A 144,179-nucleotide genomic window follows, 5' to 3' on the forward strand; every position below is an offset into this window, starting at 1 on the left:
ATTTCGCAAGAGACGGAGTACATTTTATACACCCTGTTTCCAGCTAAGTACAATTACGGAACGGCTGAAAGAAGAATGTTGCCTTTAATACTATTATGGGCTTCTACAATACATAAAATGCAGGGCAGCACTGTGGATCACGCAGTCGTATACTAAGGTGCTAAACTGTTTAAAGAAAGTCAAGCCTACGTGGATCTTAGTAGAGTGAGATCTTTGCAGGGACCACGTATAGAGGAGTTGGACTGCAATAAACTAACGGGCAAAAAACCTTGCAATAATGAAGCGCTAAATGAATTAAACAGAATGCGAAATAAAAACTAAAAACTAGAAAATAAAAATAGGTAAAAACACTTTTTAAGTTAAACGGTTTTATGTTAAACATACATTGCAATGCTTAAGATAAATGTACTAAAAACCAAAAAATAATAAAATAGATGCAGTCGTGGGAATTATAAACATATGCATAGACTATACTAAAATAAAACCGTGGGGCACGTCAATTGTCTACAAATTATCGACTAAATGTGCGATAGAAGAATCGTTTAATTCGTCGCTAGGCAGTTGGCCCGCAGCAGTGAGGAAATTACTTACTATTTTCTTGCTCATGGAAATTCCAATAGTTTTAGACTCCATGTAAATAAAAGAGATGTTTCAACTAGTTTATCGTTGAACATTTACACTGCTGGCTGGCGAGGAATCGTTTCACTGCTTGTAGTTTGTCTTTAATCGACAAAACATATGATAAAAGTACTACTCGCTCACCACTATGAAACCCTAAAACTCGCTTATAATCGAGCTTGCTAGCTTGTTTCCACAGTCTAGCCCTACTTATCACACGTCCATCGTTGTCGGTAGAACAACTGCCTAATTATAGTTTAACATTACAAAACAATCGTTTTAATCAACGATTGTAGACAATTGACGTGCCCCACGGTTTTATTTTAGTCTAGTCTATGCATATGTTTATAATTCCCACGACTGTATCTATTTTATTTATTGGTTTTTATTTATTTTTTGGTTTTTAGTACATTTATCTGAAACATTGCAATGTATGTTTAACATAAAACCGTTTAACTTTAAAAGTTTTTTACCTATTTTTATTATACATTTATTTCTATACCCAATGTTGATATGAGAAACAGTTTATTTCCTATTGGGAATAAAGTCATAGAAATACCTGTAGGATCATATGAGTTTGATGATATCACTAAATATATTTTTAATAAGCTTAGGGAGTATCAACTTCATGACACCATCAAAATTGAATTTAATACTAACACATTTCAAGTTCAAGTTATAACTAAAAGTGAAAAAGTATATTTTGATCATGAACGATCAATTGGACAACTATTCGGACTTAATAAAAGAAAATTAATTCCAGATAATGATGAAATTTACAACTCTGATAATCCTATAAATATTATTAAAATAAATTCTGTTAGATTGGAATGTTATATTATTATTATTTTTATTATTAGTGGATCACATGTAGGTAATCGACCAAATCATGTGCTTCATGAATTTGGGATCAATGTGCCCCCTGGTTATAAAATGAAAATTACACCACGATATTTAATTTATTTACCAGTGAACTGCAGAGAAATAAGCACACTAGAAGTACGGATAACTGATCAGAACGGAGATTTAGTTGAATTGCGTGGAGAAACTATATCCATTCGTCTTCACCTACGACCAGCAGAATGATAATATAAAATAACAAGAAAGGAAGCTAACTTCGGCACGCCGAAGTTTATATACCCTTGCAGATAGAACTTCGATGACTAGGAATGCATACAATATAAAATATATATCTTAATGTTAAAAAACAATGAAGTAATACCTGCTTTCATTTCATTCACCTATACATATTATATTTTCAGTTTTACATTCACAGATTTGCATTTTTGCTCCACATCTAACGATCGTTTGTATGGCACCTATGTGATATCGTCGTCCGATTTTCATAAAGTTTGACACAAAATTTAAGACTGATATAAAATGGCTATATCTCAAATTTAATAAATTTTTTTTTCATTTTTGGATCGTTCCTATGGCAGCTATGTGATATAGTAGTCCGGTATTTTTAATAACTTTACACAAAATTGTAGATTAAAATAAAATGGCTATATCTCATATTTGTTGAAAATCTGGTAGAAACTGAAGAAGTTATAATCTTTAATTTTATTAATTTCTTTTATTTCTTATTAAATGACTGTGTATCAAATTTGATGAAAATCTGTTAAAAACTGAAAATGTTATACTCTTTAATTGAATTAATTTCTCCATCGTTCCTATGGGATCTATATGATATAGTCGTCCAATTTTCATAAAATTTTACATAAAATTGTAGAATAATATGAAACGACTCTATCTCAAATTTGATGAAAATCTGTTGAAAACTAAAAATGTAATTATTTTTTTTTGTAAAAATTTTCCGATCATTCCTATGGCAGCTATATGATATAGTCGTCCGATCCGGTCCGTTCCGACATATATACGAGTGAGAGTATATAGAAGACTAACTGCAAAGTTTCATTCAGATAGCTTCAAAACTGAGAGACTAGTTTGCGTAGAAACGGACAGACGGACAGACGGACATGGCTAGGTCGACTCGGCTGTTGATCCTGATCAAGAATATATATACTTTGTGTAGTCGGAGGTGCCTCCTTCTGACTGAAATTATAATACCCTGCAAGGGTATAAAAAGCCTGTCTTTCGCCCCCTTACCAACATTAATAAATCAAGATCTGAAGTGGAAACATCATCATCTCAAGGAGCTTCAAACCAACGACCTGCTCTATCATTAAAAAATAAAAAACACTTGTATTCAATATTCAATAAAGTTTTTAAATTACTATTCAAATGAATGAAATCTTTCATGATCAAGAAAAGCCTATCACTGACGACAGCATCATTAAAAAGGAAATTCATACATATCATCCATATCAACAAAACTTTAAAACAAATGATAAAGTTCGCATCACAATATAAAACCAAGATTTATATGTCCTTCCATGTCACAGTTTTCTCCACATTGAAGGGACTCTTTCCAGAATTATTGATCAACATACAGGAGCAACTACTACAAACGGAGTTGATGGACTGTTTAAAAATAATTCCATGAATGGATGTGAGCTGGATAGGACCGTTTCAGTGGTATTACATCAACCCTCAAAAACTTTCTATCAATCGGACAACAGGAGGGTCATCTATTTCGCAATGCTGGATTTCCATCCAGGAGGAGATGATATCAAGTCTGGTGGTCATTTCACCTTTTCAGTACCACTTAAAATGTTAATGGGATTCGCTGAAGACTAGAAGAAAGTTATATTAAATTGTAAACATGAACTCATTCTCCTACTAGCTAAAATTACAGATTATTTGTATATTAAAACAGTAGATGGTAAAACACATAATATTGCAATACATAGTATTAGTTGGAAAGTGCCTCATATTGTTCCAAGCGATAGTGCTAAAATTAAAATGTTTAATGTAGTTAAAAGCGGAGCTAGTCTTCCTCTTTCATTCCGCAGCTTGGATTATTATATAAATCCAACATAAGTACAGGAAACACATCATTTATGGAATGTTAAGCGGGCAGCAAATAGAGAAAGATCACGGTTAGCTATCATTGCTTTTACCTTAAACGGAATACTTATTTCAAACAATTTAAGAAATGCAAAGGTATATCTAAATTCAGATGTTTATCCCTATGAGGACTTAAACATGAAATATAATGAAATTCGTTTTGCTGTCTTGTATGATATGTATGGAAGATTTCAAGAGAGTTACTACAATAGAGAGCCCCACCCACTTCTATCACCGATGGAATTCATGAGTGAGGTACCTATTGTTGTAATCGATCTCTTCTACCAGAATGAGTCAGTCAAATCAGGTCAAGTCAAGTCAAGTCTAAGAAAAATTTTAAATAATATTAATATTACACAATGTTTACACTCAATGGAATAAATAATACATCTAATATTGAAATCATTAAATTAAAAATTAACAATTTATTGAAAATTTTTAAACATCAAATTTTCCCTAAACACGTAAAGTATCTGGAAGAGTCATTAAGTTATTTCTGCAAAAGGATAACTGATCCTGTGGTTATTAAAAAATGGAGAACATTTCCCATCTTGTTGTTGGGCTCAAAATGACGCAACCCATGAAGTTGATATAGTTGTATGTCATTTTTATTCCGTACGCTCAATCAAATGTCTTAAAATAATAAAAATGTATATTAATTTAGAACATCGCTTTTAATCATTGTACTTGAATAAACAAATACATTAAATATAAAATATAAACAATATTTTTATTTGGGAATTGGAAATTCTTTTCAGCTTTTCTTTCAGCACATAAATTTATTTTTCCTTGTTAGAGGATATAGAGGATGTCTCGCCTCATCCCTTAAATGGTGGAAAAATTATTGTCTCATAAGCGGACAGGAAGTGATGGCTGGTCCCTTTATTGTTTTTTAAGTGGATGGGATACGGCGCCTGTCTTGAATGACTTTCCGTTTTCTTTGTTTCTAAAAGACTTTTGAGAATGGGTTGTTGATTTTCCCTTTCTTCCTTTCCGAATGACTTTTGAGAACGGGGGTTAATATACCTCCCGCGTTCACTTTTTTTAACCCACCACTCACCCCTCTCATTGAAATGTAACTTGAAGCCTTCTTGAGAACTCTTCAATTAGCAGTCTTCGTATACAAGATACCTTTTTCATGGGTCAGAGGTATTTTTTGGCATTGCACACAGCGTGTGAGAGTTACCTCCTTCCTTTTTGGGCAATGCGATTTGCCTCCTACCTTTTAAATTGAGGGATCGTTGGTGACCATGTCTCTTCCTGCACAAACAAGAAAAATCTCGGGTGACTGTGACCTTTTCATCCCTCCCCTTTTTCATTGCTTTGAACGATCAAAGGTGACTGCAGGTGTGCATAGGTGGTATGTGACCTTTTTGACCCTCCATCCCTCTATAGTTTGGGATACCCAGAAAATGTCCTTTGATTTAAGGGGATTGCACACAAGTGTCCCTTTTTTTATCATCAATGAAAATCTCGAGTGACGGTAACCTTTTCATCCCTACCCTTTTAAGCGGTGACAGGTTTCAGATAACCTTAATTTATCTAATTAATGACCCTAATTAGCGATAAAAAGATCAAAGCTGTCGCGGTTGTTAGGAATCCCATCTACTTGTATCCCAATCCAATGGAGGACCTCGATGATTGTCGTCCTGGCTAAAGCAGGAAAGAGCAGCCAAGGACTACAGGCCGATAAGCCTCACTTCCTTTCTACTCAAGCCGCTAGAAAATCTGCTGGACCTATACATCAGAAACGATGTGGGCAGATCACTGTCAACCAACCAGCACGCAAACTCAAATGGGAAATCAGTGGAGACGTCGCTGCATTCGCTAGTAGCCACCATTAAGAGAGCCCTGCACAACAAGGTATATGCGCTCGGAGTCTTTGTAGACATATCCGGGGCATTCAATAATGTAAGCACAGACGCAATAATGGAGCGCCTAGGAGCGACCAGCACGCACCCCGCCATCAACTTTTGGATTGGGCCACCGCTTCCATGGTGAAAGAAGCGCACAGAGGCACGCCGCAAGGGTGAGTCCTATCGCCCCTCCTATGAAATCTAGTGGTCGACGATCTAATCAGAAGGTTCGAGAGGAAGGCCCGAAAGATAACAGCCTATGCTAACGACATAAGCATAATTATCACTGCAGTATGTCCATTGACCCTTAGCTCGATCATGGAATCAACACTCAGGGAGATATGTGAGTGGACAGATAAGGTTGATCTCAATATCAATGCGGATAAGATGGACCTCATTCTCTTCACAAAGAGATACAAGGTACCGCCATGAAATTCCCCAAAAATAAATACAACCAGGCTGACCCCGAAAACACAAATACCTTGGCACTGAATTGGAGAGCAAGCTGGCATGAAAACCCAATGTACTAGAGAGGGTGAAAATGGCCACCATTCCGCTATATGCATCTAAGAAGGTGCTCAGAAGCACATGGAGCCTCTCACTCGCTCTGATGCACTCGGTCTACATATCGGTGATGCGTCCGACTTTGCTATACGGAGTCTTAGTGTGGTGGCAAGCCATGGAAAAGAGTACCTACAAAAAGCTTATGGAGAGAACCCAACGGCAGGCTATGCTCTGCATATCTGGAGCGTTGAGATCAACCCCCACAAAAGCTCTAGAGACTATAATTGGAATTGAATTGAATAGGCTGCACAAAGCCTAGTAGCGCTAGGAAAGACGTTGACACAAGGATACGGGCACAGCTCAATTGCTCGAACCATGAGCATTGTATCTGACCCGCCCATGCGAGTCGGTAAGCCTGTTCGTAGACAGTCAGGCGGCGATTAGATCCATGCAATCGTCAGCGGTCAGTTCCAAAAATGTACTGGCAAGTAGGGTCGCACTAGATATCCTTAGCACGACAACGTCAGTGCGGATTTATTGGGATCCCAGTCACCAGGGCATAGATGGAAACCAAATCGCAGACGAGCTTGCAAAGAATGGAGTCGGGCTGGCTCTCGACAGAACAGAAACCGTACCTGTCTCTCTAAGAACCCTTCAAAGCGAGTTGGAGAGGCGGGCGAATGTACTAGCAAAAAACAGGTGGAGAGGACATTCCGCAACCTGCAAAACATCCAAAATCATGAGCAAAGAGCGCAATGACAAACTCTGCCTCTACGTACTGCATCTATGCTAAAAAGACATCAGACTATTAGTTGGAATTCTTACGGGTCACTGCCTGGCTGCCGCGCATGTAGTCAGGCTGGGCATCACCAACAACGGAAACTGCAGGAAACTGCAAAACCTTTGAGCATCTCATCTGTAAGTGCCCAGCCCTAACGCAGGCAAGAGTAAAACACCTAGGTTCCCCAGTACTGACTTCACTAGCAGATGCCTTGAAGAGGTCGCCAGGTGAACTACTTGCCTTCGCAAAAACTACCGCGATCCTAAAGGACTTCAACACCAAGTAATATTCTCCAGGATATTGTGAAAAACAACATCCGGATAAATATGGGCCTTACTGGACTACGATTGCCCTCCCCCCCAGGAGGGCCGTCCGGTTTAACCTAACTTAACCTTATTTTTCTACTGCTTTGTTCCCATCATAATTTTTTTCTTTTGCTTTATCACGTTGCACAGTGTGGGAAAATCAAAATTTAGCGGGATTTAATTTATATATTTATATGTAATATTTATTTTTTGTGATATTTATTTGAATGAAATATATTATTTTTTAACTTAAACGTGAGGTTTTTATCATTTTTATTTTATTCTTTTTATTGGAGATACAAAATTATTATATTGGAAGTACAATTTAATCCAAAACAACTATCATAATACTAAAAAAATAATTATAAAACAATAAAAAGTATTTATTAATTTGCGGTTGGTAGGGCCAATAATAATAAAACGTCATGTTCTAGTGGACTCCGACTTCTTTTGGGAACATTTCGCAAGCTGGCAAGGAATGGATCCGAAGATACTAACAATCTATTTATAAGATCGGTGTTGGTAGCTATTCTTGATGATTTCCGTGTGAACATTTCCCGGTATCTTCTTACATCCTTATTCCTTGCCTCTTGCGCTTCTTCCGATAGCTGTAAAATTGGGAGAATGCATGATGCTATGACATCTTTTCCATGATATAATACTTTATGGACAGAGATGGGCATGTTGTACCAAGAGTATTCTTTAAGGTACAATTTCCTGGTTTCTTTGGTGTATTCATCAAAAGCAGCTAAATTTATAGGAAACCCTGACCCGAAAGTTTCTAAAATTATGTGGAATCTGTGAATAAGCTCCAGATTAAGACCTGTTATCTCAGCAGTAATATCTGAATTTCTGAAAAACATCTTGCGGTATTCCCGTCATTAGTGTTACCTGCCTGTGGGGTTGGGACGTCTATCAATAAACCTAGTTTTTCTTTGAATTTATTTTGAATTAATTCCTTTCTTGCTTTAACCTGTAGTTTTATTTCATGACCTCTGACTTGCCACACTTTTACATCGAGCCTGTACGCTACATGAAGTAAACATTCCATGAATCGAATCCATTAATGCAAAGGAGATAATCGAAGCTCATGGCTTGATCATTTAAAGGCCTTTTTAAACTTAATTCTGGTCTGTTCATTTGCGAAGGTTTGGCGCCACATATGTAACATGTTTAAGTTGACGCTACGTTAGATAAAGCACTGCAAATTTTGCCGTCTATCATGGTCAGCATAAACCCTGGTTTCACCATTACATAGAAATTGTTTACTTTAATTTTAACAGGTTGAAGCATTTCAATTTCCTTTTTTACCAAAGTCACTTCTTCGTTTATCAATTCCGTGGTTTCTTTTTTAAAGTTTAACCTAATTGGGCGGCAGTATCTTGTAGATGAAGGTGCTGGATTTTGCCAAACTATGATTTTTTTACCTCCATCAACATTATAATTCATTTGAATAGGCACCATACAAGTGCTAAATAGGTTTTCATCATTACCGTCTGATGTTGAAAATTTCTGTTTATATTTTTTTTGCTGCGCTCCATCACAACCCCATTTTATTAACAACGATAGCTCCTTTCCACCCATTCAAAGATTTTGTATTGAGTTCAGTGCTTCTCTTTGAGCTAGGCATAATCGCTGGATAGTATTATCAACCAAGGATTGAACGTTACAGGATGCTAAGGACTCTGTTACAGTCACTTCAGCATAACATTCTTTTTTACACTCCTTAATTTTATCATAGGAAGGTAAAAGATTTTTAACAATTTTATTAATCCTTTGACGTATTGTGTCATATTGATGAACTGATAAATTAGCATCTTGAATCATACTCAACGCTTCTTCAGTAGGTATAGATGATTCAGTAAAATTTTGATTTTGAACATTTTTTAATTGGGTTCCTTTATTTGAAGAATTCAATGCCAGTTCCTTAACAATTGCAGCAGAGTTGCGTTTACCTTCCTTAAATAGGTAAACTTGGTTTGCAACTGCAATTTCTTCAGGGCTAGCAGAATCAATAAGATCTTGCACCTTTCTTCTTTTGGTGCGATCGCAGCAATCCTCAAATTTTTTTTGTGGTCTCCCAGGCTTAGATGAAAGAGAAATTTCTTGCAATACCGTGTGGTAAAATCAAATTACCATTTAACCAGATTTTATTTTTTTTTTTGAAACCGTTCCTCATAACGATAAGATTGATTCCATTTTGTTTGAAATTGTAAACACAGATTTTTTAGAAAAGCCTTTAAGTCTTTTTTAGAGCCTTCAGAAAATGTAACTAAAGGATGATAATCCAAAAAAAAAATCATAAATTGCATCCAAACGCTTGTTCTTATCATTTGCAATCCAAATATCACAAATTTGTTTTTTCGTTAGTTCGGTAGAAATTTTGAAAAATAAAAAAAGTGTATGGGTGCTGCAAAAATACGCACGACTTTTCAACTGAATGTAAGAGCCAGCACTGTAATCTACTTATTCTAAAAGTTTCGAGCTCAAACTTTAATAAAAAACTATTTTTTTTCTCCTTTAAACACAAAAGTCAATCGAAAAAAACCAACGAAAAAGATGTGTTGCTTAGATAAGGATTGAGCTTAAAGTACCGTTTGAATAAAGCTCTAATTTTGCTTATCGTACCTTCATGAAACTATGAACAAAAGAAATGCAGAAAAAAACAATTTGATTTCGAACTTCGCAGAATATCAGTACTTGAATAAAACGGAATTTTACAGTTTTGCAATGAGTGAGAAACAGATTTCGCTCAGTACCTTCTTTTTGTATTTTTAATTTAAATATAGTGCGACGACTAGAAAAATTGTTTATATAATAATTATATACATTTAATTAAGTATTAAAAAAAATATTTGGGCGAATTTGGTGAAAGTTGAAAAATGTACTTTTGTACAGCTAAATTGTAAAAATCCCACAGTGTGCGTTGATTACAAAATATGCTGCAGCTCTTTCACTAATACTGCTATTCAATGCTTTTTCACGATCCAAAGCCCTATCAATTAAGATGGAGTCTGCTTTATGTCGTTCACTCAAGTCCATGTTATTTGAATCGTGTCGTGTTCCCGATAAGACTCATCTAAACCGTTGATCCCTCGGTTACCAAGAAGTCATCGTTTCTCAAGGTTTGTGCCAGGTCCACAGTAATTGTACTGAGGTATATGAACCTCAAAGGGTAAAGCGTTTATTAAATTGTTTATGAGACCAGTTCCCTGTTCACATTTGATTTATGAATGATTATATTCTAAAAATGTTTCCCCATTTTATATCAACCTCAATTAACGAATGATTGTCCTTGAATGAAGTACTAATCTTTAAAACATGCGTTTACTAAGACAAATTGTTGAACCATCCAATTGTGGAGAAACTAATGTGATGATAAGTCTTATCGAAAGTCGAAATGGATTAAAATTAGAAAATATTTATGAATTTTCAAAGAATTAATACCAACCAAAATATGAGTAGTTGGATAATCTTGTGAAAGCTAAATGAGGAGTGGGATATGTTTTGTCACTGGAAGAAGCAAAAATCAATTCCATTATGATATTTGATGATGTCGCATCCGAAAAACAGGATAATATTCGAGATTATTTTTGTATGGGATGACGAAGATTGATTCATTCTATTTATCTCAAACGTATTCACCTATTCCAGAACATTTTGTTCGAGACAACCTAATTTTATTATAAAGTTTAGGCAGGATGACTTAAACATGCTTTGTATAAAAGCGATATGGATTAAAGTTCATTTATGAATTTATCAAGAAGGTGTTGGGAAGATAAATTTGGATTTCTATTAATCTCTGGGCCGTCAGCCGATAGGGTGCACAGGGGGATCAACGGATGACTGTGTAATCTGCCGTAACTGTGTACACCATCGGTAGTGCGATTATACTCTCCAAGCGAGGGCGGCTGGAAGCAGGTCCCCAGTCGAGGCTCGACCGGGGATGCTGACCAATTGTAGTCGGGCGGACTTGGGCAAGTCTTTAATCAGCCTCCCTTCAAGTCAGGTGTGTGATGCGACCCGTGCACACTGACTTCCTGGTTCGCAGCTGAGGGGTTAATCCAGCTGTGTCTGCACAGAGCCTTCCCAGGGCCAACCAACCCTGGGTCGTAAGTGGCCTTGCCGCAGTTTTGGGGCGAAGCTGCGGTCGACCTGTTTTCAAAGCTCAAACCCCTTCTGGACCGCTGCGCTTGCCAGGTCGAGCAAAGCGGGCGTTCATGATATGTTATGACTTCTACGAACCGAGCTTCGGAACTCCCGGGAGAGGATAAACCCCAAAAACTGTCAATGAAGGACGAGAAGGAGATGCAGAGGCCAAGATTGGTAACTACATCTCACATTGCATCGGAGACCGACGAAGAAGAGTCGCAATTCGAGGGGAGGGCGAGTAGCACTCCCCAATCTATACACACAGGTGGGGCTCAGCTGGGCACCACCTCAGAGATAGCGAAAATGTCGCACCATCAGAGACGAGCGAGGGTCAACAGAGCCCGCTTCGTTCTCGGCAAGATCGCCAAGAACGGGGCTGAGGGCAAAAGTGACCCTCGGGATGCCGAGGACAAGGCCAAATTCCTTGCGGAGATCGCGGAATATGAGCAGTACAAAGCGGTGAACCCGGCGGCGTTCCAGCCCTCGAAGGCGAAGCGAATTCGCTCACAGGAAGTGAGCGAAAGCGCGCTTAAGAGAGCGAAGGACCCACTGGGTAAGCCGCGTGCGACTAACTCTGTCAGCAAGGCAAAGAAATTTAGCGAGGTCGCCAGAGACAGTCTGGCTGGTGTCTGGTGTCTGGTGTACGAGCTCCATGACGACGGTCGCCTGCTGTCGGAGAAGTGGGAGGAGATCGAGGCCAAGTTGGCCGACATGGTGACCGACAGGTTGGTTAGCATGCCGACCGGCCCCATACCTCCATCGGCTCCTCAGACGTGGTTAGAGGGCACCGGGTCATCAGGTGCGACGACGGGTTCTCCCGAAGCTTCCTGGCGGAGTGTGTAGCTAAGATTAGCGACACATGGGCTAGCCTTAAGATTAGGCTAGTCCATGCCAGGGAGATCCCAAGGAGACCCAAAGCTCGCATCTGGTTACCAAAGGGTCAAACTTACCATGCAAGGTTGATTGCCTGTCTGAAGGCCCAGAACCCAGACATCCATACAGAAGACTGGACCATCCTCAGAGCAGAGCAGGAAATGAAGGCGAGCCAGCCTTTCCTCCTGCTGATTAACCAGCGCTGTCTGCCCCAGCTGGAGGCAAATGACCACAAGGTCCGGTACGGCATCAGGAAGGCCAAGATTAAGGTCTTCTTGGCCGACCCCTGACGCCACCCCCACCAACATCGATGTCGAGAATCGTGCAGATTAACCTGAAGCGCAGCTCGCACGCTTCAGCTAATCTCACGATCCTTCTAAGGCAGAGGGATATCGACATCGGTCTGATACAGGAGCCTTGGACCAGGGACGGGCAAGTCGCTGGACTGAGAATCCAAGGATACACACTACTGTGCACAAACTCGAATGGTAGGTCGAGAGCATGCATTGTAATTGTTTAGACCAGACCGCTAGCGCCTAATCATGCGCGCATGGGTGTATGGCTGCACCTGCTGCGCTCTTAGCTCTTCTCTTTGTTTATCTATTTCTCTCTCTCTTCTTCTTCTGTCGCCTTATCTATGCTAAGCTACATTTTAAGATTATATATGTTGAATTCAATAAGTCGGTAGTTAGTTGCAGCTCCGACCAGAGAAGTGAACGAAAATATACACAGCATTTAATTAACCTATTCGTGCATTGTAATTATTGCTAAAGGGTGGCAAATTTGTTGTCTTCCCCATAAACATTTTGGTGACCCCGACATGATTCTTTGGTTCGGAGCCTCCAACCCGGTGTTCGTTGTTTAATATCGTTTAAACAAATCGCATTGCTTCGCTGTCGCTTACTGGCATTCGGTCATAGGCACACAAGCAAACTCACATACACACATACCTTGTACACAACAAGCTGAGTGCATATAGCCGGCCGCTGGTTTTCGGTTTAATCGCGCTGTTAAACAAAAGCTGTGTTGTGCCAAACATTGTATAGAAAGGTGGATCGCATTTAAGCGTCGTAAATAAGCGCAGACAATTACAATAACAACATTGTCGAGGTTCCGTTGCATCTCGGTGACGCTGATTAACCTCTAATTTGCACGGTGAAAACTAAACGGGTTCCTATATTCCAAAGCGGTCAGACATTTTCCCTTTATTAATTCTTTTCGGGTGAGAAAATAAAGATGTCTAACACGGAAAATTCGGTTCAGCATCAAAATGAGCCGCCAAGTGACGTGGACTTCTACCGAGCTAAGGCCCAATCCCTTTCGAGGCAATTGAGCTCGATGAATCTATATATATATAAATGCTCTATTCGTGTCTAAATCCTTCATAGACTTGAAAAGCTCTAAAACGTTTAAGCCCAAATTTTTACACAACATGCGTTGAGGTTCCAGCTCGGTTATTGTCTACTTTTGATGTTGATAGCTTATCTGTGGTTGCGAATATATCCATTTTTTTAGCGTTTTCCCGTGCCCCTACTGCTGCGCCCTCTACAGGCAGCCAGCTGAATCAAAGCATTTCCTGTCAAACATTAAAAACATATTGAAAGAAGAAATTGGAGATAAAAATTTTATGTTTTTGTTCAGGTTCAGTGAGAAACGAAGTCATGCCACCCAAGAAGTCGAGTTTGAGTCGTCGTACTCGCAATACAGAAGCAAACAGACGTAAGATTACGAATATGACTGACGAAGAACGGGCCTGCATCCGAGAGACTGAGCGGCTGAAAGCAATGTAGATGCACAACGAGGAATCAGCAGAAAGACGAGCAGATAGGCTTGAGAGAAAACGATTGAGAGTTAGGCAGTCGCGTTCTGCAGCAATCGATTTGATTCACTCTCAAAATAATGAACGCGACAGGGCAAGGGTAGCTGAAGTGCGTTTACAGCTTGCAGCAGATCAAAACCTGCAATACAATCGTCTTGCATTCAGATATAATCCAATTGTTGATTACAGCTCGAATCGCAATGTCGTTATTGGCCGGATGCATCAGGTCTGCATATACTGTCAGGCTCCTTCGATTGAATCAGACGAAACTTCGGTCCGTGGAATATATCAATTTGCGGGATGCTGTTATGAATGACCGTAATACAACCAACGTTGGAAAGCTCACGATTTTGCCATCCTCATACATAGGTAGTCCACGCCACATGCATGGATATGCTCAAGATGCCATGGCATATGTTCGTTGCCACGGCCGTCCAGATTTATTTATCACCTTCACATGCAATCCAGCTTGGGACGAGATAGTACAGCTGTTATTTCCTGGACAATCATATAGGGATAGGCATGACATCACAGCCCGTGTTTTCAGACAAAAGCTCAAGTCACGGATGGATTTCATTGTGAAACATGGAGTTTTTGGATCTGTGCGGTGCTGGATGTATTCAGTAGAATGGCAGAAGAGAGGATTGCCGCATGCGCACATACTGATTTGGCAGTATGATAAAATTACTCCAGACGAAATCGACGATGTTATATGCGCTGAGATTCCACGGGCCGAGGTTGATACGGATTTGCATGAAGTTGTCATCAAGAACATGATCCATGGCCCTTGTGGTACCCTCAACCCATGTTTACCATGAATGGTAGGCGGGAAGTGTTCCAAGCGATATCCTCGAGCATTTACAGCCAACACCGTAACAGGGGACGATGGATATCCTCTGTATAGGAGACGGTCAACTGAAGATGGAGGGACTTCGGCAACTTTAAACATGAGAATTTGTGATATTGAGGTAGACAATCGTTGGGTGGTTCCATACTCACCACTATTGTCAAAATCATACAAAGCGCACATCAACGTAGAATATTGCAATTCCGTAAAATCGATTAAATATAACTGCAAGTACGTGAATAAAGGCAGCGATATGGCAGTTTTTGGTGTTCAGGCAGAAAATGGTGACAGCAATGCAGTACGAGTTGTCGATGAAACCTCTCAATACCAGGCTGGAAGATACATAAGCAGCAACGAGGCTGCATGGAGAATTTTTTTCGTTCCCAATTCATGAACGCTATCTAGCTGAAGTTCACTTGGCAGTGAATTTGGAGAATGGTCAACGTATCTATTTCACAGAACTAAATGTGCAAGAAAGAGTCCTGAATCCGCCTACGACAACTCTGACCGCCTTTTTCACCTTATGACAGGAAGATGCTTTTGTCATAACCTTTATGTATTCAGAAGTGCCCTCTTAACCACAATATGCCACAGAGAAACGTGGCAGGGTACAGCTAGTTATAACATAAATCCGGAAACTGTAGATCAGTTTGATGAAGCTGATTTTCTGGCGCGGCTGGAGTGGATTAATGCATTAAACGTGGCCTTTGATTCCGCACAGATTTCGCTGGAAAAATTGGACTTTTCGGAGATAGCAAGCGACCATCGGATTGAGTTCTCCACGGCGTTCATGGATGTGAAGGCGAAGATAAATCGAGGTTTAGCGGCGCTTCGCAAATCTCAATTGCCGGCTGCGACCGCTGCAAATTCAACTTCCATAGACAATTTTAATCATCCGGATCTTTCTTTCCGATCTAGGAAGCTTCGGTTGCCAATTTTGGAGATAGCTCGGTTCCATGGATCCTACTCTGATTGGCCGGATTTTATTGCAACGTTCAGCACGGTCATCGGAAACGACGAAGAGCTAAGTGATATTGAAAAATTACAATATTTTAGGTCCAGTTTAGGCGGCGTGGCTCTAAAGACCAGGGTTTGAGCCCTCGAATGCCAATTACGAAAAGGCTTTAAACTTACTCAAAAATCGATTTGATAATAAGGTTCTACATTTTCAGGCACACGTGCAGGCAATATTTGGTTTAAAAGGTGTCGAGAAGGGATCAGCCAAGGGTCTTCGGGAGTTAAGCGATTGCATGAATTCGCATCTGCGAGCAATCCGTACGCTGGCCACTACGCAACAAATCTTGGACGGATTACTGATTCACATCGTCGCACGAAAGCTCGATCAGAGGACTCGGAAATGGGAAGAGGATTTGTCCATCAACAACCTAGCTACGTGGGATGCTATGGAGTCGTTCTTGCAAAGGAGGTGTAGGATTATGGAAAAATCGGATCAAGCCTTGGTAACGCAAACACCAAGCCGGCAGGTGGGAAAAGCCCTGCATGGGTATAGCTTCATTGCATCAGTTGGTAGCTCAAATCTTCCCCTATGTACGTTGTGTGATGCGAGGGATCATTATTTGCCAAAATGCTCTCGATTTCTAAATTTGAGCCCGAATCTTTGATTTAGAGAAGCACAGAAGTTGCACCTGTGCCTCAACTATTTGCGCAAGGGGCATAGTTTGCAGCAATGCAAGTCAACGCACTGCAGAAACTGTCATATGAAGCACCACTCATTGTTGCATTTTAATCAGGACCCATCTGTACCATCCACCGCCTCATCTCTATCATCCGATCCATTTCCCAACTCTCAGCCATCAACATCATTTTCATCAGCATTAGCATCATCACATTCATCATCGCATTCATCATCCCAACCTAATCACCGTTCATCGAACCCTCCACCAAGCCCCACAGATATTTTGCCTTTTGATTACGTGTTGCTTCCAACCGCTATTATCTATGTGAGAAATAAGGCTGGAGAATTTATGCCTTGCCAAGCAATCTTGGACTCGGCGTCTCAGATAAATTTCATAACGTCTCGTCTAGCGAATCAACTTAATTTCTGAATTCCAATAAAGCAGTCGACATTGTAGCGCAATCCCGGGATGCAAGCTATCTTGCCTCATTCTCCGCGGTTGTAACGAACGGTATCGCTGATTATCACCCCCATTTCGATATAAACGCAGTATCATGGAAAATTCCGGAAAATATATCGCTCGCTGATCCTCACTTCAATCAATCAGATCGAATAGATCTTAAATTTGGTGCTGGACTCTTCTTTAAAATAATGGCTACGGGACAAATGCATTTGGGTAGCGAGTTGCCAACCGTTCAGAACACTAAACTTGGTTGGATCGTGTCTGGAGGGGTGCCGAGTGCGTCAACTCCTCAGTCTGTCTCGGCTGCCGTCGTCAAGGATCCTACGAATCATTTTGATGGTGGCACACTTGCCGCCGTAGGAAAGCCAGCAGCCTTATTTCCATTCCGTTCAGAGCAGACCGCTAGCGCCTAATCATGCGCGCATGGGTGTATGACTGCACCTGCTGCGCTCTTAGCTCTTCTCTTTGTTTATCTATTTCACTCTCTCTTCTTCTTCTGTCGCCTTATCTATGCTAAGCTACATTTTAAGATTATATATGTTGAATTCAATAAGTCGGTAGTTAGTTGCAGCTCCGACCAGAGAAGTGAACGAAAATATTCACAGCATTTAATTAACCTATTCGTGCGTTGTAATTATTGCTAAAGGGTGGCAAATTTGTTGTCTTCCCCATAAACAGTAATCAAAAATCATTTTAATGCTCTTCTCTGTCCCAATCTCAGCACACCTGACCTAACAGTGGCCAGATTCGTGACGGCGGATGGGAGCGGAGTCACCCTATCATCTGCGTACATGGCCCATGACGAGCCGGCCCCGCCTGAGTCGGTAGTCAAGCTGCTGCAATGGGCGGAAATGATGAAGACGACCTATGTGCTCGGGTGTGATGCGAATGCGAGGCACACGCTCTCGGGGAGTTCGGAGACTAACGAAAGAGGTGAGTCACTCTTTGAAAATGTTATTTGTAGGAATGTTACGATATGTAATAAGGGTAATACGCCGACCTTCATCTTTCCGAGCACGGAAAAATTTCAAGGTTTGGAAGAGGTGTTAGACCTCACCTTGCATATAGAACAAAATAATTACAGGGTCGAGAATTGGAGGGTATCAACAGAGCACTCCTTCTCAGACCACAGATACATTTTCTTTAAAATAACGACACCAGTTAAGAAACAGGTGCCAAGAAGAAACCCCCGTAAGACGGATTGGAACAATTGCAGCGAAATTGTTCAATCTAAAGTAAACGGCAGAAGGATCAAGACTATATCCACTGCAAAGGCACTCGACAAGGAGGATAAGGACCTAACAAATATTCTGAACAACTCCTTCAAAGAGAGATGTAAGCTAACATTCTCGAAGATGCAATACCCACCGTGGTGGACAAAGGAATTAAGCGAGCTCAGGAAGAGCGCGAGAAAGTCCTTTAACCACAGCTATGTAACCCGGGATTGGGGAACATACAAAGAGGCACAAAAAATTTACAAGAAGGCAGTATACAAGGCCAAGAAAGATTCCTGGCAAAACTACTGCGAGTCACTAGAAGGCATAAAGGACACGGCGAGGACCTTGATCAACAGAGCAGACGGCTCTGCTACTACGACAATTGAGGAGCCTCTAGAGCTACTAGTCGACACCCACTTCCCAGGAAGCCTAAGAGTGAGCTCGGAACCCGAGGAGGGAACGAACACTCAAATGGACACACCTACGAAAGACATCATTACCACTGAGTGAATTCAGTGGGCAATAGAATCTTTCGATAAGTATAAAAGCCCGGGCCCAGACGGCTTAATACCGGCAATGCTACATTCAGCCAAGGATAGCATTTGCAAATGGCTAAAAGCCATTTACGAAGCTTGTTTAAGACTGACGCACATCCCACTGCTGTGGAGGGAGGCTAAAGTCATTTTTATACCGAAACCGGGCAGAAGGGGGCATATCCTAGCAAAGGATTATAGACCGATAAGTCTCACCTCCTTCGCCCTGAAGACACTAGAGAGACTGCTTGACGTCCACATCCGGGAGTCTCTAGAGGGACATCAACTCTCGGATGCACAGCATGCGTACCGCAGAGGAAAATCAACAGAAATAGCGCTACACGTAGTTGTACATCATGTCGAGAAGACATTACAACACAAACAATACACGATGGCAGCCTTCCTAGACATCGAAGGCGCGTTCAATAACGTGAACCTCGACTCATCCTGGGCTCCCTCAACTTGTTAGGTATTGAGAGAGGCATCAGAGAGTGGATCGGGGTCATGCTAAAGAGCAGGACGTTCACAGCCGAATTGAGTGGCACTCACCTCACGCGGACTGTGGCTTTACACTGCAGTGGTACGGCCAATTCTAACATACGGAGCCCTAGTATGGCGGCCGGCACTAACTTGGGCTTACAACAGAACGAAGCTGACACGGATGCAACGGGCAGCGAGTGCGGGGGCAGTGGGTGCAATGCGCTCATGCCCCGCGGCTGCTCTCAACGCTATCCTGGATATAATGCCGATAGAGCTGTTCGTGAAGGATACTGCAGCACAGAGCGCAGTAAGACTAAAGGTGAGCATTTGGTGGAGGGACTACGGCGCCGGGCACGGCAAGATCCTTGGAAACAGCGGTATTAACACAGACGTTAAGACCGAATACATGATCGCGGAAATGAAAATCGGGAATGCATTCTCGACATCATACCCATCAAGAGAAGACTGGAGTAGGGGCAGAGTAGTAGTGGAGAACGAGGTGTCCCTCTACACCGATGGCTCAAAAATGAGCTGCGGCGTAGGGGCTGGGATCTTCGCTGAAAATTGTAGAATTGAACAGGCTTTCAATCTCTCTAACTCAGCGACGGTCTTTCAGGCTGAGTTACTAGCCATAAGCGAAGCAGTCGAACTTTCCGTAAGGCAGGACCTCAGGGGCAAAAGAGTTCGAATCTACTCGGATAGCCAAGCGGCTATAAAATCCCTAGCTGTCGTGAAAACGAACTCACGACTAGTGGCAGAATGCAAGAAGGCCCTTAATAGACTTGCCGACAAAAATAAGGTACAAGTAAAATGGGTACCGGGACACAACGAGAAACCAGGAAATGGGAAGGCAGGCGAACTAGCCCGTGCAGGCACGGCAGTGCTAAGTTCTGACTTCGAATTACCGATCTCCCTAAACGCGATCCAGACAAGGATCCATGACCACTTTAGGCAGATAGCTAATAAAGAATGGTAAAGTAAGAGCGTCGCAGAAGGTCAAGGGAATGTTGGCCGAGGTACGACAAGAAACGAACCATTCAACTGCTATCCAAAAGCTAGCGGGATATCAGCAGGTTCACGGCACTCCCAACGGGACATTGGGCGATCGGTTCGCACGCAATGAAGTTGGGACTGCCATATAATGCAATCTGTAGAAGCTGTAAGCAACCTACAGAGCAAGAGACACCGGAACATCTTCTGCCCAGCGCAAAACCACATCAGATTTCGCCACTTGGATGCCTACCAGATGGAATCACTGGGAAACATAGGAAAGCTGAAAGTTTCAGCAATTCTAGGTTTCCTTACTGACTCTGGATGGTACTGATAGTGAATAACAACAACAGAGGGAGTGGAACAAAAAGGAGCTTAGCTCTAATTGGAGGCCCCAGCAATGGGCCTCACCACTGTAACCTACCATTAATCTCTAGGATGATGATATGAAAACTCTACAATACAAAAAAGGATTCGCTAAGTTTATTATATTCGAATGAATAATAATATAAGTATAATGAAGTTATTTAAAAACAAACGGTTCACGACTAAGCATCATAATTAGTACACCGCTAACAATTCCTTTAAATGGAAACACATTCCCAAATTGAGTTAAAAAGTAATTATGATTGTGCTCTAATCGACTTTAATACATTCAGTTCTTTAACGAATGTGGATAAGGGGAATAATCTTTTTCATATTGGAAACAAAGTTATAGAAATACCTAAGGGTTCATATGAGTTTGAAGATATAATAAAATATATTTATATTTATATTCAAGTTGTTACTAAAAAAGAGACAGAGTATTTTAATCACGAACGATCAATTGGACGATTATTTGGATTTACTAAGCATAAAATGGAAGTAGACGTCCACGGAGCCATAAACATTGATGTGACTAGAAAACAAAACCAAATCCACAACCTCTTTCACCATACATCAACTTGTGATTAGAATAAATAATTTCATGAAAATGTATAAGAATAAAATTTTCCCCGAACACCTGGAATATCTGGAGGACTCGTTAAAATATTTCTATAAGAGGATGCCTGATACACAGCTGGTTTCAAATATACATGGACAACATTTCACATCTTGCTGTTGGGCGAATGATAATGCCAACAATGGTGTCGATACGTGCGCCTGCCCGTTTTTTTAGTGTTCGTTCTTAAATATCATTAAAAATTATGAAAATGTATGCTAATTTAGAACATCGCTTATGATATTTATATATATATATATATATATAAAAGGACATAGGGACTTCTTTCAGCATTTATTTTTCAGATATACCACTCCATCACTCAAAAGACACAATTCCATATCAAAGAAGTGTACATCTTCTGGTCGATGAAAGAAAGGCTGTTGAATGTTGTGAATGTGTGTGTGTGTGTGTGTGTGTAACCATGTTGTATCTCACCAGGAAAATCCCACACGCGTGGTGAGGGTCATTCATATGTTTGTACTTTGGTTTTCCCGTTACAACACATGTACCCTTCTTCAATTCCACCCCCGTCCCTTTTTTAAGGGGGTAGACCACCCTGAACGCATGAAAATTTGAGGGTTTTTAAAAATATTCCTTTTGACAAAGTTGTTAAGAATACAACTTTTTATTTATTAGTATATCAAAGTACATATGTTAAACTAAAAAATACTTATTAAAAGAAAAAAATATATAGGAACGGCGGAGATATAGCCATTCACAAAATGAATTTTTTTTAGGGAATGGTCGGATGGTGTAAATGCTGCACACCACATCAAAAACAATAATTTTTTAAACTATATAAATAATATATATATAAATATATAAACTATATAAGTATGGCTATATCATGACGTAGCCGTTTTTGGGAAAACATTTTTTGAGCAAACGAAATTTTTGATTTAAAATTTTATAACTTTAAAACAGAAAATTATATAAAAAAAAATCCTACGTCATGCCATAGAAGACTTTATAGAGAAGCTGTGTAAAAAATTTGAAGAGAATCGGTCCAGCAGTTTTTGGGAAATCATGTACACCGTTTTAAAAAACGTAGTTTTGAGAAAAACGCAAAAAAAGATAAAGAAAGTACTCTAAGGTATACCGGCAGCGCTCACTTCTAATGGCTGTAGAATCCACATGTAATGAGATATTTTTAGGCCCAATGTCTTAAAATGGCCGTAAGAATATCGGCATCAAGATTAAGTAAAAAAATCAGATTTAAAAAAAAATGTCAGGGTGGTCTACCCCCTTAAGTGAGAATCGTGGGTGATCGTCCAAGTGCGCTCCAGGATCGAGCAGAGCGTGGGATTTTCCGTTACGAGTCTAGCAGCCTTCTTTAATTCCACCCCGGTCCCTTTTTAAGTGAGGATCGTGGGTCAACGTCCACGTGCGTGAACGGGATCGATGCGGTCCAGGATCGCTGCGGTGCGACCTTTTCAATTGCCTCCCCCGTCCCTTTTTAAGTGAGGGGTCGTGGGAACGTACGCTCCAGGATCGCTCCCTCCCTTTCGCATTCGTATCCACATCCTCGGCCGGGCGCTTGAACACTTGTTCACAAGTGTCCTTTACATACACTGACCCTAATTAATTTCATCTTTATTACCCCATCCATTGACAGAGCTTACCCTCATTAATTGCATATTTATGACTCAAAGCAATTAAATTGTTGATAACTAACCCATACATTGAATTTTTATTACCCTTTTTGGAGACATCAAAGGTCCCGAAAATCGGCTTTCTTACTACTCATATTCCCCGAGTTCTTAAATGCCATCTAAATGGAAGAAATATTCAAAAAACCGAATATACGAGTGCAATGGAGACAACCCAAATTCGAAATTTTCGTTGAGAATTTTTTTTAAGCATTTCTTCAAATCATTCAATTCGTTCGGCTTTGGGTCACATATGTAGCATTTACAAGTAGATCTTTCACTTAAGGCACTACAGACTTTTACATATACATACATATGTGGCATTGGAAGAAGTTAGGATACTTGGAAACCTAAAAAAAGATGGGTGCATACACTGTTTCGGAGTTCACCACAACCGCCAAGATTGCATCATCCAGATTTCGTAGTATTGCTATCCCGTTCCAGAAATCAGAGTTCTTGCCACCACCCTTTCTTTCATTCAAAAATCAAACCCTCTTATTCAATTCCGAGTCAGTTGTTGCAAATACCTGAAAGAGACCAGTCGAGTTGCGAAAGCCGAAATTTTCCGTTTAGAAAAAAGTCTATTAATGTGTGAACTTTACCCAAATCAAAAAACAAAATTTTTAATATCCCTACAAATTAATGGGGGCTCAACCGGGATAAGTCCAATTAAAAAAAATAATACAAATACTTAATGGAAAACTACTACAGCGGAGGAAAATTCTGACGAGATCAGGAGAATTTTATTTTATCGGATGAGAAAAACTATTGAAAAGTGTCATCGAAGAAGCATTTTCAAACTGAGAAAGTGAATTCCTGCATGTAGTGGAAGGCTAAAAACGCAAAATTTCGCACCACACATACGAAAACCATAGTGTGTGAGAGATTCCTAGAGAACGACGAAACAGAGGAACTGACGTATGACAGAAATCAAACACGACGAAACGAAGCAAGCGAGTTCTGCAAAACTTCTCGAAGACGCCGCAGGTAGCCAGAAGAGACCCTTTGAAAGAAACATAATTGGCGGAAGGCGAAAATTTTAACGACGACGCAAGATCAACGTTGAGACCTAAGGAAACTCTTTCGACCTACATGAAAAGAACTTGGACACTTTGAAGACGTGCTTGAAGAAGAATTTTCCGTGGTGACATCTGCATCGAAGAGCAACAAAAAGATCTAAGAGATTGATCACCGGCGAATACGGCCTGAAGAGCACCACAAAACGTGCATTTCGAAAAGGAGACCAACGACGAATTTCGTAACGCAGAGCAGCAGTACCGACGAGCGCAGGATAGCTGACTACACTAAGGCAAGAAAGGAACGTAAAGCTAGTAGAGGTTGCGGAAAAGACGAATTTCGCAACACAGGAGGGCATTACTACCACGACATTGAAGAAGACGAGAAGAGCGGCGGAAGCGAGTCATAATCACTGGCTGTGGGTGAGCGAGAGCCGGTGTCACTTAATCGCATTGTTTGTTATGAACTTTTGAAGTCTAAATATATAATTTAAGATTTTTAATTATTTGTAATCGGCTTACGTACTAACACGGATGCTAGAACGATTCTCCGCTTGACTGTGCCTCTTTTAAGAGAAACATTAACGGAATTAGGTTTGAATACGAATGATCGAAAGAGCGCATTGCAGGATAGATTATTTGATCACTATGGCATAGATGTGGGCGGTGAGGCGGATGAAGATGCAGTGAGTTTTTCCGGTTCATCCAACTATCAAGAAGCTAGTTTGAATGTTAGTTCAAGATTCACCCTACGCGATGTCCAGGACAGTATTTCATCATTCTCTGGTTTAGATCACGAAGACGTTAATCATTGGTTGTCTGAGTTCGAGGACGTTGCAGTAACTGTAGGCTGGGATAATTTATTTATGCAAAACAACTTTTGAGTGGAGCAGCTAAGCTTTATATCAAAAGCAGCAACAGAATTAGGGGTTGGGTTGAGTTAAGGCACTAAGCAAGAAACACATAGAGGTGTCAAACAGTACCAAAAAGTATTAACAAAAAATGCATTAACAATTCATCGATGATTCATCAACAATTCATTAACAAATTCATGAACAATTCATCGATGATTCATCAACAAAATGCCTTTTGGGAAATATAGTCAGAAAAGAAACTTAAATTAAAATAAGTAGTAATTATAGTGAAATAACTTAAATAATTTGTCCCCCAATGCAAGCGCTAGCCGCTAAGTATTGCTGTGACGTCATAAGCAAGTGAGCCGCCGCTTCGGCCCACTGGTTGTGGTCGTCCAAAATCTTTGAAAAAGACTCTGCATGCTGAAATTTGAACACGCATACAAACGTGTGAGCGCTTGTACACATATACACATATACACAGAAACGAGAGCACAGCGCAAAGAAACGCACCCCTGCTCATCCTTCCACGGTCGATCTGCCACTGAAAAGTGAATTCTTGTTGTGCTCGGTTTCGAACGACTGCTTCGAACTCGAAAAAGCCGAAGGCACTCTGGGGTTCTAGACATATCGTTCGGGTGCTCTGGGGTTCCAGGCTCAGCCGTTTTTGTGATAGTACTTTTTGGTACTGTTTGACACCTCTATGTGTTTCTTGCTTAGTGGTTAAGGCAAGCGTTAATTGAAGAGTTCGGTAAAAACTATGCTCAGCTGAGATACATAAGAATCTAAGGGAAACAACCAAAGGAGACATGTATCGAGTATTGGTACAGCATGATGGAGATCAGCAAGTCGATTAGTCTTGATGAGGAAAGTTTAGTTTCGTATGTTATTGAGGGCATACCAGATGGCAAGTTAAATACGGCAGGGCTGTATCGCGCCAAAACTGTCAGGGAGTTTAAAGATGAAATATCTATTTACGAAAAGATAAAAAGGAAAAGGAAATAGTAAGGAAACTTTTAAATAAAGAGGTGACAGTAAAACATGAACAGAGTCACACCCAGAGAAAATGCTTTAAGTGCAACGAAGAAGGCCATATTGCCAAGGACTGCAAGGGAGAGATAGTTTGCTATCATTGCAAGCAGAAAGGGAACATCTCTAAGAACTGCATGCAGAAGAAAAATAATATCATCGCTAAAAATGAGCAGGCAAATGTTCTTGACGTTAATGCTGGGAAAGGGTCAATCTATAAAAAGATAGAAGCTGAAGGTTTGACTTTTGTAGCAATGATTGATTCAGGATGCGATTTGTGTCTAATGAGGGAAGAAAGTTCAAAAGTTTTGAAGGTTTAAAACTCAAGTCCGTAGTAAAACATCTTAAAGGTATCGGCAAGAGTGAGCTAAAACGATCGGATGCTTCGATGTCAGTCTTCAAGCAGATGGCGTATGCTTTACCACAACTTTTCATGTAGTCAAACAGAATGAGTTGGAATACGCAGCCATTGTAGAAAATGATGTGCTACAGTCTATTGATGTGATGTTCAGTCTGGAAGGAGTCGTATTTAAGACAAAAGAAAGCGACTTCGCTACGGCATTTAAAGGAATGAAATGATCGATGAAGTCTCCGTTCTTGACAAGATCGATTTATCTCACCTGGAAAGAAGTCAGAAGCTGAAAGTAGAAGATCTCGTTAAAGATTACAAGCCAACCAAGTCACAAACGTCTCCAGTTAATATGAAGATCGGATTAGAAGATGATATTCCAGTATACCAACGCCCTCTTCATACGAGATTAAATGCTTCATAGATAAGCAGGTGCAGGAATGGCTTTCAGACGGAATAATTATACCAAGTTGCTTAGAGTATGCATCGCCTGTATTGGTTTCAAAAAAGACTGGATCAAAAAGATTTTGATGCGACTATCGGAAACTTAACCAAAAAAAACAAATTAGACAACTTTCCGATGACCTTAATTGACGATGTACTGGATAGGTTACATGGATCGAATATTTTTACCACTCTCGATATGATGAATGGATTTTTTCATGTGCCGATTGATAAAGATTCAAGAAAATTTACAGCATTGGAACTCATAACGGCCAATATGAGTTCACGCATGTTGAATTTAGAATCTTTTTTTGTGTAGCTGGGGCCGGCTGCTCAAGATCCGGAGTAGAAAATTGAAGTAAATTGCTCGCACAACAGGCCCGTGAACGGAATTGAATTTCGTTGGAGGTGGTGGTGAGACGCACGTCTGTTCTATTCGACTTCATATAAGTAACTCTTAAACCTAGCTTACAGAAATAACTCCGCGCTCATGCTTACAGAGCTTTAGGAAAAAAACGAGAGCGGGAGTACAACGCCGATCGGCATATCGTGGTCCCGAACCTAGCTTAACAGAGTAAGATCGGATTGCTAAGAGCGGTGCTCTTCGACCCGCTCTGCCCGGCGGCCGTACAGTGGCTCCTGACCTGAATATTCCTGCCCCCCTTGTAACCATACGGGTTGCAACTTGGTCCGCTGCTCCTCATGACTGGTGGCAGACTCCGGACAGGACCCAGCCAAACACTGTGCTTTGGGCTACCGGTAGTCCGTCAGGTACCTTGAGGAAACCTGGCTGCATCACCTACGGATACACGTCCGCACCAAGGACCACGGAGATTGTCGCCGGGAGATAAAAACGGTCATCCGCCAATGTGATGTCTCGAAACTGAGCCCGCACGGTCTCGCTAAGCGCACGGATTGGAGTGCGGACACGCACGTGCGGCTCAATCTTGAATAGGAGACTCACGTGCGGTGAACGTGGGCCGGGGCGTGGTAGACGAACGCCGAGAGGACGGAGACGCCGGTCGATGTGACTGTCGGCGAGGTGCCGGACGCTCGTGCATGTGCAACAATGTATGGTGATCCTGCTGGCACACCTTGCAAAGATCACCCCGGCGGCACACTCCATCGGAGTGCTCGTGAGCCAGACAATTCGCACAGTAGCGGTTGGCGAGCACAGCGCGGAGCCTCTTCTCCACACTCAGCCGAAGAAAACGGCGACACTTCCGTAGCGGATGAACTCCATGGCAGACTCGGCAGCGGTAGGAATTTATACCTCGAGTTCGTCTGCTCTGCTCGACGGCACTGGGTGTTTGCCACTTATTGCGTTTATGGAGCTCCTTGAGGTACTCCTCTTTCCACCGCAGACGAAATTGCTGATGGATAGCCTTAAGGTGCTGCCACCGGTTGATTATAGAAGTCGTGGCACCCTTTATTTCAGGTTCTGCGATGGCGAGGAGGGGCCCCCCCGACAAGAAAATGCCCCGGCGTGAGTGCCAGCAAATCTGTGGGGTCCTCGGACATTGGAGCGATTGGCCGCGAATTCAGGCAGGCCTCGACCTTGGCGAGAAGCGTGGAAAGCTCTTCGAAAGTATATTTTCGAGTGGCTGGGGACTTATAAAACAGGGTTTTGAAGCTCTTGACTCCAGCTTCCCACAAACCCCCCATATGGGGCGCTCCCGGAGGAATAAACTGCCACAAAATCTGCTGGTGACTATAGGCACTCGTCACTGATTCCTTCAATGCCAGCAGAAATTCCCTGGACAACACCACGGCTGCCCCAACAAAGGTTTTCCCATTGTCCGACTGAACTTGGCGCGGACACCCTCTCCGGGACACAAAACGCGAGAAGGCTGCGAGAAATTTCTCGGTAGTTAGGTCGGATGTGGGTACCAGATGGATTGCCTTTGTAGAAAAACACACAAACACTAGCACATACCCTTTCGTAACGAGACAGGCTCGTCGGGTGTAGTTCTTAATATCGAAAGGGCCCGCATAATCCATGCCTGTATATGTAAATGGACGCGAAAAAGATGTCCGCTCCTTGGGCAGTTCACCCATGAGCTGGGTCTGTAGTTTCCTTTTGTGGATCACGCATACCTTGCAGGAGAAGATTACGGACTTGAACAGATTCTTTACCCGGGGTATCCAAAAATTCGCACGGATCAGCCGGACCATCAGTTGATTACCGCCATGCAGCGTTATCCGGTGCGTAAAATGTACGTGCAAAATGACAATTGTACGGAAGAATGACCGGATGCCGTTCATCGTATTGGAGGACCTCGGAGGACGTCACCCACCTGCAAGCTCTTATGAGACCATGATAATCCAGAAAGGGATTAATATTCTTGATGGAACTGGATGGTTGAACTGAACGTTTTTACCTCAGGCAGGCGTATTCTAGCGGGAAATATCGACGTTGGGACGTGGAAATTAGGAGCCGTTTTGCCGTTTGGCTGCGGCGATCTCATCGTTGGACAGCTGCTCTTCACAGGGACCCGTTATTCGTCGCGACCGTTGAATGAAACGATATACGTATGCGAAAACTCGCAATGCCTTGTCGAGCTTGGAGAATCGCTCGACAATGTCCTCTGGGAGTACCTCCGCGACATGGACCTTGACCGCTCGTTTCTCAAGGTCACTTTCGGGCGACTCGCCGCCTGACGATGGCCATTCAGAGCGGGGCACACGCAACCAGGCCGGACCGTGCCACCACAGCTGACTGTCGGCAAGGTCTCTAAGCGACACTCCCCTGCTTGCGAGATCGGCAGGGTTCTGTTCGGAGCGAACATGTGCCCACCTTTTCGCATCTGTGGACTGCGTAATTTTGGTCACCCGATTAGCGACGAATGTTGTCCAATGACACGCTGGCTTGCTTAGCCATGCCAACACGATCGTCGAATCAGTCCAACAGTGCAAGTCTGCAGTGGACCCGGGCATCTTTGGAAGAATAGAGGCGGCCATTTCGGACAGCAGCAAGGCTCCACATAATTCTAGCCTCGGGAGCGACACCGTTTTCACCGGTGCCACTCTCGTCTTTGCCGTGAGCAGATTGACCATTATCGTAGACCCAACTTCAACGCGGACATAGATGGCCGCACCATACGCCTTTTGCGACGCATCACGGAACCCATGATGCTCTACCCTCAGTCCTGGCCGGAATAGGACCCAACGCGGAATGCGGATCTGACCGAGCGAGGAATAACTTTCAAGAAATTCGGTCCATTTTTGAGCTGATTCCTGGGGGAGAACGCCCCACCCTAGATCCTGGAGCCAGATGTCCTGCATGAACATCTTAGATCGGACAATAAAGGGGGCAAGCCAGCCTGCTGGATCGAATAAATTTGCAATTTGGGACAGGACCCGTCGCTTCGTAAGGGGCGCGTCAGAGGACAGTTCAGGCGGAACAAAGAAAAACTCATCGGATGTTGCCTTCCAGCGCACCCCCAACGTTTTCGCCGTAGGAGATGCTCACTCGGGATATTTGTCAAAATTGCTCGGCTATTGGCTGTCCATTTCCGTAGAGGAAACCCTGCCGAGCTCGGAGCCTTATCCAACTCTTAAATAGCCAGCTCAGCTTCTCGCTTGGAGTCTGCTCCGGCTAGGACATCGTCCACGTACATGTAATTTCGAATAATATGGCTCGCCTGCGGATACCTCTCTTCTTCGTCATCTGCGAGCTGTTGCAGGACTCGGATCGCCAGAAATGGGGCGTAATTGACTCCGAAGGTGACCGTCTTTGGCTCGTAATCTCGGATTTCTCCCTCTGGATTTCGAAATAGGATGCGTTGGAACGAGGTATGGCTCGGATCAACCCAAATTTGAGGGTACATCTTCTCAATGTCGGCATTGAAAACGTACCGAAAGTACCGCCACTTTAGAATTTGGATTGTCAAATCGGACTGTAGAACTGGACCCGCGTGAAGGATGTCGTTCAAGCTGGTCCCGTTTGCGGACGGACTGGATGCATTGAACACGACACGCACCTTCGTCGTCGTGCTCTCGGGCTTGAAAACCGCATGGTGTGGGAGATAATAGCTGGCAACATGATTCGTGGCTGGAACTTCGATCATGTGCCCTAGATCCAGGTACTCTCGGATAACGGCCTCATACCGTGGCTTGAGTGACGGATCCTTCCTCAAGCGTTGCTTATTCCGCAGGAACTGAGACAGCGCGAAGGATCTGGAATGTGCCAACCCCGCTCCTACGTGATCAGGGTCACGAAATGGCAGTATCACCACATATTTCCCGCAACTGCGAGACTTGGGCCTGGATCGTTTAAAATGGAGGTTTGATGAGGTTGAAAAGCCGCTCCGTGACAAAGGTCGCCTCGGAACCGGAGTCGATAAGCGCACGCGCTTGAAAATCACAGCCCAGATGACATATGTTTACGATGGCCGTGCCTAGTAGGACGGCCCTTGAACCGGACGCGAAACACACCTGCACATCCGAGGAATCTTCGGGGGGTACCGCACCTGCTGCAGAAGTGGTGGGTGGTGACCTGACGGCCCCCCAGAACTTGAAGAACCTGTAAAAGGATTGCTACGATGTAACAAGGAATGATGCCGGCTGTGGCACGTAAAACAGCTATGCGGACTGGTACACTCTCGCTGTTGATGGCATCGAGCAAAGCAATTTAAGCAAAGCTGCTTCCTCTTTATGTAGTCTGACCGCCCATTAACGTCCATTTCTAAGTAACGTGGGCATATCCGCACAGGGTGATTTTCCTTTGAACACAGATCACACCCTTTGGGCGCCGAAGCCACCCGGGCTTCGTTCGCGACGAACATCGGACTACCTTCCAGGTAGGAATTTCCGCCTTGTTATGGATCGACTGCTCCCACATGGAAAGTGTGAGCTTGGGAAGTTTTGACGACACCATATACACAAGGAGACAGTCCCAAGCTTCGACCTGGATGGATGACATCTCTAAAGCAGTCAGGCAACTCTGTATAGTGCCTTGTAGCTCCTTTAAAGCGCTTCCGGACTCTTGGGGCACACCCTGGATGTTAAAGAGAATTATAAACTGACTATTGACAAGCAACCTCCTATTCTCGAAACTTGTCGAAAGATTTTGCCACGCTGAGCTGAAACCTTCGATGGTTAGTGGTGCCTTGGAAACAATGGCATGCGCATCGCCACTCGTTTTGGACAACAAGTGGAACAATTGTTCCACCGGCGTAAGTCGCGCATTGTTTATATAGATCGCCGTGAAAAGGTCCCTAAAGGTGGGCCACCGAAGATAGTCGCCTGTAAAGACTTCAGTATCCACGGGTGGCACACGACAGCCGGTAGAATTTGGGACGTGAATGCTTGCGGGCGCTTGAACGGCCTGAGGCGCGCTCTTATCGATCAACTCTTGGAGATTGGAAACACATCTTTCCTAGATCGAGAAACAATATTCATACTTGGGCTGAAGAGTTCGCCCGATGGACGTACTCTCCTCGGATGCCGCTATAAGTTCAGAACAACTTTCATAATCCCTGTCCACCTTTTCCCAAAGTGACCGAATCTGGTCGCGACGCACTTGACACATGTACGGAGAGACCTGGGTAGTTTCCGGGGTTCCCGGAGTGTTCCTCAAATTGACTCACACGGTCTGTCGTGGGAATAAACTTCCTTAACGCAATGTCGATGGCGCTCTGAGCCATTTTCGTGGTCGATCGAGTGACCCTCGACGATGGACCTGGGCGAGTATCTAAAGCGTCGTTACTGTTCGTCCTTGATCGGGCAGCGGTGGACCCTGACCTAAGTGGAGAGCGGCGCGGAGAGACGGATTGGGATCTTTGCAAGCGGATTGATGGAATCGCCTGTGGTTTTTTGTCGTTTCCTACTGGCATACTCGACTACGGACGTTGCGATTGACCCAATAGTGTTGACACACTTGAATGAACCAATCGACTAGAAATGAATGCGGGCACCCTAGACCTCACGGAGTCGATAAGAACCCCAAATTCGAAGATAAGAAACCCAGCAGCAATTGGAGGAAACGAATCACGAAACCGACTTGGTGACCGATGAATATGCGCGCGTTGTGGCCTCTATCGACACAATATCCAACTCTTAAATTGTTATCCTTGGAATCACACGCCTCAGAATGGGGCGGGAATGTCGCACTGTTAGCGTGGGTGGCAAAAATACCAAAAAATAATAATAATATTAGTAAATGAACGGATATATAGCCTTTTCACTGGTTGCGTGGGTGAAAAAATACCAACCAATAATAATAATAGTAAATGAACGGATATATAGCTTTTGCGCTGGTTGCGTAGGTGAAAAAATACCAACCAATAATAATAATAATAGTAAATTAATTAATACACTTAATTCAACCAATTCAGTTCATTAATAATTTAACTAACTCAATTAATTAATTAAATAATAATCAATAATCATATAATAATTATTAAGTAATAATTAATAATTATTAAATAATAATTAATAATTATTAAAAAATAATTAATAATTATTAAATAACAATTAATAATTAATTAATATAATTATTATTAATTAATAATAAAATAATAACAATTAAATCAGACTGATGGGAGTAAAGCACCAGGTATATTGGCTTATCAAGTGCTTGTTCAAGTACGATGCTAGCAACCCTCGCTGCTGTATAAATGTATGACAATTTGAAATATTAACACCGCGCTGCTACCTTTACATATGAATGCATGAAATGTTGAATGCCGAAAATGCGCTGTCATATGGATGTATGAGATGTTAACTGTTGCACAATGTATGTATGTTGTATGAAATGTTAAAATGTAGAGAGCTTCCGTCGATGTATTGGATATATGTATGTCTGTATGTATGCTCAATCACGAATACTGATGGGCGGCTTTAGTTCTTCGTATAATGTATTTATTGTTGTATTAGTTTGGAATTAAATTATGCACAACATATATTCAATGTATGTACCCAATCCCGAAAAATTTATAGTTGTAGTTTTCCGTGGCCTTATAAATATTTATTTGTTGAGTAAAAAATATAAGCCAGTAATAATAACAGGGTAATTATGTGTGCGAATATGTGTATGGGCGTTGGAGAGCCTTTAGTGGACTGTATTTGGGAAAGTGTGTGTGTATATTGTAAATGTAACTTTTTGACAGTCGAACAACGAATATGAATATGGACATATGTAGGTATGTATGAACTGAGGAACTGAGGTAAAGACCGTTTGTCTGTTGATGTAAGAATATGTACCGAGGAAGAACGGAGTAAACGCAGACAGAAATAAAACGGAGTTGGAACTGAGGTAAAGACCGTTTGCCTTTTGATGTACGAATATATGTATATGCAGACGGAAAGATAACGGAGTGGAATTTCGTACTTATCTTCTTTATCAAAGGGTAATCCGGCTCGAAGGACCAAATGTTTGTGTAGCTGGGGCCGGCTGCTCAAGATCCGGAGTAGAAAATTGAAGTAAATTGCTCGCACAACAGGCCCGTGAACGGAATTGAATTTCGTTGGAGGTGGTGGTGAGACGCACGTGTGTTCTATTCGACTTCATATAAGTAACTCTTAAACCTAGCTTACAGAAATAACTCCGCGCTCATGCTTACAGAGCTTTAGGAAAAAAACGAGAGCGGGAGTGCAACGGCGATCGGCATATCGCGGTCCCGAACCTAGCTTAACAGAGCAGAGATCGGATTGCTAAGAGCGGTGCTCTTCGACCCGCTCTGCCCGGCGGCCGTACAGTGGCTCCTGACCTGAACAATCTTAAAACCTCCCGCTGTGTTTTGTCGATACGTTTCAGCAATATTGCGAGAGCTTATTCAAAATCAGACAATTGTATTATACATGGACGATATAATTGTGCCAAGCAAGGACAAAAACGAGGGAATCGAGGCTTTGAAAATCGTATTAAGCGCAGCTTCGAAGGCAGGCTTACGAATTAAGTGGGGGAAGACACAAATTATGTAGAGCACTTTTTTGGGATATGCGATTGAAAACGGAACCATTTGAGTGAGATACTTCGGAAGGAAGAAAACAAGAAACACGATAAAAACCTTATGATGCCTGAGCAGGGTATCGCTTCCTTTAACCACTTAAAACAACTATTGGTATCAGCACCAGTAGTCAAACTGTTTGATCCTTTGGCTGTAACGGAAGTACACACAGACGCGAGTAAATACGGCTTTGGCGGCGTTTTGATGCAGAAGGATTCAGATGATCAGCAATTTCACCCGATAGAATTTATGAGCTGCAAAACAAACCCTTGCGAAGAGAAATACAGTTCCTATGAGCTTGAGGTGTTAGCCATTATAAATGCATTGAAGAAATGGAGAGTGTATTTGTTGGGAAAATGTTTCACAGTAGTTACTGATTGCAACGCTTTTGCGATGATCATTAAGAAAGACGACCTAACACCTAGAGTCGCAAGGTGGGCCATGTCATTGCAGGAATTTGAGTTCAAAGTAGAAATCCGAGCCGGAACAAAGATGAGACACGTCGATGCACTCAGCCGTTTGTCATGCTTAATTATCTCAGATTCCTCAAAATCACGTTTAATTGAAGCACAGAACAGGGGCAACTGGATAAAAGTGGTTAAAGTTATATTGGGCAGCAATAAGGAACACGAAGACTTTTATTTGCACAATAATATCCTTAGCAAAGATCCAATAAATGAACTGCTAGACGTTCGTGACTCGATTGCAGAGGAAATCATTGCCATAGAACACAAGGAAGGTCACTTCGGAATAAAAAGGCCCAGAGATATACTGGAGAAGTCTTATTACATTCCAGGAATTCAGACCAAAGTAGAGAGAGTCATTTAAGGATGTTTAGAGTGCCTGACTGCTTTCGCCGATCGACAAGGCCCAAGAACCGATCGGAACTTACCACATCGATCATGTTGGTCCACTTACCGACACGAAGAAAAAATACAACCACATATTAAGGGTCGTAGATAGATTTTCAAAATTTGTCTGGATTTATCCAAAGAAGTCAACCGGAACAGAAGAGGTTATTAAAAACTTGAGAAGCAAGCAGCAGTGCTTGGGAATCCTCGCAGAATAGTTACAGACAGAGGAACCGAATTCACTTCAGGATCGTTTACAGAATATTGTAATCGCGAAGGTATCCAGCTACTTCACATCACAACATGTAGCTCTTGCTCGGTATAAGATACTTTTATTTGCGCCATCTGTTGGTCGATCATATGTCGAAAGGCGGCTTGGCCAGTAGCCAAGCGTAGGTCGGCTAGGGCACGAAAGATCGGGTGAGAAACAACAGAGGCATTTGTCAACGGTCTCCCCGTTTCCCCCACTTTCACATTGGGTTACCGCCACTTTTCCGGCGTCATCTTCCAGCATTCCGTTTTTGGCTGCTGAGGCATAGTGACTATTATATATTGGCGACTGGCGACAGAATTTCGAAAAATTATTCGCGAGTGTTCAAAGTGCTGAGAATACAATACTGCTGAGAATACAATATTGCTGAGAATATAATACGCCGGCGCAGCTTCTTGAATCTTTTAAGCGCCTAGATCTAAATTTTTGGAGAAGGACTTCCCCGTCGCCCCGCTCAACAGAGCTGGGGAAAATATTCTTTTTATTTAAATTTTATGTGGTTAAAGAATAATTAGTCGCCGAATGCTGTAGAACGACCGTTGTACCCCTTTGCGAACAGCTCTAGAGAGCACAACTAAGCAAGAGAATTCGTTAGCAGTCGTACGAGCTATGCCAGAGTCGGCGTAGGCATAGGCTTCGGCAAAGCATTGCAATTAGTTTAATGTAATTCTTTCGGGCTTTTTGAACTCGCCGCCGCAATGCGATCCCGGCCAAAGTATATTTGATTTGAGCCCCATTCCTCATCGCGACGAATAATTGTAAAAAAAGAGAATTTTTGAGCCCCATTTTGTTCCAGTGTCAGTGAAGAAAGGTATGGAAAAATCAGTGTAAGAGAAAATAGAAAACTTTAAGTTAGGTTAATTCGTGGAAAAATTGCAAGAAAGAAGAAATAATGAAGAATGAACTCATGTATATGTAAAAAGCAGTGTGCGGCAAAGAGGAATATTATTTCGTTGCATTCCTGTAAAAATTAGTGGAAAAATGAAATTAAATAGCGCGGGCCGAATGCGTCATTTTCTGATAGTTTCCCCCTATCTTCGTAGTCTCTTTTAGGGCATCCCCTTTGGACGTGAAGTTCTTTTTTTTTGCATGTATCATTTTATCCCAATTTTCAGCTAGTTTCCGAGGAAAGCGCTTTCATCGGTGGAGTTAAGAAAATGGTGAGTGTATCAGTAATAATTTAAATAATTTCAAGTACAAAAAAAGAAATAAATCGAAAAGAAAGAGAATGTCCCAAATCAGGAGCCGTTAATGTAAAAGAAAGAAACGAAAATTTAACCGAACCAACGGCGGAAAACAAAGAGGGGAGGGGAAAAGAAAAGAACGCTGATACATAAGGCGATTGCGCTTAAGACTAGTTATGCTGAGAGCTTCTATGCTTTTTTTTATCTAATTGTTGTTGTTATCATTGCAACATGTATATTGAATTGCAGTCAGCGTAAATAATATTTTCCTTTAACTTGCCCAAAATTGTTTTGTCATTATTCTTTATTAATGCCCGAAATCGAGTCGAAGGGCGTATATTTATTTATCATTTGTGTTCTAAGTTTTAATGTTTAATTGTCTATCTACGTTTTCTATTTTAAGTAATGAATTTATATTTTTCTAGTTTTAAATAAAATTATTATAATGTTTTAATTGGCCGCAGCTGGCTCAAGCTATATAGCTTTGAGGATGGGAGCGACCATAGGAAGGGTGGGCAAACTAGAGCCTCCAGATCACCAGGAGTGCTAAAAAAGGGCAAGTTAGCCGAAGAGAGTTCCATTTTTTCTCAACTTTTATTTATGTGTTGTCTGCTTCTCTGTCCCGGTATAAGCTTGTTGTAGCACGCATTCATTTCTGTTTAAAATTATGCAAAGGCAACCCGAGATCCGAGCAAGACCATCACTTCCGTAGCCGACGAGCCGAAGCCGGAAAAATATCTTGCGTGCGCTCCGATCTCGAGCTAACAACTTGCCTGTAACATACACTTTTAGTGTAGCGGTTCGTTACAAACAGGTTAACCCAGAGGCAACGTACAAGTCGAAAGAATACATAAAGTTGTCATTCCGATGTTAGGTAAAATGTGCCAAGAAAACCCAGTAAATTGGTATCGCCACGTAGACAGAGTTCAACAAATAATAAACAATACTCCGCCTCGAACAACTAAGTATAGTCCGTTTAAAATTTTGACGGGGTTAAATATGAGAAATAAACTAAACGATGTAAGAGAACTTCTAGAAGACTTAGAAATAGAACAATTGAATGAAGAGAGAGATGAGATTAGAAAGAAAGCACAGGAAAATATAGAGAGGGTGCAGCAAGAGAATAGGAAAAACTTTAATGAGAAGAGAAAGGTTGAAAATGAATATGAAGTGGGAGACTTGGTAGCCACAAGGAGAACTCAGTATGGCACAGGAATGAAACTTTGGCCAAAATTTTCGGCCCGTATAAATTTACCAAAAAGCTCAACCACGGTCGTTATGAAGTTATAAAGGAAGGAAGTCAAGAAGGTCCAAGAGTTACTTTGAATGCTGCCGAATATATTAAGAAATGGAGTTCATTCAGGGGCGAATCAAAAGTCAGGATGGCCGATTGTGCGATTGGGAGAAGTAAGCTTACTTGGAAACCTAGAAAATTGGGAATGCATACAATGTTTCGGATTTCAAAATAACCGCCAAGATTGCATGTGAATTTTTTAATTAGTTTATTAAAATTAAAATTAACGAAAAACCGAGATGTGGTGGCAGACTTGGCACTTGGTGCGTCGCTTCGAGTTCAAAAATGCGAATAACTATATTTTCTAGCTTAGCCTAGCTTATGCTAAGGTTGGCGAAGGCGAGGCGAATTCGCGAAGAGCGCGAGAGAGCTTTATTGCGCTCTCGCCTTCGCCCTAAACTAACTACACTAAACTTCAAAATTATGAATTCAGCCAACACCGGCCCCGTTGAACGCCTCCACGGCTTCAACATCCTGGAAGCCGCGCCAGCTTGTGGATCGCCCTTCGGAAGATGGCTCCATCGCTCCATCTAAGATCGACGACCCTGACCATGCCGTCCTCCCCTGCGTGCGTCGCGACGATCCGTCCTAGTAGCCACTGTTGAGGCGGCAGGACGAGCTGATGTTTTCCTGCTCGTGGTGCCACTTTCCTCGGATTTGAAGGCCCAGGACATACTCCCGGGACCATCGCCGCCAAAACATTTGCTTGGCTGACGAGACAAGCCGCCATCGCCGCAAGCAGCTGAGACCCGCCTGGTCCGGGGTCCGCAGTGCTGGTGCTGCGACGAGGGGCCCGCCTGTCAGCAGGTGTCCTGGAGTGAGTGCCTCTCCGTCGCTTGGGTCCTGGCTGAGAGCTCCGAGGGGCCGCGAGTTCATCATGGCCTCGATTCCGACGAGGACTGTCCCCAGCTCTTCTGCGTTGAGGAGTGCGCCGCCCACCGCTCGTAGGAGTAGGTGCTTGGCAGTTTTCACACCTGCCTCCCATAGTCCGCCCATGTGCGGAGCCCGAGGGGGTGTGAACGCAAATTCGCATCCGCTTTTTGATGCGAATTCGCGAATTGCGTCCGCCTGCTCCTCGAGCCTCTCGCGAAGAGCCTGGAAGTGGCGACTCGCTCCGACGAAGTTCGTCGCGTTGTCGCAATGCACGGTCTGGGGACATCCTCGGCGACCAATAAACCTTTGAAAAGCCAATAAAAAAGAGTCAGTACTTAGGTCTGAAACAATTTCTAAATGAACCGCCTTGGACGCAAAACAAACAAATAAGGCAATGTAGGACTTATATGGGGGCCTTCCTCGTATTTTCAATGTCGTATAAACAGGGCCAGAAAAATCAACGCCACATATTGCAAATGGGCGGAGAGCACGGAGTCTTTCTGCGGGAAGATTTCCCATTATTTGAGTCATCAGTCGGGGCTTGTATTTAAAACAGCGCACACACGATCGAACTGTCTGACTGCATAGTTCCTGAGCGTTTATGGTCCAAATACGCTGTCGTAGGATGCTCACAAGTGCTCGAGGACCGACATGAAAATTTGTGTGGTGCAGATGCCGGACGTAGCTCTGCACAAATTGGGAGCGTTTCGTCAACAGCAAGGGAAACTTGGCATCGTAGGATATAGGAGCGTTTGCTAGTCGCCCCCCAACTCGCAACAACGAAAAATTGCACCAAGTGCCGGTGTCTTCATGGATGAATGGGTTCAATCGCTGAAGACTTGGGCCGACCTTGGAACCTTTACGAATTTTTACTATTTCTACTTGATACTCGTGATTCTGAATTATTTCGACGATCTTATTAAATGCTTCAGTATATTCAGTCGGTGACAGAGTTTTTTCGAAAACTATACTCTTGTCTTTACATTTTCTTATAAAGCGGAACATATAAGCGAACACTCTCAGCAGTTTCAGGTGTGACGAGAATCCCTCGATGACGTCTAGCAAATCGGAAGTTTGCACCGCAGCGGTCAGTCCGACCACAGTCTTTCTTGTCTGGGTTCTGCTTCGTTGGAACATGCCGCCATGTAGCCTGTCCAGACCATTCTTGAATCTCCGCAACCTTGTTCGAAACGAATCTCGACAACGACGATGGATGAGATCGGATCCAATGGAGAGTGACTTCCGAATCCGACCAGTACACGATTCGCTCGATAGGAACATTTATTAGCGGTTTGATTCTCTGGCAGAGATCTGCGAGAAGGTGAGCGGCACATAACTCAAGCCTTGGGAGCGTTTTTGTCTTGAGCGGCGCTACTTTCGACGTTGAAGTCAACAACGATATTTTGTAACCTTCAGCAGATTTGCTACGAACGTAGACGCAAGCTCCATAGGCTCTCATGGATGCGTCGGCAAAGGCATGTAATTGCACCGGTGACATCGGATCAGTATGCACAAACCGAGGAATAGCTATCTTATCCAATTGAGACAAGGTGTATTTTAGCATATTCCATGCAGTTTCTAAATTCAGCGGAATTGACTCATCCCAGTCTAACTTCTTAAGCAACAGTTCCTGCAATAGGATCTTTCCCTTTATTACAATGGGACTTAATAAGCCGAGAGGATCAAACAGCTTGGATGTCACCGATAAAATGTTCCGTTTTGTCGCTCGGAGACCCATGACAGAATCGTCAATTTTAAATTTGAAGGCATCTTCGCTAGGCAACCAAGATATGCCTAACGCCTTAGTTGACTCTGAGTCCGAGATAGGTATCGACTTAACTGTGCTCTCAGATGCAGTGACCTCAGGTGAGTTTGAAAACCACTTTGTCAATTCAAAACCTGCTGTTTGAAGAACCTGAGACACTTCAGACTTGATTGTCCGTAGCTCCTCTACGCATGCAGCACCAGTTAGCATGTCATCGACGTAAAAATCGGATCCAATTACGTCGGCAGCTCTAGGGAATGAAAGTTTCGCAGATTCACTCAACCTTTTTAAACACCGAATAGCAAGAAAAGGGGGTGGTCCAGTACCATATGTAACGGTGTTGAGCTTGTATAATCTCAAGGATTCAGAGGGGTCTCTTCTCCACACTATGAGTTGAAACTGCCTATCCGCTTCGTTAACCATCACTTGGCGATACATCTTTTTTACATCGGCAGTCAGGGCATACCTGTGCAGCCGAAAGCGGAGTAGAGTGGAGTACAACTCTTCTTGGATTGTCGGTCCCACCATCAAGATGTCATTTAAGGCCACCTGAGTCGATGTTTGAAGGAATTTTGTTGTCTGTAGGCGACATATGACCTAAGGCGAGATATTCTTCCATAAATTCCAAATACATGGTCTTTAAGTCAGGATCTCGAGACAACCTTCTCTCAAGCGACAAAAACCGCCGTTTTGCAACATCAAAAGAATTGCCTAACCCCTTAGGGTCAGATTTAAACGGCAGCCTTACTTCAAACCGACCTGATGGCAATACCTGAGTAGTCTTCCTGTAATACTCTTCACATAATTTGTGCTCAGGCGACAGAATTTTCTTTGGATTTGATTTGCCTTGCTAATTGAAGCATTTAAGTTTTCGAGTCGACATTTCAATTCTTCTTCTAAAATCGGAATCGAACCCTGTTCCAGCCGCTCGATTAATCGGCGAATGGTTCTGACCCTATTTTGGAGCTTGCTTTTTAACTCCTCCAGAAGAGATTTATTCTTTGTATCATGGCTCATTTTTACGAATTAATTACATTAATTTTCCCAAGAATTATAATAATGGCCGAAAATTATTGTTTAAAGCAGAAAGACGACGAAAGTATTAATTATAGCTTTCGAATCTAATATAAATAATATCAAATAAACACTCAATTAAAAATAATAAAAATATATATATATATAAATATTCTTTTTAATTTAATAAATATTTAATATTAATAATTAATTAATTAATATTACAAATTAATATTTTTATTTTGTTCGAAAAGTTTATTAAATATTTTTTCTGATGACAATAATTTATTTAATTGAAACGAGTCACGCAGTATCAATAATAATAGTGGGTGGAAGTGACGCCGAAAATTGTATACCCGACAAAAACAGGGTAGCGCGTCACTTGGCGGTCTGCCAATCAAATGACCGAAAAAGAGTATACCCGACAAAAACAGGGTAGCGCGTCACTTGGCGGTCCGCCAATCAAATGACCGAAAAAGAGTATACCCGACAAAAACAGGGTAGCGCGTCACTTGGCGGTCCGCTAATCTAAGCGCGCCAAACTAAAAGAGCCCAACAACAACAACGACTACACCGGCACACAAGCGAAAGCGAAAACGAAAAAGTTCACCGCTGCAGCTGCTAGTATATAAGGCTTTATGTATTGGTGCGCAAGCTTGGATTAACTTCCCAACTATTAAAGCGAGTTCTAACGAGAGAGGGGGGGGGGGGGGGGGCGACAGTGATTGCAATATAATACAATAAATAACATAAATAAATGTTGCGTCCAAGTGCGGTTCAATTTTATGTATGTATGTATATGTTAATTTTAGACAATATATATAATTGAATAAATACATGCAATGTTGCTCTACTATAAATACGTATGTGCCAAGAATTGAAAGCGAGGTGCAATATTTCAGCACAAGACAATAAACAATAAATTTATTTTACTCCAGCTTTCAATTTATTGCACAAATACCTCTGATTGGTGATATATATATATATAAATATATTCCAGCTGCCACTTTCCTGTGCTTCTTGCTCCCTCGTTGATGGCAGTAGTTGGCGCAGCAGAGTTTTTTTCCGACCGACACGGTTAATTTATTTAAATTATTTAAATTAAATTTATTTCACACAGCGCGTCGCGGGCAACAATTTCTACAAGCACTAATCACTGGCTTGTTAAACTGCACTTATGTATTTTTATATATATATATTTTTTTTTATATATATATGTATGTATTTATATGTATATATATACATATACTGTGTCACTGTCACTATTATTTATTATTTAATTATGTTGCCAATTTTCGTCTTGTCCACCCGGGGGCACCATGAATTTTTTAATTAGTTTATTAAAATTAAAATTAACGAAAAACCGAGATGTGGTGGCAGACTTGGCACTTGGTGCGTCGCTTCGAGTTCAAAAATGCGAATAACTATATTTTCTAGCTTAGCCTAGCTTATGCTAAGGTTGGCGAAGGCGAGGCGAATTCGCGAAGAGCGCGAGAGAGCTTTATTGCGCTCTCGCCTTCGCCCTAAACTAACTACACTAAACTTCAAAATTATGAATTCAGCCAACACCGGCCCCGTTGAACGCCTCCACGGCTTCAACATCCTGGAAGCCGCGCCAGCTTGTGGATCGCCCTTCGGAAGATGGCTCCATCGCTCCATCTAAGATCGACGACCCTGACCATGCCGTCTTCCCCTGCGTGCGTCGCGACGATCCGTCCTAGTAGCCACTGTTGAGGCGGCAGGACGAGCTGATGTTTTCCTGCTCGTGGTGCCACTTTCCTCGGATTTGAAGGCCCAGGACATACTCCCGGGACCATCGCCGCCAAAACATTTGCTTGGCTGACGAGACAAGCCGCCATCGCCGCAAGCAGCTGAGACCCGCCTGGTCCGGGGTCCGCAGTGCTGGTGCTGCGACGAGGGGCCCGCCTGTCAGCAGGTGTCCTGGAGTGAGTGCCTCTCCGTCGCTTGGGTCCTGGCTGAGAGCTCCGAGGGGCCGCGAGTTCATCATGGCCTCGATTCCGACGAGGACTGTCCCCAGCTCTTCTGCGTTGAGGAGTGCGCCGCCCACCGCTCGTAGGAGTAGGTGCTTGGCAGTTTTCACACCTGCCTCCCATAGTCCGCCCATGTGCGGAGCCCGAGGGGGTGTGAACGCAAATTCGCATCCGCTTTTTGATGCGAATTCGCGAATTGCGTCCGCCTGCTCCTCGAGCCTCTCGCGAAGAGCCTGGAAGTGGCGACTCGCTCCGACGAAGTTCGTCGCGTTGTCGCAATGCACGGTCTGGGGACATCCTCGGCGACCAATAAACCTTTGAAAAGCCAATAAAAAAGAGTCAGTACTTAGGTCTGAAACAATTTCTAAATGAACCGCCTTGGACGCAAAACAAACAAATAAGGCAATGTAGGACTTATATGGGGGCCTTCCTCGTATTTTCAATGTCGTATAAACAGGGCCAGAAAAATCAACGCCACATATTGCAAATGGGCGGAGAGCACGGAGTCTTTCTGCGGGAAGATTTCCCATTATTTGAGTCATCAGTCGGGGCTTGTATTTAAAACAGCGCACACACGATCGAACTGTCTGACTGCATAGTTCCTGAGCGTTTATGGTCCAAATACGCTGTCGTAGGATGCTCACAAGTGCTCGAGGACCGACATGAAAATTTGTGTGGTGCAGATGCCGGACGTAGCTCTGCACAAATTGGGAGCGTTTCGTCAACAGCAAGGGAAACTTGGCATCGTAGGATATAGGAGCGTTTGCTAGTCGCCCCCCAACTCGCAACAACGAAAAATTGCACCAAGTGCCGGTGTCTTCATGGATGAATGGGTTCAATCGCTGAAGACTTGGGCCGACCTTGGAACCTTTACGAATTTTTACTATTTCTACTTGATACTCGTGATTCTGAATTATTTCGACGATCTTATTAAATGCTTCAGTATATTCAGTCGGTGACAGAGTTTTTTCGAAAACTATACTCTTGTCTTTACATTTTCTTATAAAGCGGAACATATAAGCGAACACTCTCAGCAGTTTCAGGTGTGACGAGAATCCCTCGATGACGTCTAGCAAATCGGAAGTTTGCACCGCAGCGGTCAGTCCGACCACAGTCTTTCTTGATTCCTGCCGCAAAACTTCCTCATCCGGTTCGAAATGAACATTTTTGGGCCAGTTCTCCTCCTCGTCCTTCAGAAATTGAGGCCCCGTGAACCAGATCGACTGTCCAATTTCGTCGACGTCACAACCTCTAGACACTATATCTGCTGGGTTCTGCTTCGTTGGAACATGCCGCCATGTAGCCTGTCCAGACCATTCTTGAATCTCCGCAACCTTGTTCGAAACGAATCTCGACAACGACGATGGATGAGATCGGATCCAATGGAGAGTGACTTCCGAATCCGACCAGTACACGATTCGCTCGATAGGAACATTTATTAGCGGTTTGATTCTCTGGCAGAGATCTGCGAGAAGGTGAGCGGCACATAACTCAAGCCTTGGGAGCGTTTTTGTCTTGAGCGGCGCTACTTTCGACGTTGAAGTCAACAACGATATTTTGTAACCTTCAGCAGATTTGCTACGAACGTAGACGCAAGCTCCATAGGCTCTCATGGATGCGTCGGCAAAGGCATGTAATTGCACCGGTGACATCGGATCAGTATGCACAAACCGAGGAATAGCTATCTTATCCAATTGAGACAAGGTGTATTTTAGCATATTCCATGCAGTTTCTAAATTCAGCGGAATTGACTCATCCCAGTCTAACTTCTTAAGCAACAGTTCCTGCAATAGGATCTTTCCCTTTATTACAATGGGACTTAATAAGCCGAGAGGGTCAAACAGCTTGGATGTCACCGATAAAATGTTCCGTTTTGTCGCTCGGAGACCCATGACAGAATCGTCAATTTTAAATTTGAAGGCATCTTCACTAGGCAACCAAGATATGCCTAACGCCTTAGTTGACTCTGAGTCCGAGATAGGTATCGACTTAACTGTGCTCTCAGATGCAGTGACCTCAGGTGAGTTTGAAAACCACTTTGTCAATTCAAAACCTGCTGTTTGAAGAACCTGAGACACTTCAGACTTGATTGTCCGTAGCTCCTCTACGCATGCAGCACCAGTTAGCATGTCATCGACGTAAAAATCGGATCCAATTACGTCGGCAGCTCTAGGGAATGAAAGTTTCGCAGATTCACTCAACCTTTTTAAACACCGAATAGCAAGAAAAGGGGCTGGTCCAGTACCATATGTAACGGTGTTGAGCTTGTATAATCTCAAGGATTCAGAGGGGTCTCTTCTCCACACTATGAGTTGAAACTGCCTATCCGCTTCGTTAACCATCACTTGGCGATACATCTTTTTTACATCGGCAGTCAGGGCATACCTGTGCAGCCGGAAGCGGAGTAGAGTGGAGTACAACTCTTCTTGGATTGTCGGTCCCACCATCAAGATGTCATTTAAGGCCACCTGAGTCGATGTTTGAAGGAATTTTGTTGTCTGTAGGCGACATATGACCTAAGGCGAGATATTCTTCCATAAATTCCAAATACATGGTCTTTAAGTCAGGATCTCGAGACAACCTTCTCTCAAGCGACAAAAACCGCCGTTTTGCAACATCAAAAGAATTGCCTAACCCCTTAGGGTCAGATTTAAACGGCAGCCTTACTTCAAACCGACCTGATGGCAATACCTGAGTAGTCTTCCTGTAATACTCTTCACATAATTTGTGCTCAGGCGACAGAATTTTCTTTGGATTTGATTTGCCTTGCTAATTGAAGCATTTAAGTTTTCGAGTCGACATTTCAATTCTTCTTCTAAAATCGGAATCGAACCCTGTTCCAGCCGCTCGTTTAATCGGCGAATGGTTCTGACCCTATTTTGGAGCTTGCTTTTTAACTCCTCCAGAAGAGATTTATTCTTTGTATCATGGCTCATTTTTACGAATTAATTAAATTAATTTTCCCAAGAATTATAATAATGGCCGAAAATTATTGTTTAAAGCAGAAAGACGACGAAAGTATTAATTATAGCTTTCGAATCTAATATAAATAATATCAAATAAACACTCAATTAAAAATAATAAAAATATATATATATATAAATATTCTTTTTAATTTAATAAATATTTAATATTAATAATTAATTAATTAATATTACAAATTAATATTTTTATTTTGTTCGAAAAGTTTATTAAATATTTTTTCTGATGACAATAATTTATTTAATTGAAACGAGTCACGCAGTATCAATAATAATAGTGGGTGCAAGTGACGCCGAAAATTGTATACCCGACAAAAACAGGGTAGCGCGTCACTTGGCGGTCTGCCAATCAAATGACCGAAAAAGAGTATACCCGACAAAAACAGGGTAGCGCGTCACTTGGCGGTCCGCCAATCAAATGACCGAAAAAGAGTATACCCGACAAAAACAGGGTAGCGCGTCACTTGGCGGTCCGCTAATCTAAGCGCGCCAAACTAAAAGAGCCCAACAACAACAACGACTACACCGGCACACAAGCGAAAGCGAAAACGAAAAAGTTCACCGCTGCAGCTGCTAGTATATAAGGCTTTATGTATTGGTGCGCAAGCTTGGATTAACTTCCCAACTATTAAAGCGAGTTCTAACGAGAGAGGGGGGGGGGGGGGGGCGACAGTGATTGCAATATAATACAATAAATAACATAAATAAATGTTGCGTCCAAGTGCGGTTCAATTTTATGTATGTATGTATATGTTAATTTTAGACAATATATATAATTGAATAAATACATGCAATGTTGCTCTACTATAAATACGTATGTGCCAAGAATTGAAAGCGAGGTGCAATATTTCAGCACAAGACAATAAACAATAAATTTATTTTACTCCAGCTTTCAATTTATTGCACAAATACCTCTGATTGGTGATATATATATATAAATATATTCCAGCTGCCACTTTCCTGTGCTTCTTGCTCCCTCGTTGATGGCAGTAGTTGGCGCAGCAGAGTTTTTTCCCGACCGACACGGTTAATTTATTTAAATTATTTAAATTAAATTTATTTCACACAGCGCGTCGCGGGCAACAATTTCTACAAGCACTAATCACTGGCTTGTTAAACTGCACTTATGTATTTTTATATATATATTTTTTTTTTATATATATATGTATGTATTTATATGTATATATATACATATACTGTGTCACTGTCACTATTATTTATTATTTAATTATGTTGCCAATTTTCGTCTTGTCCACCCGGGGGCACCATGAATTTTTTAATTAGTTTATTAAAATTAAAATTAACGAAAAACCGAGATGTGGTGGCAGACTTGGCACGAACGAAAAAATTGGTGCATCGCTTCGAGTTTAAAAATGCGAATAACTATATTTTCTAGCTTAGCCTAGCTTATGCTAAGGTTGGCGAAGGCGAGGCGAATTCGCGAAGAGCGCGAGAGAGCTTTATTGCGCTCTCGCCTTCGCCCTAAACTAACTACACTAAACTTCAAAATTATGAATTCAGTCAACAGCATCATTCCGATTTTGTAGTATTGCTATCCCGTTATAAAAATCAGAGTTCTGGCCACTACCCTTTCTCTCATTCAAAAATCAAACCCAGATTTTCAATTTAGAGTCAGTCGTTGAAAATACCTGAAAGAGACCAGTCGAGTTGCGAAAGCCGAAGTTTTCCGTTTAGAAAAAAAGTCTATTAATGTAACTTAAAGTCACAAAAGTCTATTAATGTAACTTAAAGTTCACAAGTTACATTAATAGACTTTTTCAAATCAATAAACATAATTTGTAATATCCCTACATATATATGGTTCCAGCGCAGAAATTTTGTCCCTGAAGTATTTAGCTTCATCTTAAGTTAATTGTGCTGTTTTTTCTTGGAATTGGTACCTTATTGGTCTGCAGTAACGTGTTGATGACTTTCGAGGTTTTTTCCAAATTACTTTGTGTTTCTTGGCATCATTATTTTGAGTAATTAGTTGCACAAAGTCACAAACAAACTCGAATCATCAATGTTATTGTTCAATGTTTTCTGTTTATATTCGGAATGACCAGTACTGCTGTAAAATCTCCACTTGCCAATTAAAATCAAGTCGGCCACGCTTTCGACACTAATTGACTCAAGGACATCAGCTTGAAGTTTTACAATTCGTAACGTCGTGTGATCTAACAAGCTGCTGCTTGGGATTCGCTGACACTGATATTTTCGGGAAAAGATGATGCTTCGGCCGCCAGAAGTTTTTCGTAACTTGGTAATAAGTTGAAGGAAGTCTTACTATTAATAAAACTACGAATAAAGAAAAAATTGATGTTTACTCATATTTGTATCAAGAACAAGAACAAGTGATCAACATTCAATTCTGTAAGCGTTGGTTAAAATGAATTGCATGAGAGTAATATAGTAAAAATAGACTAGTCGATTTTTGTCAGCTCAGCAATTTTACGTCGTTTTAAAAGGTCAGAAGCTTCTTTAAAATCTGCTTTGGGTCGTCCACGTTCAGGATTTTTTATGTTGATTGGGCGCATCTTATTGGAATTGATTCCTTTTCTTTCAACCAATCAGCTTGATATTGGAGAATAACCGATTTTATGCGTTTGTATTTACCCAAAACTATACAATCCTTTTACAAACGTATTCAATTCGCTTTGACACATTACTCTTGTAAACAATATAGCCGTTTTTAATAATATTCAGTATACTTTCATTCAATTTTGTTCGCCTTATAATGGGTCTACCCTTTTCGCTGCACCATACATTAAGAACATATAAACATGAGAATACACACTTATAAGAAGAACCAGTTAAGGTTTAAAGCAAGGGAATAAACAAAAAAGAAGTTAAAACTATTAATAAATGAAAAACTATTAATAAACAACTAATAATAAGAAACAACACAACAAGCATACGAGGGAAAACAAATTTTTGTAGTGCAAACTGACACTGAAAAAGTTAAAACGGTGTTAGAATTTTTACGATTTTAAGCATATCTGTAAATTTCTTCATTTGCACATTTATTACCTTTAGAGCCAGGCAAGCACATTGGTATACGTATACAACTTAATTGTGGATTTTTGTGGAGTTACTACTAAAACTTTAGCTAAACATAAAAAAACGTTCAATATATAGACAAAAAAATGTACTAGTTTAAAATCATATAACAAGAACACTGTAGCAAGTATGTCTTTTTATAATATCTCAAGTTTTTTAAAATACCGTCAACTTCAAAATCCATTACAAATATTTTAAATTTGGATACGTAATAAATGAACTGAGCACTTCAAAGTTCGGTTTTGTTGTGAAATACTCGCGATGGGCGGAAGCTGCTATGTGCAAATGAACACCTGCCCACACCTTCAATTCTATTTTTAGAAAGAACCGTTCGATTTCCAGAAAAAACTAGATTGCAATGAAGAAGCTTGGACATTTTAAAAACGATTTGTTTACTTTTCGTAAATTTTATTGTTACAGCTTTTTTTTGGCCCATGGGCGCAACCACTGTGCAGTGTGACTAACGAATTAAAAGAAAAGTCTCGAAAATGATCACAGTGGCGGCTAACCAGGGCGGATTGTTGTAAAATGCTGTTGTTGTATAATGTGAAATTTAAATGTATTCCGACGGATTGGGTATTAGAATACTATGTATATATTTATCATTTCGCCTCTATCAACGCTGTCGCCTCCCAAAAACGCATTATGTTTGTACTTTAAATGCCTTTTGTAAATTAAATCGTATATTATGGGCCTTGTCACTACGAAAATTATTAACTCCAACCCTTTCTTGCCGGTAAGAAAATCGTTCCATGCGAGAAAAATTTTTTCACTTAAATTTTACCTCCAATCTGGCTTTGAAAATATTGACTATTCATTATTCTTTAAAAATGTTTACTATTATATATATATATATATTATATAGTATATTATATACATACTATATTTCGCTTCTCAAATCCAGCTGCTTAGTTTTTTAACCGCTTGCGCTTTACATTTTTCGCTCGCAACATTTCTCTTTCGTTAGGAGTCGAGAAAGCTGTTTAAGAACGTTTTTCTTCTTATTTATTGTGTATAACATTGAAGAACATTTTTCTTATGTTAGTAACAGGATTATATACAAATTTGTTAAAACATTCTGTTGGCGCCGAAAAGAGGAAATGCACCATTGGGAATTTGCCCATTTATATAATATTTGTTTTTTTTTTTTAATAAAAATCTTACAAACATAGTGCTCTGTAAAGTTCAGTACCATGGTTAAGTCCATCGTCAGTTAAAATCAGCTGAAAACAAGAAAATAAATAATAGTTAAAAAAAAAACAAGCTTCTACAAATATCCGAACTAAAAAGAAGAAAATAATTTATAATTACAAACAAAATTATTAAATTCAGAGCAATAATACATAATTATAAACAAGATCACTAAATTCAGAGTTAAAAGCGTGGGGTGCATCTATAATCAATGTTACAATTATTCTAAGGGCAACTATCTGTAAAGGGAAGAATTATGAAAATGTATAAAAATCCTGCAATTAACAGTTTCACCGTACAATGTCTCTCCAAGTACATGTTTAATTATTGTTACAAACAATGATAAATGTAATAAATGTATAAACATAAAATATAAAAGAAAATCTCTGATATTTACAAAAAATTATTACATTAACAAAAACAGTGCAGCTGTAGAATATCTCGTCACGTATGTATTTAAACGTAGTGAAAGCATTATGCATATCAGTCAAATGACAAATTCACAGCAATAGTCAAACTGAATACATGTTAAAACAATGATTGATATAATTAATTACAGAAAAAAAAATAACAGGTACTTGGCGCGAGATACTACCGTGTCTCCGGATGCACCCCACGCTTTTAACTCTGAATTTAGTGATCTTGTTTATAATTATATACTATTGCTCGAAATGTTATATTTTGTTTGTGTTCACGTCAGGAGGCCCTTTGCGGCGCCGCCTCTGTCCACCGAGCTTCCAAAGTTTTGCCGCTCTTGTACTCCCGCAGGTCGGCCCTTCGCGCACTGCTCATCGGGCTAATCTAAGCGCTCCACTTCGATGTTTGCGAGCGCCCGCTCCCGAATTCCCGAAGCTTTGCTCACTGCTAAGCGAGCTGGGGAACGGCTAGTTCGCGCTCCACTTCTCGGACTGTTAAGCTTATTTTATCGGTCGGGAGCGCAGCCCTTATGTTTAAGCGAGTTAGTTCTATGTATGATGCGTAATAAAGCTGAAACACTTATTCGAGCTCAACGACGCCCCCGACTTATCATTTTAACCACTACGGGTTATCATACTATTTGACTGCGTCGCGGGGGCGATTTTCCATTACAGGATCTTTAGCGGCAGGATCGCCCGCTCCGAACAGTTTGTAATTATAAATTATTTTCTTCTTTTTAGTTCGGTTATTTATAAAAGCGTGTTTTTTAGTTTTTTTAAACTATTATTTATTTATTAAAAATTTGTTCTATAGTTCCTATGGCAGCTATATGATATTGTCGTCCGGTCTGGTCCGTTCCGACATATATGTATATAAATCAGGGTATATAGAAGACTTAGTGCAAAGTTTCGTTTAGATAGCTTCAAAACTGAGAGACTATTTTGCATAGAAACGGACAGATGGACAGACGGACAGACGGACATGGCTATATAGACTCGGTTGTTGATGCTGATCAAGAATATATATACTTTATATGGTCGGAGATGACGTCTTCACTGCGTTGAAACTGCTGACTGAAATGAAATTTAGTGCTAGGCAGAAGCAGAGTAGATGTTCCGGTGTCTCTTGCTCTGTAGTTTGCTTGCAGCCTCTACAGATTATATTATGTGGCAGTACCATCTCATTGCATGCGTCGTCCAATGTCCTGTGGTGACTGCCGTGATCCTGTTGATATCCCGTTTGCTGTTGGATAAAAGTTCACTGGTTCGATTTTTGTCGTATGACGGCCAACATTCTTTTGACCTTCAGTGCTCGCTCTTTTTTAGCCATTCTTTGTTGGCTAACTGCTTGAAGTGGTTATAAATCCTTGTCTGGACCGCGTTTAGGGATATCTGTACTTCGATGTCCGTACTTAGCCCTGCCGAGCCTGCACGGGCTAGTTCGTCTGCCTTCTTATTTCCTGAGATCTCGTTGTGTCGCGGTACCCAGGTTACTTGTACCTCATTTTAATCAGCAAGTCTATTAAGGGCCTTCTGGCATTCTGGCACTAGTCGTGAGTTTGTTTTCATGGCAGCTAGGGATCTTATAGCCGCTTGGCTATCCGAATAGATCCGCATTCTGGTGTCCCTGAGGTCCTGCCTTAAGGAAAGTTTGACTGCTTCCCTTATGGCTAGAAACTCAGCCTGAAAGACCGTCGATGAGTTAGAGGGATTAAAAGCCTTTTCAATTCCCCAATTTTCAGTGTAGATCCCAGCCCTTACGCCGCAGCTCTTTTTTGAGTCATCGGAGTAGAGGGACACCTCGTTCCCTACTACTACTACTTACTCCAGGCTTCCCTTGATGGGTATGAGGTCGAGAATGTGTTCTCGAAGTTCATATCCGCGATCATGTTGTAGGACTTAACGTTTGTATTTATGCCGCTGCTCGGCGCCGTATTCCCTTCAGCAATTACTTGCCTTCAGTCTCACTGCGCTCTGTGCTGCAATGATCTTCACTAACAGTTCTATCAGCATTATATTCAGGATAGCATTGAGGAAAGCCTCGGGCATGAGTGCATGAGTATCCATGTCAGCTTCGTTCTGTTGTACGCCCTAGTTAGTTTCGGTCACCATACTAGGGCCCCTTATGTTAGTATTGGCCATACCACTGCTGTGTAGAGCCATATAATTATCTTTGGGTTTAATCCCCATTTGTTTCCAAACATTTTCCTGCAGGAGTAGAAGGCAATGCTTGGCTTCCTCACTCTTTCTGCAATGTTTTCCATTCCATGAGAGCTGTTTTTCTAGTAGTACTCCTAGATACTTATCTTGGTCCTGATACTAGTAGTACTACGTCGTCTGCGTATGCAACTGCTTTGACTCCACCCGTATTGAGATCTATCAATATGGCGTTCATATTTATCAGCCAGAGTAGGGGCGATAGAACCCAGCCCTGTGATGTGCCTTTCTTTACAAAATACCTAAAAGTTGAGTTGAGTTGCTTATGTTGTTTGGCGAGAATTTTGCTTACTCTCGCCGTGTCCTTTATGCCTTCTAGTGACTCGAAGTAGTTTTCCCAGGACTCTTTCTTGGCCTTATTTATATCTTTTTTGTAAGTCTAAGTCTAAGAAGGAGTGTTCTGTCGATACCCTCCAGTTCTCTACTCTGTAATTATTGTGTTCTATTGGCAAGGTGAGATCTAACACCTCTTCCCACCTTTGAAAATTTTTCGTGCTTGGATAGATAGTATACAAGTGATACATCAAAGAGTGACTCACTTCTTTCGTTGGTCTCTGAACTCCCCCAGAGCGTGTGGCTCAAATTCCCATCACACCCGAGCACCAGGGTCGGCTTTGGCGGGGCCGGCTCGTCATGGGCCATGTACGCCGATGCTATGGTGATTCCGCTCCTATCCGCTAACACGAATCCAGCCAGGACAGGCGTGCTGAGATTGGGACAGAGAAAAGCATTAAATTGATTCATAATTACTATCCAAGCTTTCGACCTACCATTCGAGTTTGTGCACAGTAGTGTAAATCCTGGGATCCTTAGTCCAGCGACATGCCCGTCCCTGGTCCAGGGCTTCTATATCCAACCGATGTCGATATCCATCTCCCATAGAAGGATCGTGAGATAAGCTGAAGCGCGCTTCAGATTAATCTGCACGATTTTCGACAACGATGTTGGTGAGGGTGGCGTCAGAAGATTTGTCGTCGATGACCATGTCGTCCAACAGTATTTTGGTGTCATCGACCTCCTCCAATATCTCGTTCAGCTCGGCCAAGAAGACCTTTATCTTGGCCTTCATGATGCCGTAGCGGACCTTGTGATCATTGGCCTGCAGCTGAGGCAGGCAGCGCTGGTTTATCAGCAAAAGAAAAGGTTGGCTCACCTTCAACTCCTGCTCCGCTCTGAGGATCGTCCATTCCTCTGTATGGATGTCTGGGTTCTGGGCCCTCGGACAAGCAATCACCCTGGAGTGCTCGGTTTGCCCCTTCGGTAAGCAGATGCGAACTCTGGGTCTTCTTGGGATCTCCCTGGCGCGGACTAGCCTAATCTTAAGAACAGCCCAAGTGTCGCTAATCTTAGCCCCCCAACAGCAACTGAGGAGTCGGAGGAGGAGATGGACCGGTCGGTATGCTAGCCAACTTGGCCTCAATCTCCCCCCACTTTTCCGAAAGCATAGCAAGACTGTCTCTGGCCATCTCGCTAAGCTTCTTTGTCTTGCTGACAAATTTGGTAGCTCTCGGCTAGCCCTCTGGTCCTTCGCTTTCTAAGGTGCGCTCTCACTCACTTCCTGTGACCAAATGCGCTTCGCCTTTGAGGGCTGGAACGCCGATGCGTTTGCATTTTATAAGCCTCGTATTCCGCAATCTCCGCAAGGAATTTGGCCTTGTTTTCGGCATCCCGAGTGTCGGTCTTACCCTCAGCCTCGTTCTTGGCTATCTTGAGAACAAAGCGGGATTTGTTGACCCTCGCTTGTGTCTGATGGGGAGACATTTTCGCAATCTCTGAGGTGGTGCCCAGCTGAGCCTCACCATGTATCAAATTTCAAGTAAATCCGATCACTTTTTCAAAAAATTGTCCGCAATATTGGATCCGCCATTTTGAATTTTTGAAATCCAATTTCAGATTCGTGATCAGCAACCTCAAGAACCCCCGAGTGACAAGTTTTGTGTCAATGCATTAAGACTTGAGTATTTTAATTTTTTCCGAACTTCAGTACAAGTTAAACCACTGTGCGGTAGTGCGACTCTACTCTCCAAGTGAGGGCGGCTGGAAGCAAGTCCCAAGTCGAGGTTCGACCGGGGATGCTGACCAATTGTAGTCGGGCGGACTTAGGCAAGTCTTTGACGATCTCTATGACGACGTAAGTTAGCCGACATGGTAACCGACAGGTTGGTTAGCATGCCGACCGGTCCCATCCCCTCCTTCGACTCCTCAGAAGTCAGGTGGTAGCGGGTCATCAGATGTGACGACGGGTTCTCCCGAAGTTTCCTGGCGGAGTCTGTGACTAAGATCAGCGACACATAGGCTGGCCTTAAGATTAGGCTAGTCCACGCGAGGGAGATCCCAAGGAGACCCAGAGCTCGCATCTGCTTACCGAAGGGGCAAACCGAGCACTCCAGGGTGATTGCCTGTCTGAGGTCCCAGAACCCAGACATCCATACAGAGGACTGGATCATCCTCAGAGCGGAGCACGAAATGAAGGGGAGCCAACCTTTTCTTTTGCTGATTAAACAGCGCTGCCTGCCTGGAGGCCAATGATCACAAGGTCCGGTACGGCATCAGGAAGGCTAAGATAAAGATCTTTTTGGCCGAGCCGGACGAGATATTGGTGACATGACACCAACAAACTGTTGGATGACATGGTCATCTAGGACAAATCTCCTGTTGCCACCCCGGCGTCAGATTAATCTGAAGCTCAGCTCGCACGCTTCAGCTAATCTCACGATCCTTTTAAGGGAGAGGGATATCGACATCAGGGCCGAAGTAATGAAGACGACCCTGGTACTCGGGTGTGTGAGTTCAGAGACCAATGAAAGAGGTGAGTCACTCTTTGATAGTATCACTTGTATACTATATATCCAAGCACGAAAAATTTTCAAGGTTCGGAAGGGGATTTAGATCTCACCTTGCAAATAGAACACAATAATTACAGAGTCGAGAACTGGAGGGTATCGACAGAACACCGCTTCTCAGACCATATGTATATTTTCTTTGAACTAACGACAGCAGTTAATAAACAGGTGCCAAGAAGGAACCCCCGTAAGACGGACTGGAACAAATTCAGCGAAATTGTTCAATCTAAATTAAACAGCAGGAGGATCAAGACACAATCTACTGCAAAGGGACTCGATAAGAAGGTGGAGAATCTCACGAATATCCTGAACAACGCCTTCAAAGAGACATGTAAGCTATCATTCTCGAAGAAGCAGTACCCACCGTGGTGGACAAAGGAACTAAGCGAGCTCAGAAAGAGCGCGAGAAAGTCCTTCAACAACAGCTATATAACTCGGGAATGGGAAACATATAAAGAACCACAAAAAACTTACAAAAAGTATCTATATAAGGCGAAGAAAGAGTCCTGGGAAAACTACTTCGAGTCACTAGAAAGCATAAAGGACACAGCGAGAGTAAGCAAAATTCTCGCCAAAGGGCACATATGCCCCACCTTTATCAACAGAGCAGACGGCTCTGCTACGACGACAATTGAGGAGTCTCTAGAGCTATTAGTTGACACTCACTTCCCAGCAAACCTACAAGAGAACTCGGAACCCTAGGAGGAAACGAACACTCAAACGGACACGCCAACGAAAGACATCATTACAACGGATAGAATTCAGGGGGCAATAGATTCTTTTGACAGATACAAAGGCCTGGGCCCAGACGGCAAAATACCGGTAACAATCGGCCAAGAAAAGCATCTGTAGATGGCTAAAAGCCATTTACGAAGCTTCTATAAGACTGTCGCTCATCCCATTCTTGTGCAGAAGCAAAAGTCATATTCATACCGAAACCAGGCAGAAGGGGGAACATCCTAGCAAAGAATTACAGACCGATAAGTCTCACTTCCTTCGCCCTGAAGACACTAGAGAGACTCCTAGACCTCCACATCCGGGAGTCGCTAGAGAGACATCAACTCTCGGATGCGCAGCATGCGTACCGCAAAGGAAAGTCAACGGAAACAGCGCTACATGGAGTTGTACATCATGTCGAGAAGACATTACAACATAAGCAATACACGGTGGCCGCCTTCCTAGACATCGAAAGCGCGTTCAATGACGTGAACACCGACTCCATCCTGTGCTCCCTCAACTTTTTAAGTATTTTGTAAAGAGAGGCACATCACAAGGCTGGGTTCTATCGCCCCTACTCTGGCTGATAAATATGAACGCCATATTGATAGATCTCAGTACGGGTGGAGTCAAAGCAGTTGCATACGCAGACGACGTAGTACTACTAGTATCAGGACCAAGATAAGTATCTAGGAGTACTACTAGACAAACAGCTCTCATGGAATGGAAAACATTGCAGAAAGAGTGAGGAAGCCAAGCATTGCCTTCTACTCCTGCAGGAAAATGTTTGGAAACAAATGGGGATTAAACCCAAAGATAATTATATAGCTCTACACAGCAGTGGTATGGCCAATACTAACATACGGGGCCCTAGTATGGTGACCGAAACTAACTAGGGCGTACAACAGAACGAAGCTGACATGGATACTCATGCACTCATGCCCGAGGCTTTCCTCAATGCTATCCTGAATATAATGCTGATAGAACTGTTAGTGAAGATCATTGCAGCACAGAGCGCAGTGAGACTGAAGGCAAGCAATTGCTGGAGGGAATAGGGAGCAGCGGCATAAATACAAACGTTAAGTCCGACAACATGATCGCGGATATGAACTTCGGGATCAAGGGAAGCCTGGAGTAAGTAGTAGTAGTAGAGAACGATGTGTCCCTCTACTCCGATGAGTCAAAAATGAGTTGCGGCGTAAGGGCTGGGATCTACACTGAAAATTTGGGAATTGAAAAGGCTTTCAATCCCTCTAACTCAGCGACGATCTTTCAGGATGAGTTTCTAGCCATAAGGGAAGCATTCGAACTTTCCTTAAGGCAGGACCTCAGGGACACCATAGTGCGGATCTACTCGGATAGCCAAGCGGCTATAAAATCCCTAGTTGCCATGAAAACAAACTCACGACTAGTGCCAGCATGCCAGAAGGCCCTTAATAGACTTGCCGATAAAAATTTGGTACAAGTAACCTGAGTACCGGGACACAACGAGATCCCAGGAAATGAGAAGGCAGATGAACTAGCCCATGCAGGCTCTTCAGGGCTGAGTACAGACTTCGAATTACCTATCTCCCTAAACGGATCCAGACAAGTATCCATGACCACTTCAAGCAGATAGCTAACAAATAATGGCTAAGTAAGATCGATCACAGAAGGTCAAGGGAATGTATCCATGACCACTTCAAGCAGATAGCTAACAAATAATGGCTAAGTAAGATCGATCACAGAAGGTCAAGGGAATGTTGGCCGAGGTACGAAAAAAACGAACCAGTGAACTGCTATCCAACAGCAAGCGGGATATTAGCAGGATTACGGCAGTCACCACAGGACATTGGGTAATACAATCTGTAAAAGCTGTAAGCAACCTACAGAGCAAGAGACACCGGAGCATCTGCTCTGCTTCTGCCCATCGCTGAATCACATCAGAATTCACCATTTTGGTGCCTACCAGATGCAATCACTGGGAAGTATAGGAAAGCTGAAAGTTTCGGCAATCCTATGTTTCCTTACTGACTCTGGTTTTTATTGATAGTGATCAGGATCACCAACAACAAACAGAGGGAGTGGATCAAAAAGGAGCTTAGCTCTAATTGGAGGCCCTAGTATCTGGCTTCACCACGGTAACCTAACCTTATTATAAATTAATTTCTTCTTTTTAGTTCGGTTATTTATAAAAGCGTGTTTTTTTAACCATTATTTATTTTATATATTTTAGTGTGGGTACCTATAAACGCGTGTTTTCTTAATTTTCTAAGCTATCAGTTATTTTTCGTAATTTAGTTCGATTTATCAATAATCAATTTTTGCGGACATGTAATTATGAAATATCTTACGAACTAATTCGTAATCTCATTATTTAATTTAAGGCCTCTTTGTTGCATGGGGTTTTTCCTGTTAACTTTGAGCAATCAAGTTGTTCAATGCGAATACCATCTAAGGTTCTACTAAGTGCTACATAAGCTTGTCCAGCAGGCATGCGCAGATCGCGCGCTAGCTCTGTCTCTCTTACTCCTTTATGGAGGATCTTTAAAAAACGAATTTATCAATCCTGACGATTCTATTCAGGATAATAAAAATATTTTTCAAATTATTGCATTGTCATCGGTCCTTGAGAACTATGCAAAGTTTCAAGCTTATCAGATATTTGGAATCCCTTGAAAATAGAGTTCAAAGATTCCGTTACATACATATATAGTGACATGTTAATTTAAATAAAATTCCAGAAAATCGTAATAAAAACTCAAACCCTAATCAGAATTCTAAACCACACAAATTCAATACAAATACACAAACCCAATATCGACCAAGTTACCCACAATATTCTCAACCATTCCAACCTAATTTTAATCAATACTCGCAATCATTTAGACCAAACTATGTGGCCAAATCATTTCGATCCCAACCAATACATGAACACACAACCATTTACTCACAAAAATCCTTTTCCACAATATTCAAATAAAATTAAAAATCCTCAAACAGCACATTTTAAAGGAAATACATACCCTCAACAACAACAACCCTCTACATCTAATAATACTAACTTCCCGGTTACCAAACGACTAAGACCATCGGACAGTGAACAAACCAAAATGTCTATTGACGAATTAAGATTTCAAGACGCACACGAACACGAATACGAAGAAATACAACCTAATTTTTATGAACAACAGTATTATGACCACAATCAATACCATAGGTTGATTAATGAACAACAACAGCAACACACACAGCAATACACCCAAAATAAAGATGAACAAAATCTAAATAGCTCAGAACCAAACGAAAATTTTTGGTTAACAGCCCCGGACAACACCAATACCTAGAAATAGCATACAAAGGTTGCACATACAATTGCCTTATAGACACAGGATCCACAATAAATATGATCAATAAAAATATATTTTGTCTTCCTATTCAAAATACTATATGCGAAGTTTTGACATCAAATGGCCCTATTACATTGAACAATTTAATTATTTTACCCAGCAATAGTATTTTTAAAACAACTGAACCATTTTATGTACACAATTTTTCTAATAATTATGATCAATCAATTATAAATTACAAAAATAGCACAGTTACCCTTTTTGATAAAACATATAAATTAATAACTTCAAAATCAGAAAAGAACCACAATTTTTATATCCAAAAGCCAATAGAACCAATTAAAAAATAGCCTCAGGAATCAACAAAAAAAATTGATTTTGGATTATTTCGATTAGATCACCTGAATCAGGAGGAAACTTCAAAGTTGAAAGGCTTATTAAATAAATTCAAAAATCTTCAATATGAAGAAGGAGACAATCTAACATTTACAAATACCATTAAACACGTATTAAATACAACACATAACTCCCCAATTTATTCAAAACAGTACCCACTTGCTCAAGCGCACGAAATTGAAGTCGATAACCAAGTACAGGAAATGCTTAATCAGGGATTAATTAGGGAAAGTAATTCACCATACAATAGTCCTACCTGGATAGTACCAAAAAAACCTGATACATCTGGAAAAATTAAGTATAGAGTAGTAGTTGATTATAGAAAGCTAAATGAAATAACTATTCCCGACAGATACCCAATACCAAACATGGACGAAATCCTTGGTAAACTAGGTAAATGCCAATACTTTACAACTATAGATTTGGCAAAGGGATTTCATCAAATAGAAATGGACTCAGAATCAATACCTAAAACTGCATTCTTCACCAAAAGCGGTCATTACGAATACCTTCGAATGCCATTTGGCCTTAGAAATGCACCTGCTACTTTTCAAAGGTGTATGAATAATATCCTTCGACCGTTGCTCAATAAACACTGTTTAGTGTATTTAGATGACATCATAATTTTTTCCACATCCCTTACCGAACATTTAAATTCATTACAGCTAGTTTTTTCCAAACTTGCAGAAGCAAATTTAAAGTTACAGTTAGACAAATGTGAATTCTTAAAAAAGGAAGCTCGTTTTCTTGGACACATCGTAACCCCCAATGGTATAAAACCAAACCCCCTTAAAGTTAAAGCCATAGTTTCATATCCAATTCCAACAAAAGTAAAAGAGATCAGAGCTTTCCTTGGATTAACCGGTTATTATCGTAAATTTATCCCAAACTACGCAGACATAGCAAAACCAATGACCAAATGTTTAAAAAAAGGAGCAAAAATAGATACACAAAATATCGACTACATAGAAGCATTCAAAAAACTTAAAACATTAATAATTAGAGAACCAATTCTCCAATTACCCGATTTCGAAAAAAAATTCACTTTAACCACAGATGCCAGTAATCTAGCCCTTGGAGCCGTACTTTCTCAAAATGGTCATCCTATATCCTTTATTAGCAGAACACTTAATGAACATGAATTAAATTACAGTGCTATCGAAAAGGAATTACTTGCCATTGTTTGGGCCACTAAAACTTTTCGACATTATTTACTAGGACGTCATTTTCTCATTGCTAGTGACCATCAACCTCTTAGATGGCTGCATACTTTAAAAGAACCAAATGCCAAGTTACAAAGATGGAAAGCCAAGTTAAACGAATACCAATTTAAAATAGACTATATTAAAGGGAAAGAAAATTCAGTTGCCGATGCATTATCAAGAATTAAAATTGAAGAAAATCACCATAGTGAAGTTACTCAACATAGTGCAGAAGAAGATAATAGTAACCTAATTCATTTAACAGAAAAACCAATAAACTATTTCAAAAAACAAATAATTTTCATTAAATCCGATAACAATAAAGTAGAGCATTCAACAATATTCGGTAACTCCATTACAACAATTCAATATAATGTAATGACACTCGACAAAGCCAAACAAATTTTACTTGATCATTTTATTCATAGAAACATTACTATTCATATTGAAAGCGATGTAGATTTTGAAATCATTCAAAGAGCACACAGAGAAATTATTAATACCACTAACACTAAAGTAATTCGCAGCCTCCACTTATTAAAGAATGTTTGTTCATACGCCGAATTCAAAGAAATTATACTTCAATCACATGAAAAACTTTTACATCCAGGTATACAGAAAATGACTAAATTATTTAAAGAAAATCACTTTTTTCCAAATAGCCAACTATTAATTCAGAATATAATAAATGAATGCAACATATGCAATTTGGCTAAAACAGAACACAGAAATACCAAAATGCCTCTTAAAATCACACCCAACCCTGAACATTGTCGAGACAAATTTGTGGTAGATATTTATTCATCTGAGGGAAAACATTACATCAGTTGCATTGACATTTATTCAAAATTCGCTACACTTGAACATATTAAATCAAAGGATTGGATAGAATGCAGGAACGCACTAATGCGCATTTTTAATCAGTTAGGTAAACCCAAATTACTAAAGGCAGACAGAGACGGAGCTTTCACCAGCTTGACTCTAAAGCGATGGCTTGAAGCAGAAGGAATTGAATTACAACTTAGCACGGCAAAAACCGGTGTAGCAGACGTCGAAAGACTACATAAGACAATAAATAAAAAAATCCAAATAATCAACTCATCCGATGATGAAGAAGTAAAATTAAGCAAGATAGAGACAATTCTTTACACATACAATCATAAAATAAAACATGACACCACTGGACAAACACCTTATACGCTGGACATCCAATATTAAACACTCAAAATATTAAAGAAAGGAAAATAGATAAAATAAATGAAGATCGACAGGAATTTAACATTGACACTAGATACAGAAAAGGTCCACTTCAAAAGGGAAAATTAGAAAATCCATTTAAAGCTAATAAAAATGTAGAAAAAATAGACGAAGACCATTACAAAATTATTAATCGAAATAGGGAAACCCAATACTACAAAACACAATTTAAGAAGAAGATAAGAATAGAACATAATGACGTTTTAAAGCTAATTTCAGAAAATAATACCACACTTTATGTAATTATAATATTAGTAGTTATCGTTCTTATTATTTTTGTTGTCCTATCAAAATTGTATACACAAAATCCACTTACCTTTTTATATACAAAATTTAGAAAACAAGCAAAAAATAATCAAGAACCACAACAAGAATTAGAACCGGCACAAAATCAGTTGCCTGCATTGTACCCTGAAATGCCAGCCCAATCATAGGCAACCCTTTTAAGGGGAGGGAAGTGACATATTCACAAATTCTGTTATGTTCCAAGAAATATGAATCTGCAGCGTAGGCGATCCCACGCTGAACCAATGTAAACAATCCACATCCGGAGCAATTAATGCTCCTTCTCAATAACATAAATAATTCTTCAATCAATATCCCAAGCGGGCGATCTCGCTCCCCAACTTTTGTAAACAAAGGGCAGTAGAAGTAAGATTTTTGTCACAATAATTTAGTCTTAAGCTGAGATCATTTGAATAAAGACGTGAAGCGGAATATTCGTTTTATTAATTCAACTTAGCGTTGTCCTTAGTCAACTGACGGGACATTAGTTCGACTCACAAAACAGAAACACTTCACTATATACATACATTCATTCCGAACTAATAAAAGCGTATTAAAAATGTAACTTCGGCACGCCAAAGTTATTATACACTCTATCTATCTATCTATTCTTTGTATGCCTGTTATGTAATATATATAGTAGACACATTTTCATAAAATTAGGAAGAAAATTTAAGAATAATATAGAATACCTATATCTTAAATTATATGAAAATCTGTTAAAAATTGGAATATTAACTGCAAAGTTTCATTCAGATAGCTTTAAAACTGAAAGACTAGTTTGCGTAGAAACGAACTGACGGACTGACAGACGGACTCGACTTTTGATGCTGATCAAGAATATATATATGTACCTTGTGGTCGGAGATGACTCCTTCATTTCGTTGCAAACTGCTGACTGAAACTTTAATACTCTGCATGAGTATAATGAGGTTGAAATTGAAGATACTATGTTTTTAGGCAGTAATTATGTTTAATTGTATTTACAATGAAGTTGCCTTACCTTATCAACTATTCTATATTAAATACACCCACGCCCATTTTTCCAAACATTTTTTTGAACGGAGTCTATAAGAATAATAAATAAAACTGTTTCGAAAAACCTGACTTTGTGTAAAAGTTATTAATTAATACCAAAAATACAAATTGAAAATTTCCCCATAGTGCAGTGTTATTCCGCTACCAGCATCGAAATTTTCCGATTTCGGGATCCACATCAAACCTGACTTTTGCTACTTACACAAACAGTGACTTTACAGCTTACTTCAACTAAATCCAATCCATAATTTTACAAGCCTGTAAAATATCAACAAAGGGTTAGTTCCTAAAATTTAAATTCACGCCGTTGATCTAAAATTTTATTTTTTTCTTTCATGTATTTCTAAATATTTTTTTATTATTTTTGTTTCAGGCAACGAAAAATCATGCCACAGAGATGTAACCAAACTGATGATTTATTGCCACCGAAAATTGGAAATGAGGTTAAGGTTGAATTAGGTAAGACTTGCCACACGAAAAAAATTCGTCGTGTTCTCCGAGATTATGATAATTGCATATAATTGCAGAATACCTCAAAAAGAAGCCATTTATTAGCACCAAAAACATCAAGAGTCAGTTAAAATTACAATAGAGCATTTGGGGAAGGATTCATTCTTTTGGAATACGGTTATATTTTCTAAGGAGTCGAAGTAAAATTTTTTACTCGGATAATGACATACGGCGAAAGCCGAATACTGAACTGCACACCAATAATTTTATTTAAGCTTGACTAGAGAGCCGTAACGGTATAAGCTTTTATGTAGGCAGCAGGTATTGGGAATCTCGAGCTTATTGAAACCACGATGGAGGAAACTCAATGGTGAAGAAAAATTTGCTAAAAAGCTAAGAAAAACTTGGCATTTAAACTTATCCTTAACCCATAATTTTAAATCGTTATTACATTACAAAATGAAACTTATCTGAAAGCAAATATTATTTAAACACTTATAATTTGTTTGTTTCCTTTTGTTTTTATACACCAATGTATAAGTATAGACGGGGATATTTTGATCTAATCTCTTAGGTAAGTAAATTTTGAGTACACATTTTTTTCGAAGAAGAAAAGTTTTGCTATCCTACTAGACACAAGGTAAGCCACATTGGTAGGAACTGCATGGTATATATGGTCGGCACGGCGAACAGCAGGCAATACTGTAAATATATGGTTATCATAAACATATTGAGTTCTTTTAAATATATATACCATCTGGAAAGATCCCGCTCCTCCAACTTGACACGCAGAATATCGCACGGTCGTATATATCGACACGATTGCAACTCGCGCGACTTGCCTATGATCCCTTTTGAATTCTGAAGCTTTCTATTAGCAAACAATTTTGATTTTTTTTTGTTCTTAGAGCCTTTCCTAAAAAAGGTGCCTTCACTTTCAAGAAATCGCCCACCATTCCCGGAACTGGGCTTAAATTTCGATTTTGCATTGTTTTTGCTGACGAGACTTAATGAAGTTCTTTCTCGCTTGTCTTTTTCGTTTTGAGTTTCCTTATCGTAAACTCGATCCTTTTTGACAAAAACTTCTAATTTTTTCTTCGTTGATGTTGCTTGGTAACTTTCGTCATGGTTATCCTTATCTTTACTACCAATTTTATTTTTACTGATTTTGGCCAATTCATTATGTTTATCTCCTTTATGCTCATCAGGATCTACATACTTTTCAATTTTGGCTTCTTTAATTTTACTTGTTCTATTTTTCCTATACGTTCCTTCCATCTCTTCATTGTTATTTATTTTACTTTGATTTACGTTCATTTCATTTTTGGGTTGTTTGGTCTTACTTGTTCTATTTTTTCTACCATTTCCTTCTATCTCTGTAATCTTATTTAGATCACCTTGATCCGCATTCTTTTCCATTTTTGTTTCTTTACCTTTACTTGTTCTTTTTTTTTTATATTTTCCTTCCTTATCTTCATTTTTATTTATTTCACCTTGATCTGCATTTTTTTCCGTTTTCGTTTGTTTAGCTTTACTTGTTCTATTTTTCTTATCCTTTTCTTCTTTTTCCTCATTGTTTTTTATTTTACTTTGATCTACGTTCTTTTCATTTTTGATTTCTTTGGTCTTACTTGTTCTATTTTTTCTATATTTTCCTTTCGTCTCTGTATTCTTATTTATTTCACCTTGATCCGCATCCTTTTCTATTTTTGTTTCTTTACTTTTAGTTGTTCTATTTTTCTTATCTTTTTCTTCTTTCTCTTCATTTTTATTTTTTTCACCTTTATCTACATTCTCTTCCATATTTGATTGTTTAGCTTTACTTTTTATATTTTTTCTTTCCTTTTCTTCCTTTTCCTCATTGTTATTTATTTTACTTTGATCTACATTCTTTTCAATTTTGGGTTGTTTAGTCTTACTCGTTCTAGTTTTCTTATCTTTTCCTTCCATCTCTTCAGTATTATTTATTTTACTTTGATCTACATTCTTTTCAATTTTCGGTTGCTTAGTCTTACTTGTTCTATTTTTCCCATTTTTTCCTCCCTTCTCTTCATTCTTATTTATTTCACCTTGATCCACATTATTTTCTACTTTGATTTGTTTAGCTTTACTTTCTCTACTTTTTCTGTCTCTTCCTTCAGTTATTCCTTGATTTTTATCTCTCCCATGTTTTTCATCTATATCATAATTTCGATCTAAAGCTTTAACACTTGCTGATTTTTTTGACTCATCTTTGTCGTAATCCGCCCCTGCCTTACGTTTTTTTGATTCTTTAGCATCTTTTTTGTTGGTTTCTTTGTTGAATTTGATAGGGCCGTTTTCAAAAACATCAATGTGGTTTTGGGGCACAGTCTCCCCGTTCTTCTTTCCCTTTTCGTCACGAATGGTCCCTTTTCTGATCATTTTAGTCTCCCCCCCAATATTATTTTCATTGTTCTGTCCCGAAAGATAAGGCTTTTTACTATTTAGCCTTTTACCCATATTTTCATACCATGAGGCATTGCCTTTTCCATTTATTTTCGAGTCAGGCACGTGAACATCTTCATTTTTTTTTTCTTTATATCCGTTTCTGCGAAATACGCTTTCGGTTGCCATACAATTATTAAATAGATCAGCCCCATCTTTAAAACAGAAGATGAATAAAGATCATCTGTCACTAAAAATGTGTTTATAGATTAAACTAACCTTTTTGTCCTTTGACTACCGGCCTAAAGATTGTGCTATTACCACCGTCGAAAACTGAATAGTTTTCTCGACACCTTTGTCGATTATGATTTTTTATTATCTTATGACATATCCTCTTCAAGATAGAATAGGTATGATCATTAAAAAAGGCGGACTTACAGCACCGATAACATCCACATGGACTGCACAACTTTTCACCATCACAAAATATATTTGTCGAACTAGACGAGCTGAGGCTAGACAAATTAGTAAGAGTTTTACAAGAAACCCCTGAGGTGTACGTACCTAGGTGCCTGGTTGCAGCATATGTACTCTATATTCGTTTCCATTATACAAAATTATACATTTTTTTAAAGGAAAATTTTGAATATATAATTTTGTTAACAACTTTATAAAATAGACATTAAACGCTTAGCTACATATAACTTGTGTTCTAACATAAAGTCATTTCATTCGCCGCCCTTGTTAAATTTAAATACTCTTCAAATAAGCATCACAAAGGAAACAATACAGGGGTAGTCAAAACTATTTACACAAATTCACAATTATTTTTTACCGCCTAACTTATTTTTATACCCTTGCAGGGTATTATAACAACATCAACAGACGAGTCCATCTAGCCATGTTCGTCTGTCCGTCTGCCCGTCTGTCCGTCTGTCCGTTTCTACGCAAACTAGTCTCTCAGTTTTGAAGCTATCTAAATAAAACTTTGTATTTAGCCTTCTATATACTCTCACTTGTATATATGTCGGAACGGGCCGGATCGGACGACTATATCATATAGCTGCCATAGGAATGATCGGAAAACTTTTACAAAAAAATTTTTAACATATTCAGTTTTCCATAGAATTGGATCAAATTTAAAATATAGCCATTTTCTATAATACTCTTCAATTTTGTGTAAAATTTTATGACAATCGGACTACTTTATCATATAGCTCCCGTAGGAAGGATCGAGAAATTAATGCAATTAAACATTATAACTTTTTCAGTTTTCTACAGATTTTCATCAGAGTTATAGCCATTTTCAATTTTCAATCAAACGTTTATATTATATAGGTGCCATACAAACGATCGTTTTATGAAGAAGAAAAATGCAAATCGGTGAATGTAAAGCTGCAAATATAATATGTATAGGTGAATGAAATGAAAGCAGGTATTACTTCATTGTTTTTTAACACAAATATATATATTTTATATGGTATGGATTCCTAGTCATAGAATTTCTATCTGCAAGGGTATATAAACTTCGGCGTGCCGAAGTTAGCTTCCTTCCTTGTTGTTATTATTCTTGTTGTTGTTGACCGATTTCCATGAAATTTTGTAATCGCATAATTGATCTAATCAGCAACAAGCAGAAGACGAAAACAAAAGGTAACGGTTCATATGACTATATTAGAAGCCAAAGAAAATATGTATATATATTTTTGATATAGCTTAATAAACTCAATTCCAACCAATTGAAAGCCTGTATAGATACCTATTATTCTTGTTGTTGTTGACCGATTTCCATGAAATTTTTTAATCGCATAATTGATCTAATCAGCAACAAGCAGAAGCCGAAAACAAAAGGTAACGGTTCATATGACTATATTAGAAGCCAAAGAAAATATGTATATTTATTTTTGATATAGCTTAATAAACTCAATTCCAACCAATTGAAAGCCTTCATAGATACCTAAGCACATTTTTTGTAACCATTAATAAAGTATCTTATGAGATTGTCACTAAAAAAATATTTAATTTTAATAGCATTAATTTAAAGACGAAAACAAATTAAGTGTAAATATTACACTTTAGATGCATATATTCTTTTACGTATAGCCTTTTTCTATGAACCGTTAACTTTGGAATTCCTTTTTGGCCCGCCTTTGAATAGGTTAATCTACGCAATAAAAAAAATTTCAGGGAAAACGAGCAAAGCGGACGTTCATGAATGTAAAATGAAAAAGAACGCTTCGGAACTCCTGGGAGAGGATAACCCTTAAAAACAGTCAATGATGGACGAGAGGTAGATGCTGAGGCCGAGATTGGTCGCGGCATCTCATATGGTTTTGGAAACCGACAAAGAAGAATCGCAATCCAAGGGAAAAGCAAGTAGCACCTGCCAATCAAAACACACAGGTGGGGCTCCGTTGGGAACCATTGCAGAAATGGCGAAAATGTCTCATCATCAGACACAAGCGAGGGTCAACAGATCCCGCTTTGTTATCGACAAGATAGCCAAGAACGAGCCTAAGACCGACACTCGGGACGCCGAAAACAAGGCCAAATTCCTTGCGGAGATCGCGGAATACGAGGCTTATAAAATGCAAACGCATCGGCGTTCCAGCCCTCAAAGGCGAAGCGCATTTGGTCACAGGAAGTGAGCGAGAGCGCATCTAAGAACGCGAAGGACCCAGAGGGCAAGCCGAGAGCTACTAAATTTGTCAGCAAGACAAAGAAGCTTAGCGAGATGGCCAGAGACGGTCTTGCTATGCTTTCGGAAAAGTGGGAGGAGATTGAGGCCAAGTTGGCTAGCATACCGACCGGTCCATCTCCTCCTCCGACTCCTCAGTTGCTGTTGGGGGGCTAAGATTAGCGACACTTGGGCTGTTCTTAAGATTAGGCTAGTCCGCGCCAGGGAGATCCCAAGAAGACACAGAGTTCGCATCTGGTTACCGAAGGGGCAAACCGACCACGCCAGGCTGATCGCCTGTCTGAAGGCCCAGAACCCGGACGTCTATACAAAGTACTGGACAAATTACAAAGGGGGCGGAACAGAAAATGAAGGTGAGTCAACCTTATTTCTTGCTGATAAACCAGTCTAAGCCAACGACCACAAGGTCCCGTACGGCATCAGGAAGGCCAAGATAAAGGTCTTCTTGGCCGAGCCGTATGGGATACTGGAGGAGGTCGATGAAACCAACAAACTGTTGGACGACATGGTCATCGACGACAACTCCCCTGATGCTACCCCAACTAACATCGATTTCGAAAATCGTGCAGTTTTGCCTAAAACTCAGCTCGCACGCTTCAGCTAATCTCACGATCCTTCAAAGGGAGAGGGATATCGACATCGGTATGGTACAGGAGTCTTGGACCAGGGACGGGAAAGTTGCTGAACCAAGGATGAACGCTTCGGAACTCCTGGGAGAGGATAACCCTTAAAAACAGTCAATGATGGACGAGAGGTAGATGCTGAGGCCGAGATTGGTCGCGGCATCTCATATGGTTTTGGAAACCGACAAAGAAGAATCGCAATCCAAGGGAAAAGCAAGTAGCACCTGCCAATCAAAACACACAGGTGGGGCTCCGTTGGGAACCATTGCAGAAATGGCGAAAATGTCTCATCATCAGACACAAGCGAGGGTCAACAGATCCCGCTTTGTTATCGACAAGATAGCCAAGAACGAGCCTAAGACCGACACTCGGGACGCCGAAAACAAGGCCAAATTCCTTGCGGAGATCGCGGAATACGAGGCTTATAAAATGCAAACGCATCGGCGTTCCAGCCCTCAAATGCGAAGCGCATTTGGTCACAGGAAGTGAGCGAGAGCGCATCTAAGAACGCGAAGGACCCAGAGGGCAAGCCGAGAGCTACTAAATTTGTCAGCAAGACAAAGAAGCTTAGCGAGATGGCCAGAGACGGTCTTGCTATGCTTTCGGAAAAGTGGGAGGAGATTGAGGCCAAGTTGGCTAGCATACCGACCGGTCCATCTCCTCCTCCGACTCCTCAGTTGCTGTTGGGGGGCTAAGATTAGCGACACTTGGGCTGTTCTTAAGATTAGGCTAGTCCGCGCCAGGGAGATCCCAAGAAGACACAGAGTTCGCATCTGGTTACCGAAGGGGCAAACCGACCACGCCAGGCTGATCGCCTGTCTGAAGGCCCAGAACCCGGACGTCTATACAAAGTACTGGACAAATTACAAAGGGGGCGGAACAGAAAATGAAGGTGAGTCAACCTTATTTCTTGCTGATAAACCAGTCTAAGCCAACGACCACAAGGTCCCGTACGGCATCAGGAAGGCCAAGATAAAGGTCTTCTTGGCCGAGCCGTATGGGATACTGGAGGAGGTCGATGAAACCAACAAACTGTTGGACGACATGGTCATCGACGACAACTCCCCTGATGCTACCCCAACTAACATCGATTTCGAAAATCGTGCAGTTTTGCCTAAAACTCAGCTCGCACGCTTCAGCTAATCTCACGATCCTTCAAAGGGAGAGGGATATCGACATCGGTATGGTACAGGAGTCTTGGACCAGGGACGGGAAAGTTGCTGAACCAAGGATGCACACCGCTGTGCATAAACTCGATCGTGAGCATGTATAGTAATTAAGAACCGATTTAATGCTTTTCTCTGTCCCAATCTCAGCACAACTGACTTAGCTGTGGCCAGATTCGTGGCAGCGGATGGGAGCGGGCCCCGAGCCGGCCCCGCCTTAGCCAGGAGTCAAGCAGCTGGTACTCGAGTGCGATGCGAATGCGAGGCAAACACTCTGGGGGAGTTCAGAAATCAAAGAAAGAGGTAAGTCACTCTTTGATAGTATTATATATAGAAACGTTACGGTATGAAACAAAGACATTACGCCAAACTTAATCTTTCCAAGCACGGAAAATTTTCAAGGTTGGGAGAAGGTGTTAGATCTCAACTGGCAAATCGAACACGGTTAATACAAAGTTGAGAACTTGAGGGTATCGACAAAACACTCTTTCTCAGACTACATGTACATTTTCGTTGACCTATCCGCACCGGTAAGCCAGAAGAAAGCCCCATAAAACGGACTGGAACAAATTCAGCGAAATTGTTCAATCTAAATTAAACAGCAGGAGGATCAAGACACAATCCACTGCAAAGGGACTCGATAAGAAGGTGGAGAATCTCACGAATATCCTGAACAACGCCTTCAAAGAGACATGTAAGCTATCATTCTCGAAGAAGCAGTACCCACCGTGGGGGACAAAGGAACTAAGCGAGCTCAGAAAGAGCGCGAGAAAGTCCTTCAACAACAGCTATATAACTCGGGAATGGGAAACATATAAAGAAGCACAAAAAACTTACAAAAAGGATCTATATAAGGCCAAGAAAGAGTCCTGGGAAAACTACTTCGAGTCACTAGAAAGCATAAAGGACACAGCGAGAGTAAGCAAAATTCTCGCCAAAGGGCACATATGCCCCACCTTTATCAACAGAGCAGACGGCTCTGCTACGACGACAATTGAGGAGTCTCTAGAGCTATTAGTTGACACTCACTTCCCAGCAAACCTACAAGAGAACTCGGAACCCTAGGAGGAAACGAACACTCAAACGGACACGCCAACGAAAGACATCATTACAACGGATAGAATTCAGGGGGCAATAGATTCTTTTGACAGATACAAAAGCCTGGGCCCAGACGGCAAAATACCGGTAACAATCGGCCAAGAAAAGCATCTGTAGATGGCTAAAAGCCATTTACGAAGCTTCTATAAGACTGTCGCTCATCCCATTCTTGTGCAGAAGCAAAAATCATATTCATACCGAAACCAGGCAGAAGGGGGAATATCCTAGCAAAGACTGATAGACCGATAAGTCTCACTTCCTTCGCCCTGAAGACACTAGAGAGACTCCTAGACCTCCACATCCGGGAGTCGCTAGAGAGACATCAACTCTCGGATGCGCAGCATGCGTACCGCAAAGGAAAGTCAACGGAAACAGCGCTACATGAAGTTGTACATCATGTCGAGAAGACATTACAACACAAGCAATACACGGTGACCGCCTTCCTAGACATCGAAGGCGCGTTCAATAACATGAACACCGACTCCATCCTGTGCTCCCTCAACTTTTTAGGTATTTTGTAAAGAGAGACACATCAAAGGGCTGGGTTCTATCGCCCCTACTCTGGCTGATAAATATGAACGCCATATTGATAGATCTCAGTACGGGTGGAGTCAAAGCAGTTGCATACGCAGACGACGTAGTACTACTAGTATCAGGACCAAGATAAGTATCTAGGAGTACTACTAAACAAACAGCTCTCATGGAATGGAAAACATTGCAGAAAAAGTGAGGAAGCCAAGCATTGCCTTCTACTTCTCCAGGAAAATGTTTGGAAACAAATGGGGATTAAATACTATACTAATATACGGGGCCCTAGTATGGTGACCGAAACTAACTAGTGCGTTCAACAGAACGAAGCTGACATGGATACTCATGCACTCATGCCCGAGTCTTCCCTCAATGCTATCCTGAATATAATGCTGATAGAACTGTTAGTGAAGAACATTGCAGCACAGAGCGCAGTGAGACTGAAGGCAAGTAATTGCTGAAGGGAATACGGCGCCGAGCAGCGGCATAAATACAAACGTTAAGTCCTACAACATGATCGCGGATATGAACTTCGAGAACACATTCTCGTCCTCATACCCATCAAGGGAAGCCTGGAGTAAGTAGTAGTAGTAGAGAACGAGGTGTCCCTCTACTCCGATGACTCAAAAAAGAGCTGCGGCGTAAGGGCTGGGATCTACACTGAAAATTGGGGAATTGAAAAGGCTTTTAATCTCTCTAACTCATCGACGGTCTTTCAGGCTGAGTTTCTAGTCATAAGGGAAGCAGTCGAACTTTCCTTAAGGCAGGACCTCAGGGACACCAGAATGCGGATCTATTCGGATAGCCAAGCGGCTATAAGATCCCTAGCTGCCATGAAAACAAACTCACGACTAGTGCCAGAATGCCAGAAGGCCCTTAATAGATATCATCTTTCCAAGTGAACGGACGTGTTTTTTTCTTGCGCTCTCGTTTTGTGTTAAAGTTTCAATCTAACCACCGGGGTTAACTTAAATTTTCTAATTTGTGTTTATAACTTCCCGTTCACTTCGCGTGTGCATGCAGCTATCCTAATTTTGTGTATATAATTGGTTTTATTCTCCAATTTAGTTGTGCTGCTAGTGCTAGCTTTTGCATATTTTGAATTCCTTTTTGTGCCTTCTTCGTTTAGCTTTTGTTTGCGCCGTCGCAACAGCTAAACGTTTCATCTATTTATCTCCCACGCTCTCCAACTCTCTCGCTTAAGTTGTGCCGCTGCACTTCTTATCTTATCTAATCTATTACGCTCTCCCGCTCTCTCGCTCTCGCTTCTTTCTTCATAACTCTGTTGTTCTTTTTTTTTCAATTGAAAGTACAGTGGTAAGTCGCTAAATGTCCTCAAACATTGTCTGTTCTGTTAAAACCTGCAAAAAGGCAATTGCTGCAGGTGACCTTACAATCGGCTGCTGGCTGTGCGACAACGTCATGCACGCCAAGTGTATTGGAGTTGCAGCTCGGACGGTGGACGATGTAAGGAAAAACATCGGCCTGCGTTACTGCTGTGAGGCCTGTCGCGATGTAGAAAGGGAAATGACGTCTTTCATGCGGCAAACCAAAAGCGGTTTTAAGGGCATTTTAACGAGTTTTCGTAAAACTCTTGATATGTTCTTGGCGCTGGACACCCAATTTAATAGCCTTACGCTATTAAATGAGTCTCCTAGGCGCAAAAAAACTGCTATTGGTGGGCAGCATGTAGACGGACCCCAACTACCCGCAACAGGCTCTCAGCAGCAGCCTCCCACGGCACAGCCCTCGACCTCAGCATTAATTCCAAGAGTGCTGAGATCGAGCGCTAGGAAAGATTCGGTATCCGAATGTGCAGCGGGAGTGTCCGTACCGCCGGTGATTTCTGTTGTATCCCCTGGGGGGTCGCAAATATTGACCCCTCAAAGTCCCGTGCACACACCATTATCTACCCAGGGTGTTAGGCCCGGAATACCGGCCGACAATGGCACGGCAGATAACCAATCTGCCTTGCCAAAAGCCCTTATAGCTGTTCCACCAACGAGACATATTTTTGTCTCGCGGCTCTCCCCTGATCAAACATCGGAAGATGTTCTCGCCTTTATACAAGGCAAAACCAGAGCCGAAAAAATTAAGATAAAGGTGGAAAAGTTTAAATTTTCTTACGCAAGGGACATTTCATCTTTCAAGATAAATGTCCCTAACGAGCTCTTTAACACTATTTGCTCTCCCAACTTCTGGCCAGAGTACATAGTTGTTAAGGAGTTCGAGGCGAAGAAAAAGAAAAAGCGGCCTGTAGGAATAACTCTTCCCAGGCCTGATGTTACCACTGTGCCTTCTACGTCTTCCAATCCCGACCCAAAAAACTAACCCACTCCTTAGGTATTTCCTATCAGAATGCAAGAGGCTTACGTAGTAAGCTTCCTAACTTGTATTCTGATAGCCTTTCGTTTGCATCTCAGGTTATTGTGCTCACAGAAACCTGGTTAAAGCCGGAGATTCTGAGCTCCGAAGTTTTTCCAGCTGTGTTCACGGTATATCGGCTAGATCGCCCTATCAGACGCGGGGGTGGAGTTCTTATAGCGGTGGACTCCTCACTCACGTCAGAATTATTAACCTTCGAGGAATGCAACGATGTTGAATTCCTCTGTGTGAAGCTATCTATCAAAGGTAGCTCAATTTTTATTACCTGTTCCTACATACCTCCACTGTCGGAACTTCCTATTTATTGGAATCACCTTTCCGCTATTCAGATGGTTTCCAGTAGACTTTTGGATAGAGACCAGTTGGTAGTTCTAGGAGATTTTAATATCCCTGGTGCTATTTGGTGCTCGAATAATTCCACCAATACTCTCAATACACCTACACAACATGACTTTATCGCTGGCTTGTTTGACATTTCGCTGTCTCAAGTCAACCATGTTCGAAATTCCTTACAGCGCTTGCTCGATCTTTGCTTCGTCTCTGATCCTGCGAGAGTCAGTTTAGCAAGGGTGGCGCCTCTGACGCAACCCGAAGATCCTTATCATCCAACTTTCGATGTGACTCTTGATATTGGGTGTGACGTACAGCATATTTCTGACCGTCCAGCCAATAAAGTCCTATGTTTTCGCAAAACGGACTTTGAACGGCTGAATAATTTTATAAACGAGTTCAATTGGTCCGATCTATACATGTGCACTGACATGGCAGTTGCCGTTGATATTTTTTACAGTGCCATGAATTCATTTTTTACTGAATGTGTTCCGTTATATTATCCGCCAAACTCGAATAAACCGCCGTGGTTTACTAAAGAGTTGAGCCGACTTAAAAATAAAAAATCTAGACTGTATGCTAAATTTAAAATCACCGGTTCTCAATCTGCCCTTTCATCTTATTTATCAGCTCGGTCAAACTTTACCGTGCTGAACGCGCAGTGTTATAAAAACTATTTAACTCGTTGCAGGGCCCAGTTCTCACAGGACCCAAAACAGTTTTATAATTTCGTTAACACTAAACGTAAACCTAAAACAAATCCTTCCTCGCTTTCATTTGAAAATACTACCGCAAATAATGATCAGGCAATAGCCGATCTATTTTCGCAGTTTTTTCAAACAACCTATTCTAGCTCTTCGTATATATACCAGACTTATTCCTACGACATACCCAAATCGAACTTAATTTTCTGTCCTAGCCTAAACGAAAGCTCTCTCCTTTTAGATCTTCATCGTGTCAAGCCAGTTTATTCGCCAGGTCCCGACGGAATTCCTGGCTGTGTGCTCAGGTATTGTGCCGACGCCCTGTGCTATCCCCTTCTGAAATTGTTTACCTTGTCCTTAGCAACCTCCCACTTTCCCATTATTTGGAAGGAATCGTTTATTATTCCTCTCCACAAAAAAGGTAGCAAATTGGATGCCAGCAATTATAGAGGAATCTCTAAGTTGTCGGCCATCCCAAAATTATTTGAAAATATTATGACCCCTCATTTACAGCACTTTTGTAGATCGGTTATTTCTCCATGTCAACATGGTTTTATTAAGCGAAGATCAACAACAACAAATCTTTTGGAGCTCTCTTCCTATATTATAAAGGGCTTCCATAATAATTGTCAGACAGATGTAATCTATACTGATTTCAGTAAAGCATTTGACTCTGTTAATCATTCTCTCCTCGTTAGAAAACTCGATTCAATGGGTTTTCCAAGTGATCTTCTTAATTGGATCTCTAGTTATTTGAATGGCAGGACGCAAAAGGTCCTCTTTAAGAATAATTTATCCAATATTCTAAGGGTTACATCTGGTGTCCCGCAAGGAAGCCATTTGGGACCCTTATTGTTTACATTGTTCATAAATGACCTGCCCAAAGTCTTGACTAACTCCAGAGTACTTATGTACGCGGATGACGTCAAGCTTTGCGTGCAATACAATGAAGTTGCCTGCCAGTCGGATTTACAAACAGATCTTAATAATTTTCAAACTTGGTGCCGTGTAAACTTATTAAACTTAAATGGCTCGAAATGCAAGCTAATGACATTCTCTCGTGTCGCTCCTAAGCTTGCTACTTACACGCTGAACGGCTGCTCTTTGGAAAGAATTAATACAGTTGACGATTTGGGCGTCCGCTTGGACCCAAAACTTGACTTTATTGATCATATTTCGTCTATGGTGAATAGGGCCAGGGGTGTGCTTGGATTTATTAAACGGTGGTCGAAGGAATTCAATGACCCCTATGTTACTAAATCCTTATATACTTCCTTAGTTCGTCCTATCCTAGAATATGGATGCTGCGTTTGGAGCCCTCAGTACGGCGTCCATAGTAAACGCATTGAGTCTGTTCAAAAGAACTTTTTACTTTTCGCTCTACGCGGTTTAAATTGGGATGCAAACCAAAGATTACCTTCCTACTCTAGTAGACTCCTATTAATAAACTTGCCGTCCTTAGCCAATCGTAGAACGATGCTAGGGATAACCTTTATTTTTAACCTTATCCATGGTGATGTGGAAAGTGCTGACTTGTTGGGTCAGCTTAATTTCCATGTACCATGTAGAACCACTAGATCCTATATCCCATTAGTGTTGCGCCACTGTAGGACCTCCTTTGAACTGCATGAACCTTTTAGAGTGTTATGTGCAAATTATAATGATTTGTACACACTAATCTCTAACGTAGATTCCCTTCCAAAATTAAAATCTTTGATATTAACATACTTAGTAAGCATGCAAGCTAACAATCTGGCAGCACGCCGGTAGTCAATTTTCCTCGTATTCTGTCCTATATTTTCCATCGCGCCTACTAACACCTAACCCAAACAGGCACGTGCCTGGTGTCATACGGGCCACTTGTATGTACTGACCTTAGTGCATCAACGTCCAAGACTTGCTGATTAAAATGAGGTACAAGTAACCTGGGTACCGCGACACAACGAGATCTCAGGAAATAAGAAGGCAGACGAACTAGCCCGTGCAGGCTCGGCAGGGCTAAGTACGGACATCGAAGTACAGATATCCCTAAACGCGGTCCAGACAAGGATTTATAACCACTTCAAGCAGTTAGCCAACAAAGAATGGCTAAAAAAGAGCGAGCACTGAAGGTCAAAAGAATGTTGGCCGTCATACGACAAAAATCGAACCAGTGAACTGCTATCCAACAGCAAACGGGATATCAACAGGATCACGGCAGTCACCACAGGACATTGGACGACGCATGCAATGAGATGGTACTGACACATAATATAATCTGTAGAGGCTGCAAGCAAACTACAGAGCAAGAGACACCGGAACATCTACTCTGCTTCTGCCTAGCACTAAATTTCATTTCAGTCAGCAGTTTCAACGCAGTGAAGACGTCATCTCCGACCATATAAAGTATATATATTCTTGATCAGCATCAACAACCGAGTCTATATAGCCATGTCCGTCTGTCCGTCTGTCCATCTGTCCATCTGTCCGTTTCTATGCAAAATAGTCTCTCAGTTTTGAAGCTATCTAAACGAAACTTTGCACTAAGTCTTCTATATACCCTGATTTATATACATATATGTCGGAACGGACCAGACCGGACGACAATATCATATAGCTGCCATAGGAACTATCGAACAAATTTTTAATAAATAAATAATAGTTTAAAAAAACTAAAAAACACGCTTTTATAAATAACCGAACTAAAAAGAAGAAAATAATTTATAATTACAAACTGTTCGGAGCGGGCGATCCTGCCGCTAAAGATCCTGTAATGGAAAATCGCGACGCAGTCAAATAGTATGATAACCCGTAGTGGTTAAAATGATAAGTCGGGGGCGTCGTTGAGCTCGAATAAGTGTTTCAGCTTTATTACGCATCATACATAGAACTAACTCGCTTAAACATAAGGGCTGCGCTCCCGACCGATAAAATAAGCTTAACAGTCCGAGAAGTGGAGCGCGAACTAGCCGTTCCCCAGCTCGCTTAGCAGTGAGCAAAGCTTCGGGAATTCGGGAGCGGGCGCTCGCAAACATCGAAGTGGAGCGCTTAGATTAGCCCGATGAGCAGTGCGCGAAGGGCCGACCTGCGGGAGTACAAGAGCGGCAAAACTTTGGAAGCTCGGTGGACAGAGGCGGCGCCGCAAAGGGCCTCCTGACGTGAACACAAACAAAATATAACATTTCGAGCAATAGTATATAATTATAAACAAGATCACTAAATTCAGAGTTAAAAGCGTGGGGTGCATCCGGAGACACGGTAGTATCTCGCGCCAAGTACCTGTTATTTTTTTTTCTGTAATTAATTATATCAATCATTGTTTTAACATGTATTCAGTTTGACTATTGCTGTGAATTTGTCATTTGACTGATATGCATAATGCTTTCACTACGTTTAAATACATACGTGACGAGATATTCTACAGCTGCACTGTTTTTGTTAATGTAATAATTTTTTGTAAATATCAGAGATTTTCTTTTATATTTTATGTTTATACATTTATTACATTTATCATTGTTTGTAACAATAATTAAACATGTACTTGGAGAGACATTGTACGGTGAAACTGTTAATTGCAGGATTTTTATACATTTTCATAATTCTTCCCTTTACAGATAGTTGCCCTTAGAATAGTTGTACCATTGATTATAGATGCACCCCACGCTTTTAACTCTGAATTTAGTGATCTTGTTTATAATTATATACTACTAGCTGTACCCTGCCACGTTTCTCTGTGGCATATTATGGTTAAGAGGGCACTTCTGAATACATCAAGGTTCTGGCAAAATCATCTTCCTGGCATAAGGTGAAGAAGGCAGTCAGAGTTGTCGTAAGCGGATTCAGGACTCTTTCTTGCACATTTAGTTCTATGTGCGCTTTGTATGATTTTGACAATAGTGTTGAGTATGGAACCACCCAACGATTGTCTACCTCAATATCACCAATTCTCATTTTTAAATTTGCCGAAGTCCCTCCATCTTCAGTTGACCGTCTCCTATACAGAGGATATCCATCGTCCCCTGTTACGGTGTTGGCTGTAAATGCTCGAAGATATCGCTTGAAACACTTCCCGTCTACCATTCATGGTGAACATGGGTTGAGGGTACCACATGGGCCATGGATCATGTTCTTGATGACAACTTCATGCAAATCCGTATCAACCTCGGCCCGTGGAATCTCAGCGCATATAACATCGTCGATTTCGTCTGGAGTAATTTTATCATACAGCCAAATCAGTATGTGCGCATGCCGCAATCCTCTCTTGTGCCATTCTACTGAATACATCCAGCACCGCACAGATCCAAAAACTCCATGTTTCACAATGAAATCCATCAGTGACTTGAGCTTTTGTCTGAAAACACGGGCTGTGATGTCATGCTTATCCCTATACGATTGTCCAGGAAATAACAGCTGTACTATCTCGTCCAAAGCTGGATTGCATGTGAAGGTGATAAAGAAGTCTGGACGGCCGTGGCAACGAACATATGCCATGGCATCTTGAGCATATTCATGCATGTGGCGTGGACTACCTATGTATGAGGATGGCAAAATCGTGAGCTTTCCAACGTTGGTTGTATTACGGTCAATCATCACAGCATCCCGCAAATGGATATATTCCTCGGACCGAAGTTTCTTCTGATTCAATCGGAGGAACAGCAAACGTTCTGTTTCAATTTTTGCATACATATCGACAATGTACTAATGAAACAACTGACGACATTTCAATATATGATTGCAATCGGTCCTCCTAACCATTAACCTTTATGAGTAAAAGTTCATCGCGCAGCCGCTTCTCTCGGATGGAGGCCCGTTCTTCGTCAGTCATATTCGTAATCTTACGTCTTTTTACTTCTGTATTGCGAATACGGCGACCCAATCTCGACTTCTTTGGTTGCATGACTTCGTTTCTTACTGAACCTGAACAAAAAAATAAAATTTTAATCTCCAATTTCTTCTTTCAATATGTTTTGAATGGTTGACAGGAAATGCTTTGATTCAGCTGGCTGTCTGTAAAGGGCGCAGCAGTAGGGGCACGGGGAAACGCGAAAAATATTGATATATTCGCAAATGCAGATAAGCTATCAACATCAAAAGTAGACAATAACCGAGCTGGAACCTCAACGCATGTTCTCTAAAAATTTGGGCTTAAACGGTTCAGAACTTTTCAAGTTTCTTCTTTCAATATGTTTTGAATGTTTGACAGGAAATGCTTTGAATCAGCTGGCTGCCTGTAGAGGGCGCAGCAGTAGGGGCACGGGGAAACGCTAAAAAAATTGATATATTCGCAACCGCAGATAAGCTATCAACATCAAAAGTAGACAATAACCGAGCTGGAACCTCAACGCATGTTGTGTAAAAATTTGGGCTTAAACGGTTCAGAACTTTTCAAGTCTATAAAGGATGTAGACACGAACAGAGCATTTTTATATATATACTAGCTGTACCCTGCCACGTTTCTCTGTGGCATATTGTGGTTAAGAGGGCACTTCTGAATACATCAATGTTCCGGCAAAATCATCTTCCTGGCATAAGGTGAAGAAGGCAGTCAGAGTTGTCGCTGGCGGATTCAGGACTCTTTCTTGCACATTTCTTTCTGTGAAATAGATACGTTGACCATTCTCCAAATGGACTGCCAAGTGAACTAAAGCTGGATAGCGTTCATGAATGGGGAACGAACAAATTCTCCATGCAACCTCGTTGCTGCTTATGTATCTTCCAGCCTGGTATTGAGATATTTCATCGACAACTCGTACTGCATTGCTGTCCCCATTTTCTGCCTTAACACCAAAAACTGCCATATCGCTGCCTTTATTCACGTACTTGCAGATATATTTAATCGATTTCACGGAATTGTAATATTCTACGTTGATGTGCGCTTTGTATGATTTTGACAATAGTGGTGAGTATGGAATCAACAATTCTCATGTTTAAAGTTGCCGAAGTTCCTCCATCTTCAGTTGACCGTCTCCTATACAGAGGATATCCATCGTCCTCTGTTACGGTGTTGGCTGTAAATGCTCGAGGATATCGCTTGGAACACTTCCCGTCTACCATGCATGGTGAACTTCGTTTGAGGGTACCACATGGGCCATGGATCATGTTCTTGATGACAACTGCATGCAAATCTGTATCAACCTCTGCCCGTGGAATCTCAGCGCATATCACATTGTCAATTTCGTCTGGAGTAATTTTATCATACAGCCAAATCAGTATGTGCGCATGCGGCAATCCTCTCTTCTGACATTCTACTGAATACATCCAGCACCGCTCAGATCCCAAAACTCCATGTTTCACAATGAAATCCATCAGTGACTTGAGCTTTTGTCTAAAAACACGGGCTGTGATGTCATGCCTATCCCTATATGATTGTCCAGGAAATAACAGCTGAACTATCTCGTCCCAAGCTGGATTGCATGTGAAGGTGATAAATAAGTCTGGACGGCCGTAGCAACGAACATATGCCATGGCATCTTGAGCATATTCATGCATGTGGCGTGGACTACCTATGTATGAGGATGGCAAAATCGTGAGCTTTTCAACGTTGGTTGTATTACGGTCATTCATCACAGCATCCCGCAAATGGATATATTCCTCGGACCGAAGTTTCTTCTGATTCAATCGGAGGAACAGCAAACGTTCTGTTTCAATTTTTGCATACATATGGACAATGTACTGATGAAAAAACTGACGACATTTCAATATATGATTGCAATCAGTCCTCCGAACCATTAACCTGTATGAGTAAAAGTTCATCGCGCAGCCGCGTCTCTCGGATGGAGGCCCATTCTTCGTCAGTCATATTCGTAATCTTACGTCTTTTTGCTTCTGTATTGCGAATACGACGACCCAATCTCGACTTCTTTGGTGGCATGACTTCGTTTCTTACTGAACCTGAACAAAAAAATAAAATTTGTATCACCAATTTCTTCTTTCAACATGTTTTTAATGTTTGACAGGAAATGCTTTGATTTGCTTGTAGAGGGCGCAGTAGTAGGGGCACGGGGAAACGCTAAAAAATTGATATATTCGCAACCGCAGATAAGCTATCAACATCAAAAGTAGTCAATAACCGAGCTGGAACCTCAACGCATGTTCTCTAAAAATTTGGGCATAAACGGTTCAGAACTTTTCAAGTTTCTTCTTTCATTATGTTTTGAATGTTTGACAGGAAATGCTTTGATTCAGCTGGCTGCCTGTAGATGGCGCAGCAGTAGGGGCACTTGGAAACGCTAAAAAAATAGATATATTCGCCACCGCAGATAAGCTATCAACATCAAAAGTAGTCAATAACCGAGCTGGAACCTCAACGCATGTTGTGTAAAAATTTGGGCTTAAACGGTTCAGAACTTTTCGAGTCTATGAAAGATGTCGACACGAACAGAGCATTTTTATATATATAGATAGATAGATTGCTCTGAATTTAATATTTTGTTTGTTTGTTTGTTTCTTTTGAGATCGGTTATTTATAAAAACGTTGTTTTTTTTTAACTATTATTTATTTAAAGTTTAATAGCGTAAATGCCCTCCATACTGGCATCATTATAAATAAAGTAAAAACGGGCTTACCTGTTAACGGGTTTGCAAATTTTCAAATATTTTATTCTTAGCTGTAAAATAATAAACCAGTTTCTTGATTTCTAAGAATTATGTCAAAAACTGCCAAAAATAAAAGACCAGACCACTAAATTGTCATACTTGAATAACGGACTGCAGAGAAGCTAAGGCGACCAATGCTTGTATCTTGTGTGGATTTGGTCGAATCGATTACGATTTGTGGCCATTTTAAGACATCGGGCATTAAAATATTTCATTATTTGTGTATATTACAGTCAGTAGAAGTTAGCGCTGCAGGTATACCTTATCTTCTTCTTCGTTTTTTGGAACGATGTACTTAATTTCTCAAAAATTACTCGACCAATTCTCTAAAAATTTGAACACAGCTACTATACCATATAATTTTGCAATATAAAATTTTGTTTAAAAAAACTTTTTTTTTTCAAAGTGCTCCTATTTGCTTAAATAAAATAATTTTTTTATTTATGCGTATGTACATATATATAAGTTAACTAAGTTAACCGGGCGACGGCAATGACCGATCGTCCGAAAGCTCGCCCCGGCCAAATTGCTGACCCAGCGTCTGGCCGGAAGCTCGTGTATAGCCGGGAAGCACTGCCCATTGGAGTGGCCGCTGAGTTTCACTTTTGTTAGCTTTTAAGTTCAGTTTTGATTTTATACTTGATTAATAAAGAGCCATCGCTCCCAGACCTAACTCCGACAATCCGTCGTTAAAACCCTTATTATTATAAATTTGTCTGAGTCCCTAGGCCAGCAGATAAAGAAGGACAGTTATCCTTCCAACATAATCTTAAAATTTGGATATTCTACGATCAGCCGGCTAGAAGACATCAACGGACCTGTCGTCCACCCCCAGCGTTAGATCTTCAACTGCGAGGGATCACCCGTGGATAAACATAAGTTGCCGCCGGCAATTCAACGTTTGCTATGACGCATCAATATTTAATTGATTGGCGCCCAACTTTAAAAAGAACCCAGTAAAACAAATAGGGGAAACAGGTAAGTGAGCACCTAAGTTCCTATACTTCCCTATATCTGAATTTGTGTACCTTTAAAATAAATGAAATAAATCGCTACCAGAATAATTTCTGCAGCTCCGCTTCCATAATTGTGTGTTAACTTTTTATAAAAAAATATTAGTTATCTCATTATTTTATTGACAATTTAAATTGTGGAATTGTCTGTGCTATAATTATATTTGTTTTATGCTGTTATATATGTCTGTGTATTGTTTGCATTTTTTATTGCCACAAATAAGTACGAATATTAGACATGATGCAAGGCCGCTGATGAGAAATACATTAACTGTGAATTTATTTAAATTATTTTTCGCTAAATATCAGCGTTTAATTCAGCCGTTTGGTTATGCATAAATTGTAATTTCATTTATATTATTCGATGTGTTTTTTGCTTAGACCTAAAATTCTTGGTATTTGCCTCGCAGTACAGTTATTTTATTGCCCCCACTTCACTGCTGTGAACCCGATACGACTGCATATGCATTTGTGTGGCTTTGTTTTTCTTAGCGCAGGCTCAGTCCCCGCATACCCCTGCCCATGTCACTGCTTGACAAAGCACCAGCTTGGTTCGACGAGCTCAGATACTTTGTTGCTAAAGCGGCGCTCCGTCCCCGCACACCCTTTGACATGCAAACTGCCTTCGTGGGCAGAATAGCTTAAGCAAGCATTCATCTACCAGTGCGATTTAACTTAACTAATTCCAGCAGTACAGGGAAAACAAACCATACGCTAGTGACGCAGAGTCTGATAGTGAAGGGCCCCCGCGTACTAACCCCTCAGTTGGAATTATGGACCCAGAGCAGCTTAAAGCTGTAATTCAAGCCGCAGTTAACCATGCCATGGCGGGCAGGGTCGGCAAGGAAGAGAAAATGCGCCAAGCCATACAGCAGTTGCCCGTTCAAGTGGCAGCGGTGCAAGTCGCTCCTACATAGACAGAAGCTCCAAAAATCAAAGTCTATGAGCCCATTGACATCAAAGGCAATGTTCAATGTAACGAGCCTCTAGATGACGTTAAATGCCTGCCCGAATATACGGGGGCACAGGAAACATATGTCTCTTGGCGGCAAGCGGCAGTAGCCGCATATTAAAAATTTAGGAGATATGTTGATAGCTCACGCCATTACCAGGCGGTGGTCATAATTAGGAGTAAGGTTAGAGGCCCTGCCGAAGCGGTGCTATCCACACTCCTACAATACTATGACGTGGTTGAGAAAAAACTCACATTGCTCACGAATAAGGAAATTATGTCGTACGAAACATCGGTGACAAAATTTTGTGTAAGAGAGGCTGCAAATAAAGCAAACGTCTACATTTGTTGAGTTGATATTTCAAACTGTTTTATTTCCGTAAAGTCCGAACTTTGGTAGCTAACAGTAATATCGCCTAGACTCTTATTTCTAAATATCCCAACGCAGGTACAAGCGGGGAGTTTCCGCTGCCCGATACATTATCTAAAAAACCATGTAGTGACTACTCGCAGGGGGTCCCATATCGTAGGTATATTTAAGATCCGAGAAGCGGTTATCAACTTATAGATATGCATACAGATGCTTAACAGTACAGTACTGCAGCGGTTTGATGTTTACATAGAATTCTTACATATATGTATATGTACATGTTCATGTGTGAACATTCTGCCAAGGCCAGGAAGATTAGGCGCACGTTTTACAGTTACGTCGCAAATAATTATTATTTATAATGGTTTTAACTTTGCTATAGGTATATTCTTTATTTTTATTATTTTGTATGGCTTATAGGCATAGGCAATGAATATTATGATTGGCAACTAAGATCTTATCGTCGGTCCGTGCCGTACAATATGGCGCAATACTTAGCTCCCCTTGCTGAGGCAGGTCAAATAACTGTATTTGAGAGCCAGTACATTGCAGTCGATAGGAACTTTAAACAACCAACTACTTTTCTTTTCCAACTCTACCCAGTAACTTTTAGAATCCACGATTTGTTTATAAATACTATTCGCAGCTCTATTTGGCTTTAGCAAGGTTGACATCTCTTCGTATGTCAATATACTATCTCCAATCACTCGTTTTAAATGGTATTTCAAAGATTTTACGCCGTCCTCCCAGATACCTCCAAAGTGAGGTCCTGCCGGGGGGATAAAATGCCACTCAATCCCTTCTTTCTCGAGTTGAGATGCAACTACAAAATTTTCTTGTATTGTCTTTGCCAGTTCTTCGTCTTACTTTCTTGCTGCACCCACAAAATTTGTTCCATTGTCGGAATAGATACTGGCACATTTTCCTCTTCTTGCGATAAATCTCCTGAGTGCTGCTAAGAATGCGTCAGCAGTTAAATCACTTACAATTTCCAAGTGTATCGCCTTTGTTGCCATACACACAAATACCGCTTCATATCCTTTGTATGTTTTCTGAACTCTTTTTTTGGAACATCTTATATAGTAAGGCCCTGCGTTATCAATTCCTGTATTTAAAAATGGGCCATAGTTATCCTATATTTGTGTAAATTTCCCATTACTTGTTGTGCGGTAATATGGCGATATCTTGCACATTTCGTGCATTCATTTAATTTTCTCTTTATTGAATTCCGTAATCCAAAGATCCAAAACTTTCGCTGAATATGTGTTCTCATTAAATTTATTCCGCCATGCAGGGTTTCCTTATGAGAATTTTCTATAATTAACGACGAAATGTGACCTTTATCGATAATAATTGGATGCTTCACTTCGAATCTGGCATTGGAATTTTGTAATCTGACGCCTACTCTGATAATATTATTTTGATCAAGAAATGGATGCAAGCTTAAGATTTTAGAATTCATTTTAATTTTTTTGTTGTTAAGCAAACAGTTGAGCTTTGAACCAAATTGGAATTCTGGCTCTTTTTTAATTATTAATTATTATTGTTTCTGCGTACTGTAATTCCTTAGCTATTAAGCAATGAGGATAAGATTTATTTCTTGTTTTTATATTAACAAATCAAACTATGTAACACATTATTCTTTTTAATTTGTAAATACATTAATAATTTCCCAACAGGTTATAAATAATATCCCCATCGGTGGTCAAAATTGTATTAACACTTATTTCTTTTTCTTCAGCATTTGATTGAGGTGGCCAATTCTCTTTTGATTCTTTCAGCCAACTTGGTCCATTCCACCAAAGGTTAAAATTTATTTACTCGCTTGAGGGAATTCCTCTTGAAGCCGCGTCAGCTGGATTATCTTCAGATCTTACGTGATTCCATTCTACTTCTGTATACTTTCGAATGTCATCGGTCCTATGCTTAATAAATTTGATTTTGCTTTGACCACCTTTGATCTTAGCCAACGTAATGATAGAGTCACTCCATGCGTATATTTTAGCCGCATTATCAATCGACTCCTTAATTTTTCGTAGTCGCTGACGAAGAAGATGAGCAGAGCATAGCTCTAGTTTTGGAATCGTTTTCCTATTTTTAATTGGGTTTACCCTGCTTTTGCTAGCTACAATCGAAACCAGCTTTCCTACTTTTGCATATACTAAGGCGGCATATGCTTTTTTAGATGCATCAACAAACCCATGGAGTTCAATAAAAGAATTGGATCTGCTTTGAATCCATCTTGGTATTCTGATTTTTCCCAGCAATTCCAGTTTTTTTTTTTATAACTTGACCATTCTTGGGCATCATCAATTGATAATTCCTGATCCCAGCTATTTTCTGAAAGCCAAAGTTTTTGTATAAAAAGCTTCCCTGTAATGGTTACTGGGGCTAACCATCCTAAGGGATCATAAATTTTTGATAAAATTAAGAGAACAGTACGATTATTTTCTCTTTTTGTACTCCCTAAGTTGACCTCAAACTTAAAGTCATCTTTGTTGGGGTTTCCATTGAAGTCCCAATGTTTTCACGGACTCATTATCTTTGACAGATATTATCTATTAAATATCTCTGGTTTGTTCGAAATCTATATTCTTATATTCAGATAGATTAACTGACATGAATTCGTGAGAAATATTTTGTATTATATTTATTGCTTCTTCTATTGAATTGGCACCTGTCATGAGATTGCCCATAAAAAAGTCGTTTCTAACTAACATATCTTTCCGAGTGCTTCATTTTTGCATTTATCGGCTATGTCTACTAGAACTCTAGTAGCTAAATATGGAGCAGATGCAGTCCCATATGTTATTGTTTTAAATTTGTAAGACTTTATTTCATCGTTGGGAGAATCTCTCCACAATATATATTGATATTATTGATCTTTTTCATCAATGAATAGCAGCCGGTACATTTTTTCTATGTCCGCTGATATAACGTATTCCTATTTACGTAAATTTTTAAATTATGTTAAAAATATCTTTTTGAACTCGGGGTCCAATCCACATAATGTCATTGAGTAATATTTTATAAGTTATATTTTCTTTTTGTAAGCATCTCTTAATTTTTCATTTCGCTGAAATTTCTTTTCCATGTTAATGAGCCGTGCCATTGTGACTTTGATTCCCCTAAGGATGTATCGTCCTTAAATGGAATCCTAACAATATATCTACCACTTGAATCTCTCGTGGTAGTTTTAATAAAATTGTATTCGCAAAATTCGGTTTCTATGTCATTGCTGTCATCCTTTTCTAATTCCCAAAATCTCTCAAAATCTTTGGACTCGGTCATGGTTGCAACTATCGTATTGTTCCCCTTAGATCTTGTGCAGCCTGATACAATCCAATCGAATTCAATATTTTGACCTAGAAGTCCGTCTATTTTCTTTAACCCACTTTTAAAAATGTGAGAATATAAATTTGCTCCTATAATAAGGTCCACTCTACCTGGTTTATTAAATTCTGGATCAGCAAGCCGGAATTTATTCTACCTGAAAGTGTCTATATTTAATAATTGAAATGGTAGTGACTTCATCAACTTTGGAAGAATAATGGCATCTACTGTCAAATTACCTTTGCTTCCATTTCTTTTAATTTTCAAATTTACGTTATGCTTAGAAATTAATTTTTTTTAGTGGAGGAAACACCACTAATTTGTGTATTACTTTTAATTCTAGTTAATTGCAAAATTTGTGAAGCTTCCTCAGATATAATTGTACTTTGCGATCCACTGTCAATCAAAGCTCTTAATATCTCAAACCCCCCATTCCTTGACTTTACCTGGACCAGGGCAGTGGCTAATAACGCATGCTCTTTTGTCCTACAGGTATTTCCTGTATTTTTCCTGTTTATGCCCTGTAAAGTGAAGTAATGTATGATGGGGCTTGTTACAAGTCAAGCAAAGTTGTTCGCTTGTACATTTTTTATCAAATGAATGCCTAAGACATCTCAGGCAAATACGATTTTTCTTGCCCAGTCAGACCTTTCTGCTGGGCTCATTATTTTAAATTTATGGCATTGAATTAAATAATGCAACAAGCACAATTTTCACTATAATTTTTGTGAGAAGTAATATTTGTTTCAATTTTCTTAACAGGTTTGTTTTCCTGTGGAAATGAAGAAATTGAATTGAGCCTTTGTTCTAGAAAGTCATGTCATGTACTTTGATTGATTGATTGAATTTCTTTTGTCTTTTTGACTTGGCTTTCGTAAAGATTAATTGACTCCTTGTTAAATTAACGAAGGATAATGTGCGCAAAAATTGCATCTATATCTTCGGATAATTGTGCCTTTAGTTTTATTACATAAACTGACTCAAGAATCGTATCAATAAATGTTTTTAGCTGCTTACTGGAATCCAAATTTAAATTTGGCATATCCATAAGCCTATTTATGTGGTCTGAGAAAATTTTTCTTTGATTCATATACCGCTTGGTTAAGAAATCCCAAGTGGATTGATAATTTTCTCCAGATCCAAGCAACAAATGGGTAACCACATTCATGGCTTCGCCTTTAAATAATTGAATTTAAGAGAAGGACTGAGATCCTCTCTTGTATGAATGAGCTCTGTGAAGAGCTCATTAAACAAATCCCATTCTTTGGAATCCCCAAAGAAGGTAGGAATTTGAATTTTTGGGAGGGTTGCTAAATCCTCTACCTTACCCACCGTCGACAGTTCAGAAATATTATTTATACCGGTGAGTCGGCTATTGATGGCTGTTTTCATTGGTTTTTAATTGGCCACTATTTTTAGCTGAACGGCAGATTTTAAATCTTTCCCAGAACTACCGATTTTCTCAGGGTTTTTATTGGGCACTATTTGCTCACTGGGATTACCAATCGCCTTTTCATATTTAATTTTAAGTTGCGCCAAAACCATCATAATCAAATCATACTGTTTTGAGTTAAAATACTCGTGATCGACAACGCCGATCTTCAATAAATTTGTATGATTAGAAACGAAAATATTCCTAAACTCCTTTAGCTTTGCGAATTCGTTGTAATTTATCGTTGGTTTTGCTTCCAACTTTCTAACTTCCAACGCAATTTCGTCCTGCTGTGAGAGAAACTGAATCGGACATTTTAATCTATATAACAACTTACAAAATCTGTTTAAAAGGGTTTACAATATTATTATGGCCAACCTTTACGTTTTCTTATAATATATATATTTTTTACTATATGTATGTGCGTATTTAAATAAGTATATGTATATGTATAAAAAAAATTATTGTTAAATTGACTTAGCTGCTGCTCCTTGTCGTTGCCGCTGTCGTCTTCTACTGCTGCTGTTGTTGTTGCTGCTGTTTTTGAAGTTGCTGCTATATTTGTTGTTGCTGCGATCGTCCTTCCTTCTAATGTCGTCTTCTTTTGGTTTCAGTTTTTTTTTTTTGTTTGTTGTTTTTTAATCTGGGCTTGGAGGTGTCTGTGTTGAATTTGACACTTTATTTTTGATGTTGGCACTAAGTTCCAGTTTAACTTAACGTCGTTAAGTATTTTTATGCTCTTATGGCATTTATTTATTTATTAATTTTTGTTATTTTAGGAACTTTTTATTTTTTCACATTTACACTCACTGTTAATGTTAAAGCCTTAGCACGCCTCCACTTTTTTTGTTTTATTTCATATAGGGGGAAACTGCAGAATTTTTTCAAGGTAAATATTCTTTGAAGGCTCGATTGACCAAAATGTAAGAGAGGCTGCAAATAAAGCAGACGTCTACATTTGTTAAGTTGATATTTCAAACTGTTTTATTTCTGTAAAGTCCGAACTTTGGTAGCTAACAGTAATATCGCCTAGACTCTTATTTCTAAATATCCCAACGCACTGACGAAGCGGGCAACCGCAAAATGCGGCTCGTATTAGACTTTCGAAAATTGAACGAGAGGACGATACCTGATCGCTATCCCATGCCAAATATCTCTATGATACTAGGGAATTTAGGCAAAGCCAAATACTTCAAAACACTCTATTTGAAGTCAGGCTACCACCAGATCACTCTGGTAGAGCGCGACCGTGAAAAAACTTCCTTTTCCATTAACGGAGGAAAATACGAGTTTCGCCGGCTTCCCTTAGGTTTGAAGACTGCTGCCAGCATCTTCCAAAGGCGACATACTGCGAGTGCAGATTGGCAAATTTAGCTATGTCTATGTTGATGATGTCGTCGTTTTTGTAGAAGACAAAAACGCCCACACACGGCACGTAGATTGGATTCCTAAGAGCTTGCACGACGCCAACATGAGGGTTTCAACGCGAAAATCGCGTGTTTTTTTTTAAAGCGTTAGCTTTTAGGGCTTTATTGTCACCAACAATGGTGCCACAACTGACCCAGAAATAAAGGCCATTCAGAAATTCACCGAACCCAAAAATGTATTCGAGGTGAGATCGTTCCTTGGCCTGGCCAGTTACCGATGCTTCATACAAGATGCAACATATCGAAAGTGTTGATGATTTGAAGCTCCAACTAGAGTTGCGAAACGACGCTCGTGAAGATCCGTAACTGTCTCCAGCAGAGAGGGCCAATTCGACGAGCTTTGAAGAAGGAAAGAAGGTTTGTTAGCCCAAAGGGAATCATCTAGCAGTTCTCTCGGGTTACTTCCTGGCGACATTACATCTGCCGGGCTTAAAATTGTTGGAACGTCATGCCAAGTCATGTCTTTCGTAATCTCCTGTATTTTCGCAATTCAGTGTGACACAAATTCGTTGAACTCCCTCGGGGGCTGGCGCATCCATGCCAACATAATGAAAGGTGCATTCGAAATATATGCTTTCATTAACGTTTACGACAAGGTCAGACAATAATAATGCTGCAGAGAGTTCAAATTTTGTAATTGTTAAGGCTTTCAAGGGAGCTTCTCTAAACTTGGCACAAAGATGGACTTTTAATTCTCCATTGACCTCCAATCGCAAGTATAAACACTCTCCATACGCTGATAAGATAGCATCGCAGACTTATGCAATTCAACCGTAGTCTGTACAAATTTTAAGTTTTGGACGAAAGAATTTGAATGCGTCACCCCAGCCCACGTTAGCACTCCATAGGGATTGCAGGAAGACTTAAGATTTTTTAATGATTGGTGTAATTAGTCCAAGTGGATCATAAAATGTTGTAATTCTTGACAAATGCAATCCGTTTGGTGGGTCGATGACTTAACAGCATTGGAGAAAAGTTAAATAGTAGTTAATCAGACGCCGGGTCCCAGCCGAATCCCAAAGCCTTGCCGATGTGCGATGCACATATGCCGATACGACTGCATATGCATTTTTGTGGCAAATTGTTGTTCTTGTTTTCTTTGTTTTTCTTAGCGAAGGCTCAGTCCCCGCATACCCCTGCCCATGTCACTGCTTGACAAAGCACCAGCTTGGTTCGACGAGCTCAGATACTTTGTTGCTAATGCGGCGCTCCGTCCCCGCACACCCTTTGACATGCAAACTGCCTTCGTGGGCAGAATAGCTTAAGCAAGCATTCATCTACCAGTGCGATTTAACTTAACTAATTCCAGCAGTACAGGGAAAACAAACCATACGCTAGTGACGCAGAGTCTGATAGTGAAGGGCCCCCGCGTACTAACCCCTCAGTTGGAATTATGGACCCAGAGCAGCTTAAAGCTGTAATTCAAGCCGCAGTTAACCATGCCATGGCGGGCAGGGTCGGCAAGGAAGAGAAAATGCGCCAAGCCATACAGCAGTTGCCCGTTCAAGTGGCAGCGGTGCAAGTCGCTCCTACATAGACAGAAGCTCCAAAAATCAAAGTCTATGAGCCCATTGACATCAAAGGCAATGTTCAATGTAACGAGCCTCTAGATGACGTTAAATGCCTGCCCGAATATACGGGGGCACAGGAAACATATGTCTCTTGGCGGCAAGCGGCAGTAGCCGCATATTAAAAATTTAGGAGATATGTTGATAGCTCACGCCATTACCAGGCGGTGGTCATAATTAGGAGTAAGGTTAGAGGCCCTGCCGAAGCGGTGCTATCCTTGTTTGGCACAATATTGAATTTCGATGCGGTCATAGACCGCCTCGATTTCACATACAGTGACAAGCGACAGATTCACGTCATCGGGCAGGAGATGGGCACCCTCAGACAGGGAAGCCTCACACTCCTACAATACTATGACGTGGTTGAGAAAAAACTCACATTGCTCACGAATAAGGAAATTATGTCGTACGAAGCATCGGTGACAAAATTTTGTGTAAGAGAGGCTGCAAATAAAGCAAACGTCTACATTTGTTGAGTTGATATTTCAAACTGTTTTATTTCCGTAAAGTCCGAACTTTGGTAGCTAACAGTAATATCGCCTAGACTCTTATTTCTAAATATCCCAACGCAGGTACAAGCGGGGAGTTTCCGCTGTCCGATACATTATCTAAAAAACCATGTAGTGACTACTCGCAGGGGGTCCCATATCGTAGGTATATTTAAGATCCGAGAAGCGGTTATCAACTTATAGATATGCATACAGATGCTTAACAGTACAGTACTGCAGCGGTTTGATGTTTACATAGAATTCTTACATATATGTATATGTACATGTTCATGTGTGAACATTCTGCCAAGGCCAGGAAGATTAGGCGCACGTTTTACAGTTACGTCGCAAATAATTATTATTTATAATGGTTTTAACTTTGCTATAGGTATATTCTTTATTTTTATTATTTTGTATGGCTTATAGGCATAGGCAATGAATATTATGATTGGCAACTAAGATCTTATCGTCGGTCCGTGCCGTACAATATGGCGCAATACTTAGCTCCCCTTGCTGAGGCAGGTCAAATAACTGTATTTGAGAGCCAGTACATTGCAGTCGATAGGAACTTTAAACAACCAACTACTTTTCTTTTCCAACTCTACCCAGTAACTTTTAGAATCCACGATTTGTTTATAAATACTATTCGCAGCTCTATTTGGCTTTAGCAAGGTTGACATCTCTTCGTATGTCAATATACTATCTCCAATCACTCGTTTTAAATGGTATTTCAAAGATTTTACGCCGTCCTCCCAGATACCTCCAAAGTGAGGTCCTGCCGGGGGGATAAAATGCCACTCAATCCCTTCTTTCTCGAGTTGAGATGCAACTACAAAATTTTCTTGTATTGTCTTTGCCAGTTCTTCGTCTTACTTTCTTGCTGCACCCACAAAATTTGTTCCGTTGTCGGAATAGATACTGGCACATTTTCCTCTTCTTGCGATAAATCTCCTGAGTGCTGCTAAGAATGCGTCAGCAGTTAAATCACTTACAATTTCCAAGTGTATCGCCTTTGTTGCCATACACACAAATACCGCTTCATATCCTTTGTATGTTTTCTGAACTCTTTTTTTGGAACATCTTATATAGTAAGGCCCTGCGTTATCAATTCCTGTATTTAAAAATGGGCCATAGTTATCCTATATTTGTGTAAATTTCCCATTACTTGTTGTGCGGTAATATGGCGATATCTTGCACATTTCGTGCATTCATTTAATTTTCTCTTTATTGAATTCCGTAATCCAAAGATCCAAAACTTTCGCTGAATATGTGTTCTCATTAAATTTATTCCGCCATGCAGGGTTTCCTTATGAGAATTTTCTATAATTAACGACGAAATGTGACCTTTATCGATAATAATTGGATGCTTCACTTCGAATCTGGCATTGGAATTTTGTAATCTGACGCCTACTCTGATAATATTATTTTGATCAAGAAATGGATGCAAGCTTAAGATTTTAGAATTCATTTTAATTTATTTTTTGTTAAGCAAACAGTTGAGCTCTGAACCAAATTGGAATTCTGGCTCTTTTTTAATTATTAATTATTATTGTTTCTGCGTACTGTAATTCCTTAGCTATTAAGCAATGAGGATAAGATTTATTTCTTGTTTTTATATTAACAAATCGAACTATGTAACACATTATTCTTTTTAATTTGTAAATACATTAATAATTTCCCAACAGGTTATAAATAATATCCCCATCGGTGGTCAAAATTGTATTGACACTTATTTCTTTTTCTTCAGCATTTGATTGAGGTGGCCAATTCTCTTTTGATTCTTTCAGCCAACTTGGTCCATTCCACCAAAGGTTAAAATTTATTTACTCGCTTGAGGGAATTCCTCTTGAAGCCGCGTCAGCTGGATTATCTTCAGATCTTACGTGATTCCATTCTACTTCTGTATACTTTCGAATGTCATCGGTCCTATGCTTAATAAATTTGATTTTGCTTTGACCACCTTTGATCTTAGCCAACGTAATGATAGAGTCACTCCATGCGTATATTTTAGCCGCATTATCAATTGACTCCTTAATTTTTCGTAGTCGCTAACGAAGAAGATGAGCAGAGCATAGCTCTAGTTTTGGAATCGTTTTCCTATTTTTAATTGGGTTTACCCTGCTTTTGCTAACTACTATCGAAACCAGCTTTCCTACTTTTGCATATACTGAGGCGGCATATGCTTTTTTAGATGCATCAACAAACCAATGGAGTTCAATAAAAGAATTGGATCTGCTTTGAATCCATTTTGGTATTCTGATTTTTCCAAGCAATTCCAGTTTTTTTTTTTATAACTTGACCATTCTTGGGCATCATCAATTGATAATTCCTGATCCCAGCTATTTTCTGAAAGCCAAAGTTTTTTTATTCTTGGACGTTGATGCACTAATGTCAGTACATTCAAGTGGCCCGTATGACACCAGGCACGTGCCTGTTAGGGTTAGGTGTTAGTAGGCGCGATGGAAAATATAGGCCAAAATACGAGGAAAATTGACTACCGGCGTGCTGCCAGATTGTTAGCTTGCATGCTTACTAAGTGTGTTAGTATTAAAGATTTTAATTTGGGAAGGGTATCTACGTTATAGATTAGTGTGTACAAATCATTATAATTTGCACATAGCACTCTAAAGGTTCATGCAGTTCAAAGGAGGTTCTACAGTGGCGCAACACTAATGGGATATAGGATCTAGTAGTTCTACATGGTACATGGAAATTAAGCTAACTCAACAAGTCAGCTTTCCCCATCACCATGGATAAGGTTAAAAATAAAGGTTATTCCTACCATCGATCTACGATTGGCTAAGGACGGCAAGTTTATTAATAGGAGTCTACTAGAGTAGGAAGGTAATCTTTGGTTTGCATCCCAATTTAAACCGCGTAGAGCGAAAAGTAAAAAGTTCTTTTGAACCGACTCAATGCGTTTACTATGGACGCCGTACTGAAGGCAGCATCCATATTCTAGGATAGGACGAACTAAAGAAGTATATAAGGATTTAGTAACATAGGGGTCATTGAATTCCTTCGACCACCGTTTAATAAATCCAAGCACACCCCTGGCTCTATTCACCATAGACGAAATCCGTTCAGCGTGTAAGTAGCAAGCTTAGGAACGACACGAGAGAATGTCACTAGCTTGCATTTCGAGCCATTTAAGTTTAATAAGTTTACACGTCACCAAGTCTGAAAATTATTAAGATCTGTTTGTAAATCCGACTGGCAGGCAACGTCATTGTATTGCACGCAAAGCTTGACGTCATCCGCGTACATAAGTACTCTGGAGTTAGTCAAGACTTTGGGCAGGTCATTTATGAACAATGTAAACAATAAGGGTCCCAAATGGCTTCCGTGCGGGACACCAGATGTAACCCTTAGAATATTGGATAAATTATTCTTAAAGAGGACCTTTTGCGTCCAGCCATTCAAATAACTAGAGATCCAATTAAGAAGATCACTTGGAAAACCCATTGAATCGAGTTTTCTAACGAGGAGAGAATGGTTAACAGAGTCAAATGCTTTACTGAAATCAGTATAGATTACATCTGTCTGACAATTATTATGGAAGCCCTTTATAATATAGGAAGAGAGCTCCAAAAGATTTGTTGTTGTTGATCTTCGCTTCATAAAACCATGTTGACATGGAGAAATAACCGATCTACAAAGGTGCTGTAAGTGAGGGGTGATAATGTTTTCAAATAATTTAGGGATGGCCGACAACTTAGAGATTCCTCTATAATTGCTGGCATCCAATTTGCTACCTTTTTTGTGGAGAGGAATAATAAACGATTCCTTCCAAATAATGGGAAAGTGGGAGGTTGCTAAGGACAAGGTAAACAATTTCAGAAGGGGATAGCACAGGGCGTCGGCACAATACCTGAGCACACAGCCAGGAATTCCGTCGGGACCTGGCGAATAAACTGGCTTGACACGATGAAGATCTAAAAGGAGAGAGCTTTCGTTTAGGCTAGGACAGAAAATTAAGTTCGATTTGGGTATGTCGTAGGAATAAGTCTGGTATATATACGAAGAGCTAGAATAGGTTGTTTGAAAAAACTGCGGAAATAGATCGGCTATTGCCTGATCATTATTTGCGGTAGTATTTTCAAATGAAAGCGAGGAAGGATTTGTTTTAGGTTTACGTTTCGTGTTAACGAAATTATAAAACTGTTTTGGGTCCTGTGAGAACTGGGCCCTACAACGAGTTAAATAGTTTTTATAACACTGCGCGTTCAGCACGGTAAAGTTTGACCGAGCTGATAAATATAATGAAAGGGCAGATTGAGAACCGGTGATTTTAAATTTAGCATACAGTCTAGATTTTTTATTTTTAAGTCGGCTCAACTCTTTAGTAAACCACGGCGGTTTATTCGAGCTTGGCGGATAATATAACGGAACACATTCAGTAAAAAATGAATTCATGGCACTGTAAAAAATATCAACGGCAACTGCCATGTCAGTGCACATGTATAGATCGGACCAATTGAACTCGTTTATAAAATTATTTAGCCGTTCAAAGTCCGTTTTGCGAAAACATAGGACTTTATTGGCTGGACGGTCAGAAATATTCTGTACGTCACACCCAATATCAAGAGTCACATCGAAAGTTGGATGATAAGGATCTTCGGGCTGCGTCAGAGGCTAAACCTTGCTAAACTGACTCTCGCAGGATCAGAGACGAAGCAAAGATCGAGCAAGCGCTGTAAGAAATTTCGAACATGGTTGACTTGAGACAGCGAAATGTCAAACAAGCCAGCGATAAAGTCATGTTGTGTAGGTGTATGGAGAGTATCGGTGGAATTATTTGAGCACCAAATAGCACCAGGGATATTAAAATCTCCTAGAACTACCAACTGGTCTCTATCCAAAAGTCTACTGGAAACCATCTGAATAGCGGAAAGGTGATTCCAATAAATAGGAAGTTCCGACAGTGGAGGTATGTAGGAACAGGTAATAAAAATGGAGCTACCTTTGATAGATAGCTTCACACAGAGGAATTCAACATCGTTGCATTCCTCGAAGGTTAATAATTCTGACGTGAGTGAGGAGTCCACCGCTATAAGAACTCCACCCCCGCGTCTGATAGGGCGATCTAGCCGATATACCGTGAACACAGCTGGAAAAACTTCGGAGCTCAGAATCTCCGGCTTTAACCAGGTTTCTGTGAGCACAATAACCTGAGATACAAACGAAAGGCTATCAGAATACAAGTTAGGAAGCTTACTACGTAAGCCTCTTGCATTCTGATAGGAAATACCTAGGGAGTGGGTTAGTTTTTTGGGTCGGGATTGGAAGACGTAGAAGGCGCAGTGGTATGATCAGGTCTGGGAAGAGTTATTCCTACAGGCCGCTTTTTCTTTTTCTTCGCCTCGAACTGCTTAATAACGATGTACTCTGGCCAGAAGTTGGGAGAGCAAATAGTGTTAAAGAGCTCGTTAGGGACATTTATTTTGAAAGATGAAATGTCCCTTGCGTAAGAAAATTTGAACTTTTCCACCTTTATCTTAATTTTTTTCGGCTCTGGTTTTGCCTTGTATAAAGGCGAGAACATCTTCCGATGTTTGGTCAGGGGAGAGCCGCGAGACAAAAATATGTCTCGTTGGTGGAACAGCTATAAGGGCTTTTGGCAAGGCAGATTAGTTATCTGCCGTGCCATTGTCGGCCGGTATTCCGGGCTTAATACCCTGGGTAGATAATGGTGTGTGCACGGGACTTTGAGGGGTCAATATTTGCGACCCCCCAGGGGATAAAACAGAAATCACCGGCGGTACGGGCACTCCCGCTGCACATTCGGATACCGAATCTTTTCTAGCGCTCGATCTCAGCACTCTTGGAATTAATGCTGAGGTCGAGGGCTGTGCCGAGGGAGGCTGCTGCTGAGAGCCCGTTGCAGGTAGTTGGGGTCCGTCTACATGCTGCCCACCAGTAGCAGTTTTTTTGCGCCTAGGAGACTCATTTAATAGCGTAAGGCTATTAAATTGGGTGTCCAGCGCCAAGAACATATCAAGAGTTTTACGAAAAGTCGTTAAAATGCCCTTAAAACCGCTTTTGGTTTGCCGCATGAAAGACATCATCTCCCTTTCTACATCGCGACAGGCCTCACAACAGAAACGCAGGCCGATGTTTTTTTTTACATCGTCCACCGTCCGAGCTGCAACTCCAATACACTTGGCGTGCATGACGTTGTCGCACAGCCAGCAGCCGATTGTAAGGTCACCTGCAACAACTGCCTTTTTGCAGGTTTTGACTAAACAGACAATATTTCCGGACATTATTAGGACTTACCACTGTACTTGTACTTGGAAAAAATAACAACAGAGATATGAACAGCGAGAGCGAGAGAGCGGGAGAGCGAATGAGATTAGATTAGATAAGAAGTGCAGCGGCACAGCTAAAGCGAGAGAGTGAGAGAGCGTGGGAGATAGATAGATAAAACGTTTAGCTGTTGCGGCGGCGCAAACAAAATCTAGACGAAGAAGGCACAAAAAGGAATGCAAAATATGCAAAAGCTAACACTAGCAGCACAACTAAATTGGAAAATAAAGCCAATTATGTACACAAAATAGTATAGCTGCATGCACACGCGAAGTGAACGGGAAGTTATAAACACAAATTAGAAAATTTAAGTTAACCCCGGTGGTTAGAATCAATCTTTAATACAAAACGAGAGCGCAAGAAAAAAATACGTCCGTTCACTTGGAAAGATGAAAGTATTATAAAAAAGCTTCCCTGTAATGGTTACTGGGGCTAACCATCCTAAGGGATCATACATTTTTGATAAAATTAAGAGAACAGTACGATTATTTTCTCTTTTTGTACTCCCTAAGTTGACCTCAAACTTAAAGTCATCTTTGTTGGGGTTTCCATTGAAGTCCCAATGTTTTCACGGACTCATTATCTTTGATAGATATTATCTATTTAATATCTCTGGTTTGTTCGAAATCTATTTTCTTATATTCAGATAGATTAACTGACATGAATTCGTGAGAAATATTTTGTATTATATTTGTTGCTTCTTCTATTGAATTGGCACCTGTCATGAGATTGCCCATAAAAAAGTCGTTTCTAACTAACATATCTTTCCGAGTACTTCATTTTTGCATTTATCGGCTATGTCTACTAGAACTCTAGTAGCTAAATATGGAGCAGATGCAGTCCCATATGTTATTGTTTTAAATTTGTAAGACTTTATTTCATCGTTGGGAGAATCTCTCCACAATATATATTGATATTATTGATCTTTTTCATCAATGAATAGCAGCCGGTACATTTTTTCTATGTCCGCTGATATAACGTATTCCTATTTACGTAAATTTTTAAATTATGTTAAAAATATCTTTTTGAACTCGGGGTCCAATCCACATAATGTCATTGAGTAATATTTTATAAGTTATATTTTCTTTTTGTAAGCATTCTTAATTTTTCATTTCGCTGAAATTTCTTTTCCATGTTAATGAGCCGTGCCATTGTGACTTTGATTCCCCTAAGGATGTATCGTCCTTAAATGGAATCCTAACAATATATCTACCACTTGAATCTCTCGTGGTAGTTTTAATAAAATTGTATTCGCAAAATTCGGTTTCTATGTCATTGCTGTCATCCTTTTCTAATTCCCAAAATCTCTCAAAATCTTTGGACTCGGTCATGGTTGCAACTATCGTATTGTTCCCCTTAGATCTTGTGCAGCCTGATACAATCCAATCGAATTCAATATTTTGACCTAGAAGTCCGTCTATTTTCTTTAACCCACTTTTAAAAATGTGAGAATATAAATTTGCTCCTATAATAAGGTCCACTCTACCTGGTTTATTAAATTCTGGATCAGCAAGCCGGAATTTATTCTACCTGAAAGTGTCTATATTTAATAATTGAAATGGTAGTGACTTCATCAACTTTGGAAGAATAATGGCATCTACTGTCAAATTACCTTTGCTTCCATTTCTTTTAATTTTCAAATTTACGTTATGCTTAGAAATTAATTTTTTTTAGTGGAGGAAACACCACTAATTTGTGTATTACTTTTAATTCTAGTTAATTGCAAAATTTGTGAAGCTTCCTCAGATATAATTGTACTTTGCGATCCACTGTCAATCAAAGCTCTTAATATCTCAAACCCCCCATTCCTTGACTTTACCTGGACCAGGGCAGTGGCTAATAACGCATGCTCTTTTGTCCTACAGGTATTTCCTGTATTTTTCCTGTTTATGCCCTGTAAAGTGAAGTAATGTATGATGGGGCTTGTTACAAGTCAAGCAAAGTTGTTCGCTTGTACATTTTTTATCAAATGAATGCCTAAGACATCTCAGGCAAATACGATTTTTCTTGCCCAGTCAGACCTTTCTGCTGGGCTCATTATTTTAAATTTATGGCATTGAATTAAATAATGCCCCGGTAACTTGCAACAAGCACAATTTTCACTATAATTTTTGTGAGAAGTAATATTTGTTTCAATTTTCTTAACAGGTTTGTTTTCCTGTGGAAATGAAGAAATTGAATTGAGCCTTTGTTCTAGAAAGTCATGTCATGTACTTTGATTGATTGATTGAATTTCTTTTGTCTTTTTGACATGGCTTTCGTAAAGATTAATTGACTCCTTGTTAAATTAACGAAGGATAATGTGCGCAAAAATTGCATCTATATCTTCGGATAATTGTGCCTTTAGTTTTATTACATAAACTGACTCAAGAATCGTATCAATAAATGTTTTTAGCTGCTTACTGGAATCCAAATTTAAATTTGGCATATCCATAAGCCTATTTATGTGGTCTGAGAAAATTTTTCTTTGATTCATATACCGCTTGGTTAAGAAATCCCAAGTGGATTGATAATTTTCTCCAGATCCAAGCAACAAATGGGTAACCACATTCATGGCTTCGCCTTTAAATAATTGAATTTAAGAGAAGGACTGAGATCCTCTCTTGTATGAATGAGCTCTGTGAAGAGCTCATTAAACAAATCCCATTCTTTGGAATCCCCAAAGAAGGTGGGAATTTGAATTTTTGGGAGGGTTGCTAAATCCTCTACCTTACCCACCGTCGACAGTTCAGAAATATTATTTATACCGGTGAGTCGGCTATTGATGGCTGTTTTCATTGGTTTTTAATTGGCCACTATTTTCAGCTGAACGGCAGATTTTAAATCTTTCCCAGAACTACCGATTTTCTCAGGGTTTTTATTGGGCACTATTTGCTCACTGGGATTACCAATCGCCTTTTCATATTTAATTTTAAGTTGCGCCAAAACCATCATAATCAAATCATACTGTTTTGAGTTAAAATACTCGTGATCGACAACGCCGATCTTCAATAAATTTGTATGATTAGAAACGAAAATATTCCTAAACTCCTTTAGCTTTGCGAATTCGTTGTAATTTATCGTTGGTTTTGCTTCCAACTTTCTAACTTCCAACGCAATTTCGGCCTGCTGTGAGAGAAACTGAATCGGACATTTTAATCTATATAACAACTTACAAAATCTGTTTAAAAGGGTTTACAATATTATTATGGCCAACCTTTACGTTTTCTTATAATATATATATTTTTTAATATATGTATGTGCGTATTTAAATAAGTATATGTATATGTATAAAAAAAATTATTGTTAAATTGACTTAGCTGCTGCTCCTTGTCGTTGCCGCTGTCGTCTTCTACTGCTGCTGTTGTTGTTGCTGCTGTTTTTGAAGTTGCTGCTATATTTGTTGTTGCTGCGATCGTCCTTCCTTCTAATGTCGTCTTCTTTTGGTTTCAGTTTTTTTTTTTTTTGTTTGTTGTTTTTTAATCTGGGCTTGGAGGTGTCTGTGTTGAATTTGACACTTTATTTTTGATGTTGGCACTAAGTTCCAGTTTAACTTAACGTCGTTAAGTATTTTTATGCTCTTATGGCATTTATTTATTTATTAATTTTTGTTATTTTAGGAACTTTTTATTTTTTCACATTTACACTCACTGTTAATGTTAAAGCCTTAGCACGCCTCCACTTTTTTTGTTTTATTTCATATAGGGGGAAACTGCAGAATTTTTTCAAGGTAAATATTCTTTGAAGGCTCGATTGACCAAAATGTAAGAGAGGCTGCAAATAAAGCAGACGTCTACATTTGTTAAGTTGATATTTCAAACTGTTTTATTTCTGTAAAGTCCGAACTTTGGTAGCTAACAGTAATATCGCCTAGACTCTTATTTCTAAATATCCCAACGCACTGACGAAGCGGGCAACCGCAAAATGCGGCTCGTATTAGACTTTCACAAATTGAACGAGAGGACGATACCTGATCGCTATCCCATGCCAAATATCTCTATGATACTAGGGAATTTAGGCAAAGCCAAATACTTCAAAACACTCTATTTGAAGTCAGGCTACCACCAGATCACTCTGGTAGAGCGCGACCGTGAAAAAACTTCCTTTTCCATTAACGGAGGAAAATACGAGTTTCGCCGGCTTCCCTTAGGTTTGAAGACTGCTGCCAGCATCTTCCAAAGGCGACATACTGCGAGTGCAGATTGGCAAATTTAGCTATGTCTATGTTGATGATGTCGTCGTTTTTGTAGAAGACAAAAAACCAACAATGGTGCCACAACTGACCCAGAAAAAAATAAAGGCCATTCAGAAATTCACCGAACCCAAAAATGTATTCGAGGTGAGATCGTTCCTTGGCCTGGCCAGTTACCGATGCTTCATACAAGATGCAACATATCGAAAGTGTTGATGATTTGAAGCTCCAACTAGAGTTGCGAAACGACGCTCGTGAAGATCCGTAACTGTCTCCAGCAGAGAGGGCCAATTCGACGAGCTTTGAAGAAGGAAAGAAGGTTTGTTAGCCCAAAGGGAATCATCTAGCAGTTCTCTCGGGTTACTTCCTGGCGACATTACATCCGCCGGGCTTAAAATTGTTGGAACGTCATGCCAAGTCATGTCTTTCGTAATCTCCTGTATTTTCGCAATTCAGTGTGACACAAATTCGTTGAACTCCCTCGGGGGCTGGCGCATCCATGCCAACATAATGAAAGGTGCATTCGAAATATATGCTTTCATTAACGTTTACGACAAGGTCAGACAATAATAATGCTGCAGACAGTTCAAATTTTGTAATTGTTAAGGCTTTCAAGGGAGCTTCTCTAAACTTGGCACAAAGATGGACTTTTAATTCTCCATTGACCTCCAATCGCAAGTATAAACACTCTCCATACGCTGATAAGATAGCATCGCAGACTTATGCAATTCAACCGTAGTCTGTACAAATTTTAAGTTTTGGACGAAAGAATTTGAATGCGTCACCCCAGCCCACGTTAGCACTCCATAGGGATTGCAGGAAGACTTAAGATTTTTTAATGATTGGTGTAATTAGTCAAAGTGGATCATAAAATTTTGTAATTCTTGACAAATGCAATCCGTTTGGTGGGTCGATGACTTAACAGCATTGGAGAAAAGTTAAATAGTAGTTAATCAGACGCCGGGTCCCAGCCGAATCCCAAAGCCTTGGCGATGTGCGATGCATCGTGAAATTTTATCAACTGTTCCCGGTCGCAGTCAGACTCCCCTTCGAGAGCTTTTGCATCATTTGAACACTATTTCCAGATTGAAAAGTGCCCTCGCGACAGTAGCTCCTTTATCTGGCCACGAATTTCTCGCACCTCTTTTACTGATTCACCACCAGAAATTAAATCATCCATCTAGAAATCTCTACGAACAATTTTTGCTCCAACTGGAAATAGTTCCTCCATAAGAGAGCATGCATCAGCTCTTACAGACAAGAAGACAGCTAGCTTGGTTCCATAAGTCACCCTGTTTAATCTAAAAACACTCAGCTCGACCGTGGAGTCCTCTCGCCAAACGACACACTGAAAAAATGTCATCAGGATACGAAACGCGCAGGCAGCGGTACAACATACAGATAACGCCACAAAGGGCAACCTTGAAAAATCTAAAACAAATTAGAATGTTGAGGATTTCTTTTCTTAATTGTTGGCCCTGCAAGCAGAAAGTCATTCAGAGACCTACCAGATGTCGATTTAGCTGATCCATCAAACACGACACGCAGCTTTTTAAACGGTTTTATTTAGCTCACCCCGTTTTTTTTTTTCCTTTATTCTTGGGTCAAATTTAGTAATTCAAATTTCACCTTCTTCATGTCAACCGATTAATCTGAAATTGTGTATACACTTTGGATTTTGGTGACAATATAATCCATGTTTATTCATTATAATTCAAGATGGCCGCCGCTACAAAATGGCGGATAACTTAGGTTTTATCAATCCCATCAACATGGGTATCAAATGAAAGGTCTCAAAAAGTAGAATACAATTTACTATGCAAAATTGAAATCTAAGATGGCCGCCGCTACCAAATGGCTGATATCAATTGTTTATCAATCCCACCAATATGGGTATCAAATAAAAGGGCTTGACAAGAAGAATACAGTGCACTATACAACCTCAATATTTACGCAGCCACTAAATGGCGTATGATAATAAGATTTAAATTTAGAAATTGAATCTGTAATTTAGGTATCTGATTAATCCAGCCTGAATCCACCACCCAAGTCAAGATTTGGTATCGTGTTGAGGACTGTGTGGCGTTAGGGTGGCTAAATATGATACGTCGTTAGCGGTACACTACCCAAGTTAAAGTGAAAGGTTAAAACGCGCCGAGAACTGTATGGCATTAAGGTGGATAAAAATGATATGTCGTTAGCGTTTTCCCCTCAAGACTCAGGCGCATCTTGTTGTACATAGCCTTGTTTGCAACAGATGTACCTTCCGTCTGAATTGATTTCGCAAGAGACGGAGTACATCTTATACACCCGAAAGCCATAAAGTTTCCAGCTAAGTACAATTACGGGACGGCTGAAAGAAGAATGTTGCCTTTAATACTATCATGGGCTTCTACAATACATAAAATGCAGGGCAGCACTGTGGATCACGGAGTCGTATACTAAGGTGCGAAACTGTTTGAAGAAAGTCAAGCCTATTCTTCTATCGCACATTTAGTCGATAATTTGTAGACAATTGACGTGCCCCACGGGTTTATTTTAGTTTAGTCTATGCATAGGTTTATAATTCGCACGACTGTATCTATTTTATTATTTTTCGGTTTTTAGTACATTTATCTTAAACATTGCAATGTATGTTTAACATAAAACCGTTTAACCTAAAAAGTTTTTTTACCTATTTTTATTTCTCTTGCTTACTTGCTTATGTACGCAATGGTGAGGAAGGAAGAACTGTTACAAGAGACATGTGCCCTAACTTCATATATTGACGTAAACTAAACTAAACACTGAGCCCTGAGGGTAGATTCCTATCCAATTTAGCTTCCAAGCTTGAGGCGATTTTCAAGCCTAATGCAACTTTCTTTGAAAAGCTGTTCGCACCGCAAGCCCACTGGCTCTAACGAACTGAAGTCCTCAATTTCCCACAATCGCTTTACTGCAGCAGAAAGTGCATCATCATCAGAACGACTAATAGGATCCTTGACGATGGCAGCTTAGACAGAATTTCATCAAATTTGAGATATAGCCCCTTTAAATTATTATTGAATTTTGATTTTAATTTTATGAAAATTTGGACGACTTTATCATTTAGCTGCCATACAAACGATTGTAAGATAATGATGAACTGTAAATATTATATATATAAAGGTGAATGAAATGAAAGCAGCTATTACTTAATTGTTTTTTAACATAAATAAACATAATTTATACTGTATTAATTCCTAGTGGTCGAAGTTTTATCTGTAATGGTATAAAAACTTTGACGTGCCGAAGTTAGCATCCTTTCTTTCTAAAAACATTATTTTTCGTAACGGTACAATATTTAATAAGGGTAATATGCCAATCTTTTTATTTCCCTGCACGGGAAAGTTTGGGTAGAGGTGTTAGATCTCACCTTGGGCAAAAACAGGGTCGTAAAACAAATTGGGACAAATTTGGCAAAGTTTTCCAATCTAATGTCAACAGCAGGAAGTTTATGAGCCTATCCTCCTCAAAGACACTCGAAAAGGAGGTGAAGGACCTAACGAACATCCTGATTAACACTTTCCAAGAAACATGCAACATTTCATTCTGGAAGACGCAGTAACCACCGTGGTGGACAGAAGAACAGAGCGATCTCAGGAGAAGAGCGCGAAAGTCTTTCAACAAAAGCTATGGAACCAGGGAATGAGAACTATACAAGGAAGCAAAAAGAGACTAGCAAATACTCAAGGCAGAGCTACAGCGAGTCTCTAGCCAGATTAAGAAAAAATCTTACCAAAGGCATCGGAACCCGAATATGGAAGGAACACTCAGGCAGACACACCAACAAAGGAGATCATACCACGGATCCAATTAAGCGGGAATATAGATTCTTTGGACAAATACAAAAGCCCGGGCCCAGACGACATAATACCGGCAATGCAACAAACAACCTAGAAAAGCATCTGTAGATGGCTAAAAGCTATTTATGAATCTTGCATAAGACTGACGTACATCCCGCTCTTGTTTAGGGAGGCGAAAGTCAATTTCATTCCGCAACCAGGCAAATGAAGGCACATCCTAGCGAAGGATTACAGGCCTATAAGCCTTACTATTAATGGCCTGAATACACGTGTACAGTCAAGAAAGCACACCTGAGGGAGGGCTTTTATTGGTTATAAACATTAATAGCATATTGAAAGAACTTCATATAGGGAGTGTCAAAACAGTGGCCTACGCAAATGACGTGGTACTGCTAGTATCAGGACTCTATCCTGACGTTATCAGTGGAATAATGACAGGCGCACAGGGTAACTTAAAAAAAAATGACAAAAAGTCTGCGGTATCAGCCCCCCTAAATCAGAACTGATGCACCTCACAAGAAGAACCAACATACCAACGGAGTTAAAGTATACGTGACCCAAAGCTCTCATGGAAGGAATACCTTATGAAAAGATTCTGAAAGGCAAGCATTGCATTCTATTTTTGCAGGAAAATGTTTGGAGACAATTGGGAGGTAAGATCATTTTATGGTACTATTAACATACGGGCCCTAGTATGGTTGCCGGAAAAAAACGAGGACATATGTATAACGTATTAAAATTGACAAGGATACAACTAGCAGCATGCGCGGGATCCGCGGGAGCAATGCGCTCATGCCCAGCGGCTGCCCTAAGTTCGTAAAAGACATTGCCATGTAGAGCGCTGTAAAACAGAAGGCAAGCAATTGCTGAAGGGAACACGGCTCAGGGAACGACATGATACTTGAAAGCATCCAACTACAAACCAACGAAGGAATGGACTACATGACCATGGAGATGAACTTCGGTAAGGTATTCACGACCTCATACCCTACAAAGGAAGACAAAGGTAACTTAAGACAATATTCTCTTATAATTATGTTTATCAAAATTTTTAGTATACTTGTAAAAGTACTATTTCCTATTCCCCTTAACATAACAATGTTATTAACTCATGGATACGACTAACAGGATGAAACCAATATTCCAATTGGCTCAGGTATGTGACACAAGTTAATTTTTTTTCTTTCGATTTTTTTTTTTCATATTTCGTCGACTGTTGTTTGAATCGAGATTGTGCATTAATACTCTGGCTTCCACATCTATTGGACGTAATAAGTCCACTCGAAAATGGCCCCTGTTGGGTCTACTTCCTGGATAAGCAGTCGGCTATTTCATGACCAATTTTTCAGCAAAATAAACATTTAAGGGGTGTGTGGAGACTTGATGTTGAGTCTTGATGAACGAGATTGCTCTTAGCTCATTTTGCCATTTATTGAACGTTTTAAGTGAAGAGGTTTCCCTGAAAATCTCCAGTTAGAAGTGAGCTCAATTTTGTTCGACACCCTCGTAAGTTATTGTCCGCGGCTCCTTAGTGCCAGCCCTTGGAAATCATATAAATATGATTCATGTGTAAATACTTGTAACGAATCGCTACACTAAAAATGAATGTTACAGGCAAGTTGTTAGCTCGAGATCGGAGCGCACGCAAGATATTTTTCCGACTTCGGCTCGTCGGCTACGGGTGTGATGGTCTTGCTCGGATCTTGGTTTGCCTTTGCATAATTTTAAACAGAAATGAATGCGTGCTACAACAAGCTTAAACCGGGACAGAGAAGCAGACAACACATAAATAAAAGTTGAGAAAAAATTGAACTCTCTTCGGCTTACTTGCCCTTTTTTAGCACTCCTGGTGATCTGGAGGCTCTAGTTTGCCCACCCTTCCTATGGTCGCTCCCATCCTCAAAGCTATATAGCTTAAGCGACCCCTTTGACAAGTGCTACCCTACATCACAACGCATGCCAGTTGCGGCCAATACTCGACATTTTAAAACATTATAATAATTTTATTTAAAACTAGAAAAATATAAATTCATTACTTAAAATAGAAAACGTAGATAGACAATTCAACATTAAAACTTAAAATACAAGTGATAAATAAATATACGCCCTTCGACTCGATTTCGGGCATTAATAAAGAATAATGGCAAAACAATTTTGGGCAAGTTGAAGGAAAATATTATTTACGCTGACTGAGGTTCAATAGACACGTTGCAACACCAAAAATAATAATTAGAATTGGAGAAGCATAAAAGCTCTCTGCTTAAATAGCCTTAAGCGCAATCGCCTTATGTATCAGCGTTCTTTTCTTTTCCCCTTCCCTCTTTGTTTTCCGCTGTTGGTTCGGTTAAATTTTCGTTTCTTTCTTTTACATTAACGGCTCGTAATTTGGGACATTCTCTTTCTTTTCAATTTATTCCCTTTTTATGTACTCGAAATTATTTAAATTATTACCGCAACACTCACCATTTTCTTAACTCCACCGATGAAAGCGCTTTCCTCGGAAGCTAGCTGAAAATTAGGAGGAAATGACACAAGCAAAAAAAAGAAATTCACAACCAAAGGGGACGCCCTATAAGAGACTACGAAGATAGGGGGAAAACGATCAGAAAATGAAGCATTCGGCCCGCGCTATTTAACTTGATTATTCCACTAATTTTTACAGGAATGCAACGAAATAATATTCCTCTTTGCCTCACATTGCTCTTTACATATACATAAATTCATTCTTCATTATTCTTTTTCTTGCAAAATTTCCGCAAATTAACCTAACTAAAAATTTATATTTTCTCTTACACTAATTTTCCATATCTTTTCTTCACCAGTACTGGAATGAATTAAGCTCGTAAATGCCCTTTTTTTACAATTATTCGTAGCGATGAGGCATGGGCTCAAATTAAACATACTTTGGCCGGGATCGCATCGCGGCGGCGAGTTAAAAACGCCCGAACGAATTACATTAAACTGATTGCAATGCTTTGCCGAAATCTACGCCTACGCCGACTCTGGCATAAAAGCTCGTACGACTGCTAACGAAATCTCTTGCTTAGTTGCGCTCTCTAGAGCTGTTCGCAAAGGGGACAAAGGTCGTTCAACAGCATTCGGCGACAATTATTTATCAACCACATAAAATTAAATAAAAAAGATTATTTTCCCCAGCTCTGCTGAGCGGGGCGACGGGGAAGTCCTGCTCCAAGGATTTAGCTCCAGGCGCTTAAAAGATCCCAGAAGCTGCGCCGGCGTCGTTTCCTTGCCTGCCCCTCTCCTCTCCTCGGGCCTTCGAGCAGTACAAACTGCAGCCTTTAAAATTCTTCAATAGATTCAAGCTGCCTATGCTTTCCCCTTTTCTGTACGCTCACCTTTCTATTCGCGGCTCAGTGGCCAATAAGCAAAATTGTATTCTCAGCACTTTCAACACTCGCGAATACTTTTTCGAAATTCTGTCGCCAGTCGCAAAATATAATAGTCACTGCGATTCAGCAGCCAAAAATGGAATGCTGGAAGATGACGCTGGAAAAGTGACGGTAACCCAATGTGAAAGTGGGGGAAACGGGGAGACCGATGACAAATGCCTCTGTTGCTCTCTCACCCGATCTTTCGTGCACTAGCCGACCTACGCTTGCTACACTGGCCAAGCCTCCTTTCGACATATGATCGACCAACAGATGGCGCTAATAAAAGTATCTTATAACGAGCAAGCGCTACATACTTTGGACTTTTTTTATGTGTGTGTGTGGTGTACTTGTACATTTATTGGACTATTGCAGTTCTCTTTTATACACACTATGTATTACCAATATGTTACCCTTAAAAATCTTTGATTTGAATAACAAAATTGTAAAATTCAAAAATCGATTGTATCCAAGAGCGAATATACTTAGATCCAAAAGAAAATTAAGGCTAACTCAATTAATAACTAAAAATCTCAAACAAAATTCTCTGAAAAACGTAAATTGCACCCAGTATTTGTAGAAGTTCGTGACTGAGGCTTGAACGCCAGCTATAACAGATAAATAAGTTAAGTTCAGTTTAAGACGTGCAATTATTTTGTTCAGTTAAATAAAAAAATTGTTGTGTATACTAATGAATAATACGGGAATTTCATTATTTACTAGCTGACCCGGATAACGTTTTTGCCTTATTTCTTGGGAATTTGAGTTGTAAGAATAGCCGATATTCGGGATCTTTGATATCGGCAAAAAGGGTAATAAAAATGCAATTAATGGGTTAGCTGTCAAAATATGTAATTGCTTTGAGTAATAATAATAATTAAAAGACTTGCTGACAAAAAAAAGGTACAAGTAAAATGGGTACCGGGACACAACGAGATCCCAGGAAACGAGAAGGCAGAAGAACTAGCCCGTGCAGGCTCGGCAGGGCTAAGTTCAGACTTCGAGTTACCGATCTCCCTAAACGCGATCCAGACAAGGATCCATGACAAGTTCAAGAAGGTAGCTAATAAAGAATGACAAAGTAAGAGCGATCACAGAAGGTCAATAGAATCTTGGCTGGGGTACGACAATAAACAAACCAGTGAACTGCTATCCCACAGCAAGCGGGATATCAGAAGGTTCACGGCACTTACAACAGGACATTGGGCGATCGGTTCGCACGCAATGAAGTTGGGACTGCCATACAATGCAATCTGTAGAAGCTGTACGCAACCTACAGAGCAAGAGACACCGTAACATCTGCTCTGCTTCTGCCCATCGGTGAATCACATCAGACTTCGCCACTTTGGTGCCTACTAGATGGAATCACTGGGAAGTATAGGAAAGCTGAATGTTTCGGCAATCCTAGATTTCCTTACTGACTCGGGGTTGTACTGATAGTGAACAACAACAACAAACAGAGGGAGTGGATCAAAAAGGAGCTTAGCTCCAATTGGAGGCCCCAGCATTGGCCTCACCACTGTAACCTACCTACCTTAAGTAATAAAAATGCAATTAATGAGGGTTAGCTCTCAACCTGTCAATGGATGGGGGTAATAAAGATGCAAATCATTAGGGTCAGTGTACGAAAAGGACACTTGTGAACAAGTGTTCAAGCGCCCCAACAAGGATGTGGATACGAGAGCGAAAGGGAGGGGAGCGATCCCGGAGCACACGTGTACGTTCCCACGACCCTCACTGAAAGAAAGGGACGGTGGAGGCAATTGAAAAGGTCGCACCGCAGCGATCCTGGACCGCATCGATCCCGTTCACGCACGTGGACGTTGACCCACGATCCTCACTCAAAAATGGACGGGGGTGGAATTGAAGAAGGGTGCTAGACTCGTAAAAGAAAAATCCACGCTCTGTTCGATCCTGCAGCGCACTTTGACGATCACAAACGATCCTCATTTAAAAAGGGACGGGGGTGGAATTGAAGAAGGGTGCTAACGGAAAAATCCACACTCTGCTCGATCCTGGATCGCACTTGGACGATCACCAACGATTCTCACTTAAAAAAGGGAAGGGGTTGGAATTGAAGAAGGGCACATTTTTTGGAACGAAAAATCTACACTCGTATTGAAGGATGTTCACCCACGATCCTCACTTAAAAAAGGGATGGATGTGATTTTAATTGACAGATATTTGAAAAGGTCATTTGTTTTCCCATAGAAGGACAGTAATCGCCTCCATGAAAAAGGATGAGAGGAAGAGGGTTTTCCCACACTCGTTCCATCTGCAGTTGATGGACTGCGTGTGATGACATATACAATAAGCTACTCTAAATAGGGATGGAGGGTGAAAAGGATATACTTCTAACGGTTTCACAGAGAAGACGCTAAGAAAATGTCAAGTGTTTGCTATACATTTTTAATTTTGGTGGGTCCGCCTATAGACTAGTTAAGTCCCAAGAATCACTTCTAGTTTGCGATTTAAGTTATCTAAAGTAGACAAATTTGATCAAGTTTTAAAAGTTTATTCAAAATTTAAAAAGAGAAAAAGTACAAAAGTTAAAAACCAAGTTCGCACAGAACAACACCGACCCCTAGATGGTACCCGACCCCTAGATGAACAAGTAAAGCAAATTATTGACGGATACAAGGGACGTATCTTTCAATATATGTTTACGAATGAGGGAGCGGCTCTAAGGAATCCTGGTGAAATTTTGTATATAGCGGGTCAGGCGCTGCCCCCTCATATTAAAAGGGTCAGTTTCCATACAGCTTCAGAAATAAATTTTAAGTCGTTTGCGGAATATATGTTAGTAAAAGAACAAGTGGAAATTAAAGCGTTCCAAAGTAAGATGACTTTGGTTACGATATCATCCAACTTATTTGATTTATACGATTCTCATACGGATGGTATAAAATGGATGAGTTCCAAGAAAAGGACAGTGGATGGACCCTAACACGCATACTTATGGTGGAATTGAACGTGCTTCAATGTGTCCCTCTCAAAGAATCGGAACATTTCGATCTACCTGCACTCCTTAAAGCCCGTAGAGCATGCGTCAATGTACAGAACAAGGATGTTTTCTGTTTTAAGTGGGCAATCATATCCGCATTAAACCCAAAGGAAAAGAGAGAACGGTGTTGTGTATGATGTTGATATCAAATCAAGCATCATACACACGAACAACATCAGGATCGATTTCACTGGGTTGGCATTCCCAATGAAAACAGATAAAATAAATGTTTTCATCCAACAAAACCCTCACATAAGTCTAAATGTCTTTGGGTATGACGAGGATAAAGACACTATTTTTGGACCCCAATTTACAAATGGAACTGAGAAGCAGCATCATCCTAATTTGCTGTATCTGGATGGACCAACCACCGATATTCATGGACATTATGTGTGGATCAAGAATATTTCCGGGTAAGCACACTCACAAAAAAAAAAAAATAATAATAAATAAAAATAAAACAAAAAATAAAATAAAATATATAAATATATGGTATGATGATAATTGACTAACTTAATTTTTTAATTGTTAAATTCCAGCCTCCTATCTTCACAGTTAGGAAAAAAAGGAAATAGGCGATGGTTCTGCAACAAGTGCCTACCCTTTTCAACGAGTGAGGAAAGGGCTCATAGGCACTCTGAAAGATGCAGCAACGTCGTGAGTCAACAACCGAAGGAAGGGGTAAATGAGGTCAAATTCAAGAATGTCCATCGCCAGCTGGAGGTGCCCTTCGCTGTGTATGCAGACTTCGAATGCATACTTGGGCCCACAACAATAGATGTAAGTGAAAAAACCCAATTAGTAAATAAGCATGTCCCGATAGCCTTTACTTACTATATAAAATGTTTGTATCTAAGACCGAATTAAATGTCGGGCGCACTTTGGTAGATAATTTAACATTCGATTTGTCCGCTATATACCAAAAATACATGAATTATGTAGTACCACTCCAAATGAGTCCACAGGATTCATATGATTTTGACGAGGCCCTCAATTATCACAAATGTAAGGGCATTTTAGGTAGCGATAGAGTCAGGGATCACTGCCATTTTACTGGGCAATTCCGAGGTGCAGCACATAGTGAGTGCAACCTTAAACACAACCTATCCAAATACGATTCACACTTGTTTGAAAAAGAACTCGGGGAGATTGATAGAGAAATTAAAATAGTTCCTTTGAATAAGGAATTATATATTTCCAATTAAAAATATATTCCATTAGGGAAAAATAAGGTGGAAATTAGATTTTTAGATACCATTTGCTTCATGCCCTATAGCCTAGACAAACTTGCTGGAAATTTAAATGAAGGGGATTTAAAAGTTCTTCAAAATCTATTTCCAAACATAAAAGATTTCTCCCTACTTCGTAGGAAAGGTGTATTCCCATATGAATACTTGGGGTCTGGATTTGGATTTATTTATATAAAGCTAGCGGTTGGTTGTAAACTAAAGGCTAACATAGGATATTGAGCCTACTAATAGAATGGGAAGCCCCACCTGTGGGTCCCCAAGGTGGGCGTCCTAGATTATGTGCGAGGGCTTAATAGCCAGGCCCAAGCTTCATAGTGCAACAAAGTTTAGTGAAAGCATGTATGCAATTCAAATGAATAGACTTCATAACATTTGTGATAAGCCAACATACCTGGGTTTTGTATTGTTGGAGTTATCTAAATGGAAGATGTATGATTTTCACTACTCATATATAAAACCCAAATTTCAGAATGCACTTAAATTAAACTATATGGATACAGATTCATTTATCGACTCTATTAAAACAGAGGATTTATATAGTGACATTCGTGAAGATGTTGCTTTAAAATTTGATACATCTGAATATCCCGATCAATTGGCTAGACTATATAATATCCAGCAGTGTAATAAGAAGCGCTTAGGGTTCGAGCTGCAGGGTAGGTCAATGACAGAGTTTGTGCAAAGACTTTATAACTTATAAGATGCCTCACGGCCATACATTCGTTTTGCAATATGAGGCTAATTTTTTGATTCAAACGACAATGGCGCTCTCCCTGCTCTCACAAAGTTGAGAGCGTAAATTTCTAAAAATAGAATGCGTTTGCATGTATGAGTAAACACAGAACAAAAAAGTGCGCATGTGTGCGTGAATGTGTGTGCTTCTGTTCGCATGCCCAACGACGAAAAATTAAAATTTTATATTTTGGCTGAAGACCGCTTGTTATGTTAGGTAGAGAGGGGGACGAGAACGGCAGCAAAAACAGCTGATGTATACATGTGCATATCGATGTGTTTGTTTGTTTTGATTTTAGTTTGTTTACATTTTTAAAGAGCTTGAGTCCCTTTATATTGTTATTTTTTTCTTTATTTTTAATTATATTATTTTTATAAGTAATGCAAAAAATAAAAATACTTCGTTTAATTCCAATATTTAAATATATATGTATATTATATATTTGAATTATTAAATATATACATATGGGCAATTCTCCAGAAAGGTCCACCGCGGCCAAAAACTTAAAATTGCTTAAAAACGAGTATTTTTAACATGATTATAAAAAAAATTGGTCAGGATGATCAAGACTAAGAGAATTTTTCATTTTCTAAAATAAGTTTCAAAAAAATCGATGTCAAACACGCGCAAATGCAAAAAATGTTGTTTTTATCAAAAAAAAGGCATAAAAAATGGCATGTTTTGTTTTGATGTCAATCTATTAAACAAAGGGATTTTGCTTTGACTTTTGCTTTCTAATATCACATAGAAAACCCACAGAGTAAATAAAAAGTGGAAAAGGATATATGCGATCATCAATATTCGTACAATTTTAGTTTGAATTATCGCTTTCCAAACTGTCGCGTGCGACCGGGACTAAAATTGAATTTAAAAAATAACTACTTAATATTTTAAAATCAAACAAAACAAATTATGAAGAGAATTCATTGCGTAATTCATTAAAATTTATTTTACTACAATTTTTCATCACGTTTCGCTGAAATCAGAGCTTAAACTTGTTTTTTGCAAATGTAACTTCTATTTTTGTCGCGTGCGAACGCAGTACATTTTAGTGAATATCTTGAAAACAAACAAGGGTTCAAAATCGACCTTAGCACCAATTATAGTGCTAACCAAGAGCTATACGTTTCAATTTTTATAAAATTAAAATAAAGTCTTGGCACATGTATATATATATATATATATGTATATATAAATACATATATACATAAATTATAAAAATAAAATAAAATAAATGTACAAATTTGTAATAAATTCAACCGCGAAATCGGTATTTTGAGGCACGCCATGTTGCTGTATGCGTATGAGAGAGCGGCTGGCTCTAGAGCGCTCTCTCGCTGGCTTTTGAACGAAGTGCGAGAGAGCCTGGAGCCAGTTCAAAAGCCAGCACGAAAAAATCGTGTGCAAAAAAATCGTATGGCGTTACTAATCTTATACTTATACAATCTTTGGTTTGTGGGTCTTCGCTCGAAAATGTATGTATGTCTACACAGCAGCGGGTGTAGGTAGCGAGCCTGAAACATGTGTTAAAAAAAATAAGGGAGTGAAACAAAGTTGTGTGGAGAAGAGTACTTTTAATAATTATAAAAATTGTTTGTTCACATGACAACAAGAAAGTGATAGCATGTACATGTTTAGGTCGAGAGGGCATGAAATTAGTACATTAAAAATTACAAAAATAACTTTAGATAATAAGGATGATAAAAGAGTTATCGGTGAAGATGGAATATCCACTCTAGCAATAGGTCATTATAAAACAGTTCGTAGGGAAATTGAAGGCTATATGGCAGCTCTAGAAGCAGATTCAAGGGTTTGGCATAGCCGAATGTCTGCTCTAGGAAACACCCCAAATAATGAGGGTGAGAGAGGAACTCTTAAAAGAAAATTAGAAGATACCGAAAGTGCGCTCGACGAATTCGAAGAAAATTTAATTTGGCATTATATTTCAATGGATAAAATGAGAGATCCAAAAATTGTATTTAAATAAAAACATCATTTATTTTGTATTTCTAGTATAATAATTTATTTAAAAATACTTACTTTAAGACTAAAAATAAATTAAATCTATGTGTATATAATATTAAGATTAGATTAAAATTGAATCAATGAAAAAAAAAAATTAAAAAATATATATAAATAAATATCCAAATGAAAACATAAAACTGCTGTGTCTTTATTTCATTATAAAATTTCAGAGTTATTTATCCAGCTGTCGTCGGTTTTCGGGAAACCCAACCAACGTACAATACATCTTTTTCCTTCTCTTTTAAGTACCTTCTTGTGGAAATATACCATCTTCATATGGTATATTATAGAAGCAAAAGATTGTTGAATGCTGGTCACACTTCATCTTACTCTCTCACTTATTTTGTGCCATGATACAATTATACAAGGTGGTCTCGTCGGCTGCCTAACCCATGATACAATTATACAAGGTAGTCTCGTCGGCTGCCTAACCGTTCGTCTGTTTTTCAGTGCGTTCGCGTTTGTCAAACAGAAAGGTTGTGTGCAGACGATTTTTTTGTTACTATTAACCCTTGTGTGCGATGTCGTTCTGCAATTTCTGTCGGAAGCACGTGCATGGAGTGAAATTTATAAAAGAAAATTAAGGAGCTGGAAATTGTTTTTTTTAGATATAGTTTCTGATTTTTTTAGTATAACAAAAAACGTTAAGGAAAAATTATTAATAGCTGCTAAGAACATAAACATTAATTTAGATATAAAAAAATTGTACTTTAAGATTCGGATATATTTTAAAATTAAGAATTAAAAAAAAGCTTTACAAAAACAAAAACAAAGATTAATTTCAAATTCAAAACTATTAAAATTAAATTATAAAACACTTCAACTCTTTTTACTACATATGAACAATTTAACCCCCATGGACCATTGAAGGGCTAAACTAAAAGCTCTTTTGTCGTTTCACTCGCACTTACTACGCAGACTCCTCTCACTCGCACTTGTCGTGAGTAATGAATAGCGGAGTGCTTTTGCCGACGAGACCATGATACAATTATACAAGGTAGTCTCGTCGGCTGCCTAACCGTTCGGCTTTTTGTCAGTGCGTTCTCGTTTGTCAAAGGAATATGTTGTGTGCGGACGATTTTTTGATTACTATTAACCCTTGTGTGAGATGTCGTTCTGCAATTTCTGTCGGAAGCACGTGCATGGAGTAAAATTGATAAAAGCACCAAAATGTTTAACGAAGTGGACATTGTGGGAGGAAATTAAGGAGCTGGAAATTGTTTTTTTAGATATAGTTTCTGATTATTTTAGTACCACAAAAAACGTTAAGGAGAAACTATTAATAGGTGCTATGAATATAAGCATTAATTTAGATATAAAAAAATTTTACTTTAAGATTCGCATATATTTTAAAATTAAGAATTTAAACAAAAAAAATAGGTATACAAAAACAAAAATTAATTAATTTATTAATTTCATATTCAAAACTATTAAAAATTAAATTATAAAACACTTCAACTCTTTTTACTATATATGAACAATTTAACCCCCATCGACTATCTAAGGGTTAAACTAAAAGCTGTTATGTCGTTTCACTCGCACTTACTTCGCAGACTCCTCTCACTCGCACTTGTTGTGAGTAATGAATAGGGGAGTGCTTTTGCCGACGAGACTACCTTGTATAATTCTACCATGGTTGGGTCTATGCCTTCTGCCATCATCCGTGGCCTGAGTTTCTCTTCTGAAAGATAAACGCTCAGTACGTCTAAAGACTTTATAACTTATAAGATGCCTCACGGCCATACATTCGTTTTGCAATATGAGGCTAATTTTTGATTCAAACGACAATGGCGCTCTCCCTGCTCTCACAAAGTTGAGAGCGTAAATATCTAAAAATAGAATGCGTTTGCATGTATGAGTAAACACAGAACAAAAAAGTGCGCATTTATATTTTGGGCTGCTGACCGCTTGTTATGTTAGGTAGAGAGGGGGACGAGAACGGCAGCAAAAACAGTTGATGTATACATGTGCATATCGATGTGTTTGTTTGTTTTGATTTTAGTTTGTGTTCATTTTTAAAGTGCTTGAGTCCCTTTATATTGTTCTTTTTTTTCTTTATTTTTAATTATTTTATTTTTATAAGTAATGCAAAAAATAAAAATACTTCGTTTAATTCCAATATTTAATTTAAAATCTATAAGTTCTTATGTCACAATAATAATATTAAAAATAATAAGAAAATATTAAGTTCATAATTTAAAACGTTTCCACACCACCATAGAGGTAGATTTTCTGGCGCGTTTTATTTATTGTGGTATCCCCAATAGGCCTAGTCCACATTCACTCTCAAATCATAAAAATCATAAAATTGCCGTTTATTATTTATGACATAAAATACTGAGCTTAGCTTGCTTCTTCTGCTTATCAGCTATCACAGTCCATTTACAATGCTTAAAAAGTATAACTTTTACAAGTTTATTTAAGAGATCAATCTTATGCACATAACATTCATTATTTTTATCGAACCATAATGAGTAATCAATACTTTCATTTGTGCATTTAATGCATTGTTCCACAATAAATTTTCTAATATTAATTTGTTGTTTATTATTTTTGAAAATATTTTCAAAAACCTTTATATGGATTTTGCAGACATTAAAAAATATATCAGATGGTGCTTTTAATTTTCCAAAGTCCGAGTCGCTCGAGTAGTTTTTTTCATGTATAAAAAGCTCGGATGGAGCTGTTAATTGCTCGTCTTCATTAATCAGTAACGATCTGCAATTATCACAACTCGATGCCTTTGCAATATATCCACAAAAATATCTACTCGAGGTTAATTCAATGGGTACAGTATTGCTCAAAAAATTATCCATATTTTTGTCAAAGTACCTCTCATTGTCTTGGACAATTTCTGAATATGATACAGAAAACTCTTGCTTCTGTATTTCTTTCTTTTCAATGCCAGGTTGATATATAATTGAATCAAACTCTACTGGCAACATAACATCCTCATCTGATTCGCAATTTGTCTTTTGGAAAAATTTAAAAATATGCAAAGATATTAGTTTGGCTATTATTATATTAAATTCATTAACTGAAGGGTTTCTGCAGTTACCACCTTTTGCACGAACGCACGCAAATATATTTTCTAGCGGATCCTGGTTAACTCGACTAGTCAAGAAGAAAAAGTGATCCGAGTGGTCTTTAAAAAGATCTTTTACAAGTCCAAACATAGCCTCAGTAATTTGGAGCAAGCCATCAAGACAATATATATTATTTCCTTGGTATTTAACGTTCTTTAGGTATTCCTGCATTTCCTTCAGTTTGTTCCAAACCATATTATCAATTTGCAGTGCACATTTCATGGGGTTTTTGTCAGTTAATACTCTGCTATTCAGGCAATCAAAGTAATCATTAACTCTTTGGACAAATGCAGCAGTAGAGGCTGCCACTTCTGAACTATTTTGTTGGAGCTGCTTGTTTTGATTACAAGCTTTAATTGCCGCAGAAACAGTGTGACTAAATGTCTGTGTTGCCAAACATACCCGCATAAGCTAAAATCTATTTGGATTAACGTGACTTTTTGTTAATTTAGTCATTCTCGTTACTGATCCCTGCTCTAATTCGTATACCTCTCGTATAACATCGAAATCAACTATTCCATCAGGGGTTTCAAACTTAGCTTTCAGTAAGTTATTGCTTATTGATTTGAAAAGATGCGGAATGTCATAAAACATATAATATTTCTGATTATTGAAGCTAAAGTAAGGTTTCTCATTCGTGACTTCAAGTAACGAGGTACATTTTCTATTGTTACCTCCTTGATCATACACAACACCTCTTACTTTGAACCCAATATTTTCAGCAATATTAATGTTTTTATGAATAAGCCTTTTAAGGCATTCTCCTTTAATGTTTGTTTCTGGCACAAAATAGTTCAATATAAATTTCCATTTTTTTTAAATACCCCTTATAACAAATACGCAAATGTGGCTTCCCATTTTATCTGAGCGTTCAAGTAAATGCTCTAAGCCATCAATTACGTCAACTGAGGAATTGTATGTTAAATTTATTTTTATTGCAACTTCATCACATGTTATTATGCATTCTTTTTCAGATTCTGTCATTTCCTTAATAGTGTCTTTAAGGGCTGAGTACAAACATTCGTTGTCTCCCGGCTGTAATTTTTTTATGCTGTTCCACTTTTGTAGAGACGATGGACTGGGAAGATTTAATTCCAAAGAGTCCCTTAAAAACATATATGTTGACGTCGACCTGTAATAAATGCTCTGAGCAAACATCTTTTCGGAATCATTCCATCTCATATTTTTTCGCTTTTTTTCTTTTAGAAGCATTTTCGCCAATATCTTTTCGTTTCCAGTTAAATTCATTTTCTCAATTTCAGAAAGTAGGTTTTTTTGCGTCTTTGCTTCTAACCTAATCACCTTTCGTTTTAAATTCGAATTTTCTTTTTGCAGCTTCTTTATTCTTATTTGTCTATCATCAGACAATTTCCTGAAGGAAAAATATTTCTTTTGGAAACATTTTAAAGTTTTTGTGCTTTTATGGCACTGACGACAAATTTCAACAGGTGCCTGTGAGCGGGGTCTTTTTAGTGGAGGGAAGCTTACAGCATTAAAATCTGTTTCAGCATTATCACAACTGTAATCTTTTACTAGATTGCGATCTGGGATTGTTCCTCGCCTCAGATATTTTATCCCAATATCATCTGTGCAGAAATGATCTTGGCATAAAAACAGTGATGAAGTGTTCGCCACAAAATCCTCAATAAAATTGCATTTTTCTGCCCATTTCATTAGAATTTCTGGGTCTTTTTCTGGAAATTTGAACAATTTAAGGGCGGGGAAATCGCGCTTAGATTTTTGGCAGTGGGGCAGGCTGCACTTGTTTCCACTGATTTGTGCTCTCTTTTTATCTGCCATTGTCATAAGGGCTTTTAAATGGCCTTATTTTTAACAACTAAACAACAAATAATGCTAAAACTCAAACCTGTGTCAATAGCAGCAGCACGTAAAATTGGCGCGCAAAGTTCCGAAACAACGAAAAAAGTTGTAATTTGCTATTTATACCACTTATTTGCACAATTTTTACACTTATTTATTATAGTTTATGTCACAAATGCAACGGGTTAGATTTCATTTGATAACAAAGCGTTTGAATAATTAATAATCTTATTAATCGCCACTCTATGCTGTTGTAGGCCTTTAGCGAACGCAAGAAGAGAAACAAAAGGTGGAATACAAAGAATTGGCGCGCTTTTCTTGCTTGAGCTTTTCTTGCCCGGGCGCGCAAATCAAATAAATTTAAATTACAGAAAATCATGTAACTAAATTTAATTTTCATATCAAATACTAAAAATGGGTTATTTACATAATATGTACATACAGAATATATAAATATGTATGTATCTATATATATAAAAATGCTCTGTTCGTGTCTACATCCTTCATAGACTCGAAAAGTTCTAAACCGTTTAAGCCCAAATTTTTAGAGAACATGCGTTGAGGTTCCAGCTCGGTTATTGACTACTTTTGATGTTGATAGCTTATCTGCGGTTGCGAATATATCTATTTTTTTAGCGTTTCCCCGTGCCCCTACTACTGCGCCCTCTACAAATCAAAGCATTTCCTGTCAAACATTAAAAACATATTGAAAGAAGAAATTGGAGATAAAAATTTTATTTTTTGTTCAGGTTCAGTAAGAAACGAAGTCATGCCACCAAAAAAGTCGAGATTGGGTCGTTGTATTCGCAATACAGAAGCAAAAAGACGTAAGATTACGAATATGACTGACGAAAAACGGGCCTCCTTCCGAGAGACTGAGCGGCTGAGAGCAATGCATGGGAACGCGTTAATATTGCTCGCAGGGGATTTCAGACAAACGTTGCCTGTGATTTCCCGATCGACACCAGCTGACGAGATAAATGCTTGCCTGAAATATTCTATATTGTGGAAACATGTACGTACATTACAGTTGAAGACGAATATGCGTGTCCAGTTATAGAACGATGACTCAGCCGACGTATTCTCACGACAGCTACTGGACATTGGGAACGGAAAGCTGCCAGTCAATGAGACGTCGAGAAAAATAGTATTGCCCGGGAATTTCTGTAATTTAGTTACATCGAAGGAAGAACTTATCCAAAAAGTGTTCCCCAATATCCGAATAAATTATAGGAATCACGATTGGCTCAGTGGACGAGCGATTCTCGCTGCCAAGAACAAAGATGTCTACCAGCTCAATCATGTAATCCAAAAAAGCATAGAAACTGACGAAATTACATATAAGTCGATAGATACCGTTGTGGAGGCAGAGGAAGCAGTTAATTACCCTACCGAATTTCTAAACTCACTTGATCTGCCTGGAATGCCACCACACATATTGAAATTAAAAATAGGTGTGCCGATTATCATGCTCCGGAATATAAATCCGCCGAAACTCTGCAACGGTACGCGACTCGCAGTCAAGAAATTGATGAACAGAGATTGCGGTTTCCCATTCGTTTGGCGTTTGCAATGACCATAAATAAAGCTCAAGGTCAATCTCTGGAGTTGTGTGGTCTGGATTTGGATGAAGATTGTTTTTCACACGGACAATTATATGTTGCGTGTTCACGAGTCGGAAAACCAAAAAATCTTTATATTTACGCGGCGAATGGAGAAACAAAGAATATTGTATACCAACAAGTATTACAGAATTAAATTAATTTGAAAATTATTATTTTTTGTTTGACTTATTTCTTATGCGTTCAACCACAATATGCCACAGAGAAACGTGGCAGTCCATTTGGAGAATGGTCAACGTGTCTATTTCACAGAAAAAATGTGCAAGAAAGAGTCCTGAATCGGCCAGCGACAACTCTGACTGCCTTCTTCACCTTATGCCAGGAAGATGCTTTTGCCATAACCTTGATGTATTCAGGAGTGCCCTCTTAACCACAATATGCCACAGAGAAACGTGGCAGGGTACAGCTAGTATTATATATTTGAATTATTAAATATATACATATCTATATATATAAAAATGCTCTGTTCGTGTCTACATCCTTCATAGACTCGAAAAGTTCTGAACCGTTTAAGCCCAAATTTTTACACAACATGCGTTGAGGTTCCAGCTCGGTTATTGACTACTTTTGATGTTGATAGCTTATCTGCGGTGGCGAATATATCTATTTTTTTAGCGTTTCCAAGTGCCCCTACTGCTGCGCCATCTACAGGCAGCCAGCTGAATCAAAGCATTTCCTGTCAAACATTCAAAACATATTGAAAGAAGAAACTTGAAAAGTTCTGAACCGTTTATGCCCAAATTTTTAGAGAAGATGCGTTGAGGTTCCAGCTCGGTTATTGACTACTTTTGATGTTGATAGCTTATCTGCGGTTGCGAATATATCTATTTTTTTAGCGTTTCCCCGTGCCCCTACTCCTGCGCCCTCTACAAGCAAATCAAAGCATTTCCTGTCAAACATTTAAAACATATTGAAAGAAGAAATTGGAGATACAAATTTTATTTTTTGTTCAGGTTCAGTAAGAAACGAAGTCATGCCACCAAAGAAGTCGAGATTGGGTCGTCGTATTCGCAATACAGAAGCAAAAAGACGTAAGATTACGAATATGACTGACGAAGAACGGACCTCCATCCGAGAGACGCGGCTGCGCGATGAACTTTTACTCATACAGGTTAATGGTTCGGAGGACCGATTGCAATCATATATTGAAATGTCGTCAGTTGTTTCATCAGTACATTGTCGATATGTATGCAAAAATTGAAACAACGTTTGCTGTTCCTCCGATTGAATCAGAAGAAACTTCGGTCCGAGGAATATATCCATTTGCGGGATGCTGTGATGAATGACCGTAATACAACCAACGTTGGAAAGCTCACGATTTTGCCATCCTCATACATAGGTAGTCCGAGCCACATGCATGAATATGCTCAAGATGCCCAGGCATATGTTCGTTGCTACGGCCGTCCAGACTTATTTATCACCTTCACATGCAATCCAGCTTGGGACGAGATAGTTCAGCTGTTATTTCCTGGACAATCATATAGGGATAGGCATGACATCACAGCCCGTGTTTTTAGACAAAAGCTCAAGTCACTGATGGATTTCATTGTGAAACATGGAGTTTTGGGATCTGAGCGGTGCTGGATGTATTCAGTAGAATGGCAGAAGAGAGGATTGCCGCATGCGCACATACTGATTTGGCTGTATGATAAAATTACTCCAGACGAAATTGACAATGTGATATGCGCTGAGATTCCACGGGCAGAGGTTGATACAGATTTGCATGCAGTTGTCATCAAGAACATGATCCATGGCCCATGTGGTACCCTCAACCGAAGTTCACCATGCATGGTAGACGGGAAGTGTTCCAAGCGATATCCTCGAGCATTTACAGCCAACACCGTAACAGGGGACGATGGATATCCTCTGTATAGAAGACGGTCAACTGAAGATGGAGGGACTTCGGCAACTTTAAACATGAGAATTTGTGATATTGAGGTAGACAATCGTTGGGTGGTTCCATACTCAACACTATTGTCAAAATCATACAAAGTGCACATCAACGTAGAATATTGCAATTCCGTGAAATCGATTAAATATATCTGCAAGTACGTGAATAAAGGCAGCGATATGGCAGTTTTTGGTGTTCAGGCAGAAAATGGGGACAGCAATGCAGTACGAGTTGTCGATGAAATATCTCAATACCAGGCTGGAAGATACGAAAGCAGCAACGAGGTTGCATGGAGAATTTGTTCGTTCCCCATTCATGAACGCTATCCAGCTTTAGTTCACTTGGCAGTCCTTTTGGAGAATGGTCAACGTATCTATTTCACAGAAAGAAATGTGCAAGAAAGAGTCCTGAATCCGCCAGCGACAACTCTGACTGCCTTCTTCACCTTATGCCAGGAAGATGATTTTGCCGGAACATTGATGTATTCAGAAGTGCCCTCTTAACTACAATATGCCACAGAGAAACGTGGCAGGGTACAGCTAGTATTAAATATTATTATTATAATAACAAAAAAATACCATTTAAATTCATATTTATATATGTACTAGCTGTACCCTGCCACGTTTCTCTGTGGCATATTATGGTTAAGAGGGCACTTCTGAATACATCAAGGTTCTGGCAAAATCATCTTCCTGGCATAAGGTGAAGAAGGCAGTCAGAGTTGTCGCTGGCCGATTCAGGACTCTTTCTTGCACATTTTTTCTGTGAAATAGACACGTTGACCATTCTCCAAATGGACTGCCACGTTTCTCTGTGGCATATTGTGGTTGAACGCATAAGAAATAAGTCAAACAAAAAATAATCATTTTCAAATTAATTTAATTCTGTAATACTTGTTGGTATACAATATTCTTTGTTTCTCCATTCGCCGCGTAAATATAACGATTTTTTGGTTTTCCGACTCGTGAACACGCAACATATAATTGTCCGTGTGAAAAACAATCTTCATCCAAATCCAGACCACACAACTCCAGAGATTGACCTTGAGCTTTATTTATGGTCATTGCAAACGCCAAACGAATGGGAAACCGCAATCTCTGTTCATCAATTTCTTGACTGCGAGTCGCGTACCGTTGCAGAGTTTCGGCGGATTTATATTCCGGAGCATGATAATCGGCACACCTATTTTTAATTTCAATATGTGTGGTGGCATTCCAGGCAGATCAAGTGAGTTTAGAAATTCGGTAGGGTAATTAACTGCTTCCTCTGCCTCCACAACGGTATCTATCGACTTATATGTAATTTCGTCAGTTTCTATGCTTTTTTGGATTACATGATTGAGCTGGTAGACATCTTTGTTCTTGGCAGCGAGAATCGCTCGTCCACTGAGCCAATCGTGATTCCTATAATTTATTCGGATATTGGGGAACACTTTTTGGATAAGTTCTTCCTTCGATGTAACTAAATTACAGAAATTCCCGGGCAATACTATTTTTCTCGACGTCTCATTGACTGGCAGCTTTCCGTTCCCAATGTCCAGTAGCTGTCGTGAGAATACGTCGGCTGAGTCATCGTTCTATAACTGGACACGCATATTCGTCTTCAACTGTAATGTACGTACATGTTTCCACAATATAGAATATTTCAGGCAAGCATTTATCTCGTCAGCTGGTGTCGATCGGGAAATCACAGGCAACGTTTGTCTGAAATCCCCTGCGAGCAATATTAACGCGTTCCCATGCATTGCTCTCAGCCGCTCAGTCTCTCGAAAGGAGGCCCGTTTTTCGTCAGTCATATTCGTAATCTTACGTCTTTTTGCTTCTGTATTGCGAATACAACGACCCAATCTCGACTTTTTTGGTGGCATGACTTCGTTTCTTACTGAACCTGAACAAAAAATAAAATTTTTATCTCCAATTTCTTCTTTCAATATGTTTTTAATGTTTGACAGGAAATGCTTTGATTTGTAGAGGGCGCAGTAGTAGGGGCACGGGGAAACGCTAAAAAAATAGATATATTCGCAACCGCAGATAAGCTATCAACATCAAAAGTAGTCAATAACCGAGCTGGAACCTCAACGCATGTTCTCTAAAAATTTGGGCTTAAACGGTTCAGAACTTTTCAAGTTTCTTCTTTCAATATGTTTTGAATGTTTGACAGGAAATGCTTTGATTCAGCTGGCTGCCTGTAGATGGCGCAGCAGTAGGGGCACTTGGAAACGCTAAAAAAATAGATATATTCGCAACCGCAGATAAGCTATCAACATCAAAAGTAGTCAATAACCGAGCTGGAACCTCAACGCATGTTGTGTAAAAATTTGGGCTTAAACGGTTTAGAACTTTTCGAGTCTATGAAGGATGTAGACACGAACAGAGCATTTTTATATATATAGATTTAAAATTATTCAATTCAATTGACTTAGAAATAATATTTATTTATATACTAGCTGTACCCTGCCACGTTTCTCTGTGGCATATTATGGTTAAGAGGGCACTTCTAAATACATCAAGGTTCTGGCAAAATCATCTTTCTGGCATAAGGTGAAGAAGGCAGTCAGAGTTGTCGCTGGCGGATTCAGGACTCTTTCTTGCACATTTCTTTCTGTGAAATAGACACGTTGACCATTCTCCAAATGGACTGCCAAGTGAACTAAAGCTGGATAGCGTTCATGAATGGGGAACGAACAAATTCTCCATGCAACCTCGTTGCTGCTTATGTATCTTCCAGCCTGGTATTGAGATATTTCATCGACAACTCGTACTGCATTGCTGTCCCCATTTTCTGCTTGAACACCAAAAACTGTCATATCGCTGCCTTTATTCACGTACTTGCAGATATATTTAATCGATTTCACGGAATTGCAATATTCTACGTTGATGTGCGCTTTGTATGATTTTGACAATAGTGGTGAGTATGGAACCACCCAACGATTGTCTACCTCAATATCACCAATTCTCATGTTTAAAGTTGCCGAAGTCCCTCCATCTTCAGTTGACCGTCTCCTATACAGAGGATATCCATCGTCCCCTGTTACGGTGTTGGCTGTAAATGCTCGAGGATATCGCTTGGAACACTTCCCGCCTACCATTCATGGTGAACATGGGTTGAGGGTACCACAAAGGCCATGGATCATGTTCTTGATGACAACTTCATGCAAATCCGTATCAACCTCGGCCCGTGGAATCTCAGCGCATATAACATCGTCGATTTCGTCTGGAGTAATTTTATCATACTGCCAAATCAGTATGTGCGCATGCGGCAATCCTCTCTTCTGCCATTCTACTGAATACATCCAGCACCGCTCAGATCCCAAAACTCCATGTTTCACAATGAAATCCATCAGTGACTTGAGCTTTTGTCTAAAAACACGGGCTGTGATGTCATGCCTATCCCTATATGATTGTCCAGGAAATAACAGCTGAACTATCTCGTCCCAAGCTGGATTGCATGTGAAGGTGATAAATAAGTCTGGACGGCCGTAGCAACGAACATATGCCTGGGCATCTTGAGCATATTCCTGCATGTGGCGTGGACTACCTATGTATGAGGATGGCAAAATCGTGAGCTTTCCAACGTTGGTTGTATTACGGTCATTCATCACAGCATCCCGCAAATGGATATATTCCTCGGACCGAAGTTTCTTCTAATTCAATCGGAGGAACAGAAAACGTTGTTTAAATTTTTGCATACATATCGACAATGTACTGATGAAACAACTGACGACATTTCAATATATGATTGCAATCGGTCCTCCGAACCATTAACCTGTATGAGTAAAAGTTCATCGCGCAGCCGCGTCTCTCGGATGGAGGCCCGTTCTTCGTCAGTCATATTCGTAATCTTACGTCTTTTTGCTTCTGTATTGCGAATACGACGACCCAATCTCGACTTCTTTGGTGGCATGACTTCGTTTCTTACTGAACCTGAACAGAAAATAAAATTTGTATCTCCAATTTCTTCTTTCAATATGTTTTTAATGTTTGACAGGAAATGCTTTGATTTGCTTGTAGAGGGCGCAGTAGTAGGGGCACGGGGAAACGCTAAAAAAAATTGATATATTCGCAACCGCAGATAAGCTATCAACATGAAAAGTAGTCAATAACCGAGCTGGAACCTCAACGCATGTTCTCTAAAAATTTGGTCATAAACGGTTCAGAACTTTTCAAGTTTCTTCTTTCAATATGTTTTGAATGTTTGACAGGAAATGCTTTGATTCAGCTGGCTGCCTGTAGATGGCGCAGCAGTAGGGGCACTTGGAAACGCTAAAAAAATAGATATATTCGCCACCGCAGATAAGCTATCAACATCAAAAGTAGTCAATAACCGAGCTGGAACCTCAACGCATGTTGTGTAAAAATTTGGGCTTAAACGGTTCAGAACTTTTCGAGTCTATGAAGGATGTAGACACGAACAGAGCATTTTTATATATATAGATATATATATATACTAGCTGTACCCTGCCACGTTTCTCTGTGGCATATTATGGTTAAGAGGGCACTTCTGAATACATCAAGGTTCTGGCAAAATCATCTTCCTGGCATAAGGTGAAGAAGGCAGTCAGAGTTGTCGCTGGCCGATTCAGGACTCTTTCTTGCACATTTTTTCTGTGAAATAGACACGTTGACCATTCTCCAAATGGACTGCCACGTTTCTCTGTGGCATATTGTGGTTGAACGCATAAGAAATAAGTCAAACAAAAAATAATAATTTTCAAATTAATTTAATTCTGTAATACTTGTTGTATACAATATTCTTTGTTTCTCCATTCGCCGCGTAAATATAAAGATTTTTTGGTTTTCCGACTCGTGAACACGCAACATATAATTGTCCGTGTGAAAAACAATCTTCATCCAAATCCAGACCACACAACTCCAGAGATTGACCTTGAGCTTTATTTATGGTCATTGCAAACGCCAAACGAATGGGAAACCGCAATTTCTGTTCATCAATTTCTTGACTGCGAGTCGCGTACCGTTGCAGAGTTTCGGCGGATTTATATTCCGGAGCATGATAATCGGCACACCTATTTTTAATTTCAATATGTGTGGTGGCATTCCAGGCAGATCAAGTGAGTTTAGAAATTCGTTAGGGTAATTAACTGCTTCCTCTGCCTCCACAACGGTATCTATCGACTTATATGTAATTTCGTCAGTTTCTATGCTTTTTTGGATTACATGATTGAGCTGGTAGACATCTTTGTTCTTGGCAGCGAGAATCGCTCGTCCACTGAGCCAATCGTGATTCCTATAATTTATTCGGATATTGGGGAACACTTTTTGGATAAGTTCTTCCTTCGATGTAACTAAATTACAGAAATTCCCGGGCAATACTATTTTTCTCGACGTCTCATTGACTGGCAGCTTTCCGTTCCCAATGTCCAGTAGCTGTCGTGAGAATACGTCGGCTGAGTCATCGTTCTATAACTGGACACGCATATTCGTCTTCAACTGTAATGTACGTACATGTTTCCACAATATAGAATATTTCAGGCAAGCATTTATCTCGTCAGCTGGTGTCGATCGGGAAATCACAGGCAACGTTTGTCTGAAATCCCCTGCGAGCAATATTAACGCGTTCCCATGCATTGCTCTCAGCCGCTCAGTCTCTCGGAAGGAGGCCCGTTTTTCGTCAGTCATATTCGTAATCTTACGTCTTTTTGCTTCTGTATTGCGAATACAACGACCCAATCTCGACTTTTTTGGTGGCATGACTTCGTTTCTTACTGAACCTGAACAAAAAATAAAATTTTTATCTCCAATTTCTTCTTTCAATATGTTTTTAATGTTTGACAGGAAATGCTTTGATTTGTAGAGGGCGCAGTAGTAGGGGCACGGGGAAACGCTAAAAAAATAGATATATTCGCAACCGCAGATAAGCTATCAACATCAAAAGTAGTCAATAACCGAGCTGGAACCTCAACGCATGTTCTCTAAAAATTTGGGCTTAAACGGTTCAGAACTTTTCAACTTTCTTCTTTCAATATGTTTTGAATGTTTGACAGGAAATGCTTTGATTCAGCTGGCTGCCTGTAGATGGCGCAGCAGTAGGGGCACTTGGAAACGCTAAAAAAATAGATATATTCGCAACCGCAGATAAGCTATCAACATCAAAAGTAGTCAATAACCGAGCTGGAACCTCAACGCATGTTGTGTAAAAATTTGGGCTTAAACGGTTTAGAACTTTTCGAGTCTATGAAGGATGTAGACACGAACAGAGCATTTTTATATATATAGATATACAAGTATATATATAAATAAATATATACATAAATTATAAAAATAAAATAAAATAAATGTACAAATTTGTAATAAATTCAACCGCGAAATCGGTATTTTGAGGCACGCCATGTTGCTGTATGCGTATGAGAGAGCTGCTGGCTCTATAGAGCCATCACGAAAACATTGCTGTATGCGTGAGAGTGCTGCTGGCTCTAGACTCTAGAGTCTTAAATCCAATTTGAAATGTCATCATTGCGGGAAGAAAGGTCACTTTAAGAAAGATTGCTTTATTTTCAAAAGGGGCCTAGAAAACAACGATAACGAAAGACGTGCCCAGGTTGCGAATGTAGAAACGGGTAGACCATTTGCGTTCATGTTAAGGCAGGGCAGGAACTATACAGGTGACGCTGATATATCCTTCATATTGGACTCAGGAGCTTCGGACCACATGATAAACAACATAAATCTGTTTTCAACCTATTCTACACTGGATACGCCAATTGAGATTGCAATTGCAAAGCAAGGTGCATACATATATGCTTCTGCAAGGGGAACAGTTCAACTCCGAAGCAATCTTAATACGAACATTACTCTGGAAAATGTTCTGTTTTGCAAAGACGTTCCACAGAATTTACTGTCCGTCTCGAAAATGCAAGCTGCAGGTTTGACAATTGAATTCAATTCAAAGGGAGTACAAATTTCCATGAATGGACAAGGTATACGCAGTCACAAAGGCGATCGTCACTTATTTTCATAGAAAATATTTACATGCAGGACCACAAGCATTACTTGCCACATTGCGGCAAAGTTATTGGCCAATTGGAGGCCGCTATTTAGTAGCTAGCGTCGTCAACAAATGTATCCGATGTTTTCGAATGAAGCCAGTAACTTGGGAGCACGTTATGGGTAGCCTGCCAGCAGATAGAGTGCGGCCTAATCCTGTTTTTCATGCCACAGGAGTGGACTATTGTGGGCCCTTCTATTACAAAGCGGAAAGCAGGAATAAAGCACCTCACAAGTGTTATATCGCCGTGTTTGTCTGTTTCTCCACGAAGGCGGCACATTTGGAAGTCGTCCAGGACCTCCCAACTGATTCCTTCATCGCAGCCCTCAGAAGGTTTATTAGCCTTAGGGGCAGTCCGCTTATCATTTGGAGCGACAATGCTACAAACTTCGTCGGCGCGAAGAGCAAGCTTGCCGTGTTTTTGAGCGAGCAACACACGGCATCGATATCATCTGCTTGTTTGGCTGATGGGATCGACTGGAAATTCATCCCTCCGCGTGCCCCTCACTTCGGAGGTTTATGGGAGGCGGCGGTCAAGTCGGCGAAATATCATTTTTACAGGGTCGTCGGACGTTCCATCTTGAATCTTGATGAATTGCGAACCCTATCGTATGAGATTTCCGCCATTCTCAATTCTCGACCACTCTGTGCACTTACAGAATGCGCGGATGACCTGGAGGTGCTAACGCCAGCTCACTTACTAAGGGGTTCCAGCTACGGCCGATTTCCTGAACCTGACGTGACTCATCTTCGAGAAGACCACCTCAGCAGATGGCAACGGGTGACCCAGATGCAACAGCACTTTTGGAAGAGGTGGAGCAGCGAGTACCTGTCACTACTTCAAGAAAGGATCGATCGAATATTAGCTTCAATATACATATATACATATTCTTAAAATGTAGCTTAGCATAGATAAGGCGACAGAAGAAGAAGAGAGAGAGAAATAGATAAACAAAGAGAAGTAAAGAGCGCAGCAGGTGCAGCCATACACCCATGCGCGCACAATTAGGCGCTAGCGGTCTGCTCCGAACATACTCCCCCCGTTGGAAGAGGTACTGTTCCAACTTCGTCGGAATCGTGGGGCAGAATGGCTAGCTTGGCGACTGCCCTCTTGATCAGACCCGAAGCAGTACGGACCATGGCTACTCGGATGACGGCGTCCTTGCCAGGAATGATTTCCTCAATGCGCCCAAGCTGCCATTTCATGGACAGGATGTTGTCCTCCTTCAGCAAAACTATGTTTCCAACCTTGATGTTGGACGTATCGCAGCGCCACTTGCTCCTTTCTTGAAGTAGTGACAGGTACTCGCTGCTCCACCTCTTCCAAAAGTGCTGTTGCATCTGGGTCACCCGTTGCCATCTGCTGAGGTGGTCTTCTCGAAGATGAGTCACGTCAGGTTCAGGAAATCGGCCGTAGCTGGAACCCCTTAGTAAGTGAGCTGGCGTTAGCACCTCTAGGTCATCCGCGCATTCTGTAAGTGCACAGAGTGGTCGAGAATTGAGAATGGCGGAAATCTCATACGATAGGGTTCGCAATTCATCAAGATTCAAGATGGAACGTCCGACGACCCTGTAAAAATGATATTTCGCCGACTTGACCGCCGCCTCCCATAAACCTCCGAAGTGAGGGGCACGCGGAGGGATGAATTTCCAGTCGATCCCATCAGCCAAACAAGCAGATGATATCGATGCCGTGTGTTGCTCGCTCAAAAACACGGCAAGCTTGCTCTTCGCGCCGACGAAGTTTGTAGCATTGTCGCTCCAAATGATAAGCGGACTGCCCCTAAGGCTAATAAACCTTCTGAGGGCTGCGATGAAGGAATCAGTTGGGAGGTCCTGGACGACTTCCAAATGTGCCGCCTTCGTGGAGAAACAGACAAACACGGCGATATAACACTTGTGAGGTGCTTTATTCCTGCTTTCCGCTTTGTAATAGAAGGGCCCACAATAGTCCACTCCTGTGGCATGAAAAACAGGATTAGGCCGCACTCTATCTGCTGGCAGGCTACCCATAACGTGCTCCCAAGTTACTGGCTTCATTCGAAAACATCGGATACATTTGTTGACGACGCTAGCTACTAAATAGCGGCCTCCAATTGGCCAATAACTTTGCCGCAATGTGGCAAGTAATGCTTGTGGTCCTGCATGTAAATATTTTCTATGAAAATAAGTGACGATCGCCTTTGTGACTGCGTGATCCTTGGGTAACAATATCGGATGCCTCATATCGTAGTCCAACTTTGAATTTTGCAGCCTTCCACCAACGCGCAGTAATCCATCGAGTCCAAGGATTGGCCTCAAAGAGATCAGTTTGCTCTCCTGAGGACACGGCTTGTCCTGGCTGAGAACCCTATATTCCTTGGCAAAGTGAACCTGCTGGATGCTCCTCAGAAGCAGAACAGTACCAAGGTTGATCTCCTCAACCGAAAGAAAGCCTTTTAATGGAACAGCTTTGCCTTTGCAATTGGCAATGAAACAATAAATATACGCAAATACGCGCTGCAACTTATCAAAGGTGTTGATAAATTTGCAGCTCGATGAAACGTCCATGCAAACGGCTCCAACTAAAGCTGCCGAACGACGCTCTGGAAGATCCTTCACTGGCTCCAGCAGAGAGGGCCAATTCGATAAGCTTTGCAGCAGGAACGAAGGTCCGTTAGCCCAAAGGGAATGATCCAGCAATTCTCTTGGGGTACATCCTCTCGACACGACATCTGCCGGGTTTAAAATTTTCGGAACGTGATGTCATGTCTTTCGTCATCTCCTGTATTTTCGCGATTCGGTTTGAAACAAATACGTTGAACTCCCTCGGGGGCTGGCGAATCCATACCAACACAATAGACGAGTCAGACCAGCAATGAAATGCGCAGTCGAAATCTATACTTTCCTTGACGTTTACGCCTGTGGTTGCATTGCGAATCGTGGAAATTTTATGTTCTGGATGACTACCAACTGAGAGGTCAACTCCCCCCATAACGAAAGAAAGGGCTCTGGCAAAACGTCATCCCAATCCACGTTAGCACTCCATAAGGATTGTAGAAAGATTTTAGATTTTGTGATGATTGGTGCGATTAGTGCAAGCGGATCATAGAATTTTGCAATTGTTGACAATGCAATTCGTTTGGTGGGTCGATGAGTTGCCGGTATCTGAGAGAAATTAAATAGGAGCTGATCAGACACCGGATCCCAGGCCAAACCTAAGGCCTTGGCGATGTCCGATCCATCGTGAAATTTTATTAACTGCTCCCTGTCGCAGTCAGACTCCCCTTCGAGCGCTCCTGCATCATTCGAACACCATTTGCGGATTGGAAAGTTTCCTCTCGAAAGTAGCTCCTTTACCTGGCGACGAATTTCTCTCACCTCTTCGACTGAACCACCACCAGAAATTAAATCATCCACATAGAAATCTCTACGAACAATTTTGGCTCCAACTGGGAATGATTCCTCCTCATCATAAGAGAGCTGATGCATGGCTCTTATAGCCAAGAAGGCAGCTGGCTTAGTTCCATAAGTCACTGTGTTTAACTTAAAAACACTCAGCTCGTCCGTGGAGTTCTCTCGCCAAACGATGCACTGCAAAAAATCATCAGGATGCGAAACTCGGACGCAGCGGTACATCTTACAGATATCTCCACAAAGGGCAACTTTGAAAAAACGAAAGCGAAGCAGGATGTTGAAGATTTTTCCTTGAATTGTTGGACCGGCAAGAAGTAAGTCAAGGGACCTACCAGAAGTCGATTTAGCAGATCCATCAAACACGACACGCAGCTTGGTGCTCGTGCTTTCTTGCTTATGTACGCAATGGTGAGGAAGAAAGAATTGTGGTACCGATGCTACCCTTGTTATACGAGACATGTGTCCTAGCTCCATATATTCCCGTAAAAATGCGGAGTACTGAGTCTTCAACGCAATGTTCCTATCCAATTTGGCTTCCAAACTTTTAAAGCGACGACGAGCCAGGCAATAGGAATCACCTAAAGATTCGAATCCTGATGTGGACAAGAGACGAACAGAGTACTGCCCATTTTCAAGCCTAACGCAACTGTCCTTGAAAAGCTGCTCGCATTGCAAGTCCTCAGGCAACAATACTGGTTCTGACGAGCTGAAGTCCTCGATTTCCCAAAATCGCTTTACTACGGCAGCAAGTGTGTCCTCATCCGATTGATTAATAGGATCCCTGACGATGGCAGCTAATACAGACTTATGAGTTGACGCACTCGGCAGCCCTCCAGACACGATCCAACCAAGTTTGGTGTTCTGGAGTGTTGGCAACGCGCTATCCAAGTGAATTTGCCCCGTAGCAATTATTTCGAAAAAAAGTCCAGCACCAATTAGAAGATCAATCCGCTCTGACCGATTAAAATAAGGATCAGCAAGCGAAATATTTTGCGGAATTTTCCACGATGTGGCATTTATGTTAAAATGAGGCTGATAATCCGTGATACTGCTAGTTACAACCGCGGAGAATGAGGTACGATAGCTTTCATCCCGGGATTGCGCTACAATGTCGACTGCCTTATCGGAATTTAGAGAGGATTCCCCAATACCAGAGACTAGAGTATGCGACTTTCGATGATTTAAATTGAGCTGCTTCGCTAGGCGAGAAGTTATGAAATTTATCTGAGATGCCGAGTCAAGGATGGCTCGGCATGGCATAAATTCTCCAGCCTTATTCCTCACATAGATGATCGCGGTTGGAAGCAACACGTAATCAACAGGCAACATATCTGTGGGGCTTGGTGGAGGGTTCGATGAATGTGAACATGATAATAATGCTGATGAAGATGATGTTGATGGCTGAGAGTTGGGAAGTGGTCTGGATGATATTGATGAGACTGAGGTGGATGGTACGGATGGGTCCTGATTGATATGCAATAATGAATGGTGCTTCATAGGACAATATCTGCAGTGCGTTGACTTGCATTGCTGCAAGCTATGTCCCTTACGCAAACAATTGAGACACAAGTGCAACTTCTTTGCTTCTTTGTATCGAAGATTTTGACTCAAATTTAAAAATCGCGAGCATTTTGCCAAATAATGATCCCTTGCTTCAGAAAATATACATAGAGGGGGATTTGAGTTATCTGAAGCAATTAACGCGTTTGAGCTATATCTGTGCAGGTTTTTTCCCACCTGCTGGCCTGGTGTTTGCCTTACCAAGGCTTGATCCAAATTTTCCATCATCCTACACCTCCTTTGCAAGAACGACTCCATAGACTCCCACGTAGATAGGTCGCTGATGGACAAATCCTCTTCCCATTTTTCCCGCGTCTTTTGATCGAGCTTCCGTGCGACTATGTGGATCAGCAATCCGTCCAAGATTTGTTGCGTAGTGGCCAGGGTACGGATTGCTCGCAGATGAGAATTCATACAATCGCTTAACTCCCGAAGACCCTTGGCTGATCCCTTCTCGACACCTTTTAAACCAAATATTGCCTGCACGTGTGCCTGAAAATGTAGAACCTTATTATCAAATCGATTTTTGAGTAAGTTTAAAGCCTTTTTGTAATTGGCATTCGAGGGCTCAAGCGAACGTATGGTCTTTAGAGCCACGCCGCCTAAACTTGACCTTAAATATTGTAATTTTTCAATATCACTTAGCTCTTCGTCGTTTCCGATGACCGTGCTGAACGTTGCAATAAAATCCGGCCAATCAGAGTAGGATCCATGGAACCGAGCTATCTCCAAAATTGGCAACCGAAGCTTCCTAGATCGGAAAGAAAGATCCGGATGATTAAAATTGTCTATGGAAGTTGAATTTGCGCCGCTAAACCTCGATTTATCTTCGCCTTCACATCCATGAACGCCGTGGAGAACTCAATCCGATGGTCGCTTGCTATCTCCGTAAAGTCCAATTTTTCCAGCGAAGTCTGTGCGGAATCAAAGGCCAAATTTAATGAATTTATCCACTCCAGTCGCGCCAGTAAATCAGCTTCATCAAACTGATCTACAGTCTCCGGATTTATGAAATAATTAATCGAGCTCAATTGCCGCAAAAGGGATTGGGCCTTGGCTCGGTAGAAGTCCACGTCACTTGGCGGCTCATTTTGATGCTGAACCGAATTTTCCGTATTAGCCATCTTTATTTTCTCACGCGAAAAGATTTAATTAAGGGAAAATGTCTGACCGCTTCGGTATATAGGAACCCGTTTAGTTTTCACCGCGCAAATTTAGGTTAATCAGCGTCACCGAGATGCAACGGAACCTCGACAATATTGTTGTTGCAATTGTCTGCCTCGAAACAGCGGAGTTTTGGCACACGCACGTCTATGCTATATATGTATAAGTATATATATGTTCAATAGGCGCACAACACAGCTTTTGTTAAACAGCGCGATTAAACCGAAAATCAGCGGCCGGCTATATGCACTCAGCTTGTTATGTACAAGGTATGTGTGTATGTGAGTTTGCTTTTGTGCTTATGACCGAATGCGTGTAAGCGACAGCGAAGCAAAGCGATTTGTTTAAACGATATTAAACAACGAACACCGGGTTGCAGGCTCCGAACCAAAGAATCACGTCGGGGTCACCAAAATGTTTATGGGGAAGACAACGAATTTGCCACCCTTAAGCAAAAATTACAACGCACGAATAGGTTAATTAAATGCTGTGTATATTTTCGTTCACTTCTCTGGTCGGAGCTGCAACTACCGATCGAATATTAGCTTCAATATATATACATAATCTTAAAATGTAGCTAAGCATAGATAAGGCGACAGAAGAAGAAGAGAGAGAGAAATAGATAAACAAAGAGAAGTAAAGAGCGCAGCAGGTGCAGCCATACACCCTAGCGGTCTGCTCCGAACAAAGATGTAGAACTTGTAAAAGATATTACATTTAATAATGAATTATGCGAAGCTTGTATAAATGGTAAGCAAGCTAGACTTCCTCTAGAGAAAACTAAGAATAAAGAATATATTAGGAGGCCTTTATTTATAATTCATTCAGATGTTTATGGTCCGATAACCCCTTCTAGTATTGATGGAAGAAACTATTATGTAATTTTCGTCGATCAATATACACATTACTGTGTTACTTATTGGTGACCTATAAATCTGAGGTATTTAATTTCTTCAAAGATTTCATCGCTAAGAGTGAAGCTCATTTCAATTTAAAGGTTGTGAATCTATACATAGACAATGGCAGAGAATATTTGTCAAATGAGATGAAGGATTATTGTAGTGAAAGAGGCATAAGTTACCATTTGACGGTTCCACATACACTGCAATTAAATGGAGTATCAGAACGTATGATCAGATCCATAACTGAAAGGGCTAGAGCAATGATTAGTGGCTCTAAATTAAATAAACGTTTTTGGGGCGAAGCTGTTTTAACGGCAACTTATTTAATTAATAGAACTCCAAGTAGATCGTCTCAGGATAAGAAAACTCCATTTGAAATGTGGCACAACAGAAAGCCAAAATTGAAATATTTAAAGATATTTGGCTCAACCGTATATGTGCATGATAAAATGCGGAAACGAAAATTTGACGACAAGTCATTCAAATGTATACTGGTTGGCTATGAATATAATGGCTATAAGTTGTTGGACATACATTCAGATAAGTTTTTGGTAGTTAGAGATGTAGTTGTTGATGAAATAAATATGGAAAACTGTAGGACTGTGGTGAATGACTCAAAGTTTCAGAATGAGAGTATGGAACTGGTAGAAAGTATTCAGAATGATAGTATGAATAATTTACAACTGTCGACTGAAATGAATTCAGGAGCAGAGGAGTCGATTATCCCGAATGAGAGTACGGATGGAAAATCTGATCATTTTGAATCAGATAAACAGCCTAGTGAATCAACGACTTGTGAAAATGCCGATCCAATTGTAATCATTGGTGAAGAATTGCCTAGTAAGCAATTAGAAATAGATGAAAGTGAAGTCAGAAGAAGTGAAAGATTAAAGAATAGGCCAAAAAGGTCATATCGGTTCTTAGACAATTGCTTAATGAATGCTCACGCTTTTTGTGATGATATCCCAAGTAACTACAATGATATTAAAAATAGAACAGACATAACTAGATGGGAAGAAGCAGTAAAAGAAGAATTAGATTCGCATTCTTATAATAAAACTTGGACTTTAGTTGATCACCCTCTAGATAAAAATAGTAGCTCGGGGATTCACTCAAGAATATCTTTTAGATTATGATGAGACTTTCGCTCCAGTTGCAAGAATATCCAGCTTTCGTTTCGTTTTATCCACAGCAAACCAATTCAATTTAAAAGTTCACCATATGGATGTTAAAACGGCATTCCTAAATGGTATTTTGAAAGAGGAAATCTTTATGAAGATTCCAGAGGGCTTACCATATGAGGAAGGTAAAGTCTGTAAATTGAATAAGTCTATTTATGGGTTGAAACAAGCGGCACGATGTTGGTTCGAGACATTTGAAAGTGTATTAAAGAGCATGGGTTTTATTAATTCGGCAGTGGATAGATGTATCTAATTACTAGACCATGGGGATATCTGAAAAAATATCTATGTGCTTTAATATATTGATGATCTTTTAATTGCAACAAAGAGCATTGACACAATGAATAATCTTAAAACATTTCTAATGACTAAATTCAGGATGACAGATTTATATGAAATAAGACACTTCATTGGAATAAAAATATAAAGACAAGGTGGTTATTTATATCTTAGTCAATCAGCATACATTAATAATATTTTAAAAAGGTTTAATATGGAAGAATGTCATGCAGTCAGTACACCACTTCCAACTAAGTTAAATTATGAGGCCTTAGGCTCGGATCAAGAATGTAACGCGCCATGCCGAAATCTGATTAGATGTTTGATGTATCTAATGTTATGCACACGCCCTGATCTAAGTACAGCTATAAGTATACTTAGTAGATATACAAACAAAAATAATTCAGAATTATGGCAAAGTCTAAAAAGGGTTTTGAGATATTTAAAGGGTACTGTTGATAAAAAATTAACTTTTATCCAAAATGAAAATTTTAACGATACAATTATTGGGTATGTTGACTCTGACT

At 40.2% G+C, this 144,179-nt stretch overlaps 4 protein-coding genes, 1 long non-coding RNA gene and 1 pseudogene across 5 annotated transcripts in view; 2 read left to right on the forward strand and 4 right to left on the reverse strand.

Moving 5' to 3' along the window:
- The first annotated feature begins 11,489 nt into the window (after positions 1–11,489).
- Positions 11,490–56,038, forward strand: LOC147642960 (uncharacterized; annotated as a pseudogene).
- Positions 38,164–41,564, reverse strand: LOC147642961 (uncharacterized). Its single transcript, XM_086837542.1, has one exon. It carries the CDS (start codon positions 40,074–40,076, stop codon positions 38,511–38,513), a length of 1,566 nt encoding a protein of 521 aa, XP_086693668.1. The 5' UTR covers positions 40,077–41,564; the 3' UTR covers positions 38,164–38,510.
- A 9,375-nt stretch (positions 56,039–65,413) lies between the features above and the next one.
- On the reverse strand, positions 65,414–68,078 carry LOC110187192 (uncharacterized). The gene is made up of 4 exons (XM_020956592.2): positions 67,918–68,078; positions 67,633–67,862; positions 65,702–67,568; positions 65,414–65,649 (listed from the first exon to the last, which is right to left on the reverse strand). Exons 1-4 carry the CDS (start codon positions 67,959–67,961, stop codon positions 65,577–65,579), a joined length of 2,214 nt encoding a protein of 737 aa, XP_020812251.2. The 5' UTR covers positions 67,962–68,078; the 3' UTR covers positions 65,414–65,576.
- A 60,952-nt stretch (positions 68,079–129,030) lies between these two features.
- On the reverse strand, positions 129,031–130,228 carry LOC147642962 (uncharacterized). The gene is made up of 2 exons (XR_015272735.1): positions 129,790–130,228; positions 129,031–129,711 (listed from the first exon to the last, which is right to left on the reverse strand). It is a non-coding gene; the product is annotated as an uncharacterized LOC147642962 (long non-coding RNA).
- Positions 130,229–136,175: 5,947 nt separating this feature from the next.
- LOC147642963 (uncharacterized) lies at positions 136,176–141,250 on the reverse strand. The gene is made up of 2 exons (XM_086837540.1): positions 140,312–141,250; positions 136,176–136,642 (listed from the first exon to the last, which is right to left on the reverse strand). Exons 1-2 carry the CDS (start codon positions 140,538–140,540, stop codon positions 136,176–136,178), a joined length of 696 nt encoding a protein of 231 aa, XP_086693666.1. The 5' UTR covers positions 140,541–141,250.
- Positions 141,251–143,413: 2,163 nt separating this feature from the next.
- LOC147642964 (uncharacterized) overlaps positions 143,414–144,179 on the forward strand; it is an 8,659-nt gene continuing 7,893 nt past the window's right edge. Inside the window, exon 1 of the mRNA XM_086837541.1 lies at positions 143,414–143,498. Coding sequence (XP_086693667.1) covers positions 143,414–143,498 — 85 coding nt within the window. The remainder of the gene's footprint in view (positions 143,499–144,179) is intronic.

The sequence above is a fragment of the Drosophila serrata genome, unplaced genomic scaffold, assembly GCF_035046125.1.
Source record: "Drosophila serrata isolate PLE 108 unplaced genomic scaffold, ASM3504612v1 contig_318, whole genome shotgun sequence".
NCBI classification, from domain to species: Eukaryota; Metazoa; Arthropoda; class Insecta; order Diptera; family Drosophilidae; genus Drosophila; species Drosophila serrata.

Bases quoted from the DNA above. Each gene is read 5' to 3' on its own strand.
- LOC147642961 (XM_086837542.1), bottom strand. From the start codon at position 40,076: ATGTTCCTATCGAGCGAATCGTGTACTGGTCGGATTCGGAAGTCACTC.
- LOC110187192 (XM_020956592.2), bottom strand. From the start codon at position 67,961: ATGGAAACGAATATAGAGTACATATGCTGCAACCAGGCACCTAG. The intron at 67,863-67,917 runs GTACGTACACCT...GTCTAGCCTCAG, and splicing joins TGCTGCAACCAGGCACCTAG to CTCGTCTAGTTCGACAAATA. The intron at 65,650-65,701 runs GTATATATATTT...ATATATTTACAG, and splicing joins GAGCGGGATCTTTCCAGATG to TATTGCCTGCTGTTCGCCGT.
- LOC147642963 (XM_086837540.1), bottom strand. From the start codon at position 140,540: ATGAATTCTCATCTGCGAGCAATCCGTACCCTGGCCACTACGCAACAA. The intron at 136,643-140,311 runs GCCAGCAGGTGG...GTGCACTTACAG, and splicing joins CTTGGTAAGGCAAACACCAG to AATGCGCGGATGACCTAGAG.